At 46.1% G+C, this 125,331-nt stretch overlaps 2 protein-coding genes across 5 annotated transcripts; one reads left to right on the top strand and one right to left on the bottom strand.

Moving 5' to 3' along the window:
- Positions 1–5,937: 5,937 nt before the first annotated feature.
- Positions 5,938–64,406, top strand: Sfi1 (SFI1 centrin binding protein). The gene is made up of 33 exons (XM_038320304.1): positions 5,938–6,026; positions 12,629–12,750; positions 13,008–13,178; positions 15,228–15,299; positions 19,795–19,905; positions 22,157–22,251; positions 26,320–26,437; positions 29,769–29,871; positions 36,215–36,371; positions 39,310–39,471; positions 41,206–41,276; positions 42,379–42,471; positions 45,329–45,426; positions 47,496–47,562; positions 50,758–50,888; positions 51,580–51,661; positions 51,914–52,092; positions 52,582–52,657; positions 53,058–53,153; positions 53,508–53,584; positions 54,516–54,618; positions 56,156–56,252; positions 58,686–58,846; positions 59,269–59,343; positions 60,126–60,200; positions 60,315–60,491; positions 60,557–60,816; positions 61,438–61,542; positions 61,658–61,844; positions 63,027–63,165; positions 63,273–63,351; positions 63,967–64,078; positions 64,155–64,406. The coding sequence occupies exons 2-33, from the start codon at positions 12,728–12,730 to the stop codon at positions 64,257–64,259; spliced, it is 3,657 nt and encodes a 1,218-aa protein (XP_038176232.1). The 5' UTR covers positions 5,938–6,026; positions 12,629–12,727; the 3' UTR covers positions 64,260–64,406.
- Positions 64,341–112,100, bottom strand: Pisd (phosphatidylserine decarboxylase). 4 transcript variants are annotated; one of them, XM_038320313.1, is made up of 9 exons: positions 112,008–112,100; positions 99,806–99,885; positions 82,572–82,653; positions 68,758–68,923; positions 67,231–67,467; positions 66,849–66,987; positions 66,499–66,645; positions 66,083–66,243; positions 64,341–65,532 (listed from the first exon to the last, which is right to left on the bottom strand). In XM_038320313.1, exons 1-9 carry the CDS (start codon positions 112,070–112,072, stop codon positions 65,308–65,310), a joined length of 1,302 nt encoding a protein of 433 aa, XP_038176241.1. In that variant the 5' UTR covers positions 112,073–112,100; the 3' UTR covers positions 64,341–65,307. The 4 variants fall into 4 exon arrangements, with proteins under 4 accessions (XP_038176241.1, XP_038176251.1, XP_038176261.1 ...); XM_038320323.1 differs by lacking the exon at positions 68,758–68,923 and having other exon boundaries at positions 82,478–82,653; XM_038320333.1 differs by lacking the exons at positions 82,572–82,653; positions 99,806–99,885; positions 112,008–112,100 and adding exons at positions 70,509–70,770; positions 74,650–74,760.
- Positions 112,101–125,331: the final 13,231 nt, after the last annotated feature.

The following is a 125,331-nucleotide window of genomic DNA, read 5'->3' as shown; positions in this document are numbered from 1 at the left end:
TTAAGCCCACATTTGGCTCCCAACTTTATAAATTGGGTGGGTACCAACAGCTGTTCTGATTCATTCAGCATCACCTGATGGTGGCTTAAAGGCCAGGCACTAAGACCCCTTAAAGGATTCTTTATTCACGTGCATGGGAATTGAAGGTGCTGTCAGCTGGGGCTTATGGGGCTTTGAATGCATGTCCTTTTTAATTTTTTTGTTTGTTGGGGTTTTTTTGTTTTGTTTTTCGACAGAGGGTTTCTCTGTGTTGCTTTGGAGCCAGTCCTGGAACTAGCTCTTTTAGACCAGGCTGGCCTCAAACTCACAGAGATCCACCTGCTTCTGCCTCCCAAATGCTGGGATTAAAAGTTAGCGCCACCACCACCCAGCTCCTTTGTAATTTTTAAAAGTTTTTATTTTCTGTGTATCTTGAGTGTCTTTTGTGTATGTATGGCACATGCCTGGAAGTGGAATTGCAGATGGAGTCAACATGTAGGTGCTGGGAGCACACCCCAGTCCTCTGCAAGAACTGCTGAGCCGTCTCTCTCATCCCTACATGGCCTCTTTATTTTTATGTGTACCACATGTATGTGTGGTGCCCTCAGAGGTCAGAGGAGGGTATCAGATCCCCTGTTACTGGAGCTACAGTGGTTTTGAGCAACCATGTGTGTGTTAGGAACTGAACTTAGGTCCTCTGGAGCTTTGGTGCCTGTCCTGGAACTAATTCTTGTAGACCAGGCTGGCCTCCTATTCACAGAGATCCACCTGCCTGTGCCTCTCAAGTGCTTGGGTTAATGGCATGGGCCACAACCACCCAGCTAAAATTTATTTAACTTTGTTTTATATGCATCGGCATCAGATCCCCGGGAAAAGAGTTACAGACAGTTGTGAGCTGCCATATAGGTGCTGGGGATTGAACCCTGGTCCTCTGGAGGACCAGCCAGTGCTCTTAACCATTGGCCCATTTCTCCTGCCTAGCCACAGGGCTCTTACTATGGCCTGAGCTTCAGTTTTCAAGGCTGAAGATCTAGATATTTGCAGTGTGGTTTTTGTTTTGTTTCTTCCCCATGCTGCTGAAATTGACCTTGAATATGCTAGGGAGGGGCTCTATCAGGAGCCACACGTGCCAGCCTTGCTTTGTCTTTTTCTAACCTGGCCTTGAAGGCATTTTTGCTATGTCAGATATTCTGTTCCTTATACAGGACTCCAAAAAAACTGTACTAGTTCAAAAGGACAACACTTGATTTTTTTTTCTTTCTTTTTTGTTTTTATTTTTTTGAGACAGGGTTTCTCTGTAGCTTTCGAACCTGTCCTGGAGCTAGCTCTTGTAGACCAGGCTGACCTCGTACTCACAGAGATCCACCTGCCTCTGCCTCCCGAGTGCTGGGATTAAAGTCATGAGCCACCACCGCCCGGCTGACTTGATTTCTTTATATGAGAGAAATGTCTACTTGTTTGTGTTAAAAAAGTGCCCAAAAGCCATATATGTCAGTGCTTAAGAAATTGTTATCGGGCTGGAGAAATGGCTCAGTGATTAAGAGTACTGACTGCTCTTCCAGAGGACCTGGGTTCAATTCCCAGCACCCACATGGCAGCTCACAACTGTCTGAAAAATCCAGTTACAGGGGATCTGACACCTTCACACCAATGCACATAAAATAAAGATAAAATAAATCATAAAAAAAATTTAAAAAAAAAAAAAAAAAAAAAAGAAATTGTTATCATAGTTGTGCCTGGAACTAATTTCCTAAGACCTCTTGTCTATGCTAGCGTGGGCCTACTCTTTACTGGGGTGCTTTCTAATAGACCGTAGGACTGTAGCCTCACCTCTCTTTGTGTTTTTCGTCTTACTGTCCTGGAACTGGTTCTGTAGACCAGGCTGGCCTTGCTTACAAAGATCCGCTTGCCTCTGCCTCCCAAGTGCTGGGATTAAAGGCCTACACCGCCACCACTGCCAGCCTCTCTTCATTCTTAAAGGTTTTGTTTTAGTGTTCAGAAAGAAAACAATTGCAATTTAGAATTAAAGATAAAACTTTCCTAAGGAAGGGCACTTGTAAACTGCTTTCACCTCTATGATGAAGCTAGGCGCTTGGCTAAGCCTTGTTTCTTTGTTGCTTTTTTGGGACAGGGTTTTTCTATTATGTAGTTCCGGTTGGCCTGGAACCAAGCTGGCCTTGAACTCACAAAGGTCTACCTTCTCTGCCTCCTGAGTCCTGGAATTAAAGATAATAGTCCCTAGGCCTAGTTGCAACTTTGTTTTTATACAAGAGAAATACTTCATGAAGTGCTGGACAGCATGAAGGCTGTACTAGTTATTACTCTATGTGCTGCTTTGAATGAGAATGCCCCCACAGGTTCATGCCCCCTTGGTGAAACTATATGGGAAGGATTAGGAGGTGTGGCCTTCTTGGAGGGGATGTGTCACTGGGGCCATGTTTAAAGTTTCAAAAGTCCGGGACCTGGTGTGCCCTCTCTACCTCCTGCTAGCAGATCAAGATGTGAGCTCTCAGCTGCTTTCCAGTCCAGTGCCGGCCTGCCTGCCTGCTTGCTGCTTTGCTTACCACATGATGACCTCTTAGCCCTCGAAAACTGTAAACCAAATAAACCCTTCCATCTATAAGTTGCCTTGGTTGTGATGTTCTAACCTAAACTGGTGGGAATAAAGGTCCAGGTGGCAAGGTTTTCAGTGGAGGACCAGCCATGTGAAATAAAGAAGACAAAAGCAATAGCTGGATGATGTGGGAGAGTATTCTGTTTGAGTTGATTTCATTGGTTAATAAAGAAACTGCTTTGGCCCATTTGATAGGCCAGCCCTTAGGTGGGTGGAGTAGACAGAACAGGATGCTGGGAGTGAGGCAGATGCCTCAGGCAGTCACCATGACTCTCCTCTCCGAGACAGATGCCATGGAGCCAGCCGCCGGGTCAGACATGCTGAATCTTTCCCTGTAAGCCACAATCTCATGGTAGCATACAGATTACTAAATATGGGTTAAAGCAAGATGTGAGAATTAGAAAATAAGAGTCTGAAACTAATGGGCCAGGTAGTGTTTAAATGAATATAGTTTGTGTGTTGTTATTTCAGGGCATAAGCTAGCCAGGCGGCCGGGAGCTGGGCAGCAGGAACACAACCCACTGCTCCTCACTACAGCTGGAGCCAGGAGGTCTTGCATAAAATGATGACTTACACCAAGCAAGTTTATTAAGAAACACAGCATCATATTTGTGGGGGTTGGGGAGAAATAACCATGGTCAGCAGAGAGCTAAATTACATGTTGGCAAGAAGAACACTGGGTACCTCTGATACAGCTGTCTAGGGATCAATAACTATAATCCAGGGAGAAGAGTTGAGTCCCCAGAAACAGTCAGAACCTTTCCTCTTAAGAGTCATCAGACAGGCCTTGCAAGTCTGCTCCTGGACAAGGACACAGAACTAAATTCTCTGTATCCTTTCATCAGGGCCTCTAAGAAAGCCTTGGATAGTGGTCTCCCAACAGTGTTAATGCAGCAATAGAAAAGTAACATATGCTCTAGCTTCTCCCTGTAACTCACAGGGAAATACTCCTTTTCCTTTCCTCAGTTTGTCAAAGCCAAGGGTGATGAATGCACACAACGGGAACAAAGCATCAGCAAATCAGATCAAATCCAGACAGCATGCTTAGGGGCTGAAGACATTGCTTAGCACTCACTGCACTTGCAGATGACTCATGCTTGATTCCCAGCACCCATGCTGAGCAGCTCATAACCACCTATGACTCCAGCTCTAGGGTATCCAGTGCCTTGAGTTTCCAGGCTCCCTGCACGCACTCGAACATTTCCCTACCAGACACATGCACACATATACATAATTAAAACCAGGCATTAAAAAAACATGTACTAGCCGGGCGGCGGTGGCGCACGCCTTTAATCCCAGCACTCGGGAGGCAGAGGCGGGCGAATCTCTGTGAGTTCGAGACCAGCCTGGTCTACAAGAGCTAGTTCCAGGACAGGCTCTAAAGCTACAGAGAAACCCTGTCTCGAAAAACCAAAAACAAACAAAAAAAAAAAACAAAAAAAAAACATGTACTTAGCCCAGCGATGGTGGCTCACAGCTTTAATTCTAGCACTCGGGAGGCAGAGGCAGGCAGATCTCTGTGAGTTCGAGGCCAGCCTGGTCTACAAGAGCTAGTTTCAGGACAGGCTCCAAAGCCCAGAGAAACCTGTCTCAAAAAACCCAACCAACAAACAACAACAACAACAATAACAACAAAAACATGTACTCATTTCTTATCCTGGATATATCAAATTTATAAAATTTATGTAAAGATACTTGTAAGGCTAGTTTATAGTAAATTAAAAAATGGTTCCAGTATTTTGACTGAATTAGTCTAATTACCTTAACAATACTTGAAGATGTGTAACTTCAGATGCATTATCACCAAAAGCCTGGAATTCTATAAAATATAACTTTATTTTGTTGGCTTTTTTTGTTTGTTTGTTTGTTCGTTTTTGTTTTCCAAGACAAGGTTTCTCTGTGCAACAGCTCTGGCTGTCCTGGAACTTGTTTTGTAGACCAAGCTGGCCTCAAACTCACAGAAATCCTCCTGCCTCATCCCCCAGAGTGCTGGGATTAAAGGTGTGTGCTACCACCACTCACCAGGCTTTTTTTTTTAAATGTGTATTAGTGTTTTGCCATGGCTGTAGGGTCCCCTGGAACTGGAGTTACAGACAGTTGTAAACTGCCATGTGGTTGCTGGGAATTGAACCTCGGTCCTCTGGAAGAGTAGTCAGTGCTCTTAAACACTGAGCCATTTCTACAGCCCTTTTGTTGACTCTATAGAACAAAGTCTTCCTTTGTAGCCTTGGCTCGTCTGGAATTCTCTATGTAGACCAGACTAGCCTGGAATTTATGTTCACTTGTTGTTTATCCAGTTTGGGATTAAAGTTATGTGCCGTCACACCTGGCCAGCTATTTTGTTTTTGAGACAAGGTCTTACCAAATTTCTGAAAGTTGTCTTAAAATTGGTAATTCTTCCTGCCTCAGCCTCCTGAGTAGCTACGGAGTACATGCACTAGCAGGCCAGATTTACTCACTTCCTATTGCCTTTTATTTATTTACTTGTGTGTGTACATGGGCATGGCTTATGGCCAGAGGTCAAAGGAGTAAGTTCTCTCCCACCATAGAAATCCAGGGACTTGAGCTCCAGTTCCATGGCTTAGTGACAGGTGCCTTTACCTGCTGAGCCATCTTGACAATTCAGCCAACTGTATCTAAACATTATTTATTTGCTTGCTATTCATATAGAGTCTCATTCTAGCCCAGGCTATACTGGAACTCACTAAATAGGGACGATTGTTTTGAAACTGCAGTGATTCTCCTGCCTCAGCCTCTCACGATGGTTGCCACCAATAAATTGTTTTAAATACTTTGAATTACAAAGTCACCATTTGTAAAAAGGGGGAGGGAAGTATTACTTGAGTTTAAACTTTTTAAAAAATATTTTGTGTATGAGTGTTTCCCCTGCATATGGGTCAAAAGAGCGCGCGACTTGGAATAAGCCACCATGTGGACGCTGGATGAGCAAAAAGTGCTCTTAACTTGAGTCATGTCTCCCGTCCCTTGGTTCTAATCGTCACACACCCAACCAATTGTTAGCTTTCCTTGTTTTTCATATGAAATCTCCTAGTCTTTTCTCAAAGTTATGTCTTTAAAGATACAGCACTAATTGGCCGATCTGATGCGATTACCGACGTGCGCGCCACCATGCCCATGTCTGACACCTGTCTGTCCCACGCCAATTCACGCAGGAAGCGTTACTGGAGACCCGCAGCCAAGAAGCGTCCGTACTTCCGGCCAAGAGACCAGTCAAAAGCCGAGCTCACAGAGAAGCCAGAGGCTTCAGCTCCCGGCGAAGCTGCGCGCACTAAACACGACAGAGCAGCTTCCGGCGCGGACCGCGTTGCCGTGGAGACGGGGGGCGGGGCGCCGGCGCAAGGCGCGAAACCCTGGGCCTCTGGCCTTCGCCTCAACATCTTCCCGGCGTCCGCTGAGGAGTCGGCTCCCTCAGGTACGAGGCCAGGCCTTGCGCCCCGAGTCCTCGAATGGCTCGTCCCCCTGCTTTAAAGGCCGCAGAGCGCGGGTGCCTAGCAGTTGGGCCCTGTGACGGCTCTTTCTCCTGTACCAGTGCAGGAGGTGCTGCCTACCCACAAGGCTTCGGTCCGTGCGTGGAAGTGCGAGCGGAGCGTGCGTGAGGTTGTTAGAAGTCCGCTCGCGCTGCCTTTACAGGGTCTCTGCATTCTCCTCCCCCTGCTGGAGAGCGCCTCAGGGTGATTCTCCCGCCCTCACGAAGCTTATTAGCCAGGGCAGATCCAGAATCGATTTGGGGTGTGCCTGAGCGAGGGGCTTGTTGTGTACACTGATCTCAAGTGACCGAGCCGAGAGCTGGAACCACGTTACGTTTGTACCGCAGGTCCTCATTTGGTGTAGTTCCTGAAAGTGTATAGATGCTGGAGCGCAGTGGCGGTTCTACCAATGACCTTGAGCACCCACCTGGAAAAGGACAGTAAGCACCTGCTGAGGTGACGGTGTTAAAGTGGGTCGTTCATGGAAAGTGCTTAGGAGAAAGCGTGGGACCTGCGCTGTAAATGTCACCTTAATTGTGGTCCGTGTCCCTTAGATGGTGTGGTAATTACCAAGTGTTGAGCAAGTATGATTTGATGGGAAGGCTTCCTGGAAGCAGTATTTGATACTCAGGTACTTGATATATAAATGTCCTCTTTTTTTAATAGGATATTATTTTTTTTTAAAAAGTTGTATAATACTGTAGCTAAGTGTATGTGTATCTCACATTATCATGGTTTTAAAAACATTAAAATATTAGCCGGGCGGTGGTGGCGCACGCCTTTAATCCCAGCATTCGGAAAGCAGAGGCAGGTGGATCTCTGTGAGTTCGAGGTCACCCTGGTCTACAGAACAAGTTCCAGGACAGCCAGAGATACACAGAAAAGCCCTGACTCAAAACAAACAAGACAAAAAATATATGTGAAATTGGTCAACAGTGGGAAATACTTAAAAAAAAAAAATAACCTTGCCCTGAAGCAACTACCAGTTTGCTTTCTTACTATAAGGTTTTGCCTTTCTGGACATTTCATGTAAGTGAAATAAATCATTTAAATGGGATATGGTGGCACATGCCTTTAGTTGAAGTACTCGGGAGGTAAAAGCAGGTGGTTCTCTGTGGGTTTGAGGACAGCTTGGTCTACATAGTGAGTTCCAGGACATTCAGAGAGACAAACACAAACACACATCCCCCAAAATGAAATCATGACTGACTTATTTTATTTTGTATAATGTAGCCCTGGCTGTCCTAGAATCACAGAGTGGTCTTAAATTCAGAGATCTGCCTGCCTCTGCCTCCCATGTGCTAATAATGAGGATGTGTGTCACCGTGCTCGACCCTAAGCATTCTTATATAAGCTTGTATATAGTCATAGTTTCAGTTTTCTTTGGTGTATGGCTAGTAATGGAGTTTCTGGATTAGTTTGTCCTGTATTATTATCATCTCAGGAGATCAGTCTTCATGTGCAACTGAGAGCCAGTGTTTAGCAACCGTGTTTTATCTTGGGCAGTCTTTGTAATTAATTAACATCATGTATATTACAACTTAGAAACAAATTTATGTATTTAGTTTTTTTTTAAGATTTATTTTACATACAATGTTCTGCCTGCAGGTATGCCTGTGTTTCAGAAGAGGGCACCAGATCTCATTACAAATGGCTGTAAGCCGCCATATGGTTGTTGAGAATTGAACTTAGGACCCTAGAAGAGAGCATCCAGTGCTCTTAACCTCTGAGCCATCCCTTCAGTGCCTTATTTTGGCTTTTTGAGATGGGTTTTCTCAGTGTAGCCTTGACTGTCCTGGAACTTGTTCTGTAGACCAGGATAGCCACAAGCTCACAGAACTATACCTGCCTCTGACTCCTGAGTCCTGGGAGTAAAGGCGTGTGCCACTACCGCCCAACCCAGCCCCAGAGATTTATTTATTATTTATTTGTTTGTTTGTTTGTTTGTTTTGAGACAGGGTCTTGCTACCTGTTGGCTTCAAACTTGCAATGATTTGGGGCTCAGCACTTAAGAACACTTGTTCTTCTTATTTATTTATTTATTTATTTATTTATTTATTTATTTATTTATTATGTGTACAGTATTTTGCCTTCATGACAAAAGAGGGCACCAGATCTCATTACAGATCTCCAGTTCCAGGGAATCTGACACCCTTTTGTGACCGCCAAGGAAACTAGGGTCTCAGGTGGTGCATGGACATACATGCACACACAGCATTTATATTCTCAGAATAAATAAATGTTGTGATTTTTTTTTCTTGGTGGGGGGTATAGACCGGTTTATCTCTGTGTAGCCCTAACTGTCCTGGAACTAGCTCTGTAAACCAGGTTTTGGCCTCAAACTCACAGAGATCCACCTGCCTCTGCCTCCTGAGTGCTGGTATTAAAGGCGTGGCATGCACCACCACCACCTGGTTTTAAATAAAAGTTTAAAAAAGAGGAAAGCTTGCAGAGCTCCTCTTTTCTCTGGATTACAGCCATGTGGCACCCTGCTGCTGATTGAACCCAGAGCTCTTTTCATGACAGGAAAGCACTATAAACCATCTTCAGCCCTAACATCACTAAAAAGTTCACCTGGCACGGAAATGAACTTTTACAGTTCATTTATTACTCATTTTCCTTGAACTCTGTGGTCTTAATTATGATGATGATTTTACCTTTTTAGAGTATCATTATAAGTACATCACAGTCGTTCAGTAGACGTCACGTTCACTCTGTCTGCTTGCCTCCACCATGTATTGTCTTATCTCTTATTGCTTATATTTGTTTCCTACAGTTTTGTAGCCAGCTGCCACCAAGTTGGTCATTTCAAACAATACCACTCTTGTTCCCTCACAGCTCTGGAGACCAGAAATATGAAGTTAAGGAGGCATCCTCTGTCAGAAGGTTTAGGGAAGATCTCTTCTATACTTTCTCTTAGATTTTGGAATTGCCAGAAATCCTTGGTGTTCCCTAGCCTCCAGACACAAATAATCAAACAAGCAAATAAATAAATATAATTTTTAAAATTAAAAAACTTAAACCGCATGAAGATTCTTTTTTTTAAAGATTTATTTATTATATATACAGTATTCTCAGTATTTTGTCTGCATGTATGCCTCCAGGCCAGAAGAGGGCATCAGATGTCACTCAGATGGCTGTGAGCCACCATGTGGTTGCTGGGAATTGAACTCAGGACCTTTGGAAGAGCAAGCAGTGCTCTTAACCACTGAGCCATCTCTCCAGCCCCCAAAGATTCTTATAGTAACATTGACAACCAAAAATTAATCTGGAGCCGGGCGGTGGTGGCACATGCCTTTAATCCCAGCACTCGGGAGGCAGAGGCAGGCAGATCTCTGTGAGTTCGAGACCAGCCTAGTCTACAAGAGCTAGCTCCAGGACAGGCTCTAAAGCTGCAGAGAAACCCTGTCTCGAAAAAAAAAAAAATTAATCTGGAAGACTAATACTCTTGACTGTTAATGATCTAGTTGTGAAGGAAAATTGAAGACATTGGAAGAATGAGCCTGTTATAGCTTGCTTTTTTTTTAAGTTTAAAGTGTATTATAGCCAAGTGTGATGACACATGCCGTTAATCCCAGCATTCAGGAGGAAGAGGGAGGTTTGAGGGTTTGAGGCCAGCCTGGTCTGTATAGGCAGTTCCAGGGTAGCTAGGCTTACTTAGTGAGACCCTGTTTCAGAAAATAAAACAACAATAATAACAATAAAAACTTTACTGTCAAAAAGGTAAATTTTAGAAATTTAGAAAACATTACACCAAAATCAACCAGACCCAAGACAGTGCACTGCTAACCATTTAGAGTAGCTGCTTGGGAAGGAAGCTGTGGAGCTTAGAGTAGCTGTTGGTTTTGTGCTTTCACTGTCAGTCATACATTTATGTACTTCACCACCACAAAAATGAATTACAAATGCTTGTGTGGTGGGCCTTTTTCATTGTTAGTGTCTGTGTCTCTCTGTGTATGTGAATTTATGTGGGCATCCTATAAGCATGAAGGTTAGAGGACATCTTTATCCTTTAAAAGATTTATTTTTATTTTCTATGAGTAGGAACATTTTGCCTGCATGTGTGATTGTGCACTCTGTTCCCGTTGCTCTCCGGAGACTGACTAGGACATCAACTCCCCTGAAAACTGCAGTTACAGATGTTTGTTACCTACCATGTGGGAACCAGATCCAGGTTCTCCGCAAGAATACCAAGTATAGAGCCGGGCGGTGGTGGCGCACGCCTTTAATCCCAGCACTCGGGAGGCAGAGGCAGGCGGATCTCTGTGAGTTCGAGGCCAGCCTGGTCTACAAGAGCTAGTTCCAGGACAGGCTCTAAAAAAGCTGCAGAGAAACCCTGTCTTGAAAAAACCAAAAAAAGAAAAAAAAAAAAAAAGAATACCAAGTATAGAGGACAACTTCCTTTTTTTTTATTTTTATTTTTTCTTTTCATGATAGGGTTTCTCTGTGTTGCCTTGTCTATTCTGGAACTCCCTCTGTAGACTTGGCTGGCCTCGAACTCAGAGACTCAGCTGCCTCTGCCTCCTGAGTGCTGGTATTTAAGGTGTGCACCACCACCCAGTGAGGACAACTTTAAAGAGCCATTTTTCTTTTCCACCCTCTGTGAATCAACTCAGGGATCACGTTAGTAGCAAGTTCCCTTGCTGAGCTATCTTATCTCACTGGCCCTGAGTAACTGTTTTCTTTTTGAGAGGGTTTTCCTGTGTAGACCAGGCTGGTGTTGAACTCACAGAGATCTACCTGCTGCTGCTAACTTCTGATTGCTGGAATTTAAAGGTGTTCACCACTGTTCTTGGCATAGACATAACTTTTTCTTTCTTTTTTAAAAGGCAATGCTTCTATGTGTAGCCTTGGCTATCCTGGAACTTGCATTATAGACCCGGCTAGCCTCGAACTCACAGAAATCTTCCTGCCTCTGTCTCCTGAGTGCTGAGATTAAAATGTGCACCACCACTGCACAACTATGGGGTATTTCATGATTAGGTAGTGATTAGGGAGTCCTAGCCCATTGTGAGTGGGGTCATCCCTAGACTGGTGGTACTAGATTCTATAAAAAAGCCATGATGAAGTCAGGCAATGATGGCAGCACATGCCTTTAATTCCAGCACTGAGGGGGTGGCAAAGGCAGGTGGATCTCTGTGAGTTCAAGGCCAGCCTGGTCTACAGAGTGAGTTCCAGGACAGCCAGGGCTGTTACAACAGGGAAACCCTGTCCCGAAAAACCAAAAAGAAAAAGAGTCATGATGAGTAAGTCAGTAACCCATATCCTTCCATGACCTCTACATCAGCTTCTGTTTCCAGGTTCCTGCCCTGTTTGAGTTTCTGTTCTGACTTCCTTTCTTCCTCAAGCTGCTTTGGTCATGGTGCTTCACCACAGCACTAGCAACCCTAACTAGGCCCATAAGAGACTTTCCATGCTTGGTATTGAGTCAAGAAGTGGAGGGCAGGGAGCTGGAGAGATGGCTCAGTGGTTAAGAGCATTGCCTGCCCTTCCAAAGGTCCTGATTTCAATTTCTGGCAACCACAAGGTGGCTTACAACCATCTGTAATGAGGTCTGGTGCCCTCTTCTGGTCTTCAGACATATACACAGATAGAATATTGTATACATAATGAATGAATGAATGAATGAATGAAGTAGAGGGCAGAGACCTCAGAGTTGGCAGACAGCTATTTACAAGTGTGACCCCCGGGAGTGTGCAAGCTGATGGAGGAGAGTTATCTGTCTCGGGCAGGACAATCCGCTAGCTTAAAATCAGCGTTGAATCCCTGCAAGAGCTGCACAAGCAGCTGGCGGGCGAGCAGGCTACAGGGACGTGCTGTAGCCGAGGGAAGGGGGGAGGAGGATACAATCTCGGCGCGGCTCAGATCGGCGCGCACGGTTGATTTCTCACATTAAGATGCAGGCAGCTCAAATAATAGGAAAAAGAAAAGGAAAAAACTGCCACGGAGGAACTCCCGCGTGGCTACCGGGACTTGCGGAGCGGCAGGAGGGCAGGAACAGCGCACGGGCGGGGCGGGGCACGACGGGGCTCGCGGTGACACTGCGGGGCAGGAACGAGCCGCGGTTTTGTCTGGTCCTGCTCCAGCAGCCTGGGAGGTGGCCTAAGCAAACACTGGCAAACAGCTCCTGGGCGGAGCAAAGCGGCAGGCCGGGCACCGCTCAATCCCCTGAATTAGAATTGAGCCGGTTCAGCCAGCCTGCGAATTGCGAGTAGAAATCTGCCTACCGCAGCAGACTGTGGGGTAAGGGTGGTCCTGCCCCACGTTGGGCGCAAAGTGTACCAGCGGTCGGAGGGGTTTGGAAATAACCAAAATAGTCCTTTTATAGTAAATCAGTTTTAATAAAAGGAGAAAATAAGGGAACTTACAGAACCAAGGGTCCAGCGAAGCAGAAGGTAACGCGGGGGACAAGAACAGGGCCTCCTTCCGGCCCCGGTCCTTTTTAAGGGTACTCTACTCCCCTGGGGTAGCCACGCCCCTGAACGCAGGGATTGGGCCAGCTGCCCCAACAGCAAGCAATTCACTCCCTTCTTTCCCTTTCCTGCAGTTATAAAAGGAAGACAAAGGCTTTGGTTCATCAGTAATCTAGTCACAAAAGTACATATCAACCGCTGGTTGAATTTCCATCAAAAGGGTTCAGCAGAGAATGGAGAAGAAGATTGACTCCAGGTACGTGATAGGGCAAAAATGACAGCCAAAGTTATGGTTCAACTGCTGGGGTCATGGGCATGTGCCAATACACCTGGCTAATATTGGAAATACAGTGTTAGATTATAAAGTATGATGTTTAAGTAGGGTGGTGGTGCTTTCTGTTTGGGCATAGTTAGCATCCGTCTCCATGAGCTTAACAACAGAACTTTGTTGAGTGTTAATATATTGAATGAAGAGGTTTTTTTCTTTCCTTTTAAACTCTGTTCAAATTTAAGGTCTTTTAGGGGTGGTGTGGTTAAGAATCCTTGTTCTCCGAAGGCACTGCCCCTCAAAAAGTCTGCTGCCTTCTCTGCGGCCCAGAGGGAGTTACCTAGAAGCTGTCATCCTCTACATTCTCATGCCTCACAAAATTGGGTTCAACACCGATTAAGAGAACTGCGCAGCAGGTGAGACTTTTTGTTTTTCCCTTTTCCCAAATTGAAGGTATAATTCTTATTTTTCCTTTTCCAGTTGGTTGGAGAACTCTTCAGAGTGGAATAGTCAGATAAAAAGAATATTTAGAGCCACATTTGATGGTGCTTGACTTTAATCCAAGAACTTAGGAAGCAGAGGCAGATAGATGTCTGTGAGTCTGAGAGAAGCCTGTTCTACACAGAGAGCTCCAGGCCAACCAGGGTCACATAGCTCGAGACTTTGTCTTGAAAAAAAAAAAAGAATATTTAGGAAACTGCAGATACAGTCTGCATCATCAAGTTTTCGTCTATGGTCTCCAGTTGTGACTTATACAATTAGCTGAGTCCTGAAGAATCGTGTACGACTTAGCCAGACAAAAGGTAGGAAGAAGAGGGTTTCAAGCTGAGCCAAGAGATTGACAAGAATGAGTGCATGCGAGTGTGCAAGTGAGCGTGCAAGCAGCAGGCCCTATGCTTTCAGCATAGTCACAAGGGGATGGCAGACATCCTACACTGATGACTGACAGTGGCACAGCGTTGCACAGGGGTTTGCATAGAGAGTACTGAGTGATCACTGCTCCTCACACGGTGTTCGGGAAAGGCCAGGTACATGGATCTTTGCCAGGGATTTTAAACAGGAAAAAAATGAGAAAATAGTTATTCCCCCCAAATCTGATGTCTCCACCTCTTCATTGACAAAATACTTTGCATTGAAAGGTGTTTTGTGTTGTCTTGTTTAAAGTGAGTCAGGAATGGTGACACAGGCATGTGATCCCAGCCATGTGGCAGATAAAGCAAGAATATGGCAGGTCAAAGCTATTCTGGGTGACAAGTGACATCTGTGAAAAAACAAAAAAAAAAACAAAAAAACCCCACAAAAAACAAAAACCAAAAAACCCAAAAACTGTCCTTCTAAGTTTTCTAAAATAATGACAAAGGAAAACAGGGCATGTGCTCCAGTGTGAGTCTTCTCTTTGTCCACAGGATAAAAAGAAACAATTCTATGGGATTCTAAAAAGATAATGTTTATATGCCCTTGTGTTGAGTTCGGGCTATTGCTGGGTCTAAGCTCCCCTAGTTGGGCACAGAAAAATTCCTGCAGCTAATCTTGGTACCTGTTAAAATGTGTAGGACTCAACTCTCTGCAACCTTTGAGACTTACACTCTCTGAATGTTATTACAGCAATGCCTGTTTTTAAAGTGTTTGGGTTTTAAAGTTAGTGGTAGAGTGCCTGCTTAAACTGCGAGAGGCCTTGGGTACCATTCCGCACACGAGGGGTGGGGAGGAGATGACGCCAGTGGAGAAACTGATGCACAAACACACACACAGCCTTGTCGGGGAAGATGACGGTACTGTAGAAATTGATAAAGGCCAAACTTTCTTTATTCATACATTTTCTTTACTGGACTTGTAAAATTAAAAAACATGAACTTGAGTGGTAAGGTGCGACATGCTTTTAATCTTAGCACGTAGGAGGCAGAGAAATGTGGGTTTCTGTGAATCCCAGGCAAGCCAGAGCTATATAATAAAGCAAAACCCTGAAGTCAAAAGGAAAGTGTTTAAAAACAATCTTCTTGATAGTAGTTTTTTTTTTTTTTTTTTTAGTTTTTCGAGACAGGGTTTCTCTGTGGCTTTGGAGCCTTTCCTGGAACTAGCTCTTGTAGACCATGCTGGTCTCGAACTCACAGAGATCCGCCTGCCTCTGCCTCCCGAGTGCTGGGATTAAAGGCATGCGCCACCACCGCCTGGCTGATAGTAGTTTTTTGTTTTGTTTTTCTGAGACAAAGTTTCTCTGTGTAGCCTTGGCTGTTGTACAACCTTGTAGACCAGGCTGGCCTTGAACTCAGAGATCTGCCTCTACCTTTCTAGTGCTGGGAACAAAGGAATGCACCACCAACACCCAGGTTAATTTTAGTTTTACAAACCATTTCTGATTAACTATAATATCATCTTTTGATGCAGACTGATTCCATCTCTTTTTCCAGAAAACTCCTATTAGCTAAGTTGAGTGTTCAGATGGGTGTGTCTTTCTTTTCTTTCAGGTGTGTGGCCAGAAAGTTCTTGTATTTGTGGATTCGAATGACTTTTGGGAGAGTAACTCCCTCCAGAGCCAGGTATTGTTATCTTAGGAAAGTGAGCTGCTGTTGGCTTCTTCTGTTTCTGTTATTTCATTTAAAAAATTTTCGGCTGGGTGGTGGTGGTGCATGGCTTTAATCCCAGTAAACAGGAGGCAGAGGCAGGTGGATCTCTGTGAGTTTGAGGCCAGCCTGGTCTACAGAGTGAGTTTCAGGACAGGCTTCAAAGCTACAGACAAACCCTGTCTCGAACCCGACCCCCACAAAAAAAAAACCCAAAAAACAAAAAATTTCAATTAAAATATAATTTTATCTCTTCTCCCCTTACCTCATCAACATCATCATCATCATCTCTCTCTCTCTCTCTCTCTCTCTCTCTCTCTCTCTCTCTCTCTGTGTGTGTGTGTGTGTGTGTGTGTGTGTGTGTGTGTGTTATTTTACTTATTTATTTATTTTTGGTTTTTTTTTTTTTTTTTTTGGTTTTTCGAGACAGGGTTTCTCTGTGGCTTTGGAGCCTGTCCTGGAACTAGCTCTTGTAGACCATGCTGGTCTCGAACTCACAGAGATCCGCCTGCCTCTGCCTCCCGAGTGCTGGGATTAAAGGCGTGCGCCACCATCGCCCGGTTATTTTTGGTTTTTTGAGACAGGATTTTTGTGTAACAGTTCTGGCTGTCCTGGAATTCACTTTGTAGACTAGACTGGCCCCAAACTCAGAGATCCCCTTGCCTCTGCCTCCCAAATACTGGGATTAAAGGCATGCGCCACCACCACCTGGCTAATCTATGTATTTTTTTAAAGATAGGGTCAGCCGGGTGGCGGTGGCACATGTCTTTTAATCCTTGGGAGGCAGAGGCAGGCGGATCTCTGTGAGTTTGAAACAAGCCTGGTCTACAAGAGCTAGTTCCAGGACAGGCTCCAAAGCTACAGAGAAACCTTGTATTGAAAAACCTAAAATAAAATAAAGATAGGGTCTCACTTTGTATTTCTAGCTGGCGTAGAACTCACTATGTAGGCTAGGTTGGCCCCCAGCTCAGCAAATACAGGTGTGTACCACTATGTCCACCACTTCATTATTATTTTTGTTTGTTTTTGTTTTTAAAACACAGAATTAAAGGATTAAAGGCCTGGATCACTAAGGCTAACAAGCAGGCTTCTAAGGGATAATAAAATAAAATATAAGATAAAACAAAAACAAACGTCAGAATTGGACAAAAAAGACAAATAGAAGGAAATAGCCCAAGAGAAGGCACAAGAAAGAGACTCAGTCATTCACACACTCAGGAATCCCATAAAAACACTAAATTGGAAGCATATGTGTGTGTGTGTGTGTGTGTGTGTGTGTGTGTGTGTGTGTGTGTGTATCCAAAGGACCTGTAGGGTAAAAAGAAGGGAAAATATGTAAATAAAATAGGATTAATAAAAAATAAGGTGGATATGGTTGTAGAGGACAAACAGTCCTTGTATATACAGATAAGCCCTGGAAAAGCCAGGAAAAATTAAACATAAGGGAAGAAGATTTTACCTGTTCTCCTAGAATTCTGGGGGGAAATGTAGTTTAAAACCTGGTGTCCCTTTGCTATCTGTAGGCCAGGGTTTACCTGTATCCCCATCTTAGATAGGGATTCTGGTGCTGTGAAGAGACACCATGACCACGGCAATTCTTATAAAAGAAAACATTTGATTGTGGCTAGCTTTCAGATGGTCCATTATCATCATGGCGGGACATGCTGGAGTGCAGGCAGACATGGTGCTGCAGAAGGAGCTGAAAGTTCTACATCTTGATCCACAGGCAACAGAAGGAGCCTGTGTCCCCCTGGCCAGGCTTGAACTTATAAGACCTCAAAGCTCGCCTCCACAGTGACACACATTCTTTAACAAGGCCACACCTCCTAATAGTGCCACTCCCAATGGGCCAAATATTCACACACATGAGTCTTTGGGGGCCTTTCCTATTCAAATCACCACACCTCCAGAATTTGTTTCACTTATCCTTGACCCTTTCCCCTAAATCTTGAGCATTGTTTCTAGGCCATAAACCCATCCTTATGAGTGATGTCACTTGTGCTTAACAACAGCATAAGTGACTTCTGTATTGTTTTAGGGCCAGGACAATCCCAACATCCGCATTCTGTTTACCTCCATCATTGTCCGTAGATCCTAAATCTTCGGCGCTATATTAAGTCAGCAGTACTCATCTTTGTGAAAGAAGCCAGATGTACTTTATATAAAGAATTTCAATATAAACATGTCTTAAGCTTTGCTATACTCCCAGGACTGAATTAATTGTTATCGAAAACCTTCTAGAATTGTACTGTGCTCAAATATGGCTAAAACAAAGGACCTGATATCAGACTCCCAAAGACTGAACCGAGTTTCATACTTGTCTCTGTGGCTCTTAAAATCTGTCTGGACCGGGGCTGGAGAGATGGCTCAGAGGTTAAGAGCATTGCCTGCTCTTCCAAAGGTCCCGAGTTCAATTCCCAACAACTACATGGTGGCTCACAGCCATCTGTAAAGGGTTCTGGTGCCCTCTTCTGTCCTGCAGAAATACACACAGACAGAATATTGTTTACATAATAAAATAAATATTTTTAAAAAAATCTGGCTGGACCTCCTCCCCATTTCTGCCCCACACATGGTGGCACATACCTTTAGTCCCAACACTCCTGAGGCAGAGGTAGAGGCAGGCCAATCTCTGTGAGCTCAAGGCCACTCTGGTTTTCAAAGCAAATTCCAGGTTAGCCAGAACCGTAATAAAGAGAAACCCTGTTTAGAAAAAACAAAGACAATCAAAAGTTAATAATAAATTTAGAAAAAAAAGAAAAAGCTCTGATATAACATTGAGAGACAAGGAACCCCAAAGATGCTGTTATGTTCCTTAAACCAGCTTTTAGAAGCAACAGTGAGTGTTAGGAGGGGGAAAATATCAGTAACTTGCAGAATTATGAAAAAACCCAACAACTTAAAATGTAATTGACAGGCCCAGCCTTTATGACTTACTTTGACAGCATTTTTAGCATGGCACGGACTCACTTTTGTTATCTTTTTTGACAGGGTCTCCTTCTGTAGCCCTGGCTGGCTTGCATAGACCAGGCTAGCCTCAACTTTACCAAGATCCTGCCTTTGCCTCCCAGTGCTGGGATTTAAAGTGCTTAAAAACGCTGGGCTGTGGTGACGCAAATCTTTAATCCCAGCACTCAGGAGCAGAGGCAGATGAATCCCTGTGATTTCGAGGCCAGCCTGGTCTACAAGAGCTAGTTCCAGGACAGCTAGGACTGTTAACCCTGTCTCAACCACCCCCCCCCCCCCCCCCCCCCCCCCCCCCCGGCCACCAAAAAATGTACTTACCACCATAGGTGGCCTTTTTGTTGTTGTTACTGTTGTTTTTGGAGACAGGATTTCTCTGTATAGCCCTGCTTTTCCTGGAACTCACTCTGTAGACCAGGCTGGCCTCAAACTCACAGAGATCCACCTCCCTCTACCTTCCAAGTGCTGAGATTAAAGGCATACGCCACCACTGCCCTGTAGGCATTTTCTTTCTCAATACTTTAGTTTCTTTATTTTCTCTTATCACTTGTAGTTATAATTGTCCTCTCCAGATTCCAATTAAATTAGCATCTGTGTTCCCATTAAGTACTCACTGGTTTGCTTTGTTACTGTAACCTTCTATAAATTAAATGTAATTACCACTTTTTGAACTAGAAACATGCTTTAGGACTGGGCCTGGTGCACATATCTATTTGGCAGGCTAAGCCAGGAGAATTAGGAGTTTAAGGCCAAGGTAAACTGTGTTTAAGGAAAACAAAACATGGCCTGGGAGATGGCCCGGGGGATAAAGGTGCCTGCTGTGCCTGGAGTGGTGGGCACCCCTGTAATCTCATCACTCAGGAGGCAGAGGCCGAGGATCTCTGAGTTCGAGGCCAGCCTGGTCTACAGAGTGAGACTCACGACAGCCAGGGCTTTGAAAACAGAAAACAAACAAACAAAAAAAAAAAAAAAAAAAAAAAGAAGAGAAAAAAAAAAAAAACCAGAAAACAAGAACAGTGCTTGCTGTCAAGCCCCAGGGCTTGAGCAAAGTCTCTGCAACCGACACTGCAGTACTTCTCCTTACGTAGTTAAGAAGGAATAAAGAGTTTCTTTTGTAAAGTGCTGAAAATTGTAATAGATTTTAATTTTTATTATTGTGTTTGTATCTGGTGTGTGGGGTGTGCATATGCCACAGTACATGTATAGAGGTCACTTTGGGGGGTCACTTCTCTCTTTCTACCTTTCATGGCACTGAGATCAAGCTTAAGTCCTCAGGTTTCTGTGGCTTTATCTACTAGTGTGAAGATTTCCTTAGTGTCTGTAGTTGTTGGAGTCCTTGGTGCAATTGATAGTCCTGTTCCTAGTGTGTGTAGCACTGAACTGGTGATGCCACTTTCCACGCTGTGGTGTCCTAACTGAGAAGGTAAGGGCGCTGTGAAGCTGCCTGGGCAGAGACCTCAGCCCTGCCACTTCCCCTCAGCTTTCTGGTGTTCTGCCTTCTCCCTAGGTTTTTCCATGAGCGGAAAATACTACAGAAGGTCTTTGGAGAGTGGAGGGAAGAATGGTGGATCTCCCAGAGGGAGTGGAAACTCTGTCTTCGAGCTGACTGTCACTACAGGTGTCTCATCACTTACGCTTGCTGAAACAGATTTTACACTGCATCGGCTACCCAATGTCGTGCTTCTCTTCCAAAGGAGCTAAGTTTTGGGTTTTTCCTGGACTTTAGAAATCCTTTTGGGAATGAGTGAATCCATACTTATTTGCTGTTACATCCTTGTTCATGCACACACATGTGTGTGTGTTCCTCTGAGTCTGAAAGCTATGCTGGAAGTGAGGTTTACTCACTTCCAGATATTTTTAAATCTGAGAGGTTTGTTTTTTTAAATAATTAGTTCTAAACTGGGTGGTGGTGGTGCACACCTTTAATCCCAGCACTCTAGAGACAGAGGCAGGTGGATCTCTGTGAGTTCAGGGCCAGCCTGGTCTACAGAGCTAGTTTTAGGACAGGCTCCACAAAGAAACCCTGTCTTGAAAAACAAAAAACAAATAACAACATCTTGAATTTTGCAAGAAAATGGATAGAGCTAGAAAACATCATTTTGAATGAGGTAACACAGACACAGAAAGACAATTATCACATTTACTCAGTCATAAGTGGTTTGTAAACATAAAGCAAAGAAAACCAGTCTACAAATTAAAATCGCACAGAACCTAGACTACCATGAGGACACTAAGAGAGACTTACATAGATCTAATCTACATGGGAAGTAGAAAAAAAATGATATGAGTAAATTGGGAGCATGGTGACATTGGGAGAGGGTTGAAGGGGAGGGGAAGCAGAGAAAAATGTAGAGCTCAATAAAAATCAATAAAATAAATTAATAAAAAGAAATGTGTATAAGAAAAGAAAAACAAAAAACAGATAAACCAAAAAATTAGTCCTGGCGCCAGGCAGTGGTGGCACATGCCTTTAATCCCAGCACTCGGGAGGCAGAGGCTGGCGATCTCTGTGAGTTCGAGGCCAGCCTGGTCTACAAGAGCTAGTTCCAGGACAGGCTCCAAAGCCACAGAGAAACCCTGTCTCCAAAAAAAACAAAAACAAAACAAACAAAAAAATTAGTCCTGGCATACTGATTATGGTCAAGAAAGGGTGTGTCCCACATGGGACATTGGGAAAATAGAGAGGCTGAGTCAGGGGGCTGAGTGGGAGAGCAAGTGGTTAGCCTGCATGAGGTTTAATCCCTAGCACTGAAACATAATTAAAAACCAGAAAATGGAAGAAGAATCTTTTAATCCTTGCCATTCACATTGCAAGGAGTAAATGGAAGGAAAGCTAAAAAGTACATCAAATGCCCATTTTTAGGGTAGGTGCTATAACTCGTCAGGTAAAGGCACTGCTGCTACATGGTAAGCCAAGTTGGCTTCCCAAAACCCACATAGGAGATAGCCAGCTCCTTCCTGAACATTGTCCTCTGACCCCCACACTTTTGCTGTGACCCACACTCCCCTACACACACAATAAATACAATAGCTAAATTCTTTGTTTTGTTTTTTGAGATAGGATCTCAAAACTTACACTCTGGAACACCAAGGGGGAAAATTCATTGTGCTGTAGAGAGGGGGGATATTTTGTGTGTATGAGGGCTTTACCTGCATGTATGTCTGTGCACTGTGGACATGAAATGCTCTCAGAAGCCAGAAGAGGGTTTTGGCCCTGGAATTGGACTTACAGGTGGTGTGAGCTGCCTGCCATGTTGGTGCTGGGAGCCTAACCCAGGTCCTCTGGAAGAGCAACCAGTGTTCTTAAACATGGAGCTGTCTCTCTAGCTCCAATTATTATTTTAAGATGATTCTGTTGTCAAGGGTCAGAACAGCCCATTACTTAGGATTTCCATGTGCTTATCCTAGGTAGCATCCTCATTCCAAACGACCCCAATGTCTACTGTTCAATTTTCTTTCTTTCTTTCTTCCTTCCTTCCTTCCTTCCTTTCTTCCTTCCTTCCTTCCTTCCTTCCTTCCTTCCTTCCTTCCTCCCTCCCTCCCTCCCTCCCTTCCTTTCTTTCTTTCTTTTCTTCCTTTCTTTCTCTATTATGTATACAGTATTCTGTCTGCATGCCAGAAGAGGGATCCTGATCGCATTACAGATGGTTGTGAGCCACCATATTGTTGCTGGGAATTGAACTCAGGACCTTTCGAAGAGCAGCCCGTGCTCTTAACCTCTGAGCCATCTCTCCAGCACCTGCTGCTCAATTCTTTATCAACTACAGGTTTTCCCCTTCTTGCATGCCCCTAAGTATAAAAGTGACTGGGTTTGCTGGGTAGAGTTCCTTTGTCTTACCATAAGCACCCTTTGCATTTTGACTCCTCAGATACTACTTATACAACCTGATGTTCCAGAACTGGAAGTCCTTCGTGCACCAGAGACGGGAGATGAGGAAGGGGCTCCACAGAGCTGAGCATCATGGTGAGAGAGGGGAGAGTTCTGGTGAGAGAGAAGACATGCTTGACTTCCTTTCTTGTTCACGCAGTGTGATCTAGTTGGATTCACTGCCATCATGGTCAGATCCTGTGTCTCTGTATGGCATAGCTTGTTCACTTGAAGCTCCTTGGGCAGATGTGAGCAGACTGTACCTGGCCTGCTGGTGTGCTTAAATTGAACACGGAACAGCTGCACCCTACAATGTGAACCTGCACTTCCTCCTTTCCCTGTAGATGACAAGCCTTGCTTAGGTTGGTTCCATTCCTCATGCTTCAGAAGCATTTATCTGGTGCTATGAGAGCCTTCTGAAGGGACTACTTCCTGACCGTGATCCTCACCTTCTGATGATGTTGGTACTTCTTCATCACCTCTTTGCACTTACTCCCTCTGTTTTCCTTGTACACATAGCTGTAAGAATGCTTGGACAAAAGATTAGACCATGCCACCCTGCAACTTCACTTGGCCTCTCTTAGTGAACTCAACACTTCGGTGTGACATTCACGGTTTCCCCTGTTCTCTCCCCCTAGCCTTGACCACACTGAATGTGCACTTCTTACCTTTCCTCGAGGTCCAAAAGTTTCAGGCCCATTTTTATTAATGAATTAATTAATTAATTATTATTATTGGTTTTTTTGAGACAGGGTTTCCCTGTGTAACAGTCCTAGCTGTCCTAGAATTAGCTCTTGTAGACCACGCTGGCTTCAAATTCGCCTGCCTCTGCCTTCCGAGTGCTGGGATTAAAGGTGTGTGCCACCACCACCCGGCTAATTAATTTTTTTTAAATGTGTCTTTGTGCCATGTGCATGCAGAGGCCAGAAGAGAGCATTTGATCCCCTGGAACTGGACTTTCAGTTTGTTGTAAACTGGGAATTGAACCTGGGTCCTCTGGAAGAGCAGCGAGTGCTCTTAATTGGGGAGTCATTTCTCTAGCCTTGATTCAGGTGGATTTGAAGTGTTACCTTCCTAAGCCAGGTGTGTTGATACATGCCTGTTATCTCAACACTCAAGAGGTGGAGGAAGGAAAATGGAAAATTTCAGACCAGTTGGGGCTACGTAGAAAGTTCAAGTCTAGCCTCAGCTAGGTCACAAAAATAACTAAGTAAGTGATGAATGTTACCTTCCCAGTCTAGCTTTCTCTCCTCTCTCCAGGATGTTGGGTTCTTAGTTTAATATGAGACAATTTCTGTATTTAATCTGTAAGTAGCTAATGGTTTATTTTTGTTGTTGTTGTTTCTAATTCTCATACAGTAAGAGTTTTTCTTTTTGGTGTACAATTCTATGATTATGGCAAATCCAGAGTCATTTTTGTATACAGAAACACAAATGTCTATTTTAGAAATGGGACAGCTATGCTGGTGCATGCCTACAGTCACAGCACTGGAGAGGCAAGGGAGCAAGCAGATAACTGGCTGTGGTTGCACACTCAGCTCCTGTTTCAAAAAATAAAACCAGCTGAGCATACATGCTTTTACTACCAGCACTCGAGAGGCAGGTGAATCTCTCTGAGTTCATAGAGTAACCTAATCTACATAGTTAAGGCCAGCCAGGGCTACATAGTGAAACTATGCCTCAGAGAAACAAAAGAAACTAAAATCTCCTATGAAATAATAATAATTGATCCCTACAAATAGTTATCTGAGTTATCTATATAGATAGTTCAGATATTTTATTTTGATTTTACTTTGCATTTCTCTAATAATTAATAATGGTATCTTTTCTCGTTCTCACTATTAATGTATATGCACTTCCACATATGCACACATATCTATTATCTATCTGTCTGTCTATATCATTGTATTAGTTAGGGCTCTCTAAAGGAACAGAACTGATAGACTTAACTAATATGTTTCTATATACATATGTATATTATGATCATGTTAATATATAACTGATTTTCTTAATTAATGATACATATTATATACATTAAAAGGAATTTGTGAGAGTGGCTTACAGGCTATGGTACAAGTAGGACAATAATGGTCTCTGGATGGAAAGGCCAAGGATCTGGTGGTTGTTCATTTCACAAGACTGGATGTCTCAGCTGTCCAGTCTGGTGCTAAGGAAGTCCTAGAGAGCTGCTGGTCTCCAGTCTGAGTTTGGAATTCAGAAAATGTAGGTTCTAACCCCAGCAAAGGAGTATCTCAGGGACAGGGTAGATGAAGTTGCCAAGGAGAGTGAGGGCAAGCAGGCGAACAGCCAAGGCTTCCTATTTCCATGTCCTTTTATGGACACCACCAGAAGACATGCCCAAATTTAGTGTGATTCTTCCACCTCATGATTTAGTCAAGAAAAGTTCTTCACAGGTGTGCCCAGCTATTTGGGTTTAGTTAATTCCAGTTGTAGTTAAGTTGACAACCTAGGTTGGCTGGCATTTTTGTATATTTTTTGTATCTGTTGGAAGTTCTTTTTAAAAATTCTATTTTTATATTTCTAATTCTAATTTTTTTCTATATCTTTGAATGTTTTGCCCTGCATGTGGGTCATAGAGATCTACCTGCCTCTGCCTCCTGAGTTCTGGAATTAAAGGTGTATACCTCCACTACCAGGCTACTTCTGGGTTCTTTTTTTGGTTTTGTTTTGTTTTGTTTTGTTTTGTTTTGATACAGGGTTTCTCTGTAGCTTTGGAGCCTGTCCTGGAACTTGCTTTGTAGACCAGGCTGGCCTCAAACTCACAGAGCTCTGCTCTGCCTGCCTCTGCCTCCCGAGTGCTGGGATAAAGGTATGTGCCACCATTGTGTTTCCAGGCTAGGGATAAAGGGTCTCAGTAAATTGATTTGCAAAACAAGCATGAGGACCTGAGGGTGATTCTTCAGTGCTCACATAAAAAGCCAGGTTTGCCCCCAAACCAGCACTGGGAAGTGGAGGCAGGAGGATTCCTGTGGCCAGCTAGTCTAGTTTAATAAATGAGCTCCAAGTTTACTGAAAAACTCTGTCTTAAAAAATAAGGCCAAGCCAAAATATAAAACAGAACAGAAAAACAAAAGCTGGAGGGGCTCCGGTTCAGCACAGTTGGCAGGGGGCTTGCCTTGCACATTTAAGTTTCATTTAAATGCTTGTGACCAGCACCACTTGTCACCTGTGCTGTCTCCATTCTTTTTTTGTAACACTACACAGTGTTTCCAGCAGAGGGCGCTTGGAGGCTAGAGCCAAGATAAGAGAAGTACAGGAAGTCCTTGAGCTGGTATGACAACCTGAAATACACGTTTTTCTTACATTTGTTGGTTTGAATGTGTGAGGGCTCCTGTATACCGTAGTGCTCATGGGAGGTCAGAAGACAGCTCGCAGGAGTCAGTTCTCTCCTCCTGTGTGAGTGAGCTCCAGGGATTAAATTCAGGCCACCACGGAGTCATCTCATGGACCCTCTCTACCCTTCTTATTGTTGTTGGCTTTGTTCTGTTGAGACAGGATCCTTTTTATTTATTTATTTTGTTTTTTTTTTTTTTTTTGTTGTTGTTGTCTTTCCAGACAGGATTTCACTGTGTTTAACAGTCTTGGTTGTCCAAGAACTTGCTTTGTAGATCAGGCTAGCCTCGAACCCACAGAGATCTATGTGCCTCTGCCTCCGAGTGCTGGGACTAAAGGTATGCACTGTTACTGCCCGGCATCTGGTTTTATTATTTATTTTTTATTTTTATTGATCTTTATTGAACTCTACATTTTTCACTGCTCATCTCCCTGCCTCTCCCCTCCCCCCTCCAGCCCTCACCGAAGATTCCCATGCTCCCAATTTACTCAGGAGATCTTGTCTTTTTCTACTTCCCTTGTAGATTAGATCTATGTAAGTCTCTCTTAGTGTCTGATTTTATTTTTAATTACGTTTATGTGCATATGTCAGTGTGTAGAAATGTGCAGGTGCCTGCAGAGGCCAGAGGAAAGGCATCAGATCCCTGTAATTGTCCTGGGAATGGAGTCCCAGGAGGTTGTGAGCTGCCCAGTGTGGGTGCGAGGAACTGAAATGGACCTGTGTAAGAGCAGTGGATGCTCTTAACTGCTGAGCCATCTCTCCAGTTCAGTTTCTGCCCTTTAAAAAAGATCTCTCTTTGATGTCTTTAGATAGAAAGCAGAAGATGCGCCAAGCCTGGAAGTCCTGGTTGATATACATGGTTGCTCGTAGGACCAAACTTCACATGCAGACCACTGCTCTAGAATTCAGGCGGCGGAGCGTCTTACGGTGAGTGTGTGCAGCGCCACAGGTCGGCTGCCATCGTTTCACCTCAGCACTGGGATGAGGCTTTAATTCACCTGTCTCAGCACAGTGCTCAGAACACAGTGGACGCCTATAAATACCCCTTGATGACATCCAGCTATAATATTGATTGTCAGAAGACAGTGTTCCAAGCCTGTGTTAACTTTGTGTACAGAATATTTGGTGGTAGGGCTATGCGCAGGCTATTTTTGTCAGCTTGACCTAATGTAGAGTTACCTGAAAGGAGGGAACCTCAGAGAGAAAATGCCTCTATAAGATTGGGCTGCAGGCAAACATTTCCTTAATTAGTAATTGATGTGGGCCTAGTCCATTGTGGGTGGTGCCATTCCTGATGAGATGGTCCTAGGTTCTATTAAGAAAGCCGGCTAAGCAATCCATGGGGAGTAAGCCAGTAAGCAGCCACCCTCCTTGACTTCTGCATCAGCTCTGCTTGAGTTTCTGTCCTGACTTCTTTCAGCGATGAACAATGTAATATGGAACTGTAAGCAAATAAGCTCTTTCTTTTCCAAGTTGATTTTGGTCATGGTGTTTCATCACTGGAATAGAAACCCTTACTAGGACAGGGTGGTCCGGGGGAGTGAGCTTAGGGTCTATTTCATGGCTGACAAACACTCCACCACTAAGCCACATCCATTTCCTTTTTATTTTGAGTAGTCTGACCTTGGACTCTCTCTGTAGCCCAAGCTAGTTCTAGACCTTCCACCCTCCTGACTCAGCCGGAGTGTTGGGGTTATAGGTCTGCACCACTAGGTGGGGCTATGTATATGTTATAATGTAAAGTATTTCATTTACTCCTTGGCATAAAACATAAGTATATTAGTCTGTACATCATCATGTCCAGAAAGGCTCCGGAAAGTCAAGGACTTGTCTGAACTTTTGTAAATTGTAAAAAACAAAACAAAAACAAAACCAAGAAGAGGGCTCATGCTCTGCTGCCGCCACTACCCTGCACTGCATCTTAGCAGCACTGCACACACAGGACAATCCACTGTGGGTCTCCTGACACGTGTAACAAAGCTGATCCATGACTGATCCTGCATGGAGTGCTGTGAACACTCAGGAGAGGCAGGCATAGAGACAGCCTGCTAGCCTTCCCGCTGTACTCACATGATCTGAGTCCTGGCCTAACATGTCACTGGTCATTTCGTGATTCCTTGTTCTCTTCAGTGACATGGGTTTATCACCAATTATTTTTCTAGATTATTGGGAATTGATATCTCTGAAGTAGTTAGCTGTATCCAGGACATCTTTGGACAGAAAGGACTTTTATTTATGTGTGTATGTGTGTATATGATGTATGTACATGATTTCACATGTATACAAAGATTGGTTTCTTCCTCACTTTCTACCTTTGTATTTTTGAGACAGGGTTTCTTTGTGTAGATCTGGATGTCCTGGAACTCACTATTGAGACCAGGCTGGTGTCAAACTCAGAGATCCACCTTCCTTTGCCTCCTTAACTGGGATTAAAGGCGTGTGCCACCATTACCCTTTTTTGTTGTTGTTGTTTTTTGTTGTAGTTGTTGTTGTTGTTGTTGTTTTTGAGACAGGGTCTTAATATGTAGGCCTGATTGGCCTCAAACTCATAAAAATCCTCCTGCCTCTGCCTCCCAAGTTCACCACCACCACCATGCCAGGCTCGACCTTACTTTTTAAGAAAGGATCTCTCAGTGAACCTAGAACTCACGACTTCAGCTAAATTGGCTGGCCAATCACCGAGCTTCCAGGGAACTGTCTTGACACTCTCCCTGTAGCATGGAGATTACAGATGCTTGTCACTGAAGCTGGGTTTTTATGTGGGTGCTAGAGATCCAAACTCAGGTTCTTATGTTTGCACAGCAAGCACCTTGCTATCAGAGCCATCTCAGCCCTAAAATATGATTTAGGGCTGGGCGGTGGTGGCACACGCCTTTAATCCCAGCACTTCGGAGGCAGAGGCAGGCCAGCCTGGTCTACAGAGTGAGTTACAGGACAGCCAGGGCTACATGGAGAAACCTTGTCTCCAAAATCCAAAAAGGAAAAAAAAAAAAAGAAGAGGATGGAGGAGGAGAAGGAAGAGAAGGAGGAAGAAAGAAAGAGGGAAAGAGACGACTAGGGCTAAGATAAAGATGTGGCTACAAGAGGTGGGAAGGGAGGAAGGAGACATCCTGCAGGATTGGAAACCTGAAAACCACTTTTGTTTTTCCTTCAAGTTTTCTCATGAAATCTGAGTTTTAGTAGTAGGCACTACCATTTTCGAAGACTAAATTGTGTAGGTAAGGTCTAGAGCACAACAAAGGGTTGGGGCTGTTGCTCAGTTGGTTGGTAGCTTGCCTGGCACACACAGCCCTGAGTTCATCTCCAGTACTGTAAACAAACGAATGGGTGATAATTTATAGTGCTTAAGACCGGCTCTGCCGGGCGGTGGTGGCGCACGCCTTTAATCCCAGCACTCGGGAGGCAGAGGCAGGCGGATCTCTGTGAGTTCGAGACCAGCCTGGTCTACAAGAGCTAGCTCCAGGTCAGGCTCTAAAGCCGCAGAGAAACCCTATCTCGAAAAACCAAAAAAAAAAAAAAAAAAAAAAAAAAGACCGGCTCTGATGTTAGTTTCTGTTCCTTAAACTTTTTAACATATGTTATCTAATATGTGAGAAAAGGATGATGCATGTGGAGGTCAGTTCTCCTACCATGTGGTTCCCTGTAGCATAACTAATAAAAACTCAGAGACAGAAATTAGGGTTCAGCTTGAAGGTCAGAAAAGCAAAACAGCCAGCCACTGGCTCTTCCCTCTACCTCAGTCCGAAATGGCGATCCTGCCTCTAGGAATCTGAGGATGAGACTGAGCCGAGAGCTGTCTCCTCCTGCCTTATATTCTTCTCTAGTGCTGGGATTAAAGTGTGCACCACTACAGCCTGATTTCTGTGGCAAACTAGTGTGGCTACTGGGATTAAAGGTGTGTGTCACCACTGCCTGGTCTGTAAGGCTGACCGGTATGGCTGTTTTACTCTCTGAACTTCAGGCAAGCTTTATTTATTAAAATACAAATGAAATATCACTACAGGTCTCTGGGATTAAACTCAGGTTATCAGACTTGGTTGCAAGCACCTTTTCTCCATAAACTACCTCTTCATTCCCTGGACTACTCTTGATTTTTGTTTTTCTTTGCAGCAGTGGGTCTAGCAGGCATCAGTTAAAGATGGTACTGTGAAGGAGAGACTTGGGCTGAGCAGAAGCACAGCCCTAATAGTCCTTGTCTTTTCCGTGTCCCCAGCCCTCCCCCCCCCCCCATAACTCCTTCTTTGATTTGCTTTTTCAGTTTCTGGTGGAGCAAGTGGAGGTGGCAACTAGCACAAGCCCATGCGGACCATGCTCTACACATAGCAGCTGTGAGGCATAGAGCCCAGAGCCTCCAGCTGCAGGTTTGTCTTGCACACTCAAGTTTTGGTAATTAACTATGTAATTAACAGGAAGGCTTCTCCCTGCTGCTGCTTGTTGGGAGTGCATATGGGGAGATGGGGTGGGAGAGCAGTGCAGAAGAAGGTGGGGCTGTGCCAGATAGGCGCTGCCCTAGGAATGTGTACCAGCTCTCTAAAAGATTTCCATGCAGAGCCGAGGTCACAAAGTTGGTTAGAAACTGTTTAAAATATGTTCTTATCTGCTCATTGTTGTTTTTCTACAGCAAATGAGAAAATAATGCAGGTAGAAACAAAGACTGAAAAGAGAACCTTTCTGCTTTGCCCTTACAAGGTGTTTGGTTTCTGGTTTTTGAATCTCATGTGGTCTAGGCTGGCCTTGAACTTGCTGTATAGTAGTGGATGCTCTTGATCTTTTAATCCTCTTGCCTCCAAGTGGCAGGACCATGCTCAATGACTGAAACTCAGCACTCCATGCATGAATATATGTTAAAAAACCCACCTGGCCTCTGAGGTTACCTTCACAGACACATGCCCATAAGCATAAAATGGAATCAACTGTCTTGCAAACTGAAAAAATGATTTAGTGGTTAAGAGCACATACTCTCTTGTAGAGGACCTGAGTTTGGCTTCCAGAAACCACATTAGGCAGCTCACAACCACCTATAACTCCAACTCCAGGGGATATGATGCCTTTTGGCCTTCTCAGGTACCTGAACTCAGGTACATATACCTACCTGCACACACACATACACATAAATCCCAGCCCTCAGGAGGCAGAGGCAGGTGGATTTCTGTGAGTTCGAGGCTAGCCTGAACTACAGAGTGAGTTCTAGGACAACCAGCACTGCACAGAGAAATCCTGTTTCAAAAAACAACAACAACAACAACAAAACAACAATGCTGGGCGGTGGTGCACACACGCCTTTAATTCCAGCACTTGGGAGGCAGAGGCAGGCAGAGGATCTCTGTGAGTTTGAGGCCAGCCTGGTCTAAGAGTTAGTTCCAGGACAGACCTCAAAGTTCACAGGACAGGCCACAGAGAAACCCTGTCTCAACCCCCCCCCCCCAAAAAAAAAGGTGAAGAAGAAAGAAAAATTTCAAGTAAGATTTTTGGCAAGATGGTAGTTGGAGTGTGTGTTTGTATGTGTTTATGATTTATTTATTTTATTTTACATGAGTAATTTTTTCCCCTGCATGTATTTATGTCAGTGCCAGTGCACTATGTGTGTGTCTGGTGCCGACAGAGGGTAGAAGAGAGTATCACCTGGAACTAGAGTTACAGATGGTTGTGAGCTGTTATGTGGGTCCTGGGAATCAAACCTGAATCCTCTAAAAGAGCAGGTATCTCTCCAGACTCAGGTTCTGGCTGTTTTGAAAGTGACTAATAGGATTTGCTCATGGGGAGATTGAGTATGGCTTCAGGGAGGAACCTGTGGTGACTCCTGGCTTTGGTTGAGAACCTGCAACAGTGGAGTTGTCCTTTGCTGACATGGGACCTCTGAAGGAGAAGCAGCCTGTGGGGAAGGATTGGGGGAAGCTGTGCTCTTCGCTCGAATGCTGAGCCTGGTACTCCCTGAGTCTTCACAGAGAGGTACAGATGCTTCGGTAACATCTGAAATACCAGGGAAGGGTCCAGGTAGGACCCTATCCTTGGGAGTCCTTGAATGAAGATGGCATTTGCAACTGTGGGAGGAATAAGCGGTGAAGGGGAGTGACAGGAGAGGCTGTGGGACAGGCACTGTGAAGTCGGCAGCAGGAACACGGAGGACCTGCAGGGATCCAGCAGAGAAGATGTCTGCCATGCCAGATGCCATTCTGCCAGGTCAGGCAGGGTGAGGACAGACTTGACCTTTGGGCTGAGCCCCGTGGAAATGGTTGATAAGACTTGATAAGCAGTTTCTGTGAGCACAGGGGAGTGCTTTCAAGAAAGCCTGCTAGGGAGAAGTTACAAAATGGCGAGCTCGTGTCAGCCACAGGGCTCAGGGTACTAAAGGGTTGTGTCTGCAAATACTGAATTGCAGAAAAAAGGGGGGTAATACATACACTTTACCCAGTTTATCTTGTTCTTCATGGGGTTTTGTGTTTTGTTTTCTTTGTTATGGTGTTTCGAGACAGGGTTTCTCTGTGTATCTCTGCCGTGAACTCACAGAGATCCACCCGCCTCTGCCTCCCTGAGTGCTGGGATTAAAGTTGTGTGCCACCATTGCCCAGGTTTTTGTTTTTTGAGACAGGGTCTCACTATGTAGCCCTGACTGTCTTGGAGCTCATTACATAGACCAGACTGGCCTCTAATTCACAGAAATCCACTTGACTCTGCCTCTTGAGTGCTGGGATTAAAGGTGTGAACCACTATGCTCAGCCATTCTTCATGTTTTAACAACCATGCAAATGTATTTTTTTATTCCTTTTTAAATATTCAGGAAAAGCAGGGAGGGAGCCTGGACCCGAGTTCAGTTTCTAGCACCCATATCAGGTGGCTCACAACCATCTGTAACTCCATCTCCAGGAGATCCAATTCCTCTGGTTTTCAGACACCTGCACACACATGTATATACCCACACAACATACACACATACCACATATATAATTAAAAACAATAAAATTAAAAAATAATAAAAGTTTAGGGTTATTTATTTGTTTAATTTTTCTTTTTCAAGAGAGTGTTTTTCTGTGTAGACTTGGCTCTCTTGGAACTCGCTCTGCAGACCAGGCTGGCCTCAAACTCAGAGATCCTTCTGCCCTTGCCTTCCGAATGCTGGGGTTAAAGGTGTGAGGCATCTCCCACTTCAGTTCAGGGTGTTGTTAAGAAGACCATGCTGGGGGGGCTCAGAGGTTAAGAGTGCTGACTGCCCTTTGAGAGGTCCTGAGTTCAATTCCCACATTGTGGCTCATAACCATCTATAGTGGGATCTGGTGCTCTCTTCTGGCCTGCAGGGATACATGCAGGCAGAACACTTTATATATAATAAATAAATCTTAAAAAAAAAAAAAAAAAAGATCTGCTGAGCTCTAACTCCTGATCCTCCTGCCTCAGCCTCTTAAGTAATCCTGAGATTATAAGCAGGAGCTCCCATACCCAGTTTAAGAATAAGTATAGTTTTCTCTTTTATTCATTCATTCATTCATTCATTCATTTATTTAGGTTTTCGAGGCAGGGATTCACTGTAGTTTTAGAGCCTGTCCTGGAACTAGCTCTTGTAGACCAGGTTGGCCTTAAACTCACAGAAATCCACCTACCTCTGCCTCCCAAGTGCTGGGATTAAAGGCGTGCCCCACCACCGCCTGGCCTGAATATAGTTCTCTCTTGATGATTTTTTTTGTTTTGTTTTGTTTTTGGACAGTGTTTCATGTCCCCTCCTGGCCTTGAACTCGTGGGCCCCTTGCTTCTACCTCATGTGTATGGCATGTGCACTGGGCCTGGCTTGTGCTTAGTTTTTCTGAGCCACTTGAAAGTTGTAGATGTAATGGTGCCCTCTTCTGCCCTGCTCACATATATGCAGAGAGAACACTGTATACATAATAAATTAATAAATCTAAAAAAAGTGCTCTTCCAAAGGACCAAGTTCCATTCCCCGCATCCATGTCAAGGTGACTCATAGCCACCTGTAACTTCAACTCAAGGGGATCTAATGCTTCTGGCCTCTGAGTATACCTGTGCATGTACACACAAAGCTTTTAAAAAGAAATGGAAAAAAATAAAACCATACATTACAATTTTATGTCTGATACAGAGCCCAATGCAAAGTCACCTGTTTGATTTTTTTGTTGTTGTTTTGTTTCTTTATTTTATTTTATTTTTACTGCATTGGTGTTTTGCCCGTATGTATGTCTGTGTGAGGGTGTTGGTTCCCTGGAACTGGAGTTATAGACAGTTCTGAACCATTATATTGATGGTGGGAATTGAACCTGGATCCTCTGGAAGAACAGTCAGTGCTCTCAACCACTGAGCCATCTCTCCAGCCCTGTTTTTCAAAGGTTTACTTATTTACTATGTATATAGTGTTCTACCTGCATTACCTGCATGCTAGAAAGGGCACCAGATCTCATTACCAATGGTTGTGAGTCACCATGTGGTTGCTGGGAATTGAACTTGGGACCTCTGGAAGAGCAGCCATTGCTCTTAACCTCTGAGCCATCTCTCCAGTCCCCTCCCCCTTTTTGTTGTTTTTCAAGACATGGTTTTTCTGTGTAACAGCCCTGGCTGTCCTGGAACTCACTCTGTAAACCAGGCTGGCCTTGAACTCACATACACCTGCCTCTGCCCCCTAGTGCTGGGATTAAAGGCATGCAACATCACCACCTGGCTAGTCACCTGTTTCTGATTGTCGCATCCTGAAGGGCATTTTTAAAAAGGTGTATTTATTTTATATATATGTGCACTCTGTTCATGCACACAGAAGAGAAAATCAGATCCCATTACAGATGGTTATGAGCCACCATTTAGGTGCTGGGAATTGAGCTCAGGTCCTCTGGAAGAGCAGCCGGTGCTCTTAACCTCTGAGCCATCTCTCCAGGCTATGAAGGGCATTTTTAAAAAATTTATTTTAGAAAAAAAGTCTTGTGATGGCGCCTTTAATCCCAGCACTCGGGAGGCAGAGGCAGGCGGACCTCTGTGAGTTCGAGGCCAGCCTGGTCTACTAAGCAGGTTCCAGGAGATCCAGAGCTACACAGAGAAATCCTGCCTTTAAAAAAAAAAAACAAACAAGCCGGGCGGTGGTGGACTTGGAAGAGTGATATTTACCTAAGAGGAGGGAAGTAAGAGGTATAACAGATTTAGAAAAAGATAAGAAATCTCTATATTAATACTAGGTCATGAGTTATCTTTGCCTATATGTGAAACCTTCTCATAGGTCCACATTTTGAATATTTATTTATTTGTTTGTTTATTTATTTATTTATTATGCATACAGTATTCTATCTGTGTGTTTGCCTGCAGGCCAGAAGAGGCCACCAGACCTCATTACAGATGGTTGTGAGCCACCATGTGGTTGCTGGGAATTGAACTCAGGACCTTTGAAGAGCAGGCAATGCTCTTAACCACTGAGCCATCTCTCCAGCCCCACATTTTGAATAATTTTAAGGGAATCCTATAGTCCACTCTCACCTTTTACAGGCTCACTTCCCTAAAATGTAAGAGAATGGTATCCCCAGTACCACTTCCAAGGAAAAGACAGGCCTGCATTCATCATAAATTTGAATTTACTATATATTACACCCAGGGTGTCATTTAGTTTCATTATGTATAAATTTGCATATATGTCTGTACATCATGTATGTGCCTGGCACCTCAGAGGACAGAAGAGGGTGACAGATTCTCTGGAGCTGGAGTTACAGATGGTTGTGAGCCACCTGTGGGTGCTGGGAACTGGACCTGAGTCCTCTGTAAGAGTAGCAACCATTGAGCTATCTTTCTGTCCCTACCCCTACCATTATGCCTTTTTTAGCACAAAATTTTTATTTTTTATTTTATTTATTTTTTTTATTTTTTGGTTTTTCGAGACAGAGTTTCTCTGTGTCTTTGGAGCCTGTCCTGGAACTAGCTCTTGTAGACCAGGCTGGCCTCGAACTCACAGAGATCCATCTGCCTCTGCCTCCCGAGTGCTGGGATTAAAGGCATGCGCCACCACCGCCCGGCCACAAAATTTTTATTATCTGTGGTTGCATGGAACTATCATAGAAATTTCACACAGAATAGCTGCTGACATCAGCATTTGTTCTATCGGATCCATTTCCTTCACAGCTCCCTAGCATGTATGTCTTCATTCCTTGTGTAGGTAGGCCAGCTCCATGTCTTCTCTCAGCCAAGTCACCACTGGAGCTGAGCTCAGAAGCTTCCCCTAAACCCATCATGTACTTGCTACTTTCTTCTCCTCCCCCCCCCCCCCACCTCTTTGTAGCCCTGGCTGTCATGGAACTCGCTCTATAGACTAGGCTTGCCCGAACTCAGAAATCCTCCTGAGTGGGTGCTGGGAGGTGTATGCTCCCCTACCTGGCTGTAAGTTACTTTTTTTTTTTTTTTAAGATTTATTTATTATGTATACAACATTCTGCCTCTATGTGTGCTCGCACACCAGAGGAGGGCGCCAGATCTCAGTACAGATGGTTGTGAGCCACCATGTGGTTGCTGGGAATTGAACTCAGGACCTCTGGAAGAGAAGCCAGTGCTCTTAACCTCTGAGCCATCTCTCCAGCCCTGTAAGTTACTTTTTACAGCTTCACTTTTTTGTTTGTAGCTTCTTTTTCCCCCCAAGTTTATTTTGTTTTGTTTGAGGCAGGATCTCACGTAGCCCAGGCTGACCTCAAACCCACTGTGTGGCTGAGAATGACATTGATCTGGTCTTTCCAGGCATGGTCACAATGGCAAGAGCAGCTCCTAACCAGCCAGCAGGAGAGAGGGAAGGTGGCCACTGCTGTGCGACACCATCAGCGCTGGCAGCAGCAGAGATCTTTGAAGGCTTGGCTTCAGTACCTTCACATCTGCAGGGTAAAGAGATGGCAGAACGGTGAGTAGGAAGCCTGGGCTTCCAAGCCTGGCCTGGTCGGAGCAGTCTCCCCACTGCCTGTGGCCCTTCATGAAGAGGAACCTGAATGCCTTACACCACAATTTGGACAACAGGAAATTTAGAAAAGTACATCATCCTTGGTTCTCGTTTATTTCCTTTTGGCTTTCCCTAGCATGCCTAACTTCTATTCAAATAGTCTGAATGTATTGATTCTTTTATATTTGATTTCAAATGCTAACTTTCCATATTGTGATGGGTATGATCATATTTACAGTTTTTTTATTGTGCTTGTTTTTACATTGTATTTCTTCTTTATCAAGAATGCCAGTTTTAATGATTACTTGTATTTTTAGAATGACTTGCCTTCTTTGTCTTATTAATACAGTGTTTATTTATCATCTTTCTCTCTGTCAAACCCTGTGCCAATTACTTTCCCAGACTTCCTGGGACAGTACAGGAAAGGGGACATACACAATAGAGGAGTCATGGGAGAAAGGACTATGTCAGGTGGGGTCAAGACAGCAGCTTCGTATGTTGACGAGGATGAGGAGGCCACATTTAGGCAAAAGAGCCCTCAGGCCTCTGGGAGGACAAAGCAAAGAATCAAGAAGAGCTGTTGCTTCAGAAAAGGGTTTCTGGTGTACCCAGTGATGAGACTCCCCAAATAAACCCGGTTCATCCCAGAGCTAACCACCCCAACTGTCAGGCCAGCCCTAATGAACCTGACTGCTGCGCTGATGTCTCTTGAAATGGCACTGGCTTGGAAGCTGTAGCTAGCATGAGTAAGAGTGAGATCTGAGACCGCCAGACCAATGTTCTCGTTCTTCAGTGTCTCTGGTTGAGCAGCACTTCAGCTAGTGATTACCTTCATAGCTGAGTTCAGGAGTGGGTACATTTTCAGGGGTGACAGACTATATACCTTGTTTTACTTCTTTCTCTGTGGCTTGCTATGTAGCTGGGTGGCTGGCCCCTGGAGTCTTCCTCTCTTCTTCTTTCTTGCTCCTCGATCTTTTCTTCTCAGTTTTCTCCTTCTTTTTATTCTCTGCCTGCTAGCTCCACTATCCTTTTTCCTGCCTTGCTATTGGCCATCCATTCTTTATTAGACCATCAGGTGTTTTAGCCAGGCAGAGTAACACAACTTCACAGAGTTAAGCAAATGCAACATAAAAGAATGCAACACATCTTTGCATCATGAAACAAATGTTGCACAGCACAAACAAATGTAAGGCATCTTTAACTACTATTTTACAACACACAGTTGCCTGGTATTGCTGACCACAGCTCCATATGGTGGATCTGAAGCTACAGCTTCCACAAGGCCCTAACCCCAGGCTAACTTGCTCTGTCACCATGTTTCTGATTTTAGACAAGTGGCTGTGTTCCTTCTCCACATCTTATGGCCTCAGGGATAGCCTTGGATCAGCCCAGCCCTCAACACATACTTGGATTATTTGAATTTGTCCTCCCTTATGCAAATACATATAATTTGTGTATTGAAATTTTTTATCTTGGTTTTTCGAGACAGGATCTCTCAGTGTAGCTCTGACTGTCCTGGAATTTGCTCTGTAGACAAGGCTGGCCTTGAACACACAGAGACCCACCTACTTCTGCCACCTGAGAACTAGGACCATCACCATCCAGCATGATATTGAAATATTTTTGAAAACATTTTAAGTTTAAGTGAAAAGGAAAGAAAAAATTAACATATTACAAGTTCGGCATGTGGGATTCTCATGGGTACTATCATTGTGGTTTGGTTTCCCAAACAGTTTTAGGGTTAATAACCCCTAGTGTTAAGGATTAGATCGATCCAAGGCTTTCCTTCTTGAAAACCAGGAATCTGCTTGGCATAAAACAACTTATGTAAGACCTCCTGACCACAGCTTTCCTGTCTTCTTTATCTTCTCATCTCCTGGCCTCCTTCCCTTAGGACCCTGTCACTGAGAACAGCCTGCTGGTCCAGGTTACCCTAGGACCATGATCTGTGATGCTTTATTTAAGCAAGCTTGTTGAGTTTACATAGAAGTGAATCAAACACTGTACCCCTAGGTTAGATGCTCAGGCTCTTGTCCAAGTGAATCCCTAGACTACCAACATTGGTTCTGTAAAGCATAGTGGTGCTAGCCCAGCTCCACAGCTGCCCAAGACTGGAGAGCAAAGGCTGTTAGGCTCTTTAGCATCATGGTCTTCAATCACGTGCCTCAAACAACAGCCTACTTTGGAGGGCTCAGTTTACCAGCTGTCAGCTGATTAGTGTTGGAAGGACGTGTATCCGGCAGCTAGGGTCAGTATGGCTGAAAGCTCAGGAGTCCTTTGCCAACATAATCACTGGAGTGGTATGTTTCCTTGGAGACTGAGCCTATCCAGAATCCTCCAAGTAGAGTTAAAAATCAGACAGTATTTTTGAAAGTGTTGGTTATCATTCTTGCATATCAGCAGCTAACAGCCTCTGCCCTTGGGGAGAAAATATATTTCTCCTGCTCAGGGATGGTACCGTCCACAATGGATTGGGCCCTCCTATACTAGTGAAAAAAAATAAACAACAACAAATAACCACTGGCATGACAGACAGGCCACAGTCCAGTTTGATGGACGTAGTCAACTGTTCCCTCTTCCCAAGTGTATGAAGTTGGCAACCAGGATTAGCCATCACACTTCCCTAAAACTACAGCCCTTTTTTCTTGGAAAGAGAAGTAATTCTAGAGGTCCAATAACCTTCTAGTGTCTAGACAACTCTTCTGTGTGTGGTGTTTGGGGTTGACCCAAGGAGTCTCGCATTTAAAACACACACTTTGTCTCTGCTACATTGTCAACCTGTAATAAGGATTCTTCATGGGAGTGCTCTTGAATCCCTGCTCTCTGTCAATAGCAGGGTCTAGCCTTCGTGTCGTTTCCCTGCTGTGGGGAGCAGTACCTAAGAGTTATTTCTCTGTTGCAGAAATGGCTGCACAATTCCACCGTGTCACTGTGCTCCAGTTATATTTCTGTGACTGGCAGTGGGCCTGGGAGTGGAGGCAGAGCTTGTCTGCCCACCAGGCCTTGGTGGAGAAACTGGCCCAGAAGATGGCCCTGCGGAGGGCCTTTGCACACTGGAAGCACTGTATCCTTTGCACTGGCCTGTTCATCGCCCTGCTCCCCTCCTCCCCCAGAATGTCCACAGTGCGAGGATCTGGATACCTCAGCTACACATCCTTACATTTGTCCATCCAAGTCTTGATTTGTGTTGAATTCCAACTTAAGTTCATGTATTTGGTGTCTTGGGTAGGTTTCTGTTGCTGTGATAGACTACACACACATCCAGACTCTATCTCAGACTCTTTTGTTTTGTATTTTAAAGTAAAAAGCACCCAGTGGTGTAGGGTCTCACACCTTTAATCCCAGCACTTGGGAGGCAGAGGCAGGTGGATCTCTGTGAGTTCGAGGCCAGCCTGGTCTACAGAGTGAGATCCAGGACAGGCTCCAAAGCTGCACGGAGAAACCCTGTCTCTAAAGAAACCAACAAAAATAATAATAAAGTAAAAGGTTTCTGGCCTCCCAGGAGGTTCAGGTAAGGAAGACACATTTGAGCTGAAAGTAAGTCCTAGGTGACCATAAATTTTGGCAGAGGGTGGGTGTTTACACAGGTTTACTGGAGAGGCGTGATGGCGCGCACTTTGAATCTCAGCACTTCGGGCAGAGGCATGCAGGTCTCTGAGTTTGAGGCCTACTTGGTCAACATAATGAGTTCCAGGCCAGCCAAGGCTACATAGTGAGAACCTGTCTCAGAAAAAAAAAAAATGTGTGGTGAGTATGGCTCATAGGACAGTTATTGTGGTCTGGGGACTTCCCATAGAGCCCTGTGTGCCACACTCAGGGATTTACTCCTTATCCTGGTGGCGTCGGGAGTTTTCATAAGAATCAATACCCTTGAATTTGTGCTTTAGCCAAGATGTTCCTAGAACCAGTGAGATAGCTTGCTGCCGAGCCTCATAACCTGAGCTTGCGCCTTGGAGCCCACTTGGTAGAAGGAAAGAACAGATGACTGCAAGTTGTCCTCTGGCCTTCACCATGGCACATGCATGCATGCAAACACAGATGAATGTAATCTGAAGTTTTGGGGTTTTTACTTATTTATTTTTGTCTTGTTTTGTTTGGTTTGGTTTTTAAGACAGGGTTTTTTTTTTTTTTTTTTCTCTGTAGTTTTGTCTGTCCTGGAATTCACTCTGTAGACCAGGCTGGCCTCGAACTCATAGAGATCCACCTGCCTCTGTCTCCCAAGTGCTGGGATTAAAGGCATGTGCGATCCCTGCCATACATGAAGTTTTTAAAAAGAATATGGGCCTAGATTAGAGGAGAGAGACTTCCCAGAGAGCCCATCTTTGTGAGGACTCATGTGAGGGACAAGTCAGGCGCTGGGCACAAGAAAAGCAGGCCATGAGAGAGGTTCCGGAGCAGAGCACATGGGTTGTTCAGCTGAGTACATGAGGATTACAAGATTAGAAAAGATATGAAAATAACTAATGCTCCCAGCTCAATCATCTTACCAGACCATGATGCCAAACCATCAAGGCTGCTGGCTCGGTGATGATTCCAAATGCTTGTTGAACTTGGTGGCAGGTTTCCTCAGACTCTGCCTTTCATTGGATGGGTGTCAAGAGGGAGGAGGCATGACCTGGCTCTTTGTTTGCACTCCTCTGTGCTTCCCTGAATCGCCAGGAGGAGACAGGTGGTTATCAGCCTGCCTAGCAGGCCTATTATGCTAGATCCATGCCCTTTAGGTGGCTCACAGGAAGCATTCTTATTGTATCGGGCCAGGAGCCTTGTGAGACTGGAGGCCTTAACGGAATTCCTGCAGACATGCTGCTGCAGGCAGAAGGGGCTGCCCAGCATGCAGCGGCAGAAGAACACCACCGGCACTACCTCCTGGTAATAACAGTACCCGGGTCTGGGGCAGCTGTGGTGGCATCTGCTTAGCACTCCCCCCGATACTAGCCCCTGTGTGCAGCCAATTCTGAGTGGCTGTAGTCTGTGTTTACAGTTTGAAACTGAGAGTCAGGGATGTGGAGTTGTTAAGGAACCTCAGAGGGGGAATCTGATCCTGGGACTTTACAGTTGGCCTCTTTTGAGTGGCAGAGACCCAGTGTATAACACAGAAGTCCTGATCCTAAGCCTGAATCAAGGTCTGGAGAGTTGTGTCCTGTCCTGTGGGCTGCCCCCACTTCAGGAGCTGGCCTTCAGAGACTTTAGGAGCCTCTGGTGCTCCACAGAACACAATTGGGAAATCCCTGACCCAATTCAGCCTCTTCCCTCTGGCGTTTTGCTTAGGTAGTGACAGAATTGGGAATGTGGACCCAAGGGTTCTGTCCCTAGTGTCTTTTTGTTTCTGTGATAAAATATCCCAGTAAAAGCAAGTCAGAGATGACAAGATTTCATTTAAGCACACAGTTGAAGGTACAGTCTGTCAAGGCAGCAGGAGCTTGTAACAGCTGGTTAAGTTGCTCAGCTGCCTTTCTCTATGCATGCAGCCCTGGATCCCAGCCAGGAGTGAGGTGGGTCTGCACACTTCTGTGAACCAGTCCCCCAGTAGGCGGGGCCAGAGGCCTGATCCCACCTGGTCCTAGCTGCCATCAAGTTGGGTTGACAATGGGTACCCTTCATCACAGACTCAGTTTATTCTGAAAAGCCACATTTATAGTTATGCAAATGAATATACACATTAACTCTAGGGAGTTCCCAAGTCTGGAACTAACAGCACGGGTGCCATACCCACGCAGTGTTCACCCTTTTTAGAATTCTTTTTCCTGTGGGTCATGGGGAGTCAGTCTCTTGTTCAGAGGCGAGGGCGTGTTTTTGTGTGAAGCCAGTATTACTGAGAGCTAGGTAGGTTTGGTTCTATTAGGTGCAAGGTAGAGAAACTCCAGAGAAAGGGAGTGGTCCTGAACCGCAGAGGCTTCTGATACAGCTTTCCTTGTTCACACGTCTGCAGACACTGATGCTTCTTTTCAATCCGTGTCATTTCTGTGTGCAGCATTCTTGCTTCAGAGCCTTAAAAGATAATGTGACCCAGGCCCGTCTCTGGCGAATAAGAAGGAACCTTGCTCACCAGCTGCATGATACTACGGTGAGACTTGCCCCTCCCAGACAGGGCCTTGCTGTGTGGTTAGCTCAGGCCAGCCTGGAACTCACTGTATAGCTGGTCTTGAGTTCACAGTACTCCGGAGTCCTGTAATTATATGTGTGCACTACTGTGCATGGCACTTCATTTGAACTTTAGATTCCAAAATAGTAATGCCTGTTTTTTTTGTTAATCTGCATCTGTTAAAAGAGAAATTTGTTTTAGCCTTTTTTAGGGCTCCCCACTCACCCCATCTCACTTCAGTCTACTAAGAAAATCAGTACTTGCCAGGTGGTGGTGGCACATGCCTTTGATCCCCATACTCAGGAGGCAGAGGCAGGTGGACCTCTTTGAGTTTGAGGACAGCCTGGTCTAAAAAGTGAGTTCCAGAACAGATGGCACTGCACAGAGAAACTCTGTCTCAAAAAACAAAGCAAAACAAAACAAAAATGAAAGGAAGGAAGGAGGAAGGGAGGGAGGGGGTGAGGGAGGGAGAGAGAGAGAGAGAGAGAGAGAGAGAGAGAGAGAGAGAGAGAGAGAGAGAGAGAGAGATTACGCTTTTCACCCTGTCCAGGACACCCCAGGTAATATAAACTGCTGAGCCTTGTGTGTGTTCACCAAGGGCAATGACTCTCTTTGTTGGTTTTGTTTCGAGTGTAGGTTTCTTTCTTACTTTCTTTTTTTTTAATGATTAAGCACATAGTAAAACAGAAAGAACTAGTATAATGGTCTGTATACTGCTTAGACCCAATATTCATTAATATTTGCTTCAAATTTTCTCCCAAACAATTTCAAAGTAAGTTATAAAAATACTTAAATACTTCGGCATGGCCGGGCGGTGGTGGCGCACGCCTTTAATCCCAGCACTCAGGAGGCAGAGGCAGGCGGATCTCTGTGAGTTCGAGGCCAGCCTGGTCTACAAGAGCTAGTTCCAGGACAGGCTCTAAAAAAGCTGCAGAGAAACCCTGTCTCGAAAAACCAAAAAAAAAAAATACTTCGGCATGCATCAACCTCAAACAAGCAATTTTTTTTACATACCACAGATCTTTATAATTTCTAACAAAATTAACAGCAGACGTCTGCTGCCATCCAGGTCATTTTCAGATTTCCACAATTGTCCCTCCGATTGTCTTTTCACTTTAGGATTCAATCAGGGCTCACGTGGTACATTTGTTGTTACTCATTTGTCTGTCTGAAGACAGCCCTTCCATATAACCTGGAACTGTCTCCATTTTCCATCTTCCTGCTCCCTCCCCCTGCCACGGGAACCCATGACTGTGCTCCTATGGTCATGTCTCCTCAGCACCAAATCTAGAGCAACATTTTCCAAAGCTAGAGTTTCAGGCTGTTGTGAGCCACCTGATGTCGATGCTAGGAACCAAACTCTGGGCTTTTAAAAAAATCAGCAAGTATCTTAACTGCTGAGTTGTCTCTCCAGTCCCTGGTTCTTATGTCTTTGAGTTGTAGCAACACACATAAAAGTTGTAATTTTTAAAAAACTTTACATTTATGTCTGTCTGTATGTGTGTGTGTGTAGTGGGGGCAGGAAGCAGTAAGGGAAGGAGGTGCTCGGAAACTGGCCCTCTGCTTCCATGGTCTGAGTTCCTATGTTCATATGTTCCTCAGCTGGGTCAGATTTGCATCACAAGTGTCTTCACCCACTTCACCATCTTGTTGGACCAAAAATATACTATTTTGATAGCCAGTTCTAGACCAGCCAGGACTTCCCTGGCTCTTCTTAAAAACACCACCAAATTTGCATTGTACACATGGACCACCAGCTCCGTTGTTCTGTTGGCAGCTACTTTTTACTTTCTCTCCCTATCAGTTTGATGTTTTGAAGACTTCAAAGGAGAATTACTATTTGTTGTTTTGTGACTGGCGTATTTCACTTAGCATAATGTATATCTTTTCCTTGACAATGACATTGGCTCTTAGAAGACGTCAGGCTAGTTGTTTTTATTATATCCTCATTCTCAATATGTCTGTTCTTTTTTGTTTTTGTTTTGTTGTTGTTGTTTTGATTTTTTATTTTCGAGACAGGGTTTCTCTGTGTAACAGCCCTGGCTGTCCTGGAACTTGCTCTGTAGGCTAGACTCACAGAGACCTGCCTGCCTCTGTCTGCCGAGTGCTGGGATTAAAAGTGTGTGCTACCATGCCTGGCTTGTTTGTTCCTTTTTTATATCACTTAATTTCCTTTATCTGTGTAGTTCTTATAAATGAGACTGTAGACCCAGAGGGTTAGACATGGAAGTTAAACACTTTGACAGCAACTTCCTAAGTGCCAATATGTAAAGAGTTTTAATTTTTAAAATGACTTTGAAAAATGGTATTACAGGGCTTGAGAGATGCCTCAGAGGTTAAAAGCACTGGCTGTTTTTCCAGAGGCCCTGAGTTCAATTCCCAGCAACCACATGGTGGCTCATAACCATCTATAATGGAATCTGGTGTCCTCTTCTGGTGTTTGAGCATACTTGTAGGCAGAACACTGCATACATAATAAATAGAGATCTATTTAAAATAAAAAAGAAAAATGGTACTGTCTGCTGAGCGGCATAGTACAGTATCTATAAGCATAGCGCTTGAGAGATGGAGACAAGGGAATCATGTGTTTAAGCCTGGGCTACATAGTGAGATCCTGTTTCAAAAAAAAAATTCTTCTATAGCACCCAGACTTGTTTTCATGTGGCTGTCTACTTGAAGAGCCATTTATACTGGCCCAGAGCATGGCTCCCTAGGCCATCAGTGTGACTGGGCTGCTCCCTGTGGAAGGTCACAGTGTGCTGGGGGGCAGCACTTACACTCAGAGGCCTCCTCTCACTTCTCACTATGATACACTTGTTTTCTTCCTGTCATTCTGCAGCTGCTTCGTAGGTTCTGGAACCTCTGGCAGTGTCAACTTGAGCAGAGGGAAGAGAGAATGCAGCCTTCCTCCCTGCATGCAGCCTGGACCCACTACAGGTAGGAGCTCAGCTGAGCTGTGGGCTCTCTAGGGACCCCGGGTAATTCTGACAGGGTTTTCCAGTAGGAAGTGACTACTCTGGCATGAGTTAGCTTCTCAACTCTGAAAGGCCTTTTAGCCAGGTGTGCACTAGGCCCCAATCTTAATACTCAGGAGACAGCGGCAGGTGGATCTCTGTGTGTTCAAGACCAGTCTGGTCTACATAGCAGGATTTAGGACAGTCAGGGCTGCACAGCGAGACCTGTGTGTATCTTTGCTTGCATCTTCTCTGTGCATGCATCATACTTGCATAGGACTGTCACCTAGAACAAAACAGAAAACAAACAAGCAAGCAAACAAAAAACATAAGGGGTTTATCTTGGTGAAGTCCACACTATAAAGTAATGGCTCCTAGGTGTGGTTGCTTTTGGCAGGTCATGTGGGAGGTGAGAGGATGCAATTTGCGTTGGATCTTGTCCACCACTGTATGTGCCTCCATTCTTCTGCAGGCCTTTGGTCCCTGTCCACTGTGACTGGTGATATAGCTCAGTGCAGAGTGCTTGCTTTACACAGGCAAGGGGAGCTGGAGCTCCTGCACTGCAGTGAAGGATTTTTAATGTGAAAGGTCAGGTTAGGGTGATATTTGGGGCTAGGTGGTCCTGGAAATTTAGAGCCAGTCATTCTGTTAAATACATCTTTTTATTTAATTATTTTTGTTTTTCAAGACAGGGTATTCCTATGTAGCCATGGCTGTCCTAGAACTCACTCTGTAGACTAGGCTGGCCTTGAACTCACAGAGATCAACCTGCCTCTGCCTCCTGAGTGCTAGGATTAAAGAAGTGTGCTGCATCTGCCTAACAAATACATTTATTTTTAAGTAAATATCTATGAAAAAAATTAAAAATATATAGAAATGGAAATAAAAGTTGCAAGGCTGTCTTCCTCTAGCCCCTTGGTCCAGACTCTCTTGCTGCAGAGACATTCGTCATGTTAAATGATGTCTCGATCTCCACCTCCAGTGTCATCAATGTAACTCGCAGCTACTGGTCCAATTTTGGTGTTTTTTTTTTTTTTTCTATTTATTTACTTATTGTTTTAGGGATCCAGCCCAGCACTTTTCACATGCTAAGCAATGTGTTCTACCACAAAACTGTATCTCCAGCTTCAGAGCATATCTTTAATGAGTCAATAAGAATCCTAATATTTGGGACTGGAGAGATGGCTCAGTACTGGAGAGCACTGGCTGCTTTTCCAGAGGACCCAAATCAGTTCCCAGAATGCACGTGATGGCCACAACCATCTGTAACTCTAGTTCCAGGGAACCCAGTGCTCTCTATGGGCACCAGACACACGTGGTGCACATACATACATGCAGGTAAACACTTACCCACATAAGATTTATCTCTCTCTCTCTTTTTCTTTTCTGCGCTGGGATTGAACCTAGTTCCTCACACATGCTAGGCAAGATCTCCACCACTGAGCTACATCTATGGCCTGTGGTTTTAAAAGCACACATAAAATTTAAAAAGACAAAAAAAAAAAAAGCCTGACTCGTTCAGAGTTGTCAAGGTGTGCCATTATTCTAAGTCCTGGCATACAAGGCCAAGCATGTATCATGGCACTCAGTATCACTATGTGCCGAGAGTCCTGAGAAACCCTCGAGGGTGCTGTGACTCCAGGAAGTTCAGGGTACCCAGGAGGTGTCCTCTCTGAAGTCCCAGCACACTGTGCTTGGCGGTCTGATTAGGTTCCCAGTGGGCTGCCAGGAGTTGGAGTGTAGTTCAGCAGTGGGTGCTTGCTTGGCACAGGTGAAGCCCTGCAAAAAATCAATCAAACAGACCTCAAGAAAATGCTGGAGTTTAAAACCAGCCAAAGCCCAAGGTCAGGAGACGATGACTTCATGTTAGTAAGTTCTTCACTTTCCTCTCTCCGAGGATGTAACCAGTAAGCAGTAAGCCCCTGGGGTGCCCTGAACCCTCAGGAAGTAACTGTACCTAGAAGCAGCTGCCTTAAAAAGAGTACACTCTTACAGCTCGACACCTGACAGTGCCAATACACAGTTCTCTGGTTTTCTTGTGTTTTCTTCCAGGATGACAGTCCTACACAAGTGTGTCAGGGTGTGGTTACGATATGTGCAGCAGAGAAGATGCCAGCAGGTACAGAGCACACCAAAGCAGGCAGCTCAGCACCTACTAATGGGATTTTCTGGCTTTGGGAAGATGCTTGGGAAAGGCTACCCCAGGAGACCTGGTTCTGCTTTTGGGGCTACTGTATTTGGAGGGAATTGTAAAACCATGGAGTTATTTTCTCCAGTTCAAGTCCCATTCCTTCATTGCTGGAAGACATAGACGCTGTTGGGGGTAAGGAGTGGTTCCTCCCAGGCTTTTAGGTCTTCACACACATCCCTTTATTTTTTGCACACACCTGTCCCATTACCCTAACCACTGGGTATTATGGAGTGTGCCACCCTGCCTGCTCTCCACGGAAGAGATGCCTACTGCATACCTGCTTTGCCTTAGACTGTGCCTTTATTAAGGGTATACTACCTTAATATAGTATATATTAAGTCTTGCTCCCTCAGCCATAAGCTAGGGTAGCAGGGATGTGTGACTTGCAGGTCATTTCTGACAGTTGGGCACAGGTGTGCCACATGCTCGTGAGTCCAGTTCTTGAGGGGTGGGAGCCACAGATGAAAAGTTCAAGGCCATCCTTGGCTACACAACGAATTCTTCACCACTATGCAAACTCTGTCTTTTTTTTTCTTTTTTATTGATATTTATTGAGCTCTACATTTTTCTCTGCTCTTCTCCCTGCCTCTCCCCTCCCCACTTCAACCCTCCCCCAAGGTCTCCATGTTCCCAATTTACTCAGGAGATCTTGTCTTTTTCTACTTTCTACTTCCCATGTAGATTAGATCTATGTAAGTCTCTCTTAGTGTCTGGATTGTTGTCTAAATTCTCTGGGATTGTGGTTTGTAGGCTGGCTTTCATTGCTTTATGTTTAAAAACCACCTATGAGTGAGTACATGTGATAATTGTCTTTCTGTGTCTGGGTTACCTCACTCAAAATAATGTTTTCTAGCTCCATCCATTTTCCTGCAAAATTCAAGCTGTCGTTATTTTTTTTCTGCTGTGTAGTATTCCATTGTGTAAATGTGCCACATTTTCCTTATCCATTCTTCAACTGAGGGGCATTTAGGTTTTTTCCAGGTTTTGGTTATGACAAACAAAGCTGTTATGAACATGGTTGAGCACATGTCCTTGTGTCACGATTGAGCTTCTTTTGGATATATACCCAAAAGTGGTATTACTGGGTCTGGGTCTTTTTTTTTTTTTAATTTTTATTTATTATGTACACAGTATTCAGCCTCCATGTATGCCTGCAGCCAGATTTCATTACAGATGGTAGTAAGCCACCATGTGGTTGCTGGGAATTGAACTCAGGACCTCCGGAAGAGCAGACAGTGCTCTTAACCTCTGAGCCATCTCTCCAGCCCCTGGGTCTGGCTCTTGAAGAAGGTTGTTTCCTAATTTTCTGAGAAATCGCCACACTGACATCCAAAGAGGCTGTACCAGCTTGCATTCCCACCAGCAATGCAAAAGTGTTCCCTTTTCCCCACAACCTCTCCAGCATAAGTTGTCATCGGTGTTTTTGATTTTGGCCACTCTTACATGGAATCTCAGAATTGTTTTGATTTTCATTTCTCTGATGACTAAGGATGTTGAACATTTCCTTAAGTGTCTTTCAGCCCTTTTAGATTCCTCTGTTGAGAGTTCTCTGTTTAGGTCTGTATTCCATTTTTTTTATTGGATTATGTAATCTTTTGGTGTCCAATTTCTTGAGTTCTTTGTATATTTTGGAGATAATAATAATTCTGTCTGATGTGGGGTTAGTAAAGATCTGTTCCCATTCTGTAAGCTGTCATTTTGTCTTGTTGACCGTGTCCTTTGCTTTACAGAAGCTTTTCAGTTTCAGGAGGTCCCATTTATTAATTGTTTCCCTCAGTGTCTGTGCTGCTGGGGTTATATTTAGGAAGTAGTTCCCTGTGCCAATGCGTTCAAGTGTACTTCCCACTTTATCTTCTATAAGGTTCAGTGTGGCTGACTTTATGTTGAGGTCTTTGATCCATTTGGACTTGAGTTTTGTGCATGGTGATAGATATGGGTCTATCATTTTCATTCTTCTACATGTTGATATCCAGTTATGCCAGCACCACTTGTTAAATATGCTTTCTTTTTTTCCATTTGATATTTTTTGCTTCTTTACCAAAGAACCAAAGATCAGGTGTTGGAAGATGTGTGGATTGATATTCGAGTCTTCTATTCGGTTCCATTGGTCCTCCTGTCTGTTCTTAGGCCATTACCAGACTGTTTTCAGTACTGTAGCTCTGTAGTAGAGTTTGAAGTCAGGGATTGTGATGCCTCCAGAAGTTCTTTTATTGTACAGGATTGTTTTGGCTATCTTATTTTTTTTTTTTTTTTTTTTTTTTTTTTGCTTTTCCATATGAAGTTGAGGGCTGTTCTTTCGAGGTCTTTGAAGAATTGCGTTGAATCTGTAGGTTGTTTTGGGTAAGATTGCCATTTTTACTATGTTAATTCTGCCTACCCAAGAGCATGGGATCTTTCCACTTTCTGGTGTCTTCTTCAATTTCTTTCTTCAAAGATTTAAAAAGTTCTTGTCATACAAGTCTTCCACTTGTTTGGGTAGAGTTACTCCGAGATATTTTATACTATTTGTGGCTATTGTGAAGGGTGTTGATTCTCTGATTTCTTCCCCAGCCCTTTTATCATCTGTGGACAGGAGGGCTACTGATTTTTTTGAGTTAATATTGTATCCTGCTACATTGCTGAAAGTGTTTATGAGTTGTAGAAGTTCCTTGGTAGAATTTTTAGCCTTAGCCTCTTAAGGGTATGGCCTGCCTGTCTTAGCCCAGCACAGTGCTCACCAGATGAGTGTTGATTGATTTGCATGGATCAGCTGTCTTTGACCACATCAGAATGTTTCTGGGGCTTATCTGGAAGCTGGGTGTGGTGACACACACCTGTAATGCTATCACCCAAGGGGTAGAGGATTGCTGCCAAGTTTAAGGGCCTTTGGATTAGTGAGGTTCAGATAAACTCATGTAGTCTTGCTGTCCTGGACCTCACAGAGATCCGCCGTCTCTTCGTCCTGAGTGCTGGGGTTCGAGGGCTGCGCTGCACACCAGCTCATGGCACATTTGTCACCTAGTGAATTGGCAAAGATCAAACATGACATTTCTTATTTGTATGAGAAGCAAATCTTATCTCAGAAGAGTGTGACTCTGAACATTCATTTGAAAAAAGTAAAGGCCATTTGTCATTTTGTTTTAGCTACTGCAGGCCAGAGCAGATGGGCATTTCCAGCAAAGAGCACTGCCTGCCGCCTTCCACATGTGGTACAGACTTTGGCGATGGCGCCAGCACAGTCGAGTCCTGCACACAAGAGCAGTGCGTTTTCACAGGTGTGCTTCGCAGCCAGTTTCTGTCTGGGACAGAGAGCTCCAATCCAGCTCTGCAAACTCTATAATGCCTTGGCTTCGCTTCACTGGTTTCCCAACCCCCAGTCCCTGGTTCCTCTGGGTTTCAGTAATAAGACCCTTTTGACCTCATGTAGCAGGAAAAATCAGTCAGAGTTACCCTGGGAAGACGATCGTCCATCTCTATTATGAAACAGCTTGTGTCTATGCCTCTGCGCTTGTCTCATGAGCGCTGAGTTTGCTGTTAGTGCTGTAATGAGAACTTTAATGGAGCCTCACATTGTGTAATTTCCCTAAAGTATTGCGTTCCTATTCTGTAAGATATGGTCTTTTGGAGTCTAAGAACAGTGGTTCTCAACCTGTGGGTTGTGACCCACTGGAGGGGTCAAATGACCCTTTCACAGAGGTCACCCAAGACCATCGGAAAACACAATTCATAACAGTAGAAAATTACAATTATGAAGTAGCAACAAAAATAACTTTATAGTTGGGGTCACCATAACATGAGGAACTGGGAAGGCTGAAAGCCACTGTCTTAGACCCATAGTCATGCACAGAGTTATAAAGGTCAAGGAGCTGAGGGGCATCGGAGCCAAACCAGCCTCCATTAGATCTGTTTGTCTTTCTTTGTAAGTGCTTTACTTTTAGTCAGTTTTTTTCATTTTCGTGTGTTTAGGGAGACATTAGAGAAGCAAGTATTTGCTATCTGGCAGCAGAAGATGTCTCAACATCGAGAAAACCGCTTGGCCGAGAGAATGGTGTGTAGCTCTCTCTTTGTGTGGGTTCTTGCAGGCAGGATCCATTTAAGCACTTGTCCTGGGCTGCTCTTCAGGAAGCTGCACAAACTCCAGCCTACCCTGCCAGGCTCCTTCCTGGTGCTCCTGAGCCTGGGAGGATCTGGACATTCACAGGCAGCCTGGGGAAGCAGTTCTTTACTGGTCACAGATTCTCCCTTAGCCTCTGATCTGCTGTCCTCCTGGACTGGACTTTTTTCTCCTATCCTGCCTCAGGCTATACTGCAGGCCGAGCAGCAGCTTTTGCGGAGGTCCTGGTTCATGTGGCACCAGCAGGCAGCAGCATGTCACCAAGAGCGGGAGCAGCAAACCATGGCCTGTGCTCACCACCACAGCAGGCTGCTCAGGAAGGCTTTCTGCGTCTGGAGGGAAAGTGCCCAAGGATTGAGAACAGAGTGAGCAGCATGCTACTACAGAGCTCTCCCACCTCGGGCCAGCTTTGGCAGCGGCTTCAAGTGTCCACCCATAGTCATGTGTTCCAGAAATTCAGCCTGAAACAGGGACAGCACCTTGGGCTCCATCCTTGTGCTCTCATGCTCAGAAGCTACACCCTGTTTCCTGCCCAGAATCCATGTAGAGTGACTGTAGTCAGTGGCGGCACATAGAGTAATGAGCCCAACAGGTGGCTGACATCTGGCTAGTGGGCAGGTTGTGGCAATGTTTACCAGACCACAAGACTACAATGGGGAATGCTTGCAGCCTGTGTGTCTAAGACAAAGATGTCTGGCCTTGAAGCCATGAGGTTACTTGCAAAATTTTGAATTGCTGTGCCCTTTCTTAGGAAGGCCCAGGTCATTAGACAGCTCTCACTCCCAGGGCTGCAGAGGGGATTCCTGAGGCCCCTGTGGTCTAGACCCTGCTGACCTTCTTCTGTTTCCCCGTAGGAGGATGGGCAGGACACTGGCTGCACACTTCCACTCAGCAAGGCTCCTGCGTTGGTCCTGGAGCATGTGGAGCGAGGTACAGTTTCGGCATGGGCACAGCCTGAGTGTGACTTTTGGACAGGTGGGGCTGTTTGTCTGCATGACTCAGCAAGCAGATAGGCTCCTCCACAGTTCCTCTGCTCAAAGGCACAGTGGGGCAGTGCAAGCTCACTTTGTAAGGGATTGACTCAAGGTTTCTTGTCCTTAATGTGTCCGGCTGCTCTTATTTGAACTTACTGTAAAGATCCTGGCCTGGCATTCACATAAACTCTGCTAAGGATGTAACATTGAAACCAGCCCCTGTCCAGCATTTCCTGTTGGACACTTGCTCATTTGATACCCCCCGACCCCTAGGGAGATGGATGGATGGATGGATGGATGGATGGATGGATGGATGGATGGATGGGCCCATAGTATCTACTCTTTCCTGTGCACAGTGCCTGGCTCTGAGGACAGAAGAGCAGCGAAAGCTGAGGCGTGCGGCTCTTCACAGTCAGCACACCCTGCTTCACAGGGCTCTGCAGATGTGGCTGGTATGAGCCAACGCTTTCTTCCAGGTCTCCCTGATTGGGGGCGGGAGTTTCAGCAGGGTTCTTTGTTCATGTCCCTCCTTGTGATCTGGCAAGGCTCAAACAGAGCAGTACCCAAAAAGTGCTGCCTGGGGTACCAGCCTTCCTGGAAAGCTGGTTTCTATGTGAGTCTAGCTCGGAGTTGGGCCTTGTGGGACATTACAGTGGGGGTGGGTACTGGCCTTGGGATGGGGGCTTTCAACCTCTCCCTACTCTTTGAGAGCTCTGGACATGGTAGCCACTGTGGTCAATGCACCTCTGAGACTGCGAGAAGTATGGCTGAAGGGTGGCCTCCAGTGACCTCCTCATCTCCCACAGACTTACCAGGACAGGGTGAGGAATGTGCTACAGGAGGTGGCAGCCAGGGAGAGGTGGCACAACAGGCAGCTGCTGAGGTGAGTCCCCAGTGCTGAGTCAGGTAGGGGTGGGGGCAGTTCTGCCTCAGGCTATGCAGACAACTGCCTAGTCTGTTCAAGTGGGAGCTCTGGCTTTCTTGCAGCAAGTTCTGCATTTTCTGGCTCACCTCAGCATATCCTGATCTCCCATGTGCAAGGTAACCTTGGAAGACAGCTGAGACACTGAGACACCTCACCAGAGGCCCACATGGACCCCACCTGTCCTGTTCCTCTGAGCGTTCTTTTGTCCCTGCCTCACACCTAATATCTTGTGCCTCTTGAGGCATTATTTTATGCCCACTCCTGTGTGGAATCTGCAATCCTCTGTCAGCTCCCAGACAGTCCCTTCCAGCTGCTCCTCAGAGTCACCCCATGAGGACCATCTCTACCTGTCACCACTGAGGGTCCTATAACCCAAGCTCTGAACTCACTCTTTTCCAGGTGGACAACCCGTTCCCTTTCCCTCTGCATTTACTCCGCACATGCTGTTCTGGCTGAGTGTAGGCTTGGACCTTGTGGACTTTAACACTGCCACTCCTGTGCAGTCCCACAAAGCTCCATGTAGTCCCTCAGATGGACCAGAATGAGAAAGCAGGCCTCTGGCAAGTAGGCACTAGCGTTCATATGCCTCTTATCTCGATGTGAATCACCTGAATTGTTGCCATTTGGTTACAGCTGTGTTGTCTTTATCTCAAGAACTCAGTGATGGCCTGATGTACTGCTGGGGCCTAGTCCCGCCTAGTACCTAGCACAGAGCAGACACTGAGCATCTGTTATTGGGTGGAGACAAGAGCATGAGCCTGAGGGACAATGGAACAGGTGCTTTCAGGCAGAGTCCTTCCTCAGGAGAGGAGTAAGGGTGATTCCCAGAAGCCTCCCAGACCTCCAAACTGGGGGGGTCACTGCTCTCACCTGGCCCATGTCTTTGCAGGTGGGCATTACATCGCTGGAGGGAAAACACCATGGCCCGTTTGGATATGGCCAAAAAAACCTCCCAAGCAAGAGCCCAGTACAACAGGACCCTGTGCTCCAAGGTGAGGTACAAACTGGTCACCAGGAAGCCTGGGAGTCACATTCCAGCAGCATGTGGTGTTGGCACTTAATAAGGAACTCTCAGAGTGACATACATGTCTGTAGGTACTGTATGTTTGTTTTTTACTGAATTCGGAATCACTGTTCTTTAAAATAAAAATAATGTCATATAGAAGCCAAACTAGTTCTTGCCAGAGCCAGCACTTACCACGCCTGTGCAACATTAAACATTGATAAAGCCTGGAGGCCACTGAGATTTGGTGTCCTTGTTTGAAGAGTACCAGATCTTACTGACTGGCCCTGGAGGCTTGCTAGAAAGCGTGGAGCATCCCAAGAAGTTCCTGGGCACCCATGGTTTGAAATGACTCAGACCACCTCGCTGCCTTGGCTGGGGTGATGCATGGGAATACCCTGCGGCTCCATGCTATGGGTGTGCATGGTGTTGGGACATAATACAAAGAAGTGGTTCAGACAGAAACAGTAGCAGAGGCAGGCCATGGGTCATGACTGTTCAGAAGAAAGCAGATTGCTAGAGGCTCTTGAGTGGCTTAGGTCTACCTGCTGGTGACCATGTAGTTCCCTGAGGAGGCAGCAGCTGCATTTGGTGAAGGCTGGCCTCTTAGAAATGCTCAAGACAGCCTGGTTGGCCCCTACCTTGGGAGGAGATGATCAGATCTAGTTGGGTTTAATGCTCTAAAGAGAGAGGCCACTCAGCTGGGAGTGGGGTATCATGACTATGAAGCTTCATCTGGCTTCCTGACTTCTTTAAATGTGTGTAGTGGTGCTGGGGAGATGGCTCAGTGGTTAAAAATACATGCTGTTCAAATCCCAGAGTACAACCTGAGTTCAAATCCCAAACTCCCAAATAAAGTTGAGTATGGCTATGTGTGTCTGTAGCCCCTGTCCTAGAGCTGGAGTAAACATAAGATGTCCTGAGAGCTCATTGTCCAGACAGCCCCAGAGAGCCTCTGATGGGAACAAGACGGAGAATGTGAGGAACACACTGGATTTGTGGGTCTTCTACACCTGCACATATGCTCATACATATATGCATACAACACCCCTCCACGCACAGAGTTCTGTGTTTTGTTTTGAGATAGGGTCTCACTATGTAGCCTTGGCTGGCCTAGAACTCACTGTGTAGACTAGGCAGGTCTCAAACGCACAGAGATCCACTTGTCTTTGCTTCCCAAATGCTGGGGTTAAAGGTATGCACCAGCACACACCGCCCCACAAAGGGTTTTGTTACTGGATTTCCTGTGTAAGAAAAAATTAATACTGCATAGCAAATAACAATAGGATTATAATCTATGTAACAATGTCACTTGTTGTGGCACAGTACAAAGTTTAAATCCTCCTGACAGGAAAGTGTCAGGCTTCCTGTGAGAGACCTGAAGTCCCAACCCAGACCTGTGTGGGTGGCTGGTCAAATGTTAATTCCTCAGTAATACCTCACGAGGACCCCACACACACTGGTCACAGTGTGTCCTTGACCTCAGAACATGAACTGATCACCTCTCTTTCCCTGCCTGTCCATAGGTCCTGGTACAGTGGCGGGAGGTTACATCAATGCAGATATATTACCGAGAAAAGGAGGCAGCTGCCCTCAGGGAGGCCCAGAAAGCACTGGCCAGGGGTAAGAGAGACCTGTGGGAACAAACATTGCCGGAAAGAGTATGAACATAGGACTTCCCAAGGTTCCGTGTGCTCTGTCTGTGTATGTTGGTTCCCTGACACTCCCATGGCTAGGAGACTTCAAAGAAAACCCGATATTCTCAGTGTTGGAGGCCAGAGGCTCTGGGGGAGAATCCCTCCTGGGTTCTTCTATCTTCCGGTTGTTGCCCTTCTTGGTCCTCCATGGTGAGATATATAGTATATATCACATACATTTACTAAGTGAGCTTTAAGATAATAAATAGTATCCAACTGGGTGGTGGTGGCACACACCTTTAGTCCCAGGACTCAGGAGGCAGAGACAGGCAGATCTCCATGAGTTCGAGGCTAGCTTGGTCTACAAAGTGAGTTTTAGGACAGGCTCCAAAGCTTCAGAGAAACCCTGTCTTAGAAAAAAAGAAAAAAGAAAAAGATAATAATATTATCTAAGTCATACCTGAGATGCTAAGAATCCGGTACTCATCCTTGAGGCTAGGCCTCAATAGCCAGAGTCAGCCCAGAATAGCTGTGTCTTACTGGGGTGGGGCAGAAAACAACAAGCTGGTTATGCATCCTACAAGGTGGTGTGCCTCAGTAGGTCCATCTGGTGTTGGGAGCCCAGCAAGTTCCTTGAGAGCTGCTTATCTTATCCCTAGTCCATGGAAAGGTGAAAATGCTGATTTTGGTATGAGCGAAGGACCTAGAAGCAGAAGCAGCAGCAGGGCCATCTCTGAAGGACATGCCCTGGGAACGTTCCCAGGGGGTCCTGGGAACAGGGACTTAGGAGGTGGAGCACAAAGTACCATCTGTGGGAGGGGATGCAGTAACATTTGGGATTCAGTGTCTTGTTTTGGAGAGGGGTTTCTCTGTAGTCCTGGCTGTCCTGGAACTCACTATATAAACTAGGATGGTCTTGAACTCTGCTACTGGAGCACTGGGGCTAAAGATGTGTGCTCATTGTCTTGTCTTATCGTAAGACCTCAGAATCTCTGCCACACTTTGTTAGAGCTCAAGGGAAGACATCCTAAGACCCAGGTATAGGATTTTCCAGCATACAGACTCATAGTCCCAGCACTCAGAAGGCAGGAAGGAGGAATGCTGGACAAGGAGTTTGAGGCCAGCCTGAACCACATAATTAGAACCCTTACTCCTTTCTTTTAAGATTATAATTATATAATTTCTCCCTTCCCTTTCTTTCCTCCCTCCAAAACACTGCTTGCTCTCTTTCAAATCCTGCCCTCTTTTCCCATTGTTAGCGCGTGCATGCACACATGCACGTGTGTACAAACATAAGCACACACTAAATGTAACCTGCTCAGTCTGTAGAATGCTACTTGTAACTTGTTTCCAGGGCTGACCACTTGGTATTGGATAACAAATTGGTGTGCTCTTCCCTGGTGAGGACTGTTTCTCCCACTGTCAGCGTTTCTTAGTTTTCTGTTGTTCTTTGTATAGGGTTGAAGCTTCATGGCTTTTCCCATTCACGTTGGTGTACTTTGTTCAGCTCACATTTAGGCAGCCATGTTGGCAGCTTCTGATAGGACTAGGAGACAGGCACCCAGCAAACTCCCTCATCAGTTGGTTCTTAGAGTCTTTTCTCCCCCTCTTCCAAAATGTTCTGGGGTCTTAGGTACGGGAGTGTGTTCTATCTGTTGCAAGAAGTTTCCTTGATGGGGTGAGATCCTTTACTTTTTAAGGTTAAAAAAAAATTACAGACCAAAAGTCACCATACTTCCTAGTCTGACTTCAGAGAATAGAGGGGTCCCCGCTGCTTCAGTATGTTTTTTCACCCATAAAATGGGGCTTGTTGAAGTTGTTACTTAGGGATGGTATAGTTGTAGCTAGGGAGATAGGTACATTTAAAGCTGTACCCAGGACATGGTAAAATGACTGGTCTCCAGCTCATGACTGCTGCCTTCTCTGACTGTGAATGGGTCCAGAGCACCTCCTGTATCAACAAGGTCTACACAGTGGGCCCAGAGACTCAACACGGCAGGATCATTTTATCACTGTCCTGGTCATGTCTCAGGCTCATTTGACTTCCCTCTCTGAACTTTATTTCCTGCTTCATAAGAGGAAGCTGTACCCTCTCCAAGCTTCGGCTCTGGGAGGAAGTTCTCTTTAGGGATGGTGGGTCTGCTCCTGCCACATGCCTATCAGCCCTTGGCTTGACTCTTTGGGGCCTGGCACACCTTTGGTGCCCATGCACAGGTATACAACTCTGCGACAGCGCTTGGGGATGCAGCAGCAAGACGTTCTGGTTCCAGTTCCCAGAGTGCAAAGATGACCTGACCTGGCCTTATGCGGTGGCCATCACCTCACATAACCTCTCCAACTGTCTAAGTCCTTCTCTGCTACAAAGTCACTTAGGAATGAAAATCCTCTACAGTTGTCAGCTACTTTACGTCTGCTTCAGGTCGGCTCCGTGACTGGTTTCAGCGCTGGCAGTTGTGCAGCCAGAGGGAGGCCCAGCAGAGATTCCAGCTGCAAAGGGCGGCTCAGCATCACCGCCAGCAGCTGCTGAAGGAAGGCATGGCTCAGTGGAAGGCGTACCATCTGTGGTGTGTCAGGAAAAAGGTGGGGCAGGTGGTAGTACTTTCCAAGCTCGGCCTGAGTCAGAGTGTCTTCCGGAGGGGTCTCCAGACAAAACTCTAGGCAGCTAGTATGCATGCGGGTGCCCTGGGATTCTGTGGGAACAAGGCTGCGGGAGCCATTCTGAGCAATTACTGAAAGCAGGAGAGGCCATCCTTAGATCAAGCATGTGTCAGAAGAATCTGGCTTAGAAGAGACATCTGCTTTCTTCTGACCCTAGCTTTTCAGATCTGGGGAAACTATGGAACCATTAGGACCTCCTCACCTACATAGGAGCCTTTGGATCTGGAACAGCTCTTGGCAGGAGGATGTCCACTTGGGTGGAGCCTCATCATGCAGCTGCCCCAGCGGCTGGGCTAGACCAGAGTAAAATGGAGTCTCACCCCCTGTGTGTTTACTCTCCCCAGCTCCTGCAGAGGCGAGCTGCCCAACTCCTGGCCCAGAGACTCTGTCGGGCCTGCTTCTGCCAGTGGAGGAAGCAGGTAGGAGGAACCTGCTGCAGGCTTCTTTCCTGCAGCCTTCTCAGCCCCACATTAGATCGGTCTTTAATACTGTCTTTGTCCCAGGGCTCCATCCTTGTGCCCCCCCGCCCCCCGCCACTATCAGCTTCATTCACATACCATTTATAGAAGGTCAGTCTCTTCAATCCAGGTTTCTCTTACAGTGGTGTCATCTTAAACACATTGGAATAATACCCAAAAATTAATGTGAAATGAATTTCAGTCTTTGTTGTGGCCTTAATTTTTTAAAAAAGGGTGGGTTGGTGGTGGTGCACGCCTTTAATCCCAGCACTCGGGAGGCAGAGGCAGGTGAATCTCTGAGTTTGAGGCCAGCCTGGTCTACAGAGGTGAGTTCCAGGACAGCCAGAGCTATTACACAGAGAAACCCTGTCTCGAAAAACAAAAAAAAAAATCCCAAACTAAACCAAAACAACAAAAAAACCTCAGAAGGTCACACACATACCCATTCTGCTCAGTAAAACCAAGTTCATAGGCCACTGTTGCTCTCGGCTGGAGCCTCCCAGCTCCACTCCTAGCTCCACAGCATCCCTCTAGGAACCCTGCTGGCTCCTTCCATTCCTTCTTTTCTACTGTCATTTTTTTAGTCCATAGATGCTGAACATATTGAATATCTCAGGATGAGGCCAGGACCTGAATCCTTCCCAGGAGGGTCGTTGCTTTAGCTAGAGACTGGTGAGCTAGGACTGGCCATGGCTGTATTGTCTGTGCATTCCTCTGAATAACCCTGTGGTTCTGGCCGACAGCTGGCAGCCAGGAAGCAAGAGCAGTGGAATACAGCCCGGGCCCTATGGTTCTGGGCCTTCTCACTGCAGGCAAAGGTAATGGTTCTACAACTCCCTGGTTGCTCCTGCCTTCAGGGGCAGCTCTGTGGTTTGGGTCGTGGGAGCCCAAATGGAAGCCTGAGCCTCATCTCTTGCCGTCTCTTGTACAAGGTATGGACTGCATGGCTGGGATTCATACTTGAGAGGAGGAGGAAGAAGGCACGGCTGGAACGCGCTGCACAAGCCTACCACCAGCAGCTCCTGCAGGAGGGTGCCACACGGCTTCTGCGCTTTGCAACTGGTGTGAAGGCCTTCCGGCAGCAGCTACAGGCCCGGCAGGAAGTCCAGGTAAGCTGGGGCTGCTGATGAGGAGCTGGCAGGGCAGGGCAGGAGCTGATGAGATTGTGTTGCAGGCAGCCCACAGCCTCCACTGTGCAGTCCGCCGCTGTGCTGAGCTCTGGAAAAAGAAGGTACTTGGTCCAGGCAGGACGTCTCAGGCACCAGCACCCATCACATTCAGCAGAAGAGTGACATTTAAGGACTCCTTTCTCTCTGGAGTTACTGGTGAAGCTGGGGACACCACCCTGGAGACCAAGAAGTTGCCAGCTCCTCCGTCTCAGGGAACCCTGGGCAGCTTGGCAGTAGCTGCTGGAGAGCCCTGCCTCCTAACGCTGTGAGTGGCCTGTGCCTCACCTCTGCCTCTAGCCCTAGAGCAAAGATTGCCACAGCCTTGTCACATCAGAGCTGCTCAGAGGCTCTCTGTCAGGCCATCCTTTCCAGCGATGTGACGTCTGCTTTTCCCTGTCTTATGGTACTCAACAGACTGTCAAGCCTTCATGCCTTGCCTTAGGCCTGCAGGGACCTGCTCTTTTCCCACCTCCTTGAATAGCATCTCTAAGCCCTATGCATACCACCCTTGCTGAGGCAGCTGCCATTCCCAGAGTAACCAGCACTGAGTCTCATAACTCACAATGGGTTGAGTGTACTGGGAAGCCCCCATCCAGAAGGGCTCTGTGCCCTTCTGATGGGCAGACACCATATTGTAGCTTGCTGCGCAGGTCAAAAGAAAGAGGTGCAGCTCCAGCACCCAGGTGGGGATCAGTCTGACTGCCAGGGTTATGCCGTATTGTCTAGGCTCGGGTCTACGTCCATGCACATACTGGCCCTTGACCAGAGCCTTGTTTTGCCTGGCCTCCAGTCTCCCTGTAAAATGACAAGGTCTGAAGCTTAGCGAGATCTCAGGTCCCCCTGCAGACCTTGTCAGTCCACGAACAGATAGATTATTTCTCCCCAGCAATGAGGCCCGCTTATCACGAAAACAGCCACGACGTCCATCCTTCCTGCTCGACCGTTTGCAGAGCCAGAGGTCCTCAGGATGGTGCACCCCTGAGGAGCAGCAGTAAGTTAAATGGTTGTGAGTCCCCAAAGGCACTATATTTTGTTGAATATGTGGCCTCTTTAATCCAGAGAAAAGTTTCATGATGTAACCAGCTCCTGCCTTCCCTTCTGCTCAGGTTAGAGAAGCCTTTGGAAAATGGTCAAAGCATGGCTCCACCAGGAGGCCTTTCCCTGATGAGGCCCTTCCTACCCGTGGTCCTGCCAAATGCCCCTGGTTCAAAGCTGCCCCCTACTTCAAGTCCAGCCCCGGAGCTGTTGCCTCCTTCTTCCTTCATGCCCCATGGGGTGGGAGACGCTGCCAGGGTGAGTCCTCCACTGGGCCTTCTTTGCTCTTCTTGTTACCTTCTTTCTAGAGTATCTTGGTCACTTGACAAGCTTGGGGACCCTACACTCCAGGCCTAAAACAGTGGCCAGTCTGCTAACACCCAGCCCTTGAGAAATGGCTTGTGATAGGACAATCAGAAGCTTACAGGCAGACTCCTTGCAGGGCCTCTGCTCTTGGGGACAGGTGGACTGTGGAAGCTTGAGTGAGAAGAGAAAGAAATTGAGGGTCTTTTCCAGGGTACCGTGTCTGGCCTGGAGCATGGACTTGGAGGACCAAGTGGGGACAACCACAAAGACATGTTAGTGGGCTCGTCACTGTGGGATGACAGTCTGCTGGGGACAGGGAGTGGAGGGAGGAAAAGGAGTCCAGGAACACTTAGGGAAGAACTCTTTCACTAAAAGGAAATGGGTGGGGCCCAGCGTCTGGTGAGACAGTTGGTCCCTTTTACTTATCAGATGTGATCGAGACCAGCACTTGGTTGTCTTCAAGGCTGTGAGTGTCCACAGTGCAGGGCAAAGGTGTCACCTAGGAGGGCACAGGCAGCACACAAGGGTAGTGAGTCAGCTCCTAAGGAGGTGATGCTGAATGGGGAGGGGTGCAAACAGGAAGGAGGCAGTTTCTGGTGATAAATGGCTGGTAATAGAAGTGACACACACCTAATCCCAGCACTTAGGAGGTTGAGGCAGGAGGACAGAGAGCTCAAAATCAGCCTATGCTACACAGCTCATCTGTGTTAGTAAATAAGTAAACAAACAAAAACTTAAATATTGGCATGCCCACTCTCCACAGAAGAGAAGACTTGGGGCTCTGGAGTGTTGGATTGGGAAAGCTGCCGCACAATACCCTTCCCCACTGAGGCCAAGCTTAGCTTGGTAGCTGAGCTTAGTGGGGTGAAAGACTGGGCAAGGGCAGAAACTGCCTCTGTTCCTGGGGTAGCACTAAAAGTCCCCTTACACAAGAGTGGCACTCAATAGTAGAGACTACCTGTGGGACTTCCCAGTGTGTCACCTTCCCAAACAGGTAGAGCCAGGCTTTGTGTGTGCTGGCCAATCACCCTATCGCTACAAGGCACTGTGGGCAATGAACCGGGAACAGGACTCACCTTGGGAAGGGTCTCCACTAGCTTTGTTGCTCAACATCCACCCTTTCTTCCTCTACAGGTGTCAGTAAAGCCCACCATCCCTAGACCTCAACCTCTGGCATGCCCGTCCCTAACCAGAGGGCCCAAGCCCCATTTCTTCCTTCCTGGGGATTTCACAAGCACCAGGACTGGACCTGGTTATGGTTCCGAGGTAGCAGGTGAGTAGGTCAAGGCACTGGGGCCACCCTCCCAAAGTCCTACCAGTCTTCCTGGTGGTTCTAAAGAGGATGGTGAGCAAGGTCAAACTCATCTTTCGTTGCTGCAGGCCACACAGAGCTTGAGGCTGAGCTGGAGGGGATCCAGCAGCAGTTACAGTACTACCAGACCACCAAGCAGAACCTTCGGTGAGGCCCACCAGCTGCCCTGGGACCTGTCTATGTGAATAGACATGGGAAGGCTTGGAAAGGCAGGGGGTTCCACTTCCCCCAGCAGGTGCTAGGACCCCTTGTGTTCTAACTCACTCCAGGGGGTTGAAGTGAGTGTCTTGTGGCCCCGTTATCCTCTCCAGGAAGGGCCAACTTGGCCTCACCTAGGGTTGGAAGCCCTGCTTTCCATTTGGAGGATATGTAAAGAAAGCAAGATTTGCTTATTCTGTTACCTGCCCAGCAACCATGATTGTAAGACAAGGTACAGACAACACAAGCCTGGGTTCTAGCTACATCCAGTGCCCTGGGGCCTGATAGCACACAGCAACTTTCAGAGAAATGAGTGAAAAAGTCTGCTCCCCTAGAAAGGGACGGGAAGGGTCATTTTTACATGGGCCTACCCGAGTTGCTGTTTTCTGGGAAAGACAGAAATATTGCTCTCCTCAGCCACTGAGGAGCCTAAGTAGGGCCTTCCACACTGTGTCCACCCTAGCCCTTTAGTATTAGCCAGTATGCCTCTTCAATCCAGAAGGGGCTCTCTTGAGGCTATGCCAAGAACCTGGCCTGGCAGTCAGCAGGTGTCCTCATCCCCAGGTCATGCCAGCGACAAGCCAACAGCCTGCGTCGGTGGCTGGAGCTAAGCCAGGAAGAGCCCAGGCCGGAGGACTGGGATCTAGAACAACAGGTGAAAAAAGAACTAAAAGAGGTAAGACCCAGGTCAGCCCCAGGGCCAGCCCCCAGCTGTGCTTCCTTCCAGCTGCCTTGTCCTCCCTGGCCCCCAGGTGGAACTACAGATCCAGCAGTTGGCTGAGGAGCTCCAGGCCCAGCGCCAGCCCATTGGTACATGCATTGCTCGTGTCCGGGCCCTGAGACAGGCTCTGTGCTAGCGGGTTTGCCCCTGGGGGACAAGTGCTGACCTTCCCAAGGCCATAGACACCCTCCCCCTCATTCAATAACAGAATACAAAGTTACAATGGTTTGGGGATTTTTTTTATTTCAAAATGTCTTGCAATTAAATGAATTACTGTTCAGAAGTCTCCTACTTTTCATACAAAATATTGTACTACTGATACAGTTGAAAAGTTCAATGATTTCTCCTGCAGGAGAAATTCATGGTGTCCTTAAGATCAACATGAATTCTGGCCTTGTCCCTACCACTGGCTTCCCCATGGGCTGCATACCTGGCAGCTACTTGGAACAGGTTTTCTAGGCACTGTCCACCATACCCTTTGCCTCCAACACAGCCCTAGACCAATAGCAGCATGCCCCTACTTCCTGCAGGGCTGGGCTTCTACCTGCCCCCTCACTCTGTACACCGCCAGGCAAGTCAGTAATTGGTTTTGCCTACCAGCAGAAGGACTCAGCCAGCTCTGGAAGGTCAGAATCATTAGTCACTGTCCTCAGAAGATACTGGCAGAGGCTAGGTCAACACATTCAGCAACATAGAAATGGTTTTACTTCAGCAGCAGAGGGGTGGGTTTGGGAACAGAAAGCAGTTGTGAAGGCCATGTGGCCTGCTCTAGGAAGAGGGTGGATCCACAGCCTATGCCAAGGAAGCTAAATCAGAAAGAACAAAGGGGCTGACAGAAGAAGGCCCTGAGACAGGTGGGGGGAGCAGCTAGGATGTTGTAGCACATAACCGTTCTCACAATACTCTGCCAGAGATGTAAAATCTCCAACTTATACAAAATTAAACAAACAAACAAAAAAACCTCAAAGTGATTGTGAGGTCAAATCATACCTGCTCTCTGTAAAGGGGCCTAGGTCCTGACAGATCCCAAACCTCTCCTCTGCACCTCTTGGACAAGCAGGAACAAATCATTCAGGTCCCACCAGGTCAGCCCCACAGTGCCTCACCCGGACAGACTGGGGTACCTCTGAAGACCCTCATGTTCCTGTGTCGAAAAGATCCTTTGGCAGTCACAGCCAAGAAGACTAAAGGGAGCCCAGCGCTTCCCCAAAGCGGATCTTCTGCCCTGCCTTCAGTCTGAAGTTGAAGTCCTTGGGTGCCTCAAAGATGAGCACAATAGTAGAACCCAAGTTGAACTCGCCTAGGTGCTCGCCCTTGCGCATGGGAACGCCCTCCTTGTTGGCATGTGTTACAAAGCTCAAGTCATTGTAGGAACCCTTGCTGTATCTGGGGCTGTTTGTGTGCAGGTCCTGGGGGCAAGAAGGAAAAGGTTAATTAGCCTTGTTGCCTGTCCTCAACCCCGCCCAGCTCAGAATAGGTAGCAAAGATGGCATCCTAGGGCAAAGTCCTATCACCAATTAATAGTCCCAACATCTGCTGAGACCTAGACTAGGAGGGGCGGGGGAGGAGGGTCAGACCCAACTGTCCAAGCACAAATGGTGCAAGGCTGGCAGCAGCAGCAGTCATAGCACCAAAAAAGGCGGAGTGGGGAGGGTACCAGATTTTCTCATCTAAACCAATTCTACCTTCTGCATGTTCCATTTTTGCCTCTGACCATGGCTCCTGGCAAAAGTAGCATATCAGGAGTGAGGTTGGGTCTCACCTCTCCAGCCATCTCCAGGGAAGTGAATGGCAACAGGAAGAGGGAGGCTAAAGAGGCTGAGCTGGCAAGGGTGCCTACAGAGCAGCTGCTCAGCAGAGCCAGGCCTGCCAGAGCTGGAATATCCCTCCCCAAAGATATGGCTGCACAACAAATGGAATGGCTGCACCCAAGAGGTTTGGCCTGTAAGTTCTGCTCACTCGGTCAAAGTAGATGCGGATGGAGCCCACATTGGTGGCTCCCACTGCCGTCAGTGAGAAGAACCCATGCTTCCAGTCGCCAGTCAGGACCACACGCTCATTGTGACAGAAGAGCTCTTTGATCCATCGGGCCATGCCAGGGTTCACTGACATCAAGGAACCTATGGAGATAGGAAAACAAGCTACTTCCTGGTGTGTTCATGTCAGAGTGACTAAAAGCCACAGGGACTCACAGGCTAAGTGTCATTCCAAATTCCAAGCATGACCCCAGGTACCCTTGCCCATAGCCAGCTTGCCTCAAGTAGCCATCTCCTGGCCATGACAACAGCCTAGAGCCCAATCCTTTCAAGTCATGAGGCCAAGGACCTCTAATACCCAGAGAGGCAGTTCTCACCTTCAGCCAGCCCTCAGCCTACCTGGGAAGTGACGCCGATGTGAAACAGTCCAGTCGGTAGGGGAGTGGAAGCAGTGGTAGTCTCCAGGGGCCAGGTAGATGACACAGTGGTAGAGCTCATTCCCTTCCCGGGTGACCAACTGGTTCCTGAAGGAGTCACGGGAGGAGGCTGTGGGGTGGGACATAAAGTTCAAAGTGCCACTTATCCTACAGTGAGCACCTGCTACCCGAAGGCTCCGGTGAGGACTCCTGGCTGCATATCAGTCTACTGCCCCAAAGCTTTCCCAGTCTTTGTATTCCCTGGGTCCCGGATGCCCTTTGCTAGCCTCTGATGTCTACCCCAGCTCCAACCCCAACTAAGCAGTGACCCACCTGGAGGGAAGGGCAGGTCCTCTGCATAGGCCCGAGGGCCCAGGAATGACTCCAGAGAGTAGGTTACGCCCTTTACTTGCTCCACTTCACAGTTCTTCACCTGCCCAAAGGTGAGGATCTTGCCATCTGATGGGCTGATCTGGAGGGAACAGAGAGGCTTGATACTAAGTGGGGAGCTTAGTCCTCACCTTCAGTGGCTCCCCTGACACTGGACCTGCCAAGCACCCAGGGAGCCCCAGCCCAGGACATGCTGACACTGGTGGATTACAAGACAGGAGGGAGCACCCCAGAGGGCCAGAGCTAATAAAGGGCTGCTAAGCCTGGCTTAAACAAAGATCTCATTTCCTAATGAAGAATGGAGACAGGGCCAGCCAGGCCTTACCACACTGTGCAAGCCACAGACAGGCCGTGCCTGAGGCTTCAGCTTACGCCGGAAGAACTCGCTGAGGTTTCGGTAGTGGTGCAGGTCTTCCACAGCAGCCTCTGTCATGTTCACCCCAAAGGTCCAGATATACAGGCTGTACACCGGCCTCCGCAGCCAGTATGGAAGTTCCACCTGGTTCAGGCGACCCCAGGCACGTGACAGCAAACGTGTTGGCACCGACTTGTACAGAGCTACCTGCAGGCCACAATGCAGGAGGCTGAGTTGGTCACAAACTGAGAGCTATCCCACACCCCCATACCCTCACATGAGAGAAAGAAAAAAAAAACATCTAGAGAAGCCACCACAAAGGCCCAAGTGTTCAGGCTTGTTTGTGAAGTGACTGTTTCTCAGAAGGAACCAGACTCTGTTCACCAAATACTCACACAAGGGCTAGATATGCATACAGCCTGGCTCATTTTTTGCTATTTCATAAAAAGGTCAAGAGTAGATGCCTTAGGTGGAAGACTGGACCAAACAGTATTGGTTCTTAAAGATGGGGGACAGAAATGAACCCGGTACAAGCCTGAAAGTCTATCATAAGGCATGCTACCTTTGTCCTAGCTGACTGCCCACGTTCCATACAACTCAAGAAGGCAGCAGGAGGCTCTCAAGAGCAAGCCTATAATCCAGAGCATCCTCTTCATAGGGAGCAAGGGTGGTGTTCTCACTCCCAGATCTACAACATCTCCTTGACACGTCTGCACCTGAGCAAGCCTATGGGCTCTCAAAAAGGCAGGAGACTTGTTTTTGAAAACTTTGTTATCCCTCTAGTATAGAGCCCCAGGAGATATGTACCAGTCCCACTGCTGGGCCAGAAGGTACTGCAGAACTCTGGAGCTTCTGCTGCAGAGTACCAGCTCCCGTAAAGAGAAGTCATTTTACCAACTTCCGGCAGTCCTCCCCCATACTAGTGTCTCCTGGCTGATGCTCAACCACTTGGACAACACTGTCATGTGCCCGGACTATGCTCTAGTGTCTAGTGTACTCGTTTGAACTCCTGTGATGCCTACCTAGACTACCAGTGACCAAGAAGCAGGGCCGCCTCCTTGGGGTCAGCCTGTTGGGAAGCTGAGAGCAAGAGAGCCCTCCAGGCATTAGTTGGCCAGGTCCTGCATGGGGAAGCCGCCTGTGCAGTCCTGAGCTTCTCAAGCATGTATTCACATGAGCAGGCCCAGCCTAGCCACAGTCTTCCTAAACTGCCTGCTGGTGTCCAGATTTTACATGGATTTTCTTACAATCGCCTCTCTGTTTGCTTCTGCCTGTAAGAGTGACATCATTTTCTGATTGACCAATGTGTAAGTTCCTTCCAAAACCAGGGTTCCCAATGACACCAGTGAAGCTGTAGACTGTCACATGGTCACCATCAAACAAGCTTCTTACACACATCTACCCAAGAGTGCGGCCACTGCTTCTACTTCTGAGAACTTTCTCTGTCTTCCCTGTGCCTGTAAGGGAGGGCCATGGCCAAGAAGCCTATTCACTTACCCTGCTCACGGGCCTCCATCCCACCCGGCTGAGGGGCCCGAGGGCACCGAAGGGCAGGAGGTAGTAGAGGATGGTCAGGGGCCAGGAGCGCAGTTTCAGAGCAGGTCTGGACATGCAGCTAAGCTGGCCTAGCCTCCGCCGTAGGGCCAGCTGGGGAAAGTGCAACCTGCAGGACACATGTTCACACATGGCCTGGGTCAATGCCTAAGTCTGAGAGAGTCTGAGGAGTAAGCCCCTCAGCCAGTGCCATTCCTGCCTCCATCCCCAGTAAGCTGCCTCTCCAACGGAGCCAAAGAGTTCCAGCAGGCATCACAGTGCCCATTTCATTCCAACCAATCCCAGTTCTGAGTTGGGGACCTGGCTACCTGACTTGTGGGCTCATTTCCCAGTGTCTCCCACCTACCAGCTGATTGAATGGGTCCCAACAGGACAAAGGCAGTTCAGGCTCAACTCCTGGAGACCTCTAAGGTAGAGCACCCTCCAAGTACAGCAGCAGCCCCAGCAAAGGCCTTGGGGATCCAGAATGAGAAGGCAAGAGAACATGCCTCATACCTGCAGCCTCCTATGCTAAGGACGGCTGGGACCCAAGGACAGTTCTGTCCTCACAGGTGCCAGAAAGACTGAGTCTATTCTAAGCAGGGCACAAGACTGAAGTGCCATGCGCCTAGCCAGCTGGACCACATCATTGTGGCACCTGGGAAAACCTTCAGATCTTCTGCTTCCTCTTCTGCTAAATGACAGGACCTAACTGTGGCTCCATCTACCTATGTCTCTGGGTCAGGCTCTCCACGCCTTATCCACAGAGTTAGGAGACAACCACCACCTAGTTCCAAAGCCACCTTTCTACTCTGCTAGAGCCAGACATATGACCCATGGGATCCACCACTTTTAAAAGTTCATTGTCTTCTATACAGCCAGTTTGCAAAGGTGCTGTAACCTCAGCTTCCTGAATGCAACTAAGTTCCCTGCCACAAGTTAGGTCCTAGAAAATTAATAGCCCTGAGGCCTCAGTGTAGCCATCATGAGACCATACTGCCACCCACTCTGAGAACATCCCTAGGGATTTGATTAAACAAGCCAAGGCTGCCATCTGCAACTGTGCTTGCTCTCAAGAGAAGCTGAGTCCTCTGTCTCCCAGAAACTGAGCAAACTAAAGAACAAAAGATTTCTGCAGATAACAGGGTGAGTGGCTGGCAGTCCACCAGTGATGGCAGAGGAGGGCTGGACCTAAGCTCCTGGGGCTAAACCACAGCACACCAACTGTCCTGCATTCCTTTTCTCTCTTCTGCCTCACCCCATTATGTTTTTAAAACACAAGGGGAGGTGGCAGGTACCAAGCAAAGACAAATCACTGTTCTCCTGCGGGCTGCCCCGCCCAAGTCACTGCAGAAGAGCTGAGACCAATCCAGAAATGCTGGGGGATGGGAGGGCTGATCCTCTCCTAAGTGTAGGAAGCAGGGGTCTGGGGTGGGAGGGGGGCCTGGATGACCTTGCTAAGGACCAAGACAGGACAGAAGCCCATTCCTGTCTCCCCTGACTGGGCCCTCCTCCCAGCCAGAACTACAGGTACCTGAAGTAGGCTCTCCTACTCAGGGCACTCAGGATCCCTTCTCCAGGCCCCTCCAGCTGAGGGGGATCACTCCTGGAGCTCCTATTGCCACGTCCACATCAGGGCCACTGGACTTGACCTCTGACCTTCCTGAGATTGTGCCAGGGCACATTGGGTTAGGTTTCAGCGGGCAGCATCTCACCATTTCGCTGCTGCTTGGAGCTCTGGTCCTTGCGGCTTCTCTGACTGACACATTGTGGGTAGGCACAGGGAGGGTGTTGTGAGCCTCCACAAGAGTGCGCTCACTCGCTCACGTGCTCACTCACTGGCCTTTGTTTTTCTCCTTCATCCCTTTCCCCCTCGCCAGAGGAACTCCAGTGTGGTCACTGCTCCAGTCGTTGGTGGCAATGCTTCTAGTCTCTGCTTACTCGTGGCGGCTCACAGGTACAGGTGAGAGGACCCCACTATTGCAGACAGACAGGTACCAGTCACAGAGCTGCTCAGACTCCCGCTCAGGTCATCTGCTCAGGCTTTGCTGCCAGGACAGAAGCTCCTGTACTGGACCAGGTTTGGTCACTTGTCTTGTCCCTGCCAGCTGCCCAGCACAATTCTCCCTGCTCTGCTGGAAGGCCAAAGGTGGGTAAAGCCTTGGGGCTGTCTGCTCCAGCCAGCCCTGGTAGAGAGGTGGCCAGACACTGCCACGACTTCTAGGCGCCACTGGATTCCAAAAGCACAAGGTGGGAATCTGAGCCCTGTGCTCCAGGCTGATGGTCCCTCCCTCAGAGGACCTGACCCATTTTCCATTCAGGTTACAAAGTAGCATTTGAGGAATGACAGAGGGGCAGCCAGCCAGGACATCCAGGCAAGGCATCGGATGGGCACCTGAGCACTGTAACACGCTGTAACTCCTCTTGGCCTTGAAGCCTCCAGTACCTGGCTCTGTGTAGTCCAGGCATCTTCATAAACTGTAACACCTGGGCTATCTCAGCGAAAACTGGGGTTGGGCAGCAGCCAACACTGAAGTCCAAACCTTCCAATCCTGTCTTTCAATCTTCCATCAAAAAGGCACTGTGACTAGGCCATTCCCTGGCAATCATTAGGGCCCATCCCCTGCTCACAGCCTCCCCACTGTACAGATAACAGGGAGAAAAGAACAAGCATTCCACAACCGTGACTATCTCAGCCCAAAGCAACTAGGGCCCTCAAGGTCCTGGGGAGGATGAAAGCTCACAGGGGCTAACTGGAAGCCCATACACCTGCTCTCCAGCCTCAATCACAGCCCCGGAAGGAGTCAGCACCTGTCACTGCTTTCCGATGAAGAAATGCTGGTCTCAAGAGTTATTACCTATAGCCTCTGGTGGCAACACACGCCTTTAATCCTAATACTAGAGAGGCAGAGGCAGGTGGATCTCTGAGTTTAAGGCCAGCCTGATCTACACAGTCAGTTCCAGGACGGCCAGGGTTGTTACACAGAGAAACCCTGGCTTGAGAAAAAATAAAACAAACAAAAGAACTAATGCCTGAGACAGAGAACAAACTCAGGCAAGGATAAATTAGGCACCACACGGTGACAACTTCTATCACTCTATCTACACAAGTGTTTGTGCACTGGTAAGTTCATTTCAGCCAAAGAGGTAAAAATTCCAGCCCTGGCACCTGCCTGCAAAAGCCACTGAATCCCAGGTATGCTAGTGGCCTCTAGGAGAAGGGATAAATAACAGAGCCATCAAGATACAGATTTCTCCCTGTGGCTGAGGAAAAGGAGGACTGGCCTACCCTAGCACACAAACATCCTCAAACCTCCTCTCTTAAAAGATGCTAGCACCAGATCAGTATGTGTAGGAGCCCCACCCCATCCAAGGGCTAGGGCCAGGCTTCAGGGACACCCATGCTCCTGCTTTAGGCTATATGAGTCTCCTGCTAACTCTTCCATTCATAATAGTAAGCGTGCTCTGGCCATTCATTCTACACTGAGTGCATGCACACACCCTGCCTGGGTGAACAGGCTTCATACTGGCCAGGGAATGGGCTCGGGAGGATGTGCCATCATCATGTAGCTGGTGTCAGGCTCTCAGAGGCTCTCCTTCCTTGTCTATAAAGTTCAGGCTGGGAAATAGGTGCCGAGCTCACACCCAGGATTAATGGGGAAACAAGTATGACCTTGTAGGATAGGGGGACTCAGGGAGCCTAGGTTTCTTGTTAACTTTTCCTTTCTATCCTACCATGTAGGATGCTAACTATGGCAGCTCTGAACACGTGAGCCTGCAAATCCAGCTCAGCTAAAACATATAGGTTGTCAACCAAGGCTCACGCAGGAACCTAGGCATTTTGTTCTACCATAGCACTATGAGGCTGGGGTCCTGGATAAGCTGGGTGGCCCACCACAGTAGGGAGTATCCTGGGTTCTTCCTGCCTGCAGTGAGCCAGCTCACTAAGGCCTGCCCCGAGGGACCAAGGCACCTAACCTGCACTTGCCCACAGTGAGGGAGGGGATGGATAAGCAGTGTGTTATTGCCTTTATCATTCTTCTCTTCTATACTAGAACACCTGGGATCCCGCAGAGTCCCCAGGAAACAGAATGAATTTAATTCCTCCCCAAGAAATAGACTGAGTCTTATCTGTCCAGTTAAAAGCAATAAGGACATCCAGTCTGCCTTTTCACCTCCAAAGCTCAGCTACTTCAATAGCAATGCCCCCTTCCTTCCCACTTCACAGACTTCCACCACCCTTCGCCTGCCTGCTAAACCCCTTCGACCTGAAGCCCTTCTGACTCTCCCTAGCCTCTGAGTGCTCAAGGCTTTGGGTAAGTCCTGGCCAAGAAGTAGCCCTGAGACAGGCAAGTGCTGACACCTTCTGTCCCTCCTGAGAGTCAAGCACAATCTGGGAGGCTAGTTCAGGCTGATCAGCCAGACTTTAAAGCCTGAGGGTCAGTCACCTGCTACATGAAAACTCCGAGGGATCTTTGGTGAGCACTGATCTGATCACTACAATCCTAAGAGCTGGTCAAGGCCTTGGTAACCACTGCTGCTCTCCCTGCCTGTTTCTTCATCTGCACACTTCCCTTGAGATTCAGAACAGAGTTACAAGCAAGGTCAGAATAGTCTTATAAACCTTCACTCCTATCTCAACCCAGTGGCTCTCCCTCTCTTACCTCCCTTTCCAGCAAGGGAAACACACTATGAGAAGGCAAAGGGGGGGGGGGGGGCAACTCTGAAAGGGGAGCCCAAAATATGAGCCAGTAGTCTCGTAAGTAGGAAGTTTAGGCTGATGCAAACATGGGGACCGGGTTAGTTCTGCAAGGACATGCTGTTCTGGGGTTCATACCAAGTTCTCCTCCATCCACTCCTGCTTAGGACCTGGTCCCCAATGGAATGGAACATCCCAACTGAAGTCGACAGATGGGCCAGGCCAGTTAGCAGCTATAGGGCGTGGGCAGTGGCTGTGTGAAGTGAGCACTGTGCTTGCGGGGTGGGTGGTATAGGTGTGCTGTGGGGTCTGTGCACACTTCCTGGTCCCTCACTCGGGCAGATTCTTCTTCCTGAACCAGAGATCTCAGTGCCCAGATCCTGCAGCCACCACTCACTTTCCCACCCGAGGGCTGAGGCCATTTCTTCCTCAGCTCCCTGAGGCAAGACCACCCGGCAGGTGTGTCCAGGGAGGCAGCCAACTCCTGCTCTATATTTCTAGGCTGGAAGTAGACAAACTTCACAAGTAGAGGGCAGGAAAATGGAGCCTCTCTAGGCAAACCCAGCAATTCTTCTGGAAAGTCACTAGCAAGGAAGAGGGGACAAAGAGAAGGGCTGAATGGCCTGTAATCAAGTCAGTCACTGAAGTGGGAGAAAAAGAAAATTCTTCCTCAACTTCTCAGATAAATAAATAAAGGAATCTTCTCTCAGACAATCTATGTATGGTTCGTGAGTCCCAAGGCAGAGACTGTAGTATGCATGACTCCAGCTCTCTTCAATCTACAGGGATGCTTCCCTTTTCCCCAGGCAGCACAGAGAAATGCACACTGGGAGCCCAGAGCCGCCCCCAAAGCCTGTACTTCCCACACCTCCCAGCATCTTGCTCACTTCCTGCTCAGCCTTTTGGGGACTAGAGCAGAGACAGGACGTGGAGGAAGTGAGCTCAGGCAGCCCAACTGCCTCGGGGACAGGAGAGCAAGACGGTACAAAGAGATTCCTCAGCTCCCGGAGCTGTAAAAGAGCTACTGGAAGGTAGCAGCAAAGTGCTGGGAGGCGCTCCCACCCGGCCCTCCCAGCCTCAGGGAGAGCGGAGGGGGCTCCTTGAAAAGCTCGCCCGCTGCGGCAGGTCCCACTTGTGGCCTCTATCAACTCACTCACTCACTCACGAGGACAGTCCCAATCCAGTTTCTGGGCTCTGGTCTTCAACTCCTCCAGCTTTGGCTAGGTTCAGAAGCCTCAGAGTCTCAGAGCAGGCAGGATTCTGGTTCCTGCTGAGAGCGGGGGCAGGAGCAGCAACACCAGACACTGTTAAAGTCACCACACCCTCTGAGCACCAGTCAAGCACGAGAAGCCCTGAGGGCCCTTTAAGAGGAGGGGCTACAACCTGGAGAAAAGAGGAAGAGGCCGGCAGGGGCCCTAGCCCCACCCAGTCATAGTCTCTAACGGCGGACCAAAGATTATGACCCCTCCAACGACACCAAAAAAGACTGAGTGCTTCAGACACTAGAGCAACATGGGCCCAGCGCTCCCCCAGAGGATGCCTCCAGGGATTTCAGGGACCCTGAATCCTTAGCCTCTGGCTGGCTTCTGAGCTATTGCCCTCCACCAACTCTGCAAGACAGACCTCATGAAGACAGTAAGACAGTCTTCTTCACTGGGCTGATCACAAAGTCACTTCCGGCATCCCTTTAACTCCAGAAATTCTACAGATATGGAAAACCTTACATTTTTCCCCCACACTGGACCATGAAGACACAAGGTTACCCCTCCCAACTTCAATTATAACACACACACCAGCAAACCTCTGACAGACAGAGCCCAGACAGAAGAACAGTGTGGCTGGGTGAACGCGAGTAGCTGTGAACAGGGACCACTCACCCACAGACAGGAACATGCAGGGCTTTCCAGCTGAAGATGCCCTGTGGGGTAGGTCTTTCTACCCCACTGGATGGGAAGGTCCCAGGCTGCAGTCAGCAGATCACCCTATACCTACAGAACGCCAAGCTTGCCCAGTTGGCACCCAACTAGCATAAAAGAAAATGAAAGGGCCTAACATTTTCTGGGGAAAGTGGGAGATTACAGGGCATCAACACTCATGAGTCTCATTCATGTCTGGGGTCAATCCAGCAACAGCTGCGTGGCCTTGCAAAAGCCTAGTCTTTGCATGCGAGGCTACTGTAAAGGGTGCACCTGCAGACCCTTCTGGTCACAGAATTTCATTCCCCAAATAACTACTGTTTGGAACAAGATGACACCACGTGACAGGGCTTCCAGAGAGATAGGTGGGTCACAAACACTGAAAAAACACTGACATTGTTCAGACAGCCGCACACACCTGCCCTCCTCACCTGATCAGGCTGTGCTGTAGCAGGGGCAAGCAGACACCTAGAGTGCTATCCTCTGAGACTCCCATGATATTCCACACCCATACCACACCACAAGAAAAGCAGGGAGACAGAATGCACACAGGCCGCCTCTGTTCACGGGGCCTGTGCACCCGGCAGACACTACTAATTAGTTTCCGATCTTGCTGAGTTCCCTAAGACTCCAGACTCTTCTCATGGAAGACTGTCTGGAGTCTGGTGAAGCGGCTCAGTGAGTAAACCACTTGCTTTGCAAGCAAGAGACCTGAGTTTCATCTCTGGGAGGCTGGACACCACATGCCTTTTCTATAAGGAAACACCTTTAGATTTCAAACAATAGTTAACAGCTGAATTTCTTTCTGGGGTACCCCATCCCCACCTATAAGCTTAGTTCACTACACAGAATTTCCTGTGGGCCACTCATGTCTCTAATTTCCATTTTCTCTACTCTTCTGGGCTTCTAGTTCAGACTGCCACCTAGTGCCCCTGGGAGATTCTGCAGGCTCGAAGACTACTTAGTTGCCAGCACCCAAAGGCAAGGGATCTGGAGCTCCTTAGAGCACAGGTTAGACCCAGGGTGGGTATGTGAATTTCATGCATTCCTTGCCTGTGTCAGATAATGCCCTGTGTCAGGGATGAAAGGTAGCTGAGGAACAAGGAGGGCAGGTGGTCACAGTAACTTCTTATTCTCCAGGGGTTCAGAGAAACCGTGAATATGGCTGGTATCCCCGAGTGGCACAAGAAGTCACAGGCAGGTTCATTTTCCACATGGACAGCCAGGAAGCCTGGGGCAAGCATGAAGAGCTCTCCACACAAGTTCTCCCAGCCCTGCCCAATTCCTCTTTTTTGTCCAAAAATGTTTCTGAGGAACCTCACCCCTTACACAATTTCTAGAAAGCCCCCTGGCTCATGCAGAGCCATTCAGCCATAACTTGAGGCCCTCCACCAACACTGAGAGATGGCTGTTTAGGGTAGAATAAGCCCAGCAGAAAGCATCCCAGGCCCCCATCATCCACCAGCCTAGGAGACTGGCCTTGTTTTCCCTTTCAGTTTTATTCTATGCTATCCCATCCTATTCTCCTTCCTTAAAGATAGCTAGAGTCTCATTCATAGCCAGGTTAGCCTGCAACTCACCAATTAGGCCCCAAGTGCACTGATATGGTGGCAACACTCCTGCCTCAACTTCCTGGTCTTGTTTTTTGTTTTGTTTTGTGAAACAAAGTTTCTTTGTGTAGTCCTAGCTGTCCTGGAACTTACTCTGTAGACCAGGCTGGCCTCGAACTCAGAGATCCACCTGCCTCTGCCTCCTGAGTTCTGGGACTAAAGACGTGTATCACCATCAGCTGGCAGCTGGCCTTGTTTTTAAATTGCACATCTTTAATCTCAGCTTTTCCACATACTGGCAACTCAGTGCCAGGGTGGCAATCTCCCAGGGGCTGTGCAGAGGCTGAGGGAGGCAGGACAGAAGTAAAACTGGAGTGGGGTTGGGGGGCTGGCCACATGGCAGCATAGCCTGAACCACCTGGAGCAGAGGCTGCACGTCTCAGAGCCATCGTCCCTCACAGGAGCAGCAAAGGTAGTGAGTGCCTGGAGACTCGGAGTCCTTCCTCCTCTAGAGCCCACAGTTCTCTGAGGACACGGAAGCAGAGCAGGTCGGCAGGCTTTGCTCAGGTTTCCACTGATGATCTGCCCACATAAACACATGCAGATGTTTTCTCAACGCGTCTTAGGCACTCCTTGCCTGCACACACAGCCTCATTCAACAACTGCAGGAGTCAGCAGCAGCCAGGCTTATAAGTACAGTAGAGCTACAGAACTGCAGTCCGCAGCAGTGCACACGGAGGCACAGGGGTGTGAAGTGCTCGGCTGGCAGCGCTCACGGGTGTGGGGCCCTTCAAAGGGGCTTGCTGCCCGCTTGAGCTGGATAGTGGGGAAATGGACAGATTAGTCTGTCTTTCACTCCTTCCCTCAATGGTAAGCTTAGATCATACATTTTAAACGAATTCTAAGATGAGGCTAAAAGTTAGGAAGCAGTGCTAAGTGGGTGTCGTTGACCAGTCCAGCTTCCCCTGGCTGAGGCCTGACCTCTGCACAGCTGGCCCAGCAGCTCCTCGGACCATGTTTATATAAAAGCCCAAAATCGGGTCCAAAGTAAGCATCCTTGTTTATTTTTCTCAGGTGTACAAAGAAGTATTTTAAGACAAGAATTCATAATGCAGGGCTGGAGAGATGGCTCAGAGGTTAAGAGCACTGGCTGCTCTTCCAGAGGTCCTGAGTTCAATTCCCAGCAACCACATGGTGGCTCACAACCATCTGTACTGAGATCTGGCATCCTCCTCTGGCGTGCAGGCCTCTGGCGTGCGGGCATACATCGAGGCAAAATGTTGTAACATAATAAATAAATAAATCTAAAAAAAAAAAAGAATTTATAATGCAATGTACTTGAAAAGGACTTAGAGAAAAATAAAATACAACTCATGGATATAAAGCAAATATACATATAATAACCACTGGACAGAAGCATTCCCTATAGAAACTGATTTTCTTAACTCTTGCACTCCAAATAAAAGTGTTCACGGGGTTGGGCTGATGCCTCACAAGCATGAGATCCTGAGTTTAGATCCCTAGAATCTTCTTGAACACAACCTGGTGTGGGGAAAACACAAGAACCATGCTGGAATGCACCTGCACTCCGTGATGGTGAGATGAGAGGTGGGGATTCCAGGACAGGGGGACTGTTTCAAACACACAGCGGAAGGAGCCCAGGGTCTGACACTTGAGGCTGTCTTTGGATCTCCACATGTCATTACCTACACCCGCACACGCACCTGTCCCTACCCCAAAACATGCACACAAATACACATATACACATTAGAAGAGTTTATTAGCTGGGCGGTGGTGGCTCTGCCTTTAATCCTAGCACTCGGGAAGCAGAGGCAGGCGGATTTCTGATTTGAGGCCAGCCTGGAGTACAGAGAGCAAGAGAACAAGTTCCAGGAAAGACAGGGCTACATAGGAAGACCCTGTCTCAGGGAAAGAGGGGGAGGGGAGAGCTCATAGGAGGTCCACATGTGTTATGATGGGAAGTTGGGGCAGGTGGATCATGAACTTGAAGCCAGCCTGGCTACACAGTGATAAAGTCTCAAAAATAAAAACAACTGTAGCACTTTGCAAATGTTCCTGTCTACCCTCCTATGGTGCTCTGAATGAGAATGCCCTTCACAGGCGTGCTTTGTCCCAAACTGATGAACTGCTTAGAAGGATTGGTGGGTGTGGCTATCTTGGAGGAGGTGCCCAGTGCCGTGTTCCCCAACCCCCAATTCACAGATTTGGATATAAAGCTCGGAGCTCCTGCTGCTCCAGAGCCAGGCCTGTCTGCTTCCCACCATGATGCTCATGGACTACCTAGGAAACTGTAAACAAAGCCCTGTCTAAGAGTAGCCTTGGTCACGGCTGGCGTCTCTTTAGAGCAATAGTGAAGGGCTCTTCAAGCAAGCCCAAGCATGACATATACAGACCGGAGCACAGCAAACACGGCACCAACAGGTTTTGCCCCCGACCCTTGCTGAACAGATGATATTCCTACAGCTAGATCCTGAGGTCCATTCCCTTATTTGGCCACTGCCTCATTCCTGAGACTAATCACCAAAGTTCAACAATCAAAATTCATCGGCTACACTGGCTAACCTGTTTTAGCCACTCATCCCACTCTGCCTAGCACACACCTCCCCCTTTCCTCCTTAAAAACCCACCCCTGCAGAAAACACTTGATGCCGGCTGAACGCCTCTGCTAGATCCAGGGGCGGATCCCCACCACCACCACACACACCTAGCGCAACAAATCTCCTTTGTAATGAGAATTTGGTGTCTGGGTGTGTCCTGTACAGATTCAGAGGACTTCCTCCAACCTCTTACAAATAGCACAGTGATTAAGACACCCCCTCCTTTTTTATTTTGTGTGAACGCTGTGTCCCAGAAGCCATCCATTTTAACTTAAAAAAAAAAAAAAATGAACCGACTGCTGGCACACATTTTTTTTTTTTATTGTTTTTCAAGACCGGGTTTCTCTATGTAGATCATGCTAGCCTTGAATTCAGAGATTCGCCTACTTCTACCTAGGACTAAAGGCACGCACTCCTGGCCCCTTAATCCCAGCACTCAGGAAGTAGAGGCAAACAGATCTCTGAATTTGAAGCCAGTCTGGTCTATAGAGCAAGAGCAGGGCGGCTCTCTTTGCAGAGAAACCCTGCCTTGAAAAAACAAAATGTTTCTTGTGTTTTATGTTTTTGTGTTTTTATGTTTTATGTGTTAGGCATGCATGTATGTGTACCATATGCATGTTTATGCCACAGAATTCAGAAGAGGGTTTCAGATTCTCTGGAACTGGAATTATGGTTGTGAGCCACCAGCATGTGCCACGGCCCTCCTGGCAGGCATATCCAGCATCTACCCTGAACGCTCCAGTGCAGGGGGCTAGGCTGTTTTTCCCTGCATAACCCAGCCATTTAGGTTGCCTGCTCTCTTTGTACTTTTGGGTCTCCTGGCTGCTGTATTTGATTTGCATCTTTCCTCCCCCTCCCTTTCTCCTCCCCCTCTGCCATATGGCCGAGCTCAGCCTGGTCCTGTCCACTCTGGACTCTCCCAGATGTCCCTGCCTCTGGCTGTGCTCTCCACACAGACACAATAAACTTTCTTTTCCACCATACCAAGGATCAGCCATGCCCTTTCCTTTCATTTGTTTATTCATTCTTTCATTTATTTTCATTCAGTATCCATATTCTCCTACAAATTTATTTGTTTGTTTTTGTTCAATATCCATATTTTCCTGAAAGACCTGGATAAATCCAAACCCCCCCCCCCCCCCCAAAGCAGGAAAAAATAGAGCCAAAAATCTAAGCAGGGAGAGAGAATCAGAAATCTAGGATTAGCAGGTTCAGTTTCAGGAACTAGCTGAAGATAAAGTTATACTGTAATCTTGAGTATGATCTTGAGAAACAGGGAGTTGCCCCCCTGTGATCATCACTGGTATTTTCGGGATTTTCTATGACGCCCTCCCTGCCCCCTTTCGGATCACTGGGCTGTGGTTTCTTCCCTTAAAAACTCCTTCTCCTGGTCACTTGGGGTTGAACTCCTTCCCTGCGTGGGTTATGAGTCTTGGCCCCAGTGCACTGGTACCTATCAAATACACCTCGTGTGATTGCAGCAAGGATGGTCTCTCGTGAGTGTGTGTGTGAGGGGGGTCGTGTTATCCTAAGACTTGAGTGAGAGTCTCCCCACACTGGGGGGTCTTTCACTCCTATAAAAAGGCTCTCAGTCCTGGTCAAACTGAGGACAATTTCCTAGCTGGGTGGCAATGGTGGTGCATGCCACCCAGCACTCAGGTAAAGGCAGAGGCAGGCGAATCTCAGGAAGTTCAAGGCCAGCTGGGGCTACAGAGTGAGTTCTAGGACAACAAGAGCTACACAGAGAAACTCTGTCTTAAAACCTCCCCCTGCCAAAAAACAAAAACAAAACAAATTTCTTATAAATGAGAATTTCTTATAAGGTTAAACATATACTTAGTGAATGACCAAGTGACTTTATTTTTAAGGAGAGGCAGGAAGTCACTGGTGTGTGCTCCCACTGCTTCACTGATGTTTCAGGTTCTTACCCTGCTATCTGACTCCTGGTTTTTATTGATAAGTTTAATTAGATTTACGCTTCACTGGTCCCTTGATGAATCACATTTTTCTTTTGTTAAATTAGGATGAAGAGAAGACAGTCTTATGGGGTTTTGTAAATATGTATGAGTGTGTAACACATGACATGTATGTGCGGCTACTGGAGCAGAGCCTAGAGGTGGACGTCAGGTGTCCTGCTCTACCAGCCTCGACCCTGTTCCCTTACAGCAGGGCATCTCACTGAACCTCGACCTAGGTTAAAGGCAGCAAGCCCCAGCAATCTTACTGTACCTGCCCCTCCCACAACAGTGAAGTTAAGTTGCAAGTCACATAACCACATCCAGCTTGTAGTTACGGCTGGCGACCTGAACTCAGATCCTCAAGCTTGTACAGCAGATGCTCTTACTTGATGAGCCAATTCCCAGGCCGTGAAATTAACATCTTTACATCACATTTCAACAACTACTGAATGGCTTGGGCCAGAGGAAGCATAGGTAGATAAGGTACTCCAATACACAACATGCATGTTCAGGAATCGTGTAGCTGCCCCATCCTTACCATGTGAAAACTGGTGTGGAGCATTCTGAGCACTAATAATAATAAAAAAGAGATTTGATTACAACAGTCTGGTTCCTGGTGAGAATGAATCCGTATCACAGAAGCCAACAAGCCACCTCCTCAGCCCAAAACAAGAGCCAAGATGTTGGCGGCAATACCAGTGCAAGAAATAATCTCAACGGCAAGGACTTTGTACTCAGGTGCATGGGGAGACCAGTAGCAGGTCTTTGAACAGAAGACAAGCTTGACAGGACATCAAAGGTGTGACTCCCACAACAGTTCAAAAGCCACCAGAGACAGGAGCCCCAGGAAAGCAGATGTGATTTGTTCAAACAATTTCAATGGGGCAATTTAGAAAATGACAGCTGTCTGAGATGAAAGCAGGTCACGCCCACTCATTCCTACCTCCCAGTGACTAGCAAGTTTGGGCGGAATCTCCAATCCCAGCTCCTCAAGTTTCTGATCCCTGTACTTCTCATACTGCCGGTACCCCACATACCCACCACCTGTTGCCAACAGGACGGGCACAGGGCGCAGCAGGAACAAGGCCCGGGCAGGAGCAGTATGCATTGTTCTGGCACCTGTAACAACAAAAACCAAGGAGAGTCTGAGCCTGGGAGACAGAATTAAAAACGAGGAATGCAATCCCACTTCCACAAGAGTCAGAAAGAAATCCTCAGTGCAGGTGAGTGGGCCGGACAGGTGCCAAGGCACAGATCCTGAGGCCCTTCTCCAGTCGTGCCGCTTAGTAGAGGACAGGCATCTTGGCTATGGAACCAGTCATGGACAGAAAACAAAAACTCCAAACCAAGCTGGGCTTCATTATGTAGGCCTATGATCCCAGCTACTCCTGAGGCCAGGCTGGGTAACTCAGGGAGGCCCTATCTCAAAACAAAAGGTTAAAACAGGCTTAGTGATCTAGCTCAGGGAGACAGAACCTGCCTAGCATGTACAAAACCCTATGGTCCATCCTTGGCACCAGTAAAAAAAAAATGAAGGAAGTCAGGTGTGGTGGCCCACGTCTTTAATCTCAGCACTGCCTAGGCAGAGGCAGGTAAATCTCTGTGAATTCAAGGTCAGCCTGGAATATTCAATTCTAGGCCAATCAGAGCTACACAATGAGACCATGTCACACAAAACCAAACCAAAACAAACTCATAAATAAATGAAGACAGGAGGAACAGAGAGAAAGAGAATCTCAAAGCGACTCAGAAACTAATCAAGGTAGACACAGCTGTCTACCAACTTCTGGGCACCAGTCCTCACCCTGGTCTTCTCTGGGAAGTTAGAGGAGATGATGTACAATTCGGGCTGGGCACTGACATTCTAAAATGTATAACCTCGTACGTTCCAGACAATTCAATAACAACCAAAACAGACAGCCAGAGGCGAGTGACAGCTGTCGTAGTACAGTGCTCACCTAGTCTGTGCGAGGCCTTGGAGTCAACTCCCAGTACCACACACAGAAACACACTGACCAACATTCCCCCTAAGAATACTTTAAAAGGACCTGGAGAAGGCCTGGAGAGACGGCTCAGTGGTTAAGAGCACCAACTGCTCTTCGAGGGCACCCGGGTCCAATTCCCAACACCAACACAGCAGTTCACAACTGTCTGTAACTCCAGGATCCAACATCCTCACATAGACAGACATACATAAAGCAAAACACCAATAAAATAAAATTAAACTAAATTTAAAAGAGGGGGAGGGTTGGAGAGGTGGCTCAGTGGTTAAATGCACTAACTCTTCTTGAAGAAGGCCCAGGTTCAGTTCCCAGCATGCACATGTGGCTCACAACAATCTCTAACTCCAGTTCTGACCCGATGCCCTCTTCTGGCCTCCATGGAGACCAGGATCACATATAGTGCACATGCATATATGCAGGCAAACATGTAGACAAATGAAATTTTAAAAAACCAAAAACATAAAAGATTTAAACTCAGCAGGGTAGTGGTGGTGTACAACTTTAATTCCAGCACTCAGTGGACAGAAGCAAGAAGATCTCTATGTCTAGAAACCCTGTCCTGAAAAACAACAACAATTAAACTAGCTAGGCATGATGACTACAGGTCCTTGTACTTAGAAAGGTGAGGCAGGATGGCCTACGCTACATAGTAAGACCCTGACACAATAAAAATAAACAAAGAATTAGAATTTGGTCATAGAACACAAACAAATGGACCAATAAACACACGAAAAGATGTGCAACATTTATTATGGATTGAACTGAGACTCCCAAAAATCCTGTGCTAAAGCTCTAACCTCAGTCCTTACTGGGAGACAGGGTCTTTACAGAGGTTGCAGCAAAGTGGGTTGTCAGGGTGGTTGTGAATTCAGCAGGACTGGGAGCCTGATGAACTGCAGCAACAGTGCACATGCACACGGGGGAACAGCACTAACACGAAGGTGGAGATCAGCGACCCATCTCTAAGCAAGAAAAGCCAGAAGCTGCCACTGAAAGCTAGGCAAGAGGCCTGCAGCGGATGCTCCCTCACAGCGCGCAGGTGTCTACCTTCTAAAGTCACAGTTTTGGCATTTGTTACAGCCTTAGCAGATCAAGGTGCTATCACTATTGGTCAAGGAAATATAAATCAAAACCACAGTGAGATACATCTCACACCCATCAATATGGTAAGTGTCAGAAATTAAATTAAAAAGGTAAGTGTCAGAAAGGGCAAAGAAATTGGAAGTCTGACTGTAAAAATGGGGTACCTACATTGAAGCTTGGGAATTCCTCAAAATGTTACACAAACTTTGAGACTTGATCTTCACAATAACCAAAAACCAAAACCAGCCAGTCACCACAGGCCCCAAAGGTAGTATGTCTGAAGGCACTAAAACTTAGGTGACTTAAACTTATCCCTGGGGCTGGAGAGATGGCTCAGCTGTTGAGAGCACTGGCGGCTCTTCCAGAGGACTTGGGTTCAAGACCCAGCACCTATATGGCAGCTCACAACTGTTTGTAACTCTAGTTACAAGGGATCAGACACCCTCACTCAGACACACAGACACATATGCAGGGAGACATCAATGCATATAAAATGGAAATAAATCTTTTTTTTATTTTTATTTTCCTGAGTCAGGGTTTCTCTGTAGCTTTGGAGCCTGTCCTGGAACTCACTCTGTAGAACCAGCCTGGCCTCGAACTCACAGAGATCTGCCTGCCTCTGCCTCCCGAGTGCTGGGATTAAAGGTGTGAGCCACCACTGCCCAGTGGAAATAAATCTTAAAAAAAAAATAAGTGGGCTGGAGAGATGGCTCAGAAGTTAAGAGCATTGCCTGCTCTTCCAAAGGTCCTAAGTTCAACTCCCAGCAACCACATGGTGACTCACAACCATCTGTAATGGGGTCTGGTGCCCTCTCACATACACACAGACAAAATATTGTATACATAATAAATAAAAAAATAAAAAAAATAAGTAAAATAAAAAAAAGGAAGAAGAAAAGAAAAAACCTTACCCCTTAGTGTGGGACAATTCTGTATTCTGAGAATTATGTTTTAAATAAATGCTGATTGGCCAATAGACAGGCAGGAAGTATAGGTGGGACAACCAGACAGGAAGTAGAGTAGAGGCAGGTCAATGAGAACAGGAGAATTCTGGGAAGGAGGAAGCCCATTCCTCAGCAGTCCTGTCCAGACACCAGAGAAGGAAGATGTGACTTGCCCCGCTAAATAAGGTACCGAGCCAAATGGCTAGCATAGACAAGAATAAGGGGCTAATATAAGTTATAATGGTTAATAAGAAGCCTGAGCTAATGGGCCAATCAGTTTATAACTTATGTAGACCTCTGTGTGATTTCTTTGGAATTTACAGGCTGTGGAAACTGGGCAGGACAGAAACCCCAACAAGCAGGCCCTCATGCTACAATCCCTGAATGGTCAACAGCAGCACAGTTTACAACCAGGAAACAAAACAATCCAAATGATCATCTGATGTAGGTGTGTCTTCTATCTATCTGATGATTTCATTGGTTAATTAATAAAGAAACTGCTTGGCCTGATAGGTTAGAACATAGGTGGGTGGAGTAGACAAAACAGAATGCTGGGAAGAAGGGAAGTGAGTCAGATGCAATGAAGCTCCGACCCAAGATGGACATATGCTAGAATCTCCCGTGTAAGCCACCAACTCATGGTGCTACATAGATTGTTAGATATGGGTTAAAGCAAGAGATGTGAGAATTAGCTAATAAGAGGCTGAAACTAATGGGCCAGGCAGTGTTTAAATGAATACAGTTTGTGCATTGTTATTTCGGGGCATAAGCTAGCCAGGCAGCCGGGAGCCAGGCAGGAACACAGCCCGCTGCTCATCACTACAATCATCAATTGATAAATTAATAAACAAGTGTCAGGGTGATAATGAACACCTATAATGCTAGCATTCGAGAAACTGAGGCAGAAAGATCATAAATTCAAGGCCAGCCTGGGCTTTTAAGACCCTATCAAAATCATGGGCTGGAGAGATGGCTCAGAGGTTAAGAGCATTGCCTGCTCTTCCAAAGGTCCTGAGTTCAATTCCCAGCAACCACATGGTAGCTCACAACCATCTGTAATGGGGTCTGGTGCCCTCTTCTGGCCTGCAGGTATACAGACAGACAGAATATTGTATACATAATAAATAAATATTTTTTAAAAAGTTTAAATAATTGGGGTTGGGGGCACAATAGGACACACACACAAACTGATACCTTTCCCAGGTAACACGGGTTATTAAATAAAAGCCCACTGATAAGTATGGGCTACTTTTGTGACCCCCAAACATCCCAGGATATTGCCATTGTTCTGGGTTATCCTCTGGAACTTGATGTTAATGTCTGCTGGCTGGGCAGTGTCGCACTCCTGGGGCAGGCAGAGCTCTGTGAATTTGAAGTAAGCCTAGTCTATATGGTGAGTTCCAGACCGGCCAGGGGTACACACTGAGAGCCTATCTCAAAAAACAAAAAAGACATCACACACGAGTCACAGAACATGAAAAAATAAAGCTAGTATTGACCTGGAAGTTTCAACCCTACCGACTAGCTTTTATAGTGTTGGAAGATACTATGCATGCAACCAGGGGAGAAAAGTAATCAATATTCTGAACCAACTATGGGCTCTGCAAACTACAATAGTGGCACACATTGTGACATGAATGTTAAAGGAGTAACCAACTTTTGGGTTGGCTGTGAGGCTGCTCACAAGACAAACTGGCACTGTTAACTGCACTGTAAACTCAAGCTGGATGGCTCACAGACTGTAGGGGAACATCTATAATTCTGCTAAACGGACAGGTATTAAACTGCCCTTAAGTACTTATTTTTATACTCATAGATTATTAGTGCACCTCTCAACCCTCATCAAAGAAGCTGATTTTTGCAGTTGATAGCAATAAATACAAAGACCTACAACTAGTGAACATGAAGAAAATAAAGAGATTGTGGGATGCTTACGCTAAATGAAAAGTCAGTATCACACCCCTTCCAAGGCTCAGGGATCACTAGGAAAGAGAAGGCAGAAAGAATGCAAGAGCCAGCAGAAGTGGGTGACTGCAGCAAAACTGTGTTTCTAGACATGACAGGGCTAACGGACAATTTCATAACAGATGGGCCCATATGCACAAACCTGTGAGAGCAAGCTAGCCAAAACCTCAACAGAATTTTGTCTTGAGAAGTGACAAAGTCCCACCCCCACCTGAGGAGCTATTGGTAACTGGTGGCTCCTGGGAGAGGGAGAGTCAGTTTTTGTTATTTGGTGATGCAGTTCCTGAGAGACTACTCAAGCTCTCAAAGACAGCCCTTCACCCATGGACATACTGGCAGCACAAAATGGTTTTAAAAGTAAGAACACAAGACCAGGCAATGATGGCGCACATGGGAGGCAGAGGCAGGTGAATCTTAGAGCGTTCGAGGCCAGCCTGGTCTATAAAGTTAGCTCAAAGACAGTCAGGACTGTAACACAGAGAAACCTGTCAAACACACACACACACACACACATACATATACACACACACACACAAAATGGTGGAAATGGTATGGTGGTGGGGGAAGGGGATGTTGAGGTAGAGGTAGGTTTCATAGTTTATGTATGTATGTGCACAGTGTTCTGCCTGCATGAGAGGCAGAGGCTAGTTTGGTCTACAGAGCTAGTTCCAGGGTAGCTAGGGCTGTTACACAGAGAAACCCTGTCTCGAAAAATCAAAAAAGTTTACTGGGTTTGGTGGCACATAAGATGCCTTTGATCCCAACACTTGGGAGGCAGAGGCAGATGGATCTCTGTGAATTCCAAGCCAGCCTGGTCTATATAGTGAGGTCCAGGACAGCCAGGGATATATATAGAGAGACCCTAGCTCAAAAAACAAAAACAGCTTAACAGGTGTTTTTTGTTGAGGAGACAAATGATGTTTATATAACAGTGAAAATACTACAAACTGCTCAAACAGCTACCACTCTGGAGGCAGAGGCACATGAATCTCTATGAATTCAAGGCCAGCCAAGGATACAAAGTGAGATCTTTTCTCTCCAAAACAATACTCTGCTGAATTGTATACTTACAAAAGTGAAGTTTATGGTATGTGAGTTATCTCAGTAGATGGACATGTTTAAAATCTTATGTATCTAGAATGGCATATCATTTAGTGGTAAAAAGGAAAGTCTAGGACCGAGAGAGACGGCTCAGTAATTAAGAGTGAGTACTGCTCTTCCAGAGGACCCAAGCTGGTTCCCTGTTACAGTGGAATATTTGTTTAACTATGCAAAGATGGGCTGCATTTGTTTAGGTATGCAAAGATGTGTTGCTGTTTTACTCTGCCTGCCTATGGCACCTGATTGGTCTAATAAAAAGCTGAACAACCAATAGTGAGAGAGGAGGTATAGGTCGAACTTGCAGGCAGGGAGAATAAGTAGGAGGAAGAATCTTGGGCACGGGGGATGCCAGGGGCAAGACAGACAGACATGGAAGCAGGATAGCAGGTTATACAGAATAAAAGAAAGGTAAAAAACCCCAAGGCAAAATGTAGATGATTAGAAACAGGTTAAATTAAGTTATAAGCTAGCAGAGGCTGGAGAGATGGCTCAGTGGTTAAGAACATTGCCTGTCCTTCCAAAGGTCCTGAGTTCAGTTCCTGGCAACCACATGGTGGCTCACAACCATCTGTAATGAGGTCTGGTGCCCTCTTCTGCAGACATACAGACAGAATATTGTATACATAATAAATAAACATTAAAAAAAGAGCTAGCGGGACAAACATAAGCTAAAGGCCAAGTTTTTATAATTAATAAGAAGTCTCTGTGTCACTATTTGGGAGCTGGCTGGTAGGACAGAGAAAGCGCTCAGCTACAGTTCACAGAGCCCAGGTTAGGTGGCTCACAACCACCTGTAATGCCTGCTTCAAGGAGATACAATACCTTTGGCTTCTGATGGCGTCTACACTCATATGCACATACCCCCACACAAAAACACACAAGTACACAAGGCTAAAAATAATAAAAAAACAAGTTATTTTTTCCCTTTGTTTTATTTTTTCAAGACAGGGTTTCTCTTTCTAGCCTTGGCTGTCCCGGCACTCACTCTATAGAGTGGCCTCTATAGAGTGGCCTATAGGCTGGCCTCAAGCTCACAGAGATCCACCTGCCTCTGCCTCCCAGTGCTGGGATTAAAGACATGCACCACCATGCCCAGTTAAAACACATATTTTTTTAAAAAGGGAAAGGAAGGGCTAGAAAGTGGTTCTGTGGCTACAAGCACTTGTTGCTGTTGCACAGGACTAAGGTTTGGTTCCCAGCACCCACACCACGGCTCATGACCTGCAACTCCAGTGACCAGGAACCAAGGCACCCTCTTCAGACTCCTGTGCACACCAGACCCTCACACGGTACACATGTCCACATGCAGACAGAATATTCACATACATAAAATAAATACATCTAATTTTCTTAAGAAGGGAAATCCACTTGTGTTAAGTGTATTAAATCTGGGTTGGAGAAATGGCTCAGAGGTTAAGAGAACTGACAGTTCTTCTAGAGGTCCTGAGTTCAGTTCCCAGCAACCACATGGTGGCTCATGACCATATGTAATAAGATCTGGTGCCCTCTTCTGGGCCTGCAGGGATACATGCAGACAGAACACTATACATAATTAATAAATAAATAAATCTTTTTTTAAAAAAAAAGAATATTAAAACACTCCACGCTGCTGGCCAACTTGACAGGACACTCCTATAAGCCCAGCACCCAGGAGAATGGAGAAAGAGGGGTAGTGTTGACGGTCAGCATGGACTCCACAGCAAGATTCTATCTCAAAAAAACTAAAAATATCACGCTGTCTGCCTTAAACACATACATGAAAAAGAAAAAGGGGGGGGAAAGCCACAACTGAAAATCCTAACAGCAAAGCGCAGATCTGTGCGGCTGATTGGATGCAGGCAGGTGCCCCACAGACCTCATTTTAGTGGTTGGTTTTAGTTATTTGGTTTTGGTTGTTTTAAGACAGGGTCTCATGGAGCCTAGCCTAGCCTCAAACACACTGTGTGCCAAAGACTGGCCTGATATTCCTGCCTCTACTTTCAGGAGCTGGGATTGTTTGTGATGGTCACCACAACAAGCTGATTCTTTTGCTTTTTCTGTGGTACTGGGGACTGAGCCTAGGGTCCTGTACATGCTTGGCAAGAGCTGCACCACTGAGCTACATTCTTAGCACTGGCTCTTTTTTAAAACATTTATTTAATCTGTATTTGTATGCACACGCTCGAATGTGTTATACAGGTACCATGTGAATCCTGAAAATCAGAAAGGCCATCAGATTTGGTGGTAAGTGCCTTTAGCCACTGAGCCATTTCACTGGCTTACTGGTTCCTTTTTAAATAAGGAAACAGACGTCATAAATCTTGTCCACTATCTAATCACCCCTAATGAACCTGGAGGTTGATAGGTTTCTGTTGTGACAGCCTGTCTTGCCTTGGATAGGCAACTTGTGAGGTAGGGACTACAGGAAGGAACCATGAGCTATGTGCTGCAATCATTTCTACCTCTATAAAGGGTCACAACCACCTTTTCTTTGGCAGTCTCCTCAAGCAGCTACTCAGGAGTGAGGCTGCCCCTCGATGTGTGCATCAATAAACATAGTCCTATCTGCTGAAAGATCAGTCTCCTATCTCTTCCTGCCTCCTGTTTCTTTAAGTGCCTCAGAAATCTAACATCACTAACTCAGAAGCTGAAAAGATAGAGCTCTGGTCAAGAAAGACTTGTCAGAGTGTGACAGGGAAAGACAGTGAAAAAGATCCTCCCTCTTGTATTTTTTTAAAAGATTTATTTATTATGTATACAGTGTTCTGCCTGCATACTTGCTTGCAGGCCAGAAGAGGGCACGAGATCCCATTATAGATGGTTGTGAGCCACCATGTGGTTGCTGGGAATTGAACTCAGGATGTCTGGAAGAGCAGCCAGTGCTCTGAGCCATCTCTCCAGCTCATCCAGCTTGTTTGCTTGTTTTATTTATTTATTTATTTATTTATTTATTTATTTATTTATTTATTTATTTATTTATTTGACTTTTTGACACAGGGTTTCTCTGTTTAACAGTCCTAGGTGTCCTGAAACTCATTTTGTAGACCAAGTTGACCTTAAACTCACAGAGATCCGCCTGCCTCTGTCTCCTGAGTGCTGGGATTAAAGGCGTGTGCCACCACTACCTGGCACCATCTGGTTTTCTTGTTGAGTCCATTTCAGGCTTAACAAGAATTTGATTTCCTTGATAGAGACTCCCATGGAAAATTACTCAACTCTATTCTAAGAACCCGAGGTCAAGATGCCCTAACTAACTAAACTTCTGTTAAACTGTTTGCCCAAAACCTCCCCTTTGCAGCTGCTGAGCAAGATACCAGGATGTGGTTTTTGTTCTTTAAAACCCCTTACCCTAAATACTTGGGGCTACACTTGGGTCCCAAATACCTAAGTGTAGTCCCAGCCAGCTGGAATGAAGACTTTCAATTGGCTATGAACTGTGTCTAAGTGCTCATCTCTGATGGACTGCCCATAACAAGAGAAAGAGCAACCCTTTGCTTTGCTCTTTCTGAACTGCATAGTGACGATACTCAGTCTGCAGTGGGGTCTCGCTGCATATCCCAGGCTGGCCTCAAGCTCAAGGCCGTCTTCCTGCTTCATTGGGATTAGAACACCCAGCTTCATTGACAGGTTTTTCTCTTGACTTTTCTTTCTTTTCTTTTTTCTTTATTTTTAAAGATTTAAGTACACAGTGTTCTGGTTGTATGTACACCTGCATGACAGAAGAGGGCACTAGATGTACAGATGGCTGTGAGCCACCATGTGGTTGCTGGAAATCCAACTCAGGCCTTCTGGAAGAGCAGCCAGTGCTCTTAACTTCTGAGCCATCTCTCCAGCCCCTTTTTTATTTAGTATTATATGTGTATCCGTGTTCATGTGAGTACAGGTGATAGCCAAGTCCAGAAGAAGATATCAGATCCCCTGATGCTGTTGTTACAAGTGGTTCTGAGTGACTAGGAGTTAGACAGATAGACTTCTAGGTAGGCAGACAGACAGGGAGAGGGGCCATGACTTGGTAATAAAGGTGGCAAATTTTCAAAATGGCAAGGTTCTTCCTCACTCTCTTGACGTGAGACATAAACCTGGCAGCTTAAAACAAAGGCCTTGTAGGCATTTTGTCTCCCTCCAGCAGCCCCCCCACTGATGGAGTACCTCAACAAGTTCAAGGCCGGCTCAAGACATAGAACAGTTCTGGGCCAATCTGTTGGAGAATATAATTTTCACGTGTGTGACTTTTGTTTCTGCTGCATTTGATTAACTGTGAAGCCGTGATTCTTTGCTTGTCTAAAACACCTGATGGTCCTAATAAAGAGATGAATGGCCAATAGCGAGATAGGAACAAGAACAGGCAGGGCTGGCAGGCAGAGAGTATAAATAGAAGGAGAACTGAGAAGGAGGGAATGAGGAGAGAGAACAAGGAGAGGACATCAGGGCTCAGTCACCCAGCCAGCCATGGAGTAAGGAGGAATGTAAGGTGTAAAAAATAGAGAAAGCAATGGCTTCATCAAGATAGAAGCAACCGTGTGACAAGATAATTTAAGATAAGGCAAGCTGGCCAGAAATAAGTCAAGCCAAGGCCAGGCATTCATAACTAAGAATAAGCCTCCATGTGTGATTTTTTTTTTTTTTTTTTTTTTTTTTTTTTTTTGGCAACTGGGTGGTGAGCTCCCTCAAAGAGTCCAAGGAGTAAAACATCACACAACACCAACCAGCCTTCTTCAAAGGGACCCACCTAAATTAGGGGCAAAACACTCTTCAGAGACTTAAAAAAGCCATCCCTCGAAAGAGACTGGATGTTTTGGCTTCCTGAGCCCCCCTACGTCACAGAGAGTCACCTTCTGTGTATTCAATGCATGTGTCTCCTTACCCCCAGAAAACTCCTTTCTGCAACTGCTGACTCTGTCTGCTGTGTCTGAGATTTCTCTGATGCTACCGGTTATCACCGAGATTTTTCCTGCCTTGTAACTTTTTAACCAGCAGAAGAAATGAACTTGAGCAAGGCTCCTAGACTGTATCATTTTGGGGGCCTGTCCAGGATTTCTTTTGAGGAACAGACTCATCAAGGTTAGAAATCAGGTTGAATCCAGAAAAGATGGAAGGTGAGCTGGTAAGCTGCTGGGCCTGGGAATTTATCTTCTTCTCTTTTACAAGGGAACGAGTGTGTACCCTAGGAAACCAATTAAACAGTTTGGTGACCAGAACCTGAGAAAAGGCGCTGCAACTATACTACTAACCTAGGGTCTCGCTCCATAGCAATGCTGCCTTCATCTGGTCACTGATCCCAGTGCCTGAAGGGAGGACATTTTTAGGGAAATAGTTACTATGTGGAGACAGACAAACCTTTGGATATTTTTCAAAGCACCTTTGTTTTCTGCCCCCTAGAGACTGAGACAGAACTGCTACTCTTTTGAACTTAAATTGGATGGTGGGAAAATATTCTCCTCTCTCTCTCTCTCTCTCTCTCTCTCTCTCTCTCTCTCTCAAAAAAAAAAAAAAAAAGAAGCTATCTGAGAGACCTCCAACTGCTCAAAGCTACTCTGCTCCCCTGAGCTTAGACTATGGAATTCCTTCCTCTTTATTTTGCCAATGGGGACTTCCCAGCTGAGGAGGCCATGGTACTACTTCCTCTTAAACCCATGCTAACTAACTAAACTGTCTCTTTAAAGATCCACATTTAATCTGTGAGATGTGTGGATCTCACAGGGACCTGTGTCTGATGGGAGAGGGGTTCACCTTATCAGGGAGCCAGGCTAAACCTGAATAAAAAGCAATGGCTTCATCAAGATAGAAGCAACTGTGTGGTTGGCTGCTATCTTTGGTAATATTATAAAGACCAATGTCATGTGATTTCACTGTGATCTTGTTAACGCAATCACGTGGCATAAACTAAATATGGCAGCACCCATAAAGTTTCCTTTCCTACTAAACCCTCAGGTTATTTCTGTATCTCTTTTTTTATTAGACATAAGAGGCAACACCAGACCTCTAAGATGTATTTTTTCTCAATGTTCTGCTCTGTTTTAATATCAAACCTTTCAGTTACAATAACAGAGGTTTAAAAAAGAAACAATCTAATATGGCCACTTTCTGAGTTCTTTTACATTTTTTTGTTCTATGTTTACCACCCTTTAAACACAATTTTCATAAGATGAATTGTAAGAATCCTCCTAATTTAGGGTGAGGACACAAAGTGGGCCCCCTAAGATATTGGCATAGTTGCTGGTGCCCTGCAATGGCTACCCAAGCTTAGCTGGGGCAGATAGTCATGAGAAAACAGAAACCTAACACTCAGCATTTCTCAGAAAACCCAGTGACTCGGGGACCTTGCTCATCAGACAAGTGCAGCTTTCTCATTCCTCTCTAACAGGCTATTTACCTCAAGGGACACCTGCTACCCATAAACTGACCTGACTACATCAGGCACAGGCCCCTTCTGGTGGGCTCAGCTAGGGTATCCTGTTTTGCCCAAGACAAGAAAAAAAAAAATCCCAAGCCTTCAGTAACCCTGTGAAGGCCCTTGCACTCCCAGGCTGGGCTGCTGTTCTCTATCCTGAGACAGCTGGGCAGTCTATTCCCCAATAAACTTCTTTTCTACCCATGGTTTGGTGGTTCTGTTGTGCCAACTTACATTTGGATAGTTGGAGAGATAGATGGATGGATAGATAGACAGACACACAGACAGGCAGTCAGATAAGTAGACAGACAGATCACAGGTGTTTATCATGCTTGCTTTCTATCTAGATTTAAAAAGGTAAGAAAAATTTAAAGCCCCCCCCCCCAAAAAAAAATGGACATGAGATTAGGCAGACCCTAAGACAGAACAGTGATCCCCTTCAGATTCACTGGGGTCCTACTCCCCTTTGCAGGAGCTAGAGGTTAGCTTACAGCACAAAACAGGTCATTATTTAGATCTCAGGAAAACAAATAAAAACCCAAAAGCTCTGTCTCTCAGAAAGCTGTGTTGTCTTAACCTTGACTGTCCAACAGATAAGGTTGGGGGGAACTAGCACACTCTCTACCTCCATTTGTCCTTAGGGTGAGGCCAGTATCTGTCTCAGAATCAGGGCTTTCTTTGATCTGTCCTATGGAGGAGGTTTGAAGGAAACTAAAACAACCACTAATGATACTTAGGATATGTGTGGAACTGCAGGCATGGATAAATGCAACTCAGTCCCACTCTGGGAACCAGCCTTGGGGTGTGTAGGTCACATTGGCAAGATATTGCCTTCTCTGGGTGCTGGTTTGAGAGACTTGAGGAGGATGAGGTGAACCTAACCTCCATCCACCTCTCTCAATTTTGTTTTCACTTTACATATGGGAACGAAATCCTCCAAGATTCTTTCAAGTTTTCCACTTGCCTCCTGGACAACTGGAGCAGGTTAGACCCTCGAAAACTTTAGACTTTTTCTCAACTGATGCATGGCCTACATACCCTCTAGGAAAAACTAAAAGTGGCTCCCAGGGGCAACTCTTGATTGTAATGTCATCCTTCAATTAGAACTATTCCAAAAACAAGAGGAAAATTCCCCTAAAACTTTCTATGTCCAAATTTTCTTTTACGTGCAGGATCACCCAGATATTGCTAAATATTACAGGATGGACCCACAGATTCTAGATGTAGTAAACTTAGGTATGTCTAATCAAGGTTTATTTTAAAGTGCTTAATTTCCATTCAGGCTTCACCTAAATATTACACATTGGTTAAAAATACCAAACTGAGCCAGACAGTGGTGGCGGTGCAGACCTTCAATTCCAGCACTTGGGAGGCAGAGGTAGGCAGATCTCTGAGTTCAAGGCCAGTCTGAACTACAAAATGAGTTTCAGGACAGTCAGGACCCCGTCTTGAGAAACAAAACAAACCTCTGGATGTTCAATAACCATATTTGGAGGTATATACTGATGTGGTCAGAGGAACTAAAAGGGAGACTATATTCCTCCTTGACCTCCAAGGTCAGCTAAATCCCAGGAAACCATGGGGCATCTCTCAAAATATCCTGTACTATAACTATGAAAAAAATCATTTGTTCTCTTGTTGAGGGAGGAGTGGACTCTGACCAGTGCCAACCCTGCAAAGAAGAGGGTCAACAAAGAAGAAAAAAATGCCTCCACACTCCCAAATGAAGCAATGGTCAAGTCACAGGCCTTTGACTTCTCCCCACAGGGAGATTAACTCACAAAAGAAAGACTCGAGGAGACTGAGGCCTCTCCTAGGCCCAAGTAACCCTGGAGGACCAGGTCTTCAACTGGCCTTGACCAAAAAATGAAAATAAACAAATAAAAATTAAATTTGGCCACCTACATAGTCTTCAACACCCAGCAGAAAAGTATAGCCAGGTTTAAAAGGATCAGACACTATGCTAACCATATGAGATGTTATTTGGATATCTATTTCTCTTCCTGATAACACTACCTGTTCCTAGAAGAGCACTTCTCAGCTGGAATATGATATGCTCTGTCCTCTCATATTCCCTCTCAGCCGGGCAGTCTCAGCGAAAGTCTTTAATCACAACACTCAGGCAAAGGCAGGCAGATCTCAGTGAGTTCGAGGCCAGCCTGGTCCACAAATCAAGTTCCAGGGCAATCAGAGCTGTTGCACAAAGAAACATTATCTTGAAAATAAAGAAACAAAACAAAAAACAAAAGACAGGGTCTCACTGTAATCTAGACTGGCCTAGACGGTAACATGTAGGTAAGCCTGGCTGTGAACTTCCTGTTCTTCCTGACTCCAAGTTCCAAGTATTAAGACTAAAGGTATACAAACTCACAGGTTTGGGGAATTAGTCAAGACAGCAAAATGAGCTGAGCAGTGGTGGTACAAGCTTTTCATACCAGCACTCAGGAGGCAGAGACCAGTGTACCCCTCAGTTCAAGGCCAGCCTGAACTACAAGGGCGAATTCCAGGTCAGCCAGGGCTACACAGAGAACTATTTTGGGGGTTGGGGGGAACCAAAAGATATCAAAACCATGACCCCAGGGACATTGCTGGATAACATTATTTTAAAAAGATACTTCTCCAGCTGGGTGGTGGTCGCGCACGCCTTTAATCCCAGCACTCGGGAGGCAGAGGCAGGCGGATCTCTGAGTTCGAGGCCAGCCTGGTCTACAAGAGCTAGTTCCAGGACAGGCTCTAGAAACTACAGGGAAACCCTGTCTCGAAAAAAACCAAAAAAAAAATATTTCTCTTTTAAAATGTAAATTAGTTGTGACTTCAGCAGAGGAACCTAGATTTTCCCCAGGTTGGACCCATATTGTCCCCTTCACAGGACACTACAGCGAGCACACGGGCAGCAGCATCTCTTGCTGGTAAGGTACTGCTGAGAGTGTTTCTACACAATTATGCCTCATCTTGTCAATCAAAACTTATGTTAATTACAATGTTGAGGAACTCCCCTCATTAGCCTTGTCTTTTAATGTTTTCCATGAGGTTATAGTAGCAGAAATTCGGTGGCTGACTTCCATACTTAAACAGGCTGGACGGCTCCCTGAACTCTTTAAGGAGTCGATGGCCGCCTCCTCCACGGTTTATCTTACAGTAGATAATCAATGGTGGCAGAGAAATCTTCAAGCCTGATGGGGATTCTTTGGGTGGCTTTCACGCCTATTCTCTTCCTAAGGGCAAAACTGCCCCAGCATGGGACTGGAGAGATGGCTCAGAGGTTAAGAGCATTGTCTGCTCTTCCAAAGGTCCTGAGTTCAATTCCCAGCAACCACATGGTGGCTCACAACCATCTGTGATGGGGTCTGGTGCCCTCTTCTGGCCTGCAGGCATACGCACAAACAGAATATTGTATACATAATAAATAAATAAATAAATATTTAAAAAAAAAAACTGCCCCAGCTATTTTCTAACTACGCTCACAGTAGGAATTATAATACTACCAAAAGTGTCACTTTATGTTACAGATCTACCCCACTCATACGACAAGCTTCACAGATACACACCATCACAATTGCTGTCCTGTGTTCTACATCTTGGCCATTGGTTATATAATGGCCCCTTGGATCAATCCTGCTCTGAGGCACTCTGCTTCTTCACTGTCAAGTCTTTTTAGGCATGAAGCAGTTCAGAGACTTGAAAGGCCCCACCCTTGAGAAGAGACTGGGCTTTTCGGCTCTCCAGTTTCCCTTTTCTTTGAGGAGCATCTTTTTCTCTGTCTGCTGCATGCCTGCATCTCCTCACCCAGAGTGAATCCATTCCCTCAACCGCTGTTGATTCTGTCAACAGTGCTTAAGATTTCTCTGCTGCTACCTGTTTTGCTCAAAATCCTTCCTTCCTTTTAATTCTTTAACTGGCAGAGACAATCAACTGATCAGGACCTGTAGACTGTATCATGGCAACTGGGAACTGACCCCAGGTCCTCGGCAAGCTCATGCTCCTAAGCACTGAGGATGTCTTCCGTGTCTCTCCTGCTCTTTCAAAGGAGGCTGGGAAGCAGAAATGGTCATCTCTCCTTTGAATCATGGCTTCATGAGCAGAGAGGCTGCTCCTCTGCAGAATGAAATGAAGACCACAGGTTCATTGCTGAGGCTGTCCATGCGTGGTCCAGCATGCAGCTACTAACTAGTAAGAGCCACAAGTGTTCTCATTAACTACCATATTTGAGCAGGCTTTCTGTTGTTCTCGCCAGCCACCTCATCTTATTCCCGGGAAAGGTATCGGGTCATTAAAAACAGCATTCAATACAGTAAACAAAAGGATATGTAGGTAAAAAAGACAACACAATCTTCTCTTACCAGACCACCAAGTCCTCACCACAGCACTTTCTACTCGTGGGTCTCAACTGAAGCAGACTCTCTGAGGAGCAATTTGGCCTCAATACTAAAGTGCAAATACATAAACTTTCTACAGTCTCACCATAGCTCAAGCTGTTTCCAAACTTATCTTCTGTCTCAATCTACTGACAGCTGGCATTAAAGGTATGCACCACCATGCCAAGCTTACAGAGACCCTCTACCTCTTCAGTTATCCTGGAAATGACAAAGGTATTACTACAGGACTTGTCTGTCGAACAAGGATGGCAGTCACACAAGAGTGCTACTCTGACAATGAAATAGTTTCTGAGGCTCCAGTGATGACACGCCGGTGACAGGATTTATAGGCGTGTGTCAAAGGTATTTAATTCTAACAACCCTATGCTTTTTCAGCTTCCAGTTGCATGAACAGATGGTGAGCCAGCAACAGTTTCACTTGCTCCTTACCTGTGTTAAAGGTTTGAAGAGGCAGCTTCCATAAGGACCCCAGGAAATGGCGCACGGGGGTGTATTCATAGTGGCAGGGGCTACAACCAAGAAAAACAAATTATTAAACATCAAATTTTTGATTCTATTTAGAAACAGAATTGGCTGATCTGACCTACTGACTTTCCCTTGAAGAGAATGTGGGCTATTCTGGTGCCTGATACTAGAGTGACTCCACAAAAGGCACACTGTCCAGCTGAGGGAGAATGCACTGTAGATGAGCCAATAAAAAGTACACGCTGCCTGCTAAAAGCTCACAGGTGGGAAGCCTCTAAGATACATTGCAAAAATAAAACTGATGAATCAGTTGGCAACTTAAAAAAATGTCAATTATGTTTTAGCTCTGTGCACGTGTCTCTATGTGAGTATGTGCACGTGTCTCTATGTGAGTATGTGCACGTGAGGACAGGGGCCTGTGGAGGCCAGGGAAGGAGTCAGATCCAACTGGAGAGGCTGGAGTGGCCCCACAGGGGCTGGGAACTGAGTGTGGGTCATCTCTAAGAGCAGCATTATATACTCTTCAGTACTGAGCTATCTCTCCCAGCCCCACTAACTGGCAATATCCCCTGCAGCCAAGGTTGTGGCCTTAAGCTTACTATGTAGCTGAGGATAACCCTGAACTCCTTGTCCTCCTGCCTCCATTTCCTGAGTGCTGGGATTACAGGTGTGGGTTACCAAGCCTAGCTTGGCAACATTAATACAATCTGGAGTTCCTACAATATTGTATCAACGTGAGCTTCATGGCTTTAACCACCACACCACACTTAAAGAAAGAAATGCCCTAAGGATCCATACAGGAAAAGAGAATACAAACATGAAGTTTACAGAGTCTAAGTAAGCATATCTGGGATTTCTAGCCACTATTTTTAATAACTTGTCTAAGTTTGAAACTACTATACAATAAAATCTTTTCATCATTAATGTGAGATCTTAACAAGCAGGGACACAAGGTCTCAAAGCCTAGCTTTTCTGTGGGTGTTTTTGTACACGAACAAAGAGCTGCACATAGATCTGTATACACTGAGCCATGCCCCTGGAACATACCTATATGCCAGAAGCTGAAAACTCAATGCTTCAAATATTTATACTTAAGGACAAATTGGGAAGAGTGGCCACCAACATACTACACTGAGTGAATCTCACTGGCTCTACCAGTTTGAATGTTTTCTTTCTTTTTCTCCCTCCTTCCCTTCTTCTTTCCTTCCTTTTCCTCCAGTGAATTGTTGTTTTGAGACACGGTAGCTCAGGCTGGCCTTGAATGTTCCCCTTTCCTGTGCTGCTCACTAGCGCTGGGATTATGTTTGTGCACTACCATGGTGACTCTGGTGTACAATGTTTTAACTGTCTTTTGTGGCTACTCTACCCAGCGACAGAGTGAGCAGATGTAAAGGACCATTTACCTACTCTAAGAGGCGTGATCTGAGAAGCCCACTTCCCCTGGGGAAATCAGATACATGCCAGTGGTGTTAAGTGACTGCACTGAAACACAGAGCACTGACCTCTGGTTAGCCGCTAGAATTTGCTCATCAAAGAGCAAACCTCCAATGCTTTGAATTTCAATTTAGGTTAACACCCTAGTTTCTGAAATGTCTGTTTGGCACCAGGTATTTATATGATGCACATACATCATGTGTAAGCACTCACAAATAAGGGTTTTTTTTTTTTGTTTTTGTTTGTTTGTTTGGAGGCAAGGTCTCAGTATGTAGCCCTGACTAGCCTAGAACTCACTATTTAGGCTAGCCTAGTTTTGAACTTGCAGAGATCCTCTGGCCTCTGCCTCCTGGGTTGTAGGATTAAAGGTGTGCACCATCATACTATGCTTCAGTTTCCAAAATACTGATCTGAAATCTAGATAAACTACATCCTTGTCAGTAAATGTTTCTTTCTTCTTTGAAGCACTTTATAATAAAAAAGTAGTAACTTTCACTATTATAAACATCCAAATTGATTTTTTAAATTTATTTATTTGTTTGTTTGTTTGTTTATTAGGTATACAATATTCTGTGTGTATGCCTGCAGGCCAGAAGAGGGCACCAGACCCCATTATAAATGGTTGTGAACCACCATGTGGTTGCTGGGAATTGAACTCAGGACCTTTGGAAGAGCAGGCAATGCTCTTAACCTCTGAGCCATCTCTCCAGCCCCTCAAATTGATTTTTTTTGTGAAAAACAGAAATGCATTTATAACTTTTGTACATATTATTTATCTTATGGTATTTAGTCATTAAAAATTCCTATAAACATAAACATTATCAGGTTTCAGTACATCTTTTTTTTTTTTCTCAAAAAAATTAACTTGAAAACACCCTCCCCACGTGGTGCTGATGTGGCTACTGTGACGGACCTGGCTCCTCCTCTCTGTGAAGAATGGAGCGTCTTAGCCTGTGGACAGCTGTTAACAGAACTGAGCACTGCCCCATCTGAGAACAGCTGCTCTCACCATAAAACAGGAGCCGAAAGCCTTGCTTTTCAAGTGGAATTAGTGGACTGACTAAAAAGCAAAGTATGCTGGGAGACTGATGCAGGAAGATTCAGAGAGTTCAGGACTAGTCTGGTCAACATAGCAAGAGAATATCTCAAAACACAAAACCAAAACAAAACAAAAAGGAGGGGGAGGGTTCTAGACATTGCTCTACTGTTCCCTAACTCAGAGGTCTGGGGAGGGGGAGGATGACACAACCCATAACCGCTTGTGCACCACCTCTGGATACATAGCACTGAGTATGCACCCACCTTCCCAGCAGCTTGTCTCTCATGACATAAATACTGTAATTCCTGAGACTGTGCACCACGTCTCTCTCCAGTTTCCACCCCATCTTTCTTCTCTTTCATCACAGCCTTTGAAGAGCTGTCTGCCTCCACTGTCAATCATGTCTTCACATTTTGTTCCTATCACATCACAGTCAAGGTCGCCAGCACCTTCCATGCTCCCATGTCACTGAACCAGGTCTCTTTCTTGGTAGCAGCAAAAAAGTTTGGTTTTTTTTTTTTTTGTCTCCCTGAATCTCCTGACTCCTGGGGCCATGAGTCCTCCTAGCTTTCTGAGACTTTGTCAGTCTTCTTTGCAGATTCTCTTTTGCTTTCTAACTTTGATATGCAGCCATGCCCAGGTACAGACTTTTTTCCCCAACCCAGAATCTCTCCCCGGAACCTCTCCTAGGCACATAGCTTTAAAAAGCTACTCACTACTTCAACTGTGCCTCTAGAGCCCTTGATGTCTATATTCGCAACCAGCTCCCCACCATCTACCTCTGAATCACGTAAAACTGAATTTATCCTAAACAGATTTCCTGGCCTGGGGTAGCACGCTTTCAACTGGCTTCTCCCCCAGAGTTTCTACTGTGTCACAGCAGGCCAGATGTTTACACATCTGCTTCCTCTTCTAGATACCTACTGCCTACATTTTCTAGCCTCCTTGGTAGCAACGAGTGAAGGGTATCAGGTACAAGTGATCCACCTGCCTCCACTTCTCAAGTAGCTTAAACTATTACCACATACAACTGTGTTGGCTGCACCTCCAGGCTTTCTGAACATTCCTTCCCCGGCAACGAGAAGTATTCAAAAGGCTTTTTTTTTTTTTTTTTTTTTTTTTTTTTTTTTTTCAAGACAGGGTTTCTCTGCAGCTTTTTTAGAGCCTGTCCTGGACCTAACTCTTGTAGACCAGGCTGGCCTCGAACTCACAGAGATCCGCCTGCCTCTGCCTCCCGAGTGCTGGGATTAAAGGCGTGCGCCACCACCGCCCGGCTCAAAAGGCTTTTTAAAGAATCAGAAAACGCTCCTGGATTTACTCATCATCAAGGAAAGGACGTTCTCCTCCACTTCACTTGTAAAGGTAAAAACCAAAGACATGGTGGGCAAGGGCGGGGTTTGCATGTGCACAGACAGGGATGTTGGTGCCCTACTCTGTCACCTGTCTTATCCCTTTGAGACAGGATCTCTCAAAGTGAGGCTGGCAGCCAGCAAGCCCCAGTACTCCTTTCTGTCCTGTCTCTGCTCTCCCTTCAACACTGCAGCTCCAAGCCTGGGCACAGCCATGCTCATCTTTGAAGTGTGAGGAATCTAACTCCAGACCTCATGCTTGAGCAGTGTGGTGGTTCTGAGGGAGAACAGCCCCATAGACTCGTGTATTCACTGGGGATGGGCTTGGAGATTTCAAAAGCCCATGACAGGTCCAGTCTCTCTCTCCCTCTCCCTCCCCCCTCTCTGCAAAGCCGGCTGCCTGAGGATTAGGATGTAAAGCTCTCAGCTACTGCTCCAGCACCATGCCTATCTCTTTGCGGCCATAATGACTAACTGAAACTGTAAGCAAACCTCCAGGAAAATGATTCCTTTTATAAATGTTGACTTGGTCAGGTGTCTCCTCACAGCAATGAAACAGTGACTAAGACAGGCAGTGAGCACTTGTCTTACTCACTGAGCCATCACCTCATCCCCCACAATTCCTTAATAACACCACCACCACCACCAACAACCAGGGTCTCTTATGTAGTGCTGGCTGTCCTAGAACTCGCTATGTAGACCAGGCTGTCTTCAAACTCACTGAGATCCGCCTGCCTCTGCCTCCCAAGTGCTGGGATTAAAGGTGTGCATCACCATGCCCAGCTTTTTTTTTTTTTTTTTTTTTTACTTTTAAAGATTTCTGTGTTACATGTATGGATATTTTGCCCGCATGTTTTTGTCTGTACCTGGTACTCTCAGAGTCTAGAAGAGGATGCTGGAATCCCTGGAACTAGTTACGGATGGTTGTGAGCTGTTGTGTAGGTGCTGGGAATTGAAGAGCAGCAGCCAGTGCTCTTTACTGCAAAGCCATCTCACCAGCACCTAGGGCAATTTCTTAATTAATGATTGATGGGGGAGGGTGCAGTCCTTTGTGGGTGGGGCCACCTCTGGGCTGGTGGTCCTGGACTCTATAAGAAAGCAGGCTGAGCCAAGCAGTAGTAGTGCACACTTTTAACCCCAGCACTCAGGAGGCAGAGGCAGGTGGATCTCTGTGAGTTTGAGGCCAGCCTGGTCTACAAGAGCTAGTTCCAGGACATGCTCCAAAGAGAAACAACCTTGTCTCCGGAGAAAAAAAAAGTAGGCAGAGCAAGCCATGAGGAGCAAGCCAGTAAGCAGCACTCATCCATGGCCTCTGCATCAGCTCCTGCCTCCAGGTTCCTGTTCTGTGTGAGTTCCTGCTTTTGATGATGAATTGTTAGATATGGAAACATAAGCTGAACAAACCCTTTTCCTCTCAAAGATACTTTGGTTGTGGTATTAGAAACCCTAACTAAGACAAGCTGGTATGGTGGGGTATTGCTATGACAGACCTGACCATCTTTTGGGAAGAATTATAGGATGACTTTGGAACTTTGGGCTTTAAAAAACAATAGAAAAACAAACAAACAAAAAAACCCATTGAGTACTGAAAGCTCAATGAGCTGTTCTGTAGGAGCTTGGGAGATAAGACTGTTAAAGCAGTACAGACAATATGAGGCCTTGCTTGTGGGTTTTAGAAGGGAGTTTAAAGATTCTATTAGGGCTGTTTGCTATTTTGAATTAAAATCCTGTCATTCCGGTCAGCTGGGGCTGAAGAGCTACCATTCTAGTCAGCCATGATTAACAAGAGACAAGCATTACTGAGGTGGAACCTTTGTGTTATTGGGACAGTTGATGCTGGTTATCTAGAGCTAAAAAATTAGGGGTGATTAAGAAGAAACCAGCAGGGGCTGGAGAGATGGCTCAGAGGTTAAGAGCACTGGCTCCTCTTTCAGAGGATCCGGGTTCAAATCCCAGCACCCACATGGCAGCTCACAACTGTTTGTAACTCCAGTCCCAGGAAATCTGACACCTTCACACCAATGCACATGAAATAAAGTTAAATAAATTATATATAAAAAAAAAGAAGAAACCAGCATCGTTGAGAAGTCTTCTGTAAAGGGTTCCCTCAGGTTCAGCATACAGAAGCTGTGTTCTAGAAACATCCAAGGTTGTATTTCATGCTGGCAGTCAAAGTTGGGAGTCTAAGAGTCACTCAGGTGGTACTGATTTTTTTTTTTTTTTTCGAGACAGGGTTTCTCTGTAGCTTTGGAGCCTGTCCTGGAACTAGCTCTTGTAGACCAGGCTGGTCTCGAACTCACAGAGATCCGCCTGCCTCTGCCTCCCGAGTGCTGGGATTAAAGGCGTGCGCCACCACCGCCCGGCAGGTGGTACTGATTTTGAAGGCCTGAAGGGGTCGCGGATAGCAGCTTGTGCTGCAGAAGGCGGGGCTGCAGAGTGACCCAGGCCCCTTGGAGGAGCCAAGAAGACTGACTGCGAGTGAATCCCAGACATTGCACACGGAGTCATTTACACTGTTGGAGTTGGGTTTTGCTTTATTCAGATTGTGACTGTGCTCTGGTTCTTCCCTCTAGAAGTAAGAAAGCATTTAACTTATTTTTTTTTTATTTTATGCAAGCCCACAGTTGAGACTGAACTTTTAGCTGGGCAGTGGTGGCTTATGCCTTTGATCCCAGCACTTGGGAGGCACAGGTAGGTGGATCTCTGTGAGTTCAAGGGCAGCCTAGTCTACAGAGCTGATTCTAGGAAGGCCAAAGCTACACAAAGAAACCCTGTCTTGAAAAACCAAAGGATCAGACTACAGTCAAGATTGTAGGGCATATTTCTTAATTAGTGATTGATTGGAGTGGGTCCAGTTCATTGTGGGTGAGGCCATCCCTGGGCTGGTGGTCCTGGGTTCTATAAGGAAGCAGGCTTTGGTCAAGGTGTTCCATCACAGCAACAGAAACCCTAACTAAGACAAGTGCAATCCACATGACGGGTAGAAGAGACGGCAAATGCCGAAGACCAGAGATGGTACACACAGAGTAGCAAGAAAATTGAGTGAGGAGGAAAGGGGAAACAGAGGCCTGAGATGGGAGCATGACAGAGGGGCTGGTCTTGGTTCTGTTTTGAAACCATTGTGTTTGTCTGTGGCAAATAGGAAACAGAGGGCCAAGAGTCAGACAATGACACTGGTATTGAAGGCATTCTTGTGGGAGAAGGGTGACGTGGCTAATGACAATGGAAAGTGGGCAGACTAAGAAGTGTTTTGAAGGTAGAGTTCTTGTGCCTTGCCAAAGGGCTGAATATATAGTTTGTAAGAAAGGACCTGGGTTTGATTCCCGGTGTCCACACAGTAGTTACAAACCACCTGTCTCACTACAGTTCCAAGGGACCCAATGCCTTCTTCTGGCCTCTATGGGTACCAGGCATGTGGTGCAGACATACATGCTCACAAAACATGATAAACATTAAATGTTTCGAAAAGGAAAAAGAAAAAAAAATTAAGGCCCAGAGAGAAGAACAGATAAGTTCAATCAGGTGTCTCTTACAAAGAAAACCAAGGGTACAAATCTTCAAATAGGCTATTTAAAGCCAAGTGTGGTGACACACGCATGCAGTCCCAACACTTGGAAGGCTAAGGCTGGAGGACCAGCTTGGGGGGACAGAATGAGAGCATTTCGCGAAACGAAAATAAAATGAGAGTAAGTACTTGGCTTTGGCTCAAATCCTGTGCAATCAATTCCCTCACCTTTAAAATCAGAGCCCACCTCATTAGCACTAAGTCCACCACATAAAACCTTTAGTCTAGGGTCTGCCACTTACATATATACAAATACTAATACAAAAAGTAATGACATTAAAAACATCATTTAAGATTTCTATATGTGTGTGGCCTGCATGTATGTGCATGTACCACTTGCATGGATGGTTCCTGAGTAGCCCTAGAGTGGGCATCGGATTCCTTGGAACTGGAATTACAGATGGTGAGTTGCCATATGTCTCTGGGAATTGAACCTGGATCCTCTGCAAAAGCAGTGTTTATTTATTTTTTGTTGTTGTTGTTTTTGCTTTTCAAGACAGGGTTTCTATGTGTAGCCCTGGTCATATTTAACTTGCTCTGTAGACCAGGCTGGCCTTGAACTCAGAGATCCAGCTGCCTCTGCCTCCCAGGTTCTGGTACTAAAGATGTGTGCCACCATTGCCGAGAACACCCAGTGTTTTGTTTTGTTTTTTGTAATTTTTTTTAAATATTTATTTATTTATTATGTATACAATATTCTGTCTGTGTGTATGCCTGCAGGCCAGAAGAGGGCACCAGACTCCAGTACAGATGGTTGTGAGCCACCATGTGGTTGCTGGGAGTTGAACTCAGGACCTTTGGAAGAACAGGCAATGCTCTTAACCTCTGAGCCATCTCTCCAGCCCCGTTTTTTGTTTGTTTGTTTGTTTGTTTGTTTTTAGTTTTTTTCGAGACAGAGTTTCTCAGTAGCTATGGAGCCAGTCCTGGAACTCATTCCGTAGACCAGGTTGGCCTTGCACTCACAGAGATTCTCCTGCCTCTGTCTTCCGAGTGCTGGGATAAGGTGTGTACCACCACCGCCCAGCACAGCCAGTGTTCTTAACCAGTGAGGCAACTCTCTAGCCCAAGACATCCAAAAGAAAAAAAAATCGATTATTACAAAAAAAGATAATTCAATTATTACTGACTATACCAACTTCCAATTACCAATGTCCACCCATGGTGGTCTGTTCCCAGCTGCAAATGTTTTTATATTGTTTTTTGCCTGTATGTATTCATATGTGTGTACAGTGCCCACAAGGAGAGAAAAGGGCATCGATCCCTTAAAACTAGAGTTACCAAGTAGGTTCTGGGAACTCAATCCAGGTCCTCTGTGAGAGCAATAAGTGCTCTTAAGGGCTGAGTCACCTCTCCAGTTCCACGGGGGGGGGGGGGGGGGACTTTTAAAAAAAATTTGGTTTTTTTTGTTTGTTTTGTTTTTCGAGACAGGGTTTTTCTGTAGCTTTGGAGCTTTACTGAAACTAGCTCTTGTAGATCAGGCTGGCCTCGAACTCAGAGATCCATCTGCCTCAAAGTTTTTTTTTTTTTTAAAGATTTATTTATTTATTATGTATACAGTATTCTGCCTACATGTATGCCTGCAGGCCAGAAGAGGGCACCAGATCTCATTACAGGTGGTTGTGAGTCACCATGTGGTTGCAGGGGGAATTGAACTCAGGACCTCTGGAAGAGCAGCCAGTGCTCTTAACTGCTGAGACATCTCTCCAGCCCCCAAGTTTTTTTTTCTTTAGTTTTATTTCCACCAAAGTTTAAAGACAGCCAGGTGAGCAAGCAACACATTTTGCTTAGAGACAGTGTTTGTACATCTTTAATTTTTACAGAAAACTGCCAATATCTCGTGTGTGTGTGTGTGTGTGTGTGTGTGTGTGTGTGTGTGTGTGTGTGTGGTGTTTTGCCTATGTGTATATCTGTGCACCATGTGTATGCAGTGCCCATGGAGGCCAGAGAGGGTTTGTAATGCCCTGGAATTGGAGTTTCAGAAGGCTGTGAGTCACCATGTAGGTCCTCTGGAAGAACAGCAAATGCTCTTAACCACTGAGTACCCTCTCCAGCCCCACAAGATGTTTTTAGTATCACCATGGGTGCTAACATTTTAACTATAGTCCTCACTTCTCTCTATTTTCAAAAGTCAGGAGAGCTCTAAAGCTGAACTTGCAGGTCTCTCGAAAGCTTTACCCCACATTCTACAAGGCAGTAGTAAAGTATTCCCCCTTGTCCATTAGACTGTCTAGACTTGCCTGAACTTACAACCTAGAGTGCTTGTAAAAACTACAGCCATCAGAGCCCCAACCTATACCTCCACCTCCTTCTGGAACTGGCAGAAGAAGGTTGGTGCATAACTGCTAATCTCTACCTTTACTAAACATTTCAGCCAAACCAAGTTTTTAGCAGGTTGGGGTAGTAATGTTTGAGAAAACCCATAAAACCCAGGATAGCCTGTAACTACCAATGTAGCGAAGGACAGCTTTCAATTTCTGAACCTCCTGTCTCCACTTCCCAAGTATTTGAATTATAAGCATTAGTCACCAAGCCAGCACCAGTCTTGTGTGTATGTGAGAGAGAGAGACAGAGAGAGAGAGAGACACACACACACACACAGAGAGAGAGAGAGAGAGAGAGAGAGAGAGAGAGAGAGAGAGAGAGAGAGAGAGAGAGAGAGAGAGCGCGAGCAAGCAAGTTCACACCGTGAACGCATGTGGCACTCAGAGGACAGCTTTCCGGAGTTGGTTCTTGATTGCACCTTGCTGTGGCAGTCTTGTTGCACTAGCCCCTGAGCTCCTTGAGTTCTCCTGTCCCCACCTGCCCCCTCAATACAGGTGAGCTGCGATTATAGATGAGCGTCACTAAATTCAGCTGTCCACGAGCCTTCTCAGGACCAAATGTGGGTCAGCTACTGCTTTTTCCTGATGAATCACCTCCCTACCCACTCTCATCAAATACGTTTAGGAAACATTTATGACACTAAATTATAACCCAAGATGTTTCTCTCCTGTTATCACACATCACTCAATTACTGAAAAACTTTGGGGCTGAAGCCGGGCGGTGGTGGCACACGCCTTTAATCCTAGCACTTGGGAGGCAGAGGCAGGCAGATCTCTGTGAGTTCAAGACCAGCCTGGTCTACAAGAGCTAGTTCCAGGACAGGCTCCAAAGCTACAGAGCACTGGCTGCTCTTCCAGAGGACCTGGATTTATTTCCCAGCACCCACTTGGGCTCACCATCCTGGGTAACGCCAATAGCTTCTGTGCTCACCATGCATGCACATGGTGCACAGAAATACTTGTAGACAAAACACCTCAACCACAAAAATAAATTAATTTTTTAAAAAAGAAAAACATGGAGCCTTCATTTACCTCTTACAATAATACATTACCTCTTAGATAATACATTACTTAAAACTTATAAAAATGTTATCTCTTATGTATATCTATTTATACCTTAATGTATAACAAATTTTATAACTGTATTCTAGATATATCCTCATCCCTTTACCCTTGCACCAAGTTCCAGTCTTGCCTATCTATCACTGGCACTAAAGGATGACTTTTTTTTGCCTCCCATTTTTTTAATGGTGAATAAGGCACATCCTTTTTACCATCATTTAAAATTCATCAGGGGCTACAGAGAGGGCTCAGCGATTAAGAGCATGAGCTGCTCTTCCAGAGGACCTGGGTTCAATTCTCACCCAATGGCAGCTCACAACGACCTGTAACTACAGTTCCAGTGGATTAAATGTCTTTTCCTGGCTTCCATGAACACCAGGAACACACGGGTACACAGGCACACATGTGTACATCCATACTCATACATAGTTTTTAAAAAATGAGCAATGTTCGGGCTGAAGAGAGGGCTCAGCAATTAAGAGGGCCAGAGTTTGGTCTCCAGCATCCATGTCAGGGGGCTCACAATCTATACACCCAGGTAGTTCTAGGACATTTTGAGAGCCCTGTGGACACAGGCAATCACATGTATGCAAATCTGGGCTGGCTATGAAGTGAGTTACTTAGCAAAATAGAGAACTATCTTTCTTCACTCCTCCCTTGGTTACGAACTTACTCCTCATCTCTCCCACTACACAGTCCACGCGGTGGCTGTGGCGCCTGCTCATCTCTCCCAACCCCCAAAAAAGAAAAACAGCTGGCTCATGACGACTGTAATCCCAGCATTTGGAAAGCACTTGGAGGATGAGACAGGAGGATTGCTGTGATTTCAAGGTCAGCCTGGGTTACAGAAACTCTGTCTCAAACAGACAAAATAAATGGCATTTACAAGATCCCTCAGGTCTTGTAGCAGCCTAGGAACTTAAGAAACATAGACATCTGAGGTCAGCAGGATAAAGACCACAATTCCACCACAGATTTTTCAGATAACCAATCTAAACCTTTCACCTCAAAGCTTTAAAACTTTAAGACTTTAAGTGGAAGTCGCTTGGTAGTGCTGTGCTCTTCCAAACCACACCATCCTGCTGCGAACGCGAACACCTGAGAAAGGGCGTTCAGCGCGGCTTCCACTCTAGCGACCAGCAGACAGCATAATCAGTTTGTTCCACCTAACTGGAAAGGACCAGGAGAGCGTTTAGGCCATACCCGAACTCATTACACAGTCCACGCGGTGGCTGTGGCGCCTGCTCTTGAGCAAAGGTAAAGGTGTCTCCGTGTCATTCCTGTCCTCGTCAGACCTACTCGCGGCGAACCCGCGACGATACATGGCTCCTCCTCTCCCCACAGCTTGGCTTGGTCCGGGCTGCCCCCGCCCCAGCAGCCTCCCGCCAGGCCGTACCTGCTCCGCCACAGCATGACTCCAGGTAGCGAGCGAACACACCGGCGACCCCCTGAGGCCGCCATCTCGCCTCCTCCCAGGCGGACACGCCCCCTTCCGCCCACGGACGCACGCCTGCGTCGTCACCGGACCAATCAGGAACGCGAAGCCCTGGGCCCGGAAGTCTGCGTGCTGCGCCCCTGGCGTGTCTGCCGGTGTGCGCTTGAGGCTGGTGGCCTGTGACGCTCTTGCACCCAAAAAGTCCGAGCCATCCTGTGCTCTGAGTGTGCGTGCCACCTGTATGCGGGCGCCCGCGGAGTCCAGAAGAAGGCGTTGAATCCCCTGGAGCCAGGAGTCTTCCATTCTCACGTCACTGCTGTGCTGGCTGCCTGGGGCTCGAGAGGGCGAGGGGCTTGTAGGAAGGCAGAAAGCTGTCAAGCTAGGCTCTGGTGTGATGGTGCTTGCTCCTGTCCTTTTCCGTTGTGAGGGGGAAATGATCTTTCAGTGGTACCTGACACTTTTCTAAGCACTTACTTGGAGACCTGCAACCAGCCCTTGGATATTACTCTCATTTTAAAGAGGTTGGCGAAGTTAAGATGTTATTCAAGGGCGCATTATTAGGCAAGGGGCTCACAAATTGTATGATAGAAAACCCAGTATTTCTACGTCAATGACATCGAAAACCATTTTTTTCCTGAACTTTTTTTCTCTTCTTAAAGCCCTAGAAAAATGGTTAAACTTGGGTGCAAAAACTGTAGGATGGAAGCCCTGATTTTTTCCTTTGCTAACCTGTCTTCGCTAGATATTTGACATAGGAGGATATGCAAATTAGTCTTGATTATTTCTGTGCAGTTATTTAAATTCAGTTGTAGTAAAACCAACCACTGGGGGGTATGGGTGGAGGGGAGGGGAGGGAAGGGGGAGGAGAAGGGGAGGAGATGGAAATTTTTAAATAAAAAAAATAAACCATGAAAAAAAAAGACCAAAAAAAAAAAAAAAAAGATAAAACCAACCACTAAAAAGAACCTGCAAGACAGGTTTGGTATTAGAAGAGAGACATCTTCCTTTGTGGTTTTTCTGTTAGTATGGAATTGAGTGTTGTAATTCAAAGGGATGAGGTAAATTATTTCAAAATGACGCTGGAATCCCAGCTCTCTGGAGTGTCCTGAATCCCAAGTCAAACAAGCCTACATAGACTTTTTCAAATTTTTTATTTTTTTTTATTTTTGCAGGGTGTCTTATTTTTTTTTTAGATTTATTTATTTATTATCTATACAACGTTCCTTCCATGTCTGCCTGCATGCCAGAAGAGGGCACCAGATCTCATTGTAGATGGTTGTGAGCCACCCTGTAGTTGCTGGGAATTGAACTCAGGACCTCTGGAAGAGCAGTCAGTGCTCTTAACCTCTGAGCCATCTCTCCAGCCCCCATAGACTTTTTTTTAAAGCCTTATGTAACACAGTAGCTATACCAATGATTATACATAATTTGAATTTTTTTCAATTCTTTTGAAAACATGGAGTAAATATACTGTATACACCTTTTTTTTAAAGGAGCAAAACTAAAAACACTATTATAATAAAAACAAATGAGAGTTGACTCAGTGGTTAAGAGCACTAATTGCTCTTTCAGGGAACCCAGTTCGGTTCCCAACACTCAACATAGTGGCTCACAGTTCCAGAAGATCCCATCCTCCTCTGGCCTCCAAGGGCATCAGGCATGCAAGTTGAGAGCAGACATATGTGCAGGTAAAACATCCATACATATAAAAAAATTAAATTTAAATATATTTATATATATGTGTGTGTAAAAAAATGAATTCAACTTATACTTTATACTAAAATGGGATCCAAGACCTGCACTTAACACTATAGAGAGCTGGTGAGGTGACGTAGTGGGTAAAGGCCTTGTTAGCAGGCCTGTCCACCTGGACCCACGGAGCGAAACACACTAACACTGACTGGAAAGTTGTTCCGTGTGAATTCATGTGTGCACATGCGCGCGCGCACACACACACACACACACACACACACACACACACGTTTTTGGAAGCAAAACTTAAAAACGCACAAGGGAAAACTAAACTTTTTTATTTTATATGATCATACGTGCTAGTTAGTCTTTTGGTTGTTTTGTTTTCTGTGCCACAGCAACGTTTATTGGGGGCAGGGGTGGGGGAATCAGTCCTTCTTGGCCTCTGTCTTCCTCGTGGCAGCCAGCACGTTGCTCAGCTTCTCCTGCTTCTTCTTGGCCCTATGTACCCTCTTCTTGGTGAACTTGAGCACGCGCTGGTCCTTAGACACCTTAAGCAGCTCCATGGCGCGCCGCTCGCCGCACACAGGGCACGAAGCCGCACACCTCCTGGATCAAGTCCTGCACAAACTAGGTGTGTTTTGTGAGGTTCCTGCGGCTAGGGCTGTGCCTCGGCTTGTTGACGTTCTTTCTGTCACCTTGTGACCCTTGTTGAGCCCACGGCCATGGGCAGAGCAGGGCCATGGGTGCTGCTCTCCGATGGCGGCCGCTACAGGAAGGGTGCTGGCTAGTTTTTATAGTCAGCTGAAGGCAAACCAGAGACCAGAAGAGGGAACCTCAGTTGAAGAATCGACCTCCATGAGATGGCCTGTGGGCGTGTTCCTGGGACAGTTCCTTGATTGCTGATCTGCCATGTTGGATGGCTGGGCAGGTGGTAGCTGAGCCAGCCAGAGGGAGCAATCCAGTAATCACTCCTCTGGTTTCTGCTGTAGGTATCTCACCTTGACGTCTCATGATCATAGGCTCTAACCTTCTCCCCAAGTTGTTTAAGGTCATGTTTTATTCGGTTGGTTGTTTTGTTTTTTTGAGACAAACTCTGGCTGTCTTGACACTTGCTTTGTAGACCAGGCTGGCCTATAGTCATGTTTTAGTCACAGCAACAGAAAGCAAACTAGAACAGTGTGTGTGTGTGTGTGTGTGTGTGTGTGTGTGTGTGTATGTGTGTGTATGTGTGTGTATGTGTATGTGTGTGTGTGTGTGTGTATGTGTGTGTGTGTGTGTATGTGTGTGTGTGTGTAGCATACAGTGGAGGCCAGAGAGCAATTTGGGTGCTCTAACTATCCATCCATAACTCTATCTCCAAGGGCTCTGGCATCTTACCTCTATGGGCACCATATATTCATGTGGTGCATATACATACATGTACTCATAATATATAGACACACACACACACACACACACACATATATATATATACAGAGAGAGAGAGAGACAGACATACACAGACACATCATATGTGCCTGTGCCAGGGAACCCAGAAGAGGGCACTGGGTTCCTTTGTAATCGAAGTTATGGGAAGTTTGATCTGCTCAGTGTAGGTGCTTGAAGAGCAGCCAGTGCTCTTAACCACTCAGCTATCTCTCTAACCACTAAGATTATTTTGTTTGTTTTTCAAGACAGGGTTTCTCTGTGTAGTCCTGGCTGTTCTGGAATTCACTTTGTAGACCAGGCTGGCCTTGAACTCACAGAGATCCCCATACCTCTGCCTCCCGAGTGCTGGGATTAAATGCATGCACTACCATTGCCTGATTAACCCTTAAGAAAATTTTTATACTGGATTTGACAATGACTTTTTGGCAATAACACCAAAAGCACAGGGAACAGCAATAACAAGAAAGGTAACAGTACTTCAAAATTAAAAAGTTTTTTTTGCATCTATTAAGCATGTCATTTTTCTCATTGTATTAGTATGGCAAATTTACATTTTATTTTATGTGTCTATATATTATGAGTACATATATGTATATGCACCAAATGCATATATGGTGCCCATAGAGGTAAGATGCCAGATCCCTTGGAGATAGAGTTATGGATGGATAGTTAGAGCACCCAAGTTGCTCTCTGGCCTCCACTGTATGCTACACACACACACACACACACACACACACACACACACACACGTGCACACACAATCAAGAGTATCTCTTCTGGCCCCAGATGGCCCTGGCTATTGCTGGCTACAAAACTCAGGAGGGTGTGGGCACAGTGGCATGGGCTTGGGAGAGCTGGTGGGCTGACCAACACAGCCACCACCCAGGCCTAGATCCGGGCTTTGAGTTGACCCAACCCAACATCTTCCCCATCTATGAATTGCTGAGACTCCCGAAGGGACCAGTCCCGCAGATCCGTGGCCACAGGAACTGCATAACTTAGGGCAACAGCAACGTATCTGAGAGTCTCTATAAGGGCCCAGTATCGATGTGTAGCAGAAGCCAGAGGTCTTGAACCAGACTAATGACTCCTCACAACGAACACTCTCACAAGTTAAACTGGTTGGGCAAAAGGCTTTACTGTGTGGCACAACTGCCAAAGCCACTAAAAGGAATGAGTATGTGATGGAGAGGTGGGAAGATGGAGGAGCAGAATGGTGCAAGCACAGAAGGCTGCCGTAGATAGAGGATTGTTTTTATTTTTTAAATTTCCTTTTGGGGAGGTTACAAGGGCAGAGGAGAATATGGAAGGACTGGGAAATGGATGGGATTGGAGTGCATGGTATGAAATTTGCAAAGATTCAATAACAAATTATGTTTTAAAAAAGGGTGTCTCTTTCAGATAGGGCATGTAGCTCAGTGGTAAACTTTCTTAGCACATTTGAGGCCCTCTGGGCATACAACCCAGGGCCTTGTGCATTCTAGAAAAGTGCTCTACCACTTACCTACGTCCTAGGCCTTAAAGTATATTATCTTGCATGAAGATACTGTTGGATATTATTTTGTAATTTAGTCTGACAATATTTACTTTTTATTTAGTCCATCATTAATTAAATTACCAGTACTTAGACTACAATTGTTGACCTGAGTCCTCCATCTCACAAAATTATTCTCCATTCCCTTTTTCTCTCCTTTCTAACTTTTTGATGGATCAGGTTTCTATTTTAATTATCTCATTTTCCCATCTGATTAGAAATAACTTCTTGTTTGTTTTGCTTAGCTTTGTGGGCTTTACTTTTTATTTTTTGAAACAAGGCGTGTCTTGGTTAGGGTTCCTACCGCTGCAGTGAAACACCATGACCAAAATAGGTTGGGGGAGCAAGAGGTTTATTTTGTTTACACTTTTATTCCACATTCATCAGGGTTCACTGAAGGCATCAGGACAGGAACTCACACAGGGCAGGAAGCTAGAGACCGGAGCTGATGCAGAGGCCAAGGAGGGGTGCTGCTTACCTGCTTGCCCATCATGTATTTTAAGACAGGATTTTTCTGCGTAGCCCTGGCTGTCCTGGAACTTGCTCTGTATTCCAGGCTGGCCTCAAAGTCAGAGATCTATCTGCCTGCCTCTACCTCCTAAGTGCTGGGATTAAAGGCCTGCGCCACCACCGCCTGCCTCCTCAACCTGCATTCTTATAGAATCCAGGACCAGGGAGCTGGAGACATGGCTCAGTGGTTAAGAGCATTGCCTGTTCTTCCAAAGGTCCTGAGTTCAATTCCCGGCAACCACATGGTGGCTCACAACCATCTGTAAATGAGGTCTGGTGCCCTCTTCTGGCCTGCAGACATACACACAAATAAATATCCTTCAAAAAAAAGAGAAAAAAAAAAAAAAAAGAATCCAGGACCACCAGCCCAGGGATGCACCACCCACAATGGGTTAGGCCCTCCCCCATAAATCACTAATTAAGAAAGTGCTTTACAGTCGGGTCTTACGGAGGCATTTTCTCAACTGAGGTTTCCTTCTTTCATGTAACTCTAGCTTGTGTCAAATTGAATAAAACTAGCCAGCACGGAGTTTTATATAGGCCCAGGCTGGCCTCAAACTCCCTAGCCAAGGATGCTTCTGCATTCTCTATGCCTCCATATTTAGCTCCCAAGTACTTTAATTATAGGTATGTGCAGCTGTACTTGGCTGGCTTAGTTACAGTTCTATTGCTGTGGAGAGATACCGTGACCACGGCAACTCTTATAAAGGAAAAACATTCAATTGGGGTGGCTTACATTTTCAGAGTTTAGTCCATTATCATCATGGTGTGACATGGTGGTGTGCAGGCAGACATGGTGCTAGAGAAGTAGCTGAGAATCCTACATCTTGACTTGTAAACAACAGGAAGTGGTCTTTGACATTGGGCAGTATCCTGACCACATATGAGAGCTCAAAGCCCACCTCTATAGTGACACACTTCCTCCAACAAGACCACACCTACTCCAACAAGGTCACAGCTCCTAATAGTACCACTCCCTTTGGGGGCCATTTTCTTTCAAACCAACACACCAGCTATTATTTGTGTTCATTCTCTAATGGTTACTCTAGAGCAGTGGTTCCCAACCTTCCTAATGCTGAGACCCTTTAATACAGTTCTTCATGTTATGGTGAGCCCCAACCATAAAATTATTTCATTGCTACTTCATAAACTATAATTTTGCCAGTGTTATTAATCATAATATAAATATATGAGATGCAGGATGTCTGACATGTGACCTCTAAAGGAGTCATGACCCGCAGGTTGAGGACAGCTGCTCTGGAGATAAGCACATGTATATGCGACTTAAAGATGATCCGAAGGGTAGCTCAGTTTGCCTTACATTGTTGTGGTAAAGAACATGACCAAAAGCAACCTGGGGTAGAAAGTGTTTATTTGGCTTACAGGTCATCAGGGAAAGCCACAGCAGAAACCTAGAGGCAAGGACTGAAGCAGAAGCCACGAGGAAACACTGCTTACTGACTTTTTTCCCATGGCTCGCTCAGCTGGCTTTCTTACATACCCAAGGACCAGCTTGTAACAGGGTGACACCATCCACAGGGTTTTGGGCCCACCCACATCAATCATTAAAGAATGTGCTTAATCCTTGATAAATCATTTCCCAAAAGAACCCAATTTGAATATTAACTCCAGAAAACTCCGAATCTTTCTGTATACAAGAATCGACTCAATTATTATCAGAGTAGAAATTCTCCAGTCAAATTTCAAGTGTGGTGTGTGTGTGTGTGTGTGTGTGTGTGTGTGTGTGGTGTGTATGTGTGCATGTGAGTGAGCAATCTCCTGTGTGTGAGGGTACAGAGGTCACAGGTCAATGTTCGGTATCTTCATATATCACTCTCCACTATATATTTTTTAATCAGGGTCAGGGTCTCTCATTGAACCCAAGGATCACAATTTTGGCTAGCTAACCTCCAAGATCTGCCTTTCCCAACTTTTCAGTGGTAAAGACAGATTCATCCTGCTTCCCCAGCTGTTTCGTGGGTTCTGGGATCTGAACTCAGGAACTCATGCTGCCTGTAAGCAGTCTACCCACAGAGCCATATCGATCCTCCAATCACATTTCTATGATGGCTTACTCTAAAACTGTCTACCAACCTAGGAACACCTCAAAAGCCAAACATGTGTAAATATGTGTGAACTTCCTATCATTACGGCCAAATGTCTAAGACAGAAAGAGGAACGGGCCACTTTGACTTGAGGTTGTTTCAGGTTGGCCATTGCTTTGAACCTGTGGTGGTATGCACCACACCACAGTAACAGCATATGACAGAAGACACTTGCTGAACTCATGCTGCCTGAGAAGTCAGAGACATAGGGAGACAAGGTCTTAACACCCCTCTCAGGGCACAGCACCTTGAGGGACTACTTCTTCCTCTATGCTCTACCTCTTTTTTTTTTTTTTTGGTTTTTCGAGACAGGGTTTCTCTGCAGCTTTAGAGCCTGTCCTGGAACTAGCTCTTGTAGACCAGGCTGGTCTCGAACTCACAGAGATCCGCCTGCCTCTGCCTCCCAAGTGCTGGGATTAAAGGCATGCGCCACCACCGCCCGGCTTATGCTCTACCTCTTGTTCGGCCATCTTCCCCTGGGTCATAGGCTAAGACCAAGCTTTTCTGGCCTTGGGGGACAATGAAGATACAGCAGTAATGATGATCTAGAGGCTATATATTAAGCATAGTGTTTGGATTGTAGGTTATTTGTGGAGTGATAAAGAGGGAGAGAGAGGAAAAGGAAGAGGGCATATAAGGTACTGAAGGGCAGCAAATGTGTGCAGTAAGACATGACAGGGCCTGACAGCCTAGGAGGGGTCTGGTCATGGGTGTAATTAATTCTTTAGTTCTTCTGAGCTTGACTGGAATTAAATGAACAATGCCAATCCTTATTAATGGCATTGCTTTTGTTTGGTTTTTGGCTTTCTGTATTACTGGGAACTGAACCTAGGGCCTGGTACATTCCAGGCACACACTCTACCACTGAGCTACAACCTCACTATATACCACCACACTCGGTTAATGTGGGGGTAGGGCTCACACCTAGGATTTCTTTTTTTTTTTTTTCAGTATTTTTTTTTAAAGATTTATTATTTATTATGTATATAGTGTTTTGTCTGTCTATGCTTGCTGGCCAGAAGAGGGCACCATTACAGATGGCTGTGAGCCACCATGTGGCTGCTGGGAATTGAACTCAGGACCTCTGGAAGAGCAGTCAGTGCTCTTAACCTCTGAGCCATCTCTCCAGCCCCACACCTAGAATTTCTTGATTGCCAGACAAGCATTCTACCAATTGAACTACATCCCTAGCCCACTGTGTTTTGTTTTATGAAAGTGGGGTCTGTAAAATAGCTGTGCAGGAAGGTACTTGTGTCAAACTGGAAGATTCAAGCTCAGTCCTCAGAATCCACATGGTAGAAGGAGAGCATCAACTCCACAAAGTCCTCTGACCTACACACACACACACACACACACACACACACACACACACACACTAAGTCCTTGCCTACATGAGATCCTATTTCAAAGAGGTTGGAGGAGAAGTGGTTCAGCGCAATCGGGGCTCTTCTCAGAGGATCCAGATTTGGGTCCTTGTACTCAAACATCAGTTTACAACTTCCTGTAATCCCAGTTCCTGGGGATCTGGAACCCTCTTATGGCCTTCCATATACTCATGCAAAACATTCACATACATAAAATAAAAACGAACACATCTTTTTAAAAGGTGTGGGGGTGGGGATGTGTTGGAAAGAGGACTGCTTGTTTGTTCCCGGCTGCTCAGCCCCGAAATGTAGAGGAAGGAGACTGGTGGTTGGTTCCCGGCTAGCTTAGACCTGAAATAACCACACAGAAACTGTACTAATTAAATCACTGATTGGCCCATTAGCTCTAGCTTCTTACTGGCTAACTTGTACATATTAATTTAACCCATTTCTATTAATCTGTGTATCACCACATGGCTGTGTCTGATGTGGGAGAGTCTTCTGTTTGTGTTGATTTCATTTGTTAATAAAGAAACTGCCTTGGCCCATTTAATAGGCCAGCCCTTAGGTGGGTGGAGTAGACAGAACAGGAAGAAGGAAATGAGGTAGATGGCTCAGACAATTGCCCTGCCTCTCCTCTCTGGGACAGATGCAATGAAGCCCCGACCCAAGATGGATGTAGGCTAGAATCTTCCCAGTAAGCCTCCCCTCGTGGTGCTACACACATTAATAAATATGGGTTAAAGCAATGTGAGAGTTAGGCAATAAGAGGCAGAAGCTAATGGGCCAAGCAGTGTTTAAATGAATACAGTTTGTGTGTTGTTATTTCGCGTGTAAAGCTAGCCATATGGGATCCGGGCGGGATGCAAAGCAGGCCTGCCCACAGCTCATCACTACATGTGTCTTACCAGCTAAAGTTCCCAGCATCTATCTCCAGTGGCTGCATGACCTCTCCCTGACTCCGCCCTTCTTCCAGCATTCAGCCTAGCTTTCCCTGCCTACTTAAGTTCTGCCTTGCTGTTGGTCCAAAGCAGTTTCTCTATTCATTAATGTTGATCACAGCACACAGAGGGGACCTGAGTACAATTCCGAGCACTCGTGCCAGGCAGCTCACCACTACCTGTAACTCCAGTTATCCCTCTGGTACCTCTGGCCTCTGCAGGGCCTGCATTCACATACATATGCCCTCCACTCTCCTACATACATATACACATAGTTTAAAATACTAGATTTTTTTAGAAGGGAAGCAATATTTTTTTCAAGGTGGGCTTGGTGACATGTACTTGTAAACCTCAGTACTCAGGTGGCTGAGGGAGGAGAACAGAGAGCACAAAGCCAGACTCAGCTATATAGTGAAACCTTGTCTCAGGAAAAAAGACAAAAATAGTGTGTGTGTGTGTGTGTGTGTGTGTGTGTGTGTGTGTGTGTGTGAAAGAGGGGGGAGAGGGAGAGAGAGGGAGATGGAGGAGGGAGACCTTTAAAATGATTCCTGGGGCTGGAGAGATGGCTCAGAGGTTAAGAGCACCTACTGCTCTTCCAGAGGTCCTGAGTTCAATTCCCAGCAACCACCTGGTGGCTCACAACCATCTGTAACGAGGTCTGGTGCCCTCTTCTGGCCTGCAGACATATATGCAGATGGAACCCTGTATACATAATAAATAAATACATCTTTAAAAAAATAAATTAAGCCGGGCGGTGGTGGCGCACACCTTTAATCCCAGCACTCGGGAGGCAGAGGCAGGCGGATCTCTGAGTTCGAGGCCAGCCAGGTCTACAAGAGCTAGTTCCAGGACAGGCTCTAGAAACTACAGGGAAACCCTGTCTCAAAAAACCAAAAATTAATTAATTAATTAATTAATTAATTAATTAAATGATTCCTACATGGTGGTAATAGTGCATGCCTTTAATCCCAGCACTTGGAAGCCAGAGAGGCAGGTGGATCTCTGTGAGTTCAAGGCCAGCCTGGTCTACAGAGTGAGTTCCAGGATAGCCAGGCCTTTCACAGAGAAACTCTGTTTCAAAAAAAAAAAAAAAAAAGAAAGAAAGAAAGAAAGAAAGAAAGAAAGAAAGAAAGAAAGAAAGAAAGAAAGAAAGAAAGAGAAAAAATAAAAAAAAAGAAAGGTGGGGGGAATCCTATACAAGTATCCAACTTTACCATCCTGACATGTATTCCTAAGTAGGTGACTCCAATTTGATGCCATGTCTAGCAAGCCAATCAGATGGTGAAGCCTGCAAGTGCAGGTCTGCTCCCGGAACTGCACAAAGCCAGACACTGTGTTATGAGCACAGGAACAACCACTACACAGGCTCTTCAGCGAATGATAAGGAATGACAAAAAATGCCATGATCTGAATGAAGGAGGTCTTCAAATGGACTCGGGCCACTCTGTACAGCTGTTATATATGGGAAACCTTTTCTGAGGGCCATCTCCTGGTCCTGCACAGGCTCATAGTCTAAGAAATGTGTCCTTAGGTGTTGTTTAGGTGATTCCTTTGTGCAAATGTCACATTATGAACACAAAGCTAGCTGGTAGAGGCCTGTCACTCAGTGTCACTGCTTCCAGAGGGAGGCAGGCCCAGGTGGAACTGGAGATGGAGCCTGAGACACTACACACGCAAGGCAACTGCTTTCTCACTGCGCTACATTCCTGACCTCGTGTGGCCTCTTGAGACCCCACACATGGGATGCTGGGGTTGTTGCTGTTGTCCAATAAGCTTTTTACTCACACATCTCTGTGAGTCTGAGACCAGCCTGGTCTACATAGTGAGTTCCAGGCCAGCCAAGGCCACACAGTGAGACTGTCTCTCAATCAATCAATCAATCAATCAAAACAAGAATATATACTACTACAATAAAAAGTTATAGATCAGTAAGCCATTTATTAGAGTATTAAGTATGCACTGTACACAGTTGTGCTACATTTTTACATGACGCCACACACTGGCTTGTTTGCACCAAGACCTGAGTCACACTCTGCATTACATCATGACAGCTGTGACCTTGATGGGCCACAGGAATTCTTCAGCTCCATTACCATCTTTTTAAAAATATTTATTTATTTATTATGTATACAGTATTCTTCCTGCAGGCCTCATTACAGATGGTTGTGAGCCACCATGTGGTTGCTGGGAATTGAACTCAGGACCTTTGGAAAATCAGGCAATGCTCTTAACCACTGAGCCATCTCTCCAGCCCCCTCCATTACCATCTTATGGTAATATGCAGTATATTATTGACCAAAATGATGTTTGGGTAGCAAACAGCTGTAAATATCAAACATTGCTCTAGGTACCAAAGAGGCCAGGAGGGAATAAAGCCAACAAAATAAGAGGTCCTGACACGGAAGAGCTTGTATTACAGTTGTTAATACAGACGGGGGGTGGGGGAGGTGTCACAACAAAAAGCCTGGGTGCTGGGGTAGGGGCCATGAAATGGGAGGGGACCACGTTCAAGACCAAGGATCTGGGAGTGCCAAGATCTGAACGAGGGATGGAGGCAAGCGTGCAGGGTGTGAGGGGGTGCGGCCCTTGCACAGGAGCAGCAAGCACACTGATGAGGTGGGAGCACGTCCAAGCCGCTCCCAAACACCAGGCCAAGGCAGAAGCCCGTTCACATGGTTGCCACCACTTTGTGAGGGGTGAGGAAAGCAGCAGCGGCTGCTCAGGACAAAGGAACACAGAGGCTTGAGAAAGACGCTATGAAAAATTCACCTCCAGCCCTGGAGCTCGGAGAACTAAGAATTTCCAGAACACTTCTGGAGAGAAGTTCCAGAGGATTGTACCAGCGTGTGTTTTCTCCCCTTCATCTAAACTCATCTGGAGAAGTTTTACATCAGGATTGGCCCGCTAACTCAGGAACCATGATGTGGCATGGTTAGTAACAATGCCTCAGTTGAAGATTAGCTGTGTGCAGGTAAGGGCTCCTGGACATGCAGCAGCACGGCCATCAGACAGGATACTTCCCTAGTTGAAAACACGGCATGGAGTTCCTTGCTGCTCAAGCTCAGAGCTCAAGAGGAAAACGAGGCACTGCTTTTGCTTGGCAAGAGCAGAGCACCCCAGGAAGCTAATGCTTTCACCACACGATTATGAACTGGTGAGGTCATTCAACTAGGAGGCGAGGGTACAAGATGAGGTTGTCTCAAAACTAAATGAATGGAGCCTACTGGATTTCCACTCTTGCTTCAGACACAGTCCCAACATAGGAAACATTTTCACCCAAGAATTTACAAGCACACTGGCTCCTCTGTCCTGGGAGAAAGTTTGATGCACTACTAACTAGTTTCATTTTGAGATGGGACCTCACTCTACTGCCCAGGCTAGCCTTGAACTTGTTGTCATTGTCTTACTGGAATTACAGGCACAAATCACCACACTTAGCCCACTGCAGTTTTCTATAATCCCAACAGGCTAACGCAGGAAGATCGTGAGTTCAGAGCCAGCCAAGGTTATAAAGATGGGCAGAACCCTAAATGGAACTCAGATTTATTTTGGTCTTATGGTATGTGAGGCTACATAGTAAGATCCTGTCTCAAATAACACACTCCTACTGCCAAAAACAAACAAAATTCACAACCAAAACACTTCGTCAGTGATTCACTTTAACTGGGTACGACCGTTCCAAAAGACTGTTTCTAGTGCCAGTCTCTC

Source organism: Arvicola amphibius, chromosome 1 (genome assembly GCF_903992535.2).
Source record: "Arvicola amphibius chromosome 1, mArvAmp1.2, whole genome shotgun sequence".
Taxonomy (NCBI): domain Eukaryota; kingdom Metazoa; phylum Chordata; class Mammalia; order Rodentia; family Cricetidae; genus Arvicola; species Arvicola amphibius.
Note: the sequence above shows the minus strand (reverse complement) of the source record. Positions and strands in the feature narration are given on the sequence as shown.

What these genes read in the sequence shown, in the direction of transcription:
- Sfi1 (XM_038320304.1), top strand. Translation starts at nt 12,728, where the DNA reads ATGGAGAAGAAGATTGACTCCAG. An exon ending in CCCAGAGCCTCCAGCTGCAG is followed by an intron (nt 29,872 to 36,214) that starts GTTTGTCTTGCA and finishes TGGTCTTTCCAG; the next exon opens with GCATGGTCACAATGGCAAGA. An exon ending in GGGTGGGAGACGCTGCCAGG is followed by an intron (nt 61,845 to 63,026) that starts GTGAGTCCTCCA and finishes CTTCCTCTACAG; the next exon opens with GTGTCAGTAAAGCCCACCAT.
- Pisd (XM_038320313.1), bottom strand. Translation starts at nt 112,072, where the DNA reads ATGGCGGCCTCAGGGGGTCGCCGGTGTGTTCGCTCGCTACCTGGAGTC. An exon ending in TCTTCAAACCTTTAACACAG is followed by an intron (nt 82,654 to 99,805) that starts GTAAGGAGCAAG and finishes TTGTTGTTACAG; the next exon opens with GTGCCAGAACAATGCATACT. An exon ending in TCTGTGGCTTGCACAGTGTG is followed by an intron (nt 66,988 to 67,230) that starts GTAAGGCCTGGC and finishes TGTTCCCTCCAG; the next exon opens with ATCAGCCCATCAGATGGCAA.